This window comes from Oncorhynchus kisutch, linkage group LG17, assembly GCF_002021735.2.
Source record: "Oncorhynchus kisutch isolate 150728-3 linkage group LG17, Okis_V2, whole genome shotgun sequence".
In the NCBI taxonomy this organism is placed as follows: domain Eukaryota; kingdom Metazoa; phylum Chordata; class Actinopteri; order Salmoniformes; family Salmonidae; genus Oncorhynchus; species Oncorhynchus kisutch.
In genome coordinates this window covers 6,692,234-6,817,821 of record NC_034190.2, presented here as the reverse complement: position 1 = coordinate 6,817,821, position 125,588 = coordinate 6,692,234, and the positions used below count along the sequence as shown (strand labels likewise).

Genomic DNA, 125,588 nt, shown 5'->3' with positions numbered 1-125,588 from the left:
GAATATTACAATGAAGAATTAGGCTACCGGAAAAACAGCTTAAGATGTGACCCATGGCAGGACACATTGTGGTTCAGAACCCATTGTGGTTCAGGACCCATTGTGGTTCAGGACCCATTGTGGTTCAGGACCCATTGTGGTTCAGAACCCATTGTGGTTCAGGACCCATTGTGGTTCAGAACCCATTGTGGTTCAGAACCCATTGTGGTTCAGGACCCATTGTGGTTCAGGACCCATTGTGGTTCAGAAACCATTGTGGTTCAGGACCCATTGTGGTTCAGAACCCATTGTGGTTCAGGACCCATTGTGGTTCAGGACCCATTGTGGTTCAGGACACATTGTGGTTCAGAACCCATTGTGGTTCAGGACCCATTGTGGTTCAGAACCCATTGTGGTTCAGGACCCATTGTGGTTCAGGACCCATTGTGGTTCAGAACCCATTGTGGTTCAGGACCCATTGTGGTTCAGAACCCATTGTGGTTCAGAAACCATTGTGGTTCAGGACCCATTGTGGTTCAGGACCCATTGTGGTTCAGGACACATTGTGGTTCAGAACCCATTGTGGTTCAGGACCCATTGTGGTTCAGAACCCATTGTGGTTCAGGACCCATTGTGGTTCAGAAACCATTGTGGTTCAGAACCCATTGTGGTTCAGGACCCATTGTGGTTCAGGACCCATTGTGGTTCAGAAACCATTGTGGTTCAGTACCCATTGTGGTTCAGGACCCATTGTGGTTCAGAACCCATTATGGTTCAGGACCCATTGTGGTTCAGAACCCATTGTGGTTCAGAACCCATTGTGGTTCAGAAACCATTGTGGTTCAGGACCCATTGTGGTTCAGAAACCATTGTGGTTCAGTACCCATTGTGGTTCAGGACCCATTGTGGTTCAGAACCCATTATGGTTCAGGACCCATTGTGGTTCAGAACCCATTGTGGTTCAGAACCCATTGTGGTTCAGAAACCATTGTGGTTCAGGACCCATTGTGGTTCAGAACCCATTGTGGTTCAGGACACATTGTGGTTCAGGACCCATTGTGGTTCAGAACCCATTGTGGTTCAGCAACCATTGTGGTTCAGGACCCATTGTGGTTCAGGACCCATTGTGGTTCAGGACCCATTGTGGTTCAGGACCCATTGAGGCTAGCCACCCCACAATGCCTTCTGTTGTTGGTGCTTTTTTGTTTATTTATTGTTTGTTTGTAGTTTATCTTTCACTTCCTGTCACTGGGTTCCATGAGGCTCATGTCTGTCATCACAAAGTCTTGCTGCCCCCCCCCCCTCACACTGGGGTATTTCACCCAATCTGAGGGAAATTTGTGTCTCTAATATGGTCATACATCAGGAGGTTAGTGAGTGCAGCTGAGTTTCCACCTCATTTTGTGGGCAGTGAGCACACAGCCTGTCTTCTCTTGAGAGCCATGTCTGCCTACGGTGGCCTTTCTCAATAGCAAGGCAATGCTCACTGAGTCTGTACATAGTCAAGGCTTTGTTTTATGGATTCATTCTGGGTTGGAGTCTGTTCTGTCATTCCCATTGCCTTAAAGTGGCTCAGCCTTCCCCGAGACGTCCTCCTCAGGGCTCAAGTAAAGTCTTGGATTTCTCAATAACACAATAGAAAACAACAGAGAAATGTATGTACAGTGTGTGCAAATGTAGAAGAATAGCGAGGTAGGAAATAAATAGGCCATAGAGGTGAAATAATTACAATTTAGCATTAACACTGGAGTGATAAATGTGCAGATGATGATGTGCAAGTAGAGATACTGGGGTGCAGAAGAGCAAGAGGGTAAGTAATAATATAGGGATGAGGTAGTTGGGTGTGCTATTTACAGACTGGCTGTGTACAGGCACAGTGATCTGTTAGCTGCTCTGACAGCTGATACTTAAGGCTTGAGGCTTAAGTATAGAGAGAGATATAAGACTCCAGCTTCAGTGATTTTTGTAAGTCATTCCAGTCATTGGCAGCAGAGAACTGGAAGGGAAGGCGGCCAAAGCAAGTGTTGGCTTTAGGGATAACCAGTGAGATATACATAATGCCTCGTCTCGACCAACCCCACTACCTGGAGTCGACAACTGGTCTGGGTGGAGTATGCCCGGAACACTCTTCCCTGTTCGTCCACCGGACTCTCTCCTTTCGAGTGCTCCATGGGGTATCAGCCTCTTGCCAGAACAAGAGCTGGAAGTCAACATACGGCCCAGATGTTCAGGACACCAGGTGGCTCCGCCAGGTGGGGTGGGGGGGGGGGTTCAGTAACACCCTGATCTGTTTCACCTGTCCTTGACTCCACCCCCCTCCAGGTGTCACCCATCTTATCCCCTGTGTATTTATACCTGTGTTTCCTGTCTGTGCCAGTTCGTCTTGTTTGCCAAGTCAACCAGTGTTTTTCTCGTAGCTCCTGTTTTTCCCAGCCTCTGTTTTTCTCGTCCTCGTGGTTTTGCTAGCACAGTCTGGAATATGTTCCAGGATTCATCCGATGACATTGAGGTGTATACCACATAAGTGCAGAAGCCATGGATTACATGCAACATCCGCACTGAGCTAAAGGCTAGCCTCTCAGACGATCTAAATGCCTTCTATGCTTGCTTCATGGCAAGCAACACTGAACAATGCATGAGAGCACCAGCTGTTCTGGACGAATGTGTGATCTCCGTAGCCGATATGAGCAAGACCTTTAACCTTTAAACAGGTCAACATTGACAGGGCAGCAGGGCCAGACCGATTACCAGGACGCATACTCAGAGCATGCGCTGTCCAAGTGTCTTCACTGACATTTTCAACCTCTCCCTGACCGAATCTGTCATACCTACATTTTTTCAAGCAGACTACCATAGTCCCTGTGCCCAAGAATGCCAAGGCAACCTGCCTAAATGACTACCGCCCCGTAGCACTCACGTCTGTAGCCATGAAGTTATTTGAAAGGCTGGTCACTGCCTTACATGTGCTCTTTCATGCCGTCCCAAGGAGGGGTGTGTCACTGACGTGATTTCCTGTCCGAGTTGGCGCCCTATCGGGTTGGCGCCCCATCGGGTTGGTGCCCCATCGGGTTGGTGCCCCATCGGGTTGGTGCCCTGACGGGTTAGCGCCCTATCGGGTTGGTGCCGTGGAGGAGATCTTCATTGGCTATCCTCAGCCTTGTCTCAGGGTAGTAAGTTGGTAGTTTGCAGATATCCCTCTAGTGGTGTGGGGGCTGTGCTTTAGCAAAGTGGGTGGGGTTATATCCTGCCTGGTTGGGCATGTCCGGAGGTAACGGGGCCACAGTGTCTCCCGACCCCTCCTGCCTCAGCCTCCAGTATCTATGCTGCAATAGTCTTTGTGTCTGGGGCTAGGGTCAGTCTGTTAAATCTGGTGTAATTCTCCTGTCTTATCCGGTGTCCTGTGTGAATTTAAGTATGTTCCCTCTAATTCTCTCTCTCTACCTCAGGTCTACCTGGCCTGATGACACCTTGCTGTCCCCAGTCCACCCGGTTGTGCTGCTGCTCCAGTTTCAACTGTTCTGCCTGTCCCAGACCTGCTGTTATCAACTGTTCTGCCTGTCCCAGACCTGCTGTTATCAACTGTTCTGCCTGTCCCAGACCTGCTGTTTTCAACTGTTTTGCCTGTCCCAGACCTGCTGTTTTCAACTGTTCTGCCTGTCCCAGACCTGCTGTTTTCAACTGTTTTGCCTGTCCCAGACCTGCTGTTTTCAACTGTTCTGCCTGTCCCAGACCTGCTGTTTTCAACTGTTCTGCCTGTCCCAGACCTGCTGTTTTCAACTGTTCTGCCTGTCCCAGACCTGTTGTTTTAGACTATCTCTCTCTTCAGCATCTGCTGTCTCGAACTCTGAATGCTTGTCTATAAAAAGCCAAGAGACATTTACTCCTGAGTTGCTGACCTGTTGCACCCTCTTACAACCACTGTGATTATTATTATTTGACCCTGCTGGTCATCTATGAACGTTTGAACATCTTGGCCATGTTCTGTTATAATCTCCACCCGGCACAGCCAGAAGAGGACTGCCCACCCCTCAGAGCCTGGTTACTCTCTAGGTTTCTTCCTGGGTTACTGCCTTTCATAGCCACCCCTGGCCACCCCATTGTATGGAGATTTTCCAAGCCAGGTTCTGGCCTTTCTAGGGAGTTTTTCCTAGCCACCGTCCTTCTGCACCTGCATTGCTTGCTGTTTTGGGGTTTTAGGCTGGGTTTCTGTACAGCACTTTGAGATATCAGCTGATGTAAAAGGGGCTTCATAGAAATACAGTTGATTGATTGATTAATTGGATAAGGGCTTGTAAGCATTTCACGGTAACACCTGTTGAGTTTGTGGTGGTTGTGGTGGTACGAAATTTGTTTTGATCGAGGGCAAGGGGAGGGGTTTAGTATAATGAAGATGTCTCATTAAAGTAAGACAAAAAGTCAAAGTATCTCTCTCTCTGTCTCTCTCTGTATCTCTCTCTCGCTCTCTCTCTCTCTTTTATTTAGTCTCTCTCTCTCTTTTATTTAGTCTTTCTCTCTCTCTCTCTCTCTGTCTCTCTCTGTCTCTCTCTGTCTCTCTCTCTCTCTTTTATTTTGTCTCTCTCTCTCTCTCTTTTATTTAGTCTCTCTCTCTCTCTTTTATTTAGTCTCTCTCTCTCTCTCTCTCTCTTTTATTTAGTCTCTCTCTCTCTCTCTCTTTTATTTAGTCTCTCTCTCTCTCTCTCTCTCTCTCTCTCTCTCTCCCTGTCTCTCTCTCTCTCTCTCTCTCTCTCTCTCTCTCTCTCTCTCTCTCTCTCTCTCTCTGTCTCTCTCCCTCTCTCTCTCTCTCTCTCTCTCTCTCCCTCTCTCTCTCTCTCTCTCTCTCTGTTCCTTTCATCAACTCCTTCAGGAGTGACGCCAACACACAGACACACACACACACACACACACACACACACACACACACACACACACACACACACACACACACACACACACACACACACACACACACACACACACACACACAGTTTGTTCATTAAAATGATGTGGAGAAACATAGTCCCATAGAGAATAGCCTTACCTCTGTGCTGCTCTGACAATCTGTTTTTATCTCCCTGGTTACCTCCCAAATGACACCCTTTTCCCGACATACCTATGTTCCCTGGCGAAAAGTAGCACAATGTACAGGGTGGCATTTTTTTGGGACATAGCCCCTGTGGTAAACAAACCATTTGTCTCATTAGCTCATTACTGATAGACACAGGGCATGGTTTCAGTGATAAGACTTAATGGGTAGCAGAGTGTGGCTCGTTACATAGACCAAGAATGGCGTGCGTGTGTGTGTGTGTGTGTGTGTGTGTGTGTGTGTGTGTGTGTGTGTGTGTGTGTGTGTGTGTGTGTGTGTGTGTGTGTGTGTGTTCGTGCGTGCGTGCGTGCGTGCGTGCGTGCGTGCGTGCGTGCGTGCGTGCGTGTGTGTGTGTGTGTGTGCGTGCGTGCGTGCGTGCGTGTGTGTGTGTGTGTGATGCTGCAGTTATTTGACAAGATCTTGATCCACAACCACAGTAAAGTTATATATTAGATTGAACTTAACATAAAGCCACAAATAACATGCGCTTTTATGCCGTGCACACACACACACACACGCACTCACTCACACACTGACCTCTCTCAGAGGAATTTCCTGAGATTCGACAAATGAGAGAACGAGAAAGAAAGACATATATTTTTTAAATATAAATCAAACAAATGGTTTACTGGAAGGGATTAGCATTAACACACACACACACACACACACACACACACACACACACACACACACACACACACACACACACACACACACACACACACACACACACACACACACAGAAAGCCCTCTGTTCTGCTAGAGAGACAGAGCTACAGGGAACAGAACGGCCCTATAAGAGATATGGAGCAGGGAACTCTGGGCATTTAGGTGGATTCCAGTTATATCATTACAGGGAATAATAGGAAGTGTAAAATTAGCTTTAACTTCTTCTATGGTGCATTATAATTAGCTTTACTTCTTCTATGGTGCATTATAATTAGCTTTACTTCTTCTATGGTGCATTATAATTAGCTTTACTTCTTCTATGGTGCATTATTGGAGATGTATCCCAATCTCCCCCACCACCTGTCAGGCTCAAAGTACCGCTTGGGTAATAAATATAAAGTGTATTAGGAAAGTATTCAGACCCCTTTTTCCACATTTTGTTAAGTTACAGCTGTATTCTAAATGGATTAATAAATACATTTGTTTTTTTTAAATCTTCATCAATCTACAAACAATACCCCATAATGACAAAGCGAAAACAGGTTTTTAGATACATTTTTTTGCGTATATATTACAACTAAAAACAGAAATAACTTATTTACATTATAATAATAATAATGCATTACAGTATTCAGACCCTTTGATATGGTTTCCATGGCTGAGCGGCCGCACGCACACAAGCCAATGACAAGCGTCGGCTGGAGTGGTGTAAAGCTCGCCGCCATTGGACTCTGGAGCAGTGAACACGTGTTCTCTGGAGTGATGAATCACGCTTCACCATCTGGCAGTCCGATGGACGAATCAGAGTTTGGCGGATGCCAGGAGAACACTACCTGCCCCAATACATAGTGCCAACAGTAAAGTTCTGTAGAGGAGGACTAATGGTCTGGGTCTGTTTATCATGGTTCAAGCTAGGTCCCTTAGTTCCAGTGAAGGGACAATCTTAACGCTACAGCATACAATGACATTCTAGATGATTCTGTGCTTCCAACTTTGTGATGATAGTTTTGGGGAAGACCCTTTCCTGTTTCAGCATGATAATGCCCCTGTGCACAAAGCGAGGTCCATACAGAAATGGTTTGTTGGTGTGGAAGAACTTGACTGGCCTGCACAGAGCCCATCAACCCCATTGAACACCTTTGGGATGAATTGGAACGACAACTTGCGAGCCAGGCCTAATCGCCCCGACATCAGTGCCAGACCTCACTAATGCTCTTGAGGCTGATTGGAAGCAAGTCCCTGCAGCAATGTTCCAACATCTAGTGGAAAGCCTTCCCAGAAGAGTGGTGTCTGTTATAGCAGCAATGTTCCAACATCTAGTGGAAAGCCTTCCCAGAAGAGTGGTGTCTGTTATAGCAGCAATGTTCCAACATCTAGTGGAAAGCCTTCCCAGAAGAGTGGAGGCTGTTATAACAGCAAAGGGTGGACCAACTCCATATTAATGCCCATGATTTTGGAATGAGATGTTCAACGAGCAGGTGTTTCTATGCCTATGATTATGATGAGTTTATAGATGTCAAGATTACCCTTGCCAAATCCTAACCTTAACCTTTAGTGGAGAAACACACAACTATTCATCCCCAACACCCCCGCTGTGCTATTCAACATGTAAGCCTTTGCTCTGACCTCATGACCCTGGGCTTGACCCCAAGCTTGACCCCGCCAGTGCTCAGAGCTAAAGTCATAATTATTTTGCTTCTGATGTGTATTTGTCTGGTGAGTGACATCTGTTATCTCAGAGACCACGAAACTAGGCCTTATGTCTGTTATTGACTCAGAGACCAGGAAGCTAGGCCATATGCCTGTTATTGACCCAGAGACCAGGAAGCTAGGCCATATGCCTGTTATTGACTCAGAGACCAGGAAGCTAGGCCATATGCCTGTTATTGACTCAGAGACCAGGAAGCTAGGCGATATGCCTGTTATTGACTCAGAGACCAGGAAGCTAAGCCATATGCCTGTTATTGACTCAGAGACCAGGAAGCTAGGCCATATGCCTGTTATTGACTCAGAGACCAGGAAGCTAGGCCATATGTCTGTTATTGACTCAGAGACCAGGAAGCTAGGCCATATGCCTGTTATTGACTCAGAGACCAGGAAGCTAGGCCATATGCCTGTTATTGACTCAGAGACCAGGAAGCTAGGCCATATGCCTGTTATTGACTCAGAGACCAGGAAGCTAGGCCATATGCCTGTTATTGACTCAGAGACCAGGAAGCTAGGCCATATGCCTGTTATTGACTCAGAGACCAGGAAGCTAGGCCATATGCCTGTTATTGACTCAGAGACCAGGAAGCTAAGCCATATATGCCTGTTATTGACTCAGAGACCAGGAAGCTAGGCCATTTGTCTGTAATTGTCTCAGAGGAGTTACTGTTAGAGGATGCATAGCTTCTAATTAGTGACCAATATGAAAGGGGCCCATGTTGATAGGATTCAGAAGAAACCATATTACTCAAGAGTATTTAGAGGTGTTTACGTGGTATTTGTCTTAAGTTTAGGTTGATTTTTACAGGTTTGGAAACAAAACTAAACTCAATTTCTCCCCTCTGTGTGCGTCTCGTTCTCCCTTTCCATACCACCTTCCCAATACTTCTTATCTACCATATTTCCCTCATCTCTCCCCCTTGATAAACCTTCTCTCGCCTTCCAATTCCTCCCTCACCTCCCTCCCCCTCTCCCTCTCCCTCTCCCTCCCTCCCCCTCTCCTCTCTCCTTCCCCCTCACCTCCCTCCCTCCCCCTCTCCCTCTCTCTCCCTCCCTCCCTCCCTCTCCCTCCCTCCCTCCCTCCCTCCCTCCCTCCCTCCCTCCCTCCCTCCTCCCTCCCTCCCTCCCTCCCTCCCTCCCTCCCTCCCTCCCTCCCTCCCTCCCTCTCTCCCTCCCCCTCTCCCTCCCCATCTCCCTCCCTGCCCCTCTCCCTCCCCCTCTCCCTCCCTCCCTCCCCCTCTCCCTCCCTCCCTCTCCCTCCTTCCTCCTAACTTGTGATCCCCATCCGTAGGGTATTACTGCAGATAACTCTCACTGTGTTCTGGCATGACACACACACACACACACACACACACAACCTCACACACATACACAGAGTCATTGACTCCAGGAGAGAGGGGGAGAGAAGGATATGGTTGAAGGAAGGAGAGAAAGCAATAAGGCGACAGAGAGAGAGAAAGAAACCCCACATTCTGGGGGTGGAATACAGAGATGGTTAAAAATAGAGAGGTATAAACCCTACAGTACGTTGAAATGGGTGAAATATTTAGAAAGAGAGGGGATGGTGCAGTAGCCTGTCCACCCATCTCCATGGCTCTGACCGAATGGCCACGCCCACTAGCGTTTCCTGACCACCCATCTACATGGTTCTGGCCGAACGGCCACGCCCACTAGCGTTTCCTGACCTCCCATCTACATGTCTCTGGCCGAACGGCCACGCCCACTAGCGTTTCCTGACCACCAATCTAAATGGCCCTGGCCAAACGGCCACGCCCACTGGCGTTTCCTGACCACCCATCCACGAGGCTTTTGCCAAAAGGCCACGCCCACTAGCGTTTCCTGACCACCCATCTACATGTCTCTGGCTGAACGGCCACGCCCACTAGCGTTTCCTGACCACCCATCTACATGTCTCTGGCTGAACGGCCACGCCCACTAGCGTTTCCTGACCACCCATCTACATTTATTTTTATTTTTATTTATTTCACCTTTATTTAACCAGGTAGGCTAGTTGAGAACAAGTTCTCATTTGCAACTGCGACCTGGCCAAGATAAAGCATAGCAGTGTGAGCATACAACAAAGAGTTACACATGGAGTAAACAATTAACAAGTCAATAACACAGTAGAAAACAAAGGGGGGGGTCTATATACAATGTGTGCAAAAGGCATGAGGAGGTAGGCAAATAATTACAATTTTGCAGATTAACACTGGAGTGATAAAAGATCAGATGGTCATGTACAGGTAGAGATATTGGTGTGCAGAAGAGCAGAAAAGTAAATAAATAAAAACAGTATGGGGATGAGGTAGGTGAAAAGGGTGGGCTATTTACCAATAGACTATGTCTACATGTCTCTGGCTGAACGGCCACGCCCACTAGCGTTTCCTGACCACCCATCTACATGTCTCTGGCTGAACGGCCACGCCCACTAGCGTTTCCTGACCACCCATCTACATGTCTCTGGCTGAACGGCCACGCCCACTAGCGTTTCCTGACCACCCATTTACATGTCTCTGGCTGAACGGCCACGCCCACTAGCGTTTCCTGACCACCCATCTACATGTCTCTGGCTGAACGGCCACGCCCACTAGCGTTTCCTGACCACCCATTTACATGTCTCTGGCTGAACGGCCACGCCCACTAGCGTTTCCTGACCACCCATCTACATGGCTCTGGCTGAACGGCCACGCCCACTAGCGTTTCTTCTCCATCTGAGGCTGCATTTGCTTTCCTCCCTGTTGTCTTGTAGCCTAGTGGTTGCTTTCCTCCCTGTTGTCTTGTAGCCTAGTGGTTAGAGTGATGGACTAGCAACCAGAAGGTTGCAAGTTCAAATCCCCCAGCTGACAAGGTCATTCTTCCCCTGAACAGGCAGTTAAGCCACTGTTCCTAGGCAGTCACCCTGTCCTCTTCTAACTTCACCCTGTTCTAACGTAACCCTTTACCCCTGTCCTGATCTAACTTAACCCATGTCCTATTCTAATTTAACCCTTCACCCCGTACTGTTCTAACATAAGCCTTCACCCCTATCCTGATCTAACTTTAACCCTGTCCTATTCTAACCCTTCACCCTGTCCTGATCTAATTTCACCCCTGTCCTGTTCTAACATAACCCTTCACCCTGTCCTGATCTAACATAACCCTTCACCCTGTCCTGATCTAACATAACCCTTCACCCTGTCCTGATCTAACTTCACCCCTGTCCTGTTCTAACATAACCCTTCACCCTGTCCTATTCTAACCCTTCACCCTGTCCTGTTCTAACTTAACCCTTCACCCCTGTCCTGATCTAACTTCACCCCTGTCCTGTTCTAACATAACCCTTCACCCTGTCCTATTCTAACCCTTCACCCTGTCCTGTTCTAACTTAACCCTTCACCCTGTCCTGTTCTAACATAACCCTTCACCCTGTCCTATTCTAACCCTTCACCCTGTCCTGTTCTAACTTAACCCTTCACCCTGTCCTGTTCTAACATAACCCTTCACCCTGTCCTATTCTAACCCTTCACCCTGTCCTGTTCTAACATAACCCTTCACCCTGTCCTATTCTAACCCTTCACCCTGTCCTGTTCTAACTTAACCCTTCACCCTGTCCTGTTCTAACATAACCCTTCACCCTGTCCTGTTCTAACGTAACCCTTCACCCTGTCCTGATCTAACACTTCACCCTGTCCTGATCTAACCCTTCACCCCTGTCCTGATCTAACCCTTCACCCCTGTCCTGATCTAACCCTTCACCCTGTCCTGATCTAACCCTTCACCCCTGTCCTGATCTAACCCTTCATCCCTGTCCTGATCTAACCCTTCACCCTGTCCTGATCTAACGTAACCCTTCACCCTGTCCTGATCTAACGTAACCCTTCACCCTGTCCTGATCTAACCCTTCACCCCTGTCCTGATCTAACCCTTCACCCTGTCCTGATCTAACCCTTCACCCTGTCCTGTTCTAACTTAACCCTTCACACCTGTCCTGATCTAACCCTTCACCCTGTCCTGATCTAACCCTTCACCCTGTCCTGATCTAACCCTTCATCCCTGTCCTGATCTAACCCTTCACCCCTGTCCTGATCTAACCCTTCACCCTGTCCTGATCTAACCCTTCACCCCTGTCCTGATCTAACCCTTCACCCCTGTCCTGATCTAACCCTTCACCCTGTCCTGATCTAACCCTTCACCCCTGTCCTGATCTAACCCTTCATCCCTGTCCTGATCTAACCCTTCACCCTGTCCTGATCTAACGTAACCCTTCACCCTGTCCTGATCTAACGTAACCCTTCACCCTGTCCTGATCTAACCCTTCACCCCTGTCCTGATCTAACCCTTCACCCTGTCCTGATCTAACCCTTCACCCTGTCCTGTTCTAACTTAACCCTTCACACCTGTCCTGATCTAACGTAACCCTTCACCCTGTCCTGATCTAACCCTTCACCCCTGTCCTGATCTAACCCTTCACCCTGTCCTGATCTAACCCTTCACCCCTGTCCTGATCTAACCCTTCATCCCTGTCCTGATCTAACCCTTCACCCTGTCCTGATCTAACGTAACCCTTCACCCTGTCCTGATCTAACGTAACCCTTCACCCTGTCCTGATCTAACCCTTCACCCCTGTCCTGATCTAACCCTTCACCCTGTCCTGATCTAACCCTTCACCCTGTCCTGTTCTAACTTAACCCTTCACACCTGTCCTGATCTAACGTAACCCTTCACCCTGTCCTGATCTAACCCTTCACCCCTGTCCTGATCTAACCCTTCACCCTGTCCTGATCTAACCCTTCACCCTGTCCTGTTCTAACTTAACCCTTCACACCTGTCCTGATCTAACGTAACCCTTCACCCTGTCCTGATCTAACCCTTCACCCTGTCCTGATCTAACCCTTCACCCTGTCCTGATCTAACCCTTCACCCTGTCCTGATCTAACCCTTCACCCTGTCCTGATCTAACGTAACCCTTCACCCTGTCCTGTTCTAGCCAGATCATCTAAAGAGCACCGTTTTCTTCACATCTCTCTCTCTCGTCTCTTCCCTCATATCTCTCTCTCTCTTCTCTCTCTTCTCTTCCCTCATATCTCTCTCTCTCTTCTCTCTCGTCTCTTCCCTCATATCTCTCTCTCTCTTCTCTCTCTTCTCTTCCCTCATATCTCTCTCTCTCTTCTCTCTCTTCTCTTCCCTCATATCTCTCTCTATTCCCTTCCCTCTTATATCTTTCTCTTACCTCATATCTCTCTCTCTCTTCTCTTCCCTCACATCTCTCTATTCTCTTCCCTCTTATATCTTTCTCTTTCCTCACATCTCTCTCTTCTCTTCCCTCTTATATCTTTCTCTTTCCTCACATCTCTCTCTTCTCTTCCCTCACATCTCTCTATTCTCTTCCCTCTTATATCTTTCTCTTCCCTTACATCTCTCTCTTCTCTTCCCTCACATCTCTCTCTCTTCTCTTCCCTCACATCTCTACTCTCTTCTCTTCCCTCACATATCTCTCTCTTCTCTTCCCTCACATCTCTTTCTCTTCTCTTCCATCACATCTCCCTCACATCTCTCTCTCTCTTCCCTCACATCGCTCTCTCTTCTCTCACATCTCTCTCTCTTCCCTCACATCTCTATCTCTCTCTTCCCTCACATCTCTCTTTCTCTTCTCTTCCCTCATATATCTTTCTCTTCCCTCACATCTCTCTCTCTCTTCCCTCACATCTCTCTGCCTGGGCGGCAGGGTAGCCTAGTGGTTAGAGTGTTGGACTAGTAACCGGAAGGTTGCAAGTTCAAATCCCCGAGCTGACAATCTGTTGTTCTGCCCCTGAACAGGCAGTTAACCCACTGTTCCTAGGCCGTCATTGAAAATAAGAATTTGTTCTTAACTGCCTTGTCTGGTAAAATAAAAATAATAAATTATCTTCCCTCATATCTCTGTCTCTCTCTTCTCTTCCCTCATATCTCTGTCTCTCTCTTCTCTTCCCTCATATCTCTGTCTCTCTCTTCTCTTCCCTCATGTACCTCTTTTTCTTCTCACCCTTTTCATTTCCCACTTTATTTATATACTGTATCTCTCTCATCCCCCATCTATCTATCTTCTTCTCCTCTACCACACTTTTCCATCTCTCTCCATTTCTCTCTCGTTCTCTCCATCTCCCTCCCTCTCTCTCTCTCTCTCTCTTTCTCTCCATCTCCCTCCCTCTCTCTCTCTGTCTCCCTCCTCGCTCTCTCTCTCTCCCTCCCTCTCTCTCTTTCTCCCTATATCTCCCTCTCTCCCCTCCCTCCCATCTCTCCCCTCTCTCTCCCTCCCCTCTCTCTCCCTCCCCTATCTCCCCTCTCTCTCCCTCCCCTATCTCCCCTCTCTCTCCCTCCCCTATCTCCCCTCTCTCTCTGGATTCCAACACAATCTGTTCCTGACACAAACAGACAAACAGCTGATCGCTGGTTCTCTCTCTCTCTCTCTCTCTCTCTCTCTCTCTCTGTTTCTCCAAATCTGTGTGTGTGTGTAATATAATGTAATGTATGCTTGTCTGTGGAGGATTGCATTTCTGTGCCTTCCACCCCCTGACATACACTGTGGTCCCATGACAAAGCTGCCCTTTCACATACACACAAACACACACACACATAAAAAGACTGGGTCTGACACAGTGATGACAATATTATGTCCCGTGATGCCAATCCTCTTCATCACCATCATCATCACCACCACACAAAACACCTCTGCAGAGAATCGAGCTACACAAGGTACAGGAACAGAGAGACATCTGCAGTTTCATTTCCATTATTACAGGTAGTTATTACTAGTTACTAATGGAAATCAGAGTTCTCCTTCTCCTCCTCTCCTCTCAAACCTCACCTGGCACACATACAGCGCTCCAGCTATCAATATTTAACCCCTGGCTCAGCCCATTCTCTGAAACAAATGTGAGAAATTACTCATTTGCAGTAGGGACCTGGCATGCCACTCATTCTACAGCCAGACTGTGGAGACTTTATGTCATGGGGGGGGGGGGGTCCAAGCTACCTCTCTGCTCTCCTTATTCTCTCTTCAGAATGAGTCTTGCATGAAAAATGCTGCCATAATGTAAGATAACCCACTGTCTATAGGTGAGACGACCAGGAGCCGGGATTGAATCACGTACCACGTACTCCATAGGCTGCCACATCGGGCAGAGGGGGGTGTCTGATGGATTACACAGGTCCAATGTTAATCAGCAAATAGATATTGATATGGTTGTGCTTTCCATTGAATCAGCACATCAGCATGTGACATCAGCACTACAATGAATTCGGTGCTATTAGTTAAAAAAATGTGCATTAATCATGTGATCTTTAAAAGGTGATTGGAAGTGGATGTCTTGGATATATGGGCTGAATATATATTTTAGTTTAGTTTAGTCACCAATACATCAGATAATGCTAACTATTTGTTTATGCTATTTTAACAACTAAAAAAATACAAGATATAAATGTCAAGACTGTTCTTTTTGAAGTGCTGAATATAATATATTGTCTAAACAGCGGTAGAGTGTATGTTTGTATGGATAAACGGTTGGAATGTGCGTGATGGTCACGTTGACATGATGTTGTGGTGATATGTTGTTGTTGTTGTTGTTGTTGTTGTTAACAAAGCTGAGGGTAACAAACAAACCCCGTGAGATGTCACGGTAGTCAAGTCGTTCGATCTATTCGGCAAAGTGGCAAAGACATTTAACGACTAGTTCAAAAATAAATGCGCGCGACTAAAACTTACTTTGACACTTTTCTACACAACACTTTAAACTGGTTTCATGGTTCAAATGGTTAGTATTATCGAGTTAAACTTTCCAACATTAACAATTATCGCCATTCAGTAGCTCAAGCCTGTCCAATTGCGGAATATGATGAGGGAGAGAGTGTGGGAGAGTGTGTTGTGTTGGTTGTCACTATTTACCACAAACACAAAGTCAAAATGGTCTATTTCTTAATTTAAAACATTTATGAAAACAAAACATAGCTTTTGGTCTTAATTTAAGGTTAGGAATAACGTTAACAGTGTGGTTAGGGTTAATGTCAGGGTTAGGTTTAAAATCAGATTTTATGAAGAGAAATGAAAGAAATAGTCTGGGTTTAGCCATAATTAAGACTTTGTGGCTGTGGTAACTAGTGGAGACCAGAATGTTGGGGGGGGGGGGTCTTCTGAAAAGAGCGGAGAAAACTCCTAAACTGCTGTTGATTGGATATCTAGTCGTGTGACCACGCCTGTGGGTGGTACCTTGGTCCGTCTTCAAACTCTGCGTTCAACCAGAGTCGAATCTAGTGGGTATATTTCTACTGGAGTGAGAGGTTCAACTCCGGAGAAAACGCCAAGGAAACTAGCAAGGACCACCGCCCCCCCCACACAAAAAATATATAATTTTGTCATTGGATCCATACTACTGCCCGAGAGCTGGATTAAATTGAGACAAACATTTAGTTGTTGGTTTAGTTCTCTTTGAAAAACACCGAATAACGATGGGTTCCCAAGCGTCCAAGGGAGGGGTAGCTGTGGAGGCGAATGCTGCGGATGCCGCCACCGTCAAACCGAATGGACAGGTATGTAACCGCTCTCTCATCCCCGGACCACACGGTTCACCCTTCACCGAACTCACTCAAAGTATCTTTAAAAATAACAAGGATGTTGTGTTTTTATTATTAGGTTGCAATTCATTTGAAGGTGAGGTTTGTCTGTTTAGATATTTTTTGTGGGGGGGGGGGGGGTAAATGTGCATCTTGGTTCAGTCAGAGTGATAAATAAGGGCACAAGTTGGTTGACTTGCTAAACTAACATGGTGTCCAGTGATGAATAACTACAGACACTTCATCCAGGCGCGGGAGGATCAAATCCAAAAACGTGTATTGTTGCTAATGCCACGATCTGCTGTTTGAAAATATACAATTTTGTATATTTTTTAAACACAACAAGTTAGATAGCTAAATGAGGTATTTATGTTTTGGAACGAGAACAGGGACCACCGGTATATTAGCTTGCTAATCCAGGTTTCAGATAGCCGTAATAGCTAACTCGTGTGCGTTCCCTTCCCAAGCCCCTATATCTGATACAGTTTCATATCAACATGCCTTGAGGAGCAGGGGGTTTGGAAAGGCAAGGGTGCACGTAGGCAAGCTACCCCTCATGCATAAGATATGAGAGAGCCATTTGGTGAATTATGGATTGAAAAGGAGGGTTTCAGCAGTTTAATTTATGCAGCCCCCCCTCGGAACCGGCGAGTCTAGACACGTCTCGATCAGTGACTTGTAAACGTTATTTTATAGATAAACATACACAATCGACAATAAAAATCGCATTTTCACCTCACAAAATTACAGTACAATCAGTATTTTGTCAATGGATCATCGGGTTCATTAGCAGTATTACTACAATTTTTAATTTATTTTTCATTTTCATCGATTGGTTCAAGTCTTTGTTGAGAGAGATGCCTCGGTCTGTGTGGTTGTCTAGTGGGACCACATGTTAGGTCTGCGTGTCACTGTCGCCGCCTGTCGTTCTCTGGTTGCACTACAAGGCGTCGCCTTTTGAGCGACATCCTGGTTTATTGATGAGCACGACGTTTCGAAACATCGTTATAAATCTACATGTTCTGATTGTTGTTGTTTTTTGTTGTTGTTTACAGTGTAAACGTCTTATGTAAATTGCATTTTCTTTATTGATTGAATTGTATATATATATTTTTTAAGAACCATATATCTTATTTGGTTCCTTAAATCTTTCCCTCTTCTAGGAGAACGGTCATGTCAAGTCCAATGGGGATGCCACAGACACGGCCGCTCCAAATGGTTCTGCCGACGCCAAGGAGCCTGAAGCGGGTGCTGGAGGGGACGCCATCGAGCCAGCGCCCGATGGTGAGGCCGCCAAACCAGAAGGTGAGGCCGCTGCCAAGGATATCTCCAAGAAGAAGAAGAATTTCTTCCTGAAGAAATCTTTCAACTTCAAGGGCCTGAAACTGAAGAAGACCAAGAAGGAGGAGGTGAAGGAGGAAGAGGAGGAGGCGGCCGCTTCCGCCGAGGAGAAACCTGCAGAGAACGGAGCCCCTGCGGCTACGGAGGAGAAGAAAGCAGAGGACGGGGAGGAGGAGGTTGTGGCGGCTACTGCAGAAGCCCCTAAGGCCGAGGAGGCGCAGGCTAAAGCAGAGGAGGCACCTAAGGAGGAGGAGGATGTAAAGGAGGCGGCTGCACCTGCCCCAGAGCCAACCAAACCAACAGAGGAGACCAGCTCGACCCCCGCGGCAGTAGCCCCCTCCCAACAGAATGCAGAGTGATTGTATCTTTACCGACAACAAAGGACTGTGTGAACTGTTTTTCAAGAGAGAGAGAGAGAAAATAGTTATAAATATATATTTCTATATATATGTCTATATGTATACATATGTATGGATATATGTATATGTAAATATATACACATTTATGTGAGACTCCATTGTGTCACTTTTGTCATGGTAACAAGATGACAGACTAGATTCACTAGTTCACTTCCCTGGTTACAGCGAGACAGGGTCAAACCTGGTGGTATTATGTGCTGGTTGCTATGGGAACAATGGGATTTATTGGACAGCAAAGTGGAACACAGTTATGGAGTCGAGTTGACCCGTCTTTTCCCTAAAACACCCGACTCCAAAAAAAAAAGATGTGTCCACGTGTAGGAATGAACTGGATAGGACAGGACACCAACCCAACCCACCACATGAAATGACTATTCATCCATTTTTAGAAAAAACAACAAGAAGAAGAAATCAGAAATTGAAAAAAAAAAGAAAAGAGAGACTTGCCAACTTTCTACATTCCTATATTTTCACCCCAAATTTGAAGTATTTTGTGGTTGTACCTTTTAGAGAACCATTTTAAAGATTCAGAGAAGTTGTGTTTTGCAACTTTAGATTTTTATCTTAGTCGGGGTATAAAAAAAACACACAAAAAAAACACGCTTGAGTTTGATATGTTCAGTGTTGCAGTTTTAAAAGGAAGCAAGAGAAGTTGTTCATCTGTCTGGGTTGTGTAAGCCTGACTCTAATGTCTCTGTAAATACATTGGGACTCATACTGTTCTTTATTTTGCTAATGTTGACAGATGTTATGGTTTTATTGTAAAGTTGACAATGGTGAATAAATGTTGGTTACCAATACCTTTTTTTGTACGGAGATGGTTTATTTTTTAGGTGGGAACGATGATTAGTATTACAATGAGCTGGCTGAGGAAAACAACTTACCTGTTTTATAGTGGTACAGAAACATTCCTCTAGCTACAAGGTGCTTTCCAATTCTAACAAATCAATACGTTTAGGAATGTGATTCTTATAAGAGCACATTGGTGTGTTTCAGACTTGTCATAGTCTACAATCCAAATACTATTGTCCAGCAGAGAGAGAGCCTCACATTCTTGAAAAACCTGACCAATTACATGTGTCATCAGTCACACATAGCAGTAAACCACTGGTGTGTGTCCCCCTACAGCCATATCATACTTGGACATTCACAAATGTGACAACGAGTGGACAATACCTAATTTGTCATCGTTTTGGACCACGGCTACTAAGTATCGGTAAGCGCTGACGGAGTGGAGAGACTACTGCGGACTGAGATGCACACCCCACGGTTCCACCTGTGATGCTATATTCTAGGACTGTGGGAGAATCTCAATTGAGTTTCCTTGGCTCATTGCCTCCTCAAAACCAATCGGATGAGTTAAGAGGTGCCTACCATCTGACCTCCAATAGGTTTTGAGGATGCGAGGAGTCAAGGAAACAATAGAGATTGTACCATGATCTCTTCACCCCGAAGTGCACTGTTCCCTTCACTGAGTTGAAAGGAAATTATTGGTATAAGAAACAGGGTTGAAAACTCCCACTAGGCTACCCTGCCACCCCTACACTCTAACCACTAGGCCACCCTGCCACCCCTACACTCTAACCACTAGGCTACCCTGCCACCTCTACACTCTAACCACTAGGCTACCCTGCCGCCTCTACACTCTAACCACTAGGCTGCCCTGCCGCCTCTACACTCTAACCACTAGGCTGCCCTGCCACCTCTACACTCTAACCACTAGGCTACCCTGCCGCCTCTACACTCTAACCACTAGGCTACCCTGCCGCCTCTACACTCTAACCACTAGGCTACCCTGCCACCCCTACACTCTAACCACTAGGCTACCCTGCCACCCCTACACTCTAACCACTAGGCTACCCTGCCACCCCTACACTCTAACCACTAGGCCACCCTGCCACTCCTACACTCTAACCACTAGGCTACCCTGCCACCTCTACACTCTAACCACTAGGCTACCCTGCCACCTCTACACTCTAACCACTAGGCTACCCTGCCGCCTCTACACTCTAACCACTAGGCTGCCCTGCCGCCTCTACACTCTAACCACTAGGCTACCCTGCCGCCTCTACACTCTAACCACTAGGCTACCCTGCCGCCTCTACACTCTAACCACTAGGCTACCCTGCCACCCCTACACTCTAACCACTAAGCTACCCTGCCACCCCTCCACTCTAACCACTAGGCTACCCTGCCACCTCTACACTCTAACCACTAGGCTGCCCTGCCGCCTCTACACTCTAACCACTAGGCCGCCCTACCGCCTCTACACTCTAACCACTAGGCCGCCCTACCGCCTCTACACTCTAACCACTAGGCTACCCTGCCACCCCTCCACTCTAACCACTAGGCTACCCTGCTGAGAATTGGAAGACAGCCAATGACCGACCTTTGCTTGCAATCCAACATTATCCCCGTGACCTCTGTAGCCCCTGTAGTGACAGCACCTCTCAAGAAGTCATAACTTAAGGACTTATATACTGTACTTCCTTAAATCTTTAACATTTAGCCCATTTAAGAAATAACTTCTCAACATTGTTTATTTTTTACCTAAAATAAAGTTAATTCAATTCAAATTGAGCTATAAATCGTTGATCCTGATCAGGGTTGGTTGTAGAGTGAGGGCATGCATCCCAAATGGCACCCTATTCCCTACGTAGGGCACTACTTTGGACAGAGTCCTATGGGCAATAGGGTGCCATTTGAGACCCACTGACCTAGTTCACATGCTGACATGATGAGTTCAGAGCAGAGTTCATTTTAGTCCTCACAGCCTTCAAACAACGATTCATTATTCAAAACACGGATGTAGCTCCACATTTTGGTATGCTTCAGGCATTTGTCACAGATTTCAGAGGCATTTGTTGAACTCACAACGCATGTTGATATAATCACTGAACGGACAATACGTGAATGAGGTTGTTAGGTAGCTTACTACTGTGATTGAGGTCATTAGGTAGCTTACTACTGTGATTGAGGTCATTAGGTAGCTTACTACTGTGATTGAGGTTGTTAGGTAGCTTACTACTGTGATTGAGGTCGTTGGGTAGCTTAACACTGTGATTGAGGTCGTTGGGTAGCTTAACACTGATTGAGGTCGTGAGGTAGCTTAACACTGTGATTGAGGTCGTTGGGTAGCTTAACACTGTGATTGAGGTCGTGAGGTAGCTTAACACTGTGATTGAGGTCATGAGGTAGCTTACTACTGTGATTGAGGTCATTAGGTAGCTTACTACTGTGATTGAGGTTGTTGGGTAGCTTACTACTGTGATTGAGGTCGTTAGGTAGCTTACTACTGTGATTGAGATCGTTGGGTAGCTTAACACTGTGATTGAGGCCGTTAGGTAGCTTAACACTGTGATTGAGGTCGTTAGGTAGCTTACTAATGTGATTGAGGTCGTTAGGAAGCTTAACACTGTGATTAAGATCGTTGGGTAGCTTAACACTGTGATTGAGGTCGTTAGGTAGCTTAACACTGTGACTGAGATCGTTGGGCAGCTTAACACTGTGATTGAGGTCGTTGGGTAGCTTACTAATGTGATTGAGGTCGTTAGGAAGCTTAACACTGTGATTGAGATCGTTGGGTAGCTTAACACTTTGATTGAGGTCGTTGGGTAGCTTAACACTGTGATTGAGGTCGTTGGGTACACTATATAAAACAATGTATGTGAACAACCCTTCAAATTTGTGGATTTGTATATTTCAGCCACACCCTTTGCTGACCAGTGTATAAATTCTTCCTTCCATGAGCTTCAAACACAGGGGTAGATTTTCTCTCCTTCGGTGACTTCGTGTCGTAAGCGCCCCTCAACATCTACATATACCCAACACCATGAGAGTCAAAGGTGTTGGGTATATAAACCATTAACCCTCCTCCCCAGAATAATTGTAGAAAAGAGTCATTTGTGTTGACTCTCTGGTCTCTACTATAGCCCAGTGTGTATTACTATAGCCCAGTGTGTACTACTATATTCCAGTGTCTACTACTATAGCCCAGTGTGTACTACTATATTCCAGTGTGTATTACTATAGCCCAGTGTGTACTACTATATTCCAGTGTGTACTACTATAGCCCAGTGTGTATTACTATAGCCCAGTGTGTATTACTATAGCCCAGTGTGTACTACTATAGTCCAGTGTGTACTACTATAGTCCAGTGTGTATTACTATATTCCAGTGTGTACTACTACAGCCCAGTGTGTACTACTGTATTCCAGTGAGTACTACTATATTCCAGTGAGTACTACTATATTCCTGTGTGTACTTCTATATTCCAGTGTGTACTACTATATTCCTGTGTGTACTTCTATATTCCAGTGTGTACTACTATATTCCAGTGAGTACTAATATATTCCTGTGTGTACTACAATATTCCAGTGTGTACTACTATATTCCAGTGTGTACTACTATAGCCCACTGTGTACAACTATAGCCCAGTGTGTACTACTATAGTCCAGTGTGTACTACTATATCCCAGTGTGTACTACTATAGCCCAGTGTGTACTACTATATTCCAGTGAGTACTATTATATTCCTGTGTGTACTACTATATTCCAGTGTGTACTACTATAGCCCAGTGTGTACTACTATAGCCCAGTGTGTACTACTATATTCCAGTGTGTACTACTATATTCCAGTGTGTACTACTATATCCCAGTGTGTATTACTATAGTCCAGTGTGTACTACTATATTCCAGTGTGTACTACTATAGCCCAGTGTGTACTAATATATTCCAGTGAGGACTACTATATTCCTGTGTGTACTACTATATTCCAGTGTGTACTACTATATTCCAGTGTGTACTTCTATAGCCCAGTGTGTACTACTATATTCCAGTGTGTACTACTATATTCCAGTGTGTACTACTGTATTCCAGTGAGTACTACTATATTCCAGTGTGTACTACTATATTCCAGTGTGTACTACTATATTCCAGTGAGTACCACTATATTCCAGTGTGTACTACTTTAGCCCAGTGTGTACTACTATATTCCAGTGAGTACTACTATATTCCTGTGTGTACTACTATATTCCAGTGAGTACTACTATATTCCTGTGTGTACTACTATATTCCAGTGTGTACTACTATAGCCCAGTGTGTACTACTATATCCCAGTGTGTACTACTATAGCCCAGTGTGTTCTACTATAGCCCAGTGTGTACTACTATAGCTCAGTGTGTACTACTATAGCTCAGTGTGTACTACTATATTCCAGTGAGTACCACTATATTCCAGTGTGTACTACTATATTCCAGTGTGTACTGCTATAGCCCAGTGTGTACTACTATAGCCCAGTGTGTACTACTATATTCCAGTGTGTACTACTATAGTCCAGTGCGTACTACTTTAGCCCAGTGTGTACGACTATATTCCAGTGAGTACTACTATATTCCTGTGTGTACTACTATATTCCAGTGAGTACTACTATATTCCAGTGTGTACTACTATAGCCCAGTGTGTACTACTATAGCCCCGAGTGTACTACTATAGCCCAGTGTGTACTACTATAGCCCATCGTGTACTACTATATTCCAGTGAGTACCACTATATTCCAGTGTGTACTACTTTAGCCCAGTGTGTACTACTATATTCCAGTGTGTACTACTATATTCCAGTGTGTACTACTATAGCTCAGTGTGTACTACTATAGCCCAGTGTGTACTACTATATTCCAGTGTGTACTTCTATAGCCCAGTGTGTACTACTATATTCCAGTGTGTACTACTATATTCCAGTGTGTACTACTGTATTCCAGTGAGTACTACTATATTCCAGTGTGTACTACTATATTCCAGTGTGTACTACTATATTCCAGTGAGTACCACTATATTCCAGTGTGTACTACTATATTCCAGTGTGTACTACTATATTCCAGTGAGTACCACTATATTCCAGTGTGTACTACTTTAGCCCAGTGTGTACTACTATATTCCAGTGAGTACTACTATATTCCTGTGTGTACTACTATATTCCAGTGTGTACTACTATAGCCCAGTGTGTACTACTATATCCCAGTGTGTTCTACTATAGCCCAGTGTGTATTACTATATTCCAGTGTGTACTACTATAGCCCAGTGTGTACTACTATATTCCAGTGTGTACTACTATAGCTCAGTGTGTACTACTATAGCTCAGTGTGTACTACTATAGCCCATACTGACTCCTTCCTGGTCTACTACTCTCTGGCTGATCTGGTACTGCATGTCTCTCTAGGCCTGATGTAACACACACTTCCACATTATCTCTGGTCTCCATGCATCTCCACTTCTCCTTTCAGGGAAAGAACAGGCCAACTCTGGCAGGTCTGAACAACACTCTGAAACGGTCAGCGTGTCCAGTCTTTGACGGTGGTATACTCAGAGTCACACAGCTCTGCTGCGTGTCTGTTACCAGAGTAGGGTTGGGATTTGCAGGCGGCTCATAGTCCGAGTTCACTAACTTGCCCCTCTGGTAGAGATGGATGGAGCTTCCAGGTGTGGAATCATCTGCATTGGTGGCTGCAGTGAACTTGAGTGACTCATTCGTCTTCTTAAAATCCACAAATGCACTGAGAGCCTTAGTGAATCTCTTCCTGTTCTCCTTGGTCCTGAATCGGGGCTGACTGTCCTTGAAGGTGCATGGGTAAGGCCTGGTCTGGTAGGTTGAACCAGGCCTGGTCTGGTAGGTTGAACCAGGCCCGGTCTGGTAGGTAGAACCAGGCCCGATCTAGTAGGTTGAACCAGGCCCGGTCTGGTAGGTTGAACCAGGCCCGGTCTGGTAGGTTGAACCAGGCCCGGTCTGGTAGGTTGAACCAGGCCCGGTCTGGTAGGTAGAACCAGGCCCGATCTAGTAGGTTGAACCAGGCCCGGTCTGGTAGGTTGAACCAGGCCCGGTCTGGTAGGTTGAACCAGGCCCGGTCTGGTAGGTTGAACCAGGCCTGGTCTGTGTGTTTGTCTGCGTCAGGGCTAAGTTAGGGGTTTTAGAGTGAAATGCTCTGTCATTGGGTCACTGATATCTCGAACATTGTCCTATGAATGTGATCAAATCGAATCAAATTGTATTTGTCACATGCGCCGAATACAACAGGTGTAGTAGACCTGACAGTGAAATGCTGAATACAACAGGTGTAGTAGACCTTACAGTGAAATGCTGAATACAACAGGTGTAGTAGACCTCACAGTGAAATGCTGAATACAACAGGTGTAGTAGACCTCACAGTGAAATGCTGAATACAGCAGGTGTAGTAGACCTTACAGTGAAATGCTGAATACAACAGGTGTAGTAGACCTCACAGTGAAATGCTGAATACAACAGGTGTAGTAGACCTTACAGTGAAATGCTGAATACAACAGGTGTAGTAGACCTCACAGTGAAATGCTGAATACAGCAGGTGTAGTAGACCTTACAGTGAAATGCTGAATACAACAGGTGTAGTAGACCTGACAGTGAAATGCTGAATACAACAGGTGTAGTAGACCTCACAGTGAAATGCTGAATACAACAGGTGTAGTAGACCTCACAGTGAAATGCTGAATACAACAGGTGTAGTAGACCTCACAGTGAAATGCTGAATACAACAGGTGTAGTAGACCTCACAGTGAAATGCTGAATACAACAGGTGTAGTAGACCTTACAGTGAAATGCTGAATACAACAGGTGTAGTAGACCTTACAGTGAAATGCTGAATACAACAGGTGTAGTAGACCTTACAGTGAAATGCTGAATACAACAGGTGTAGTAAGTAGACCTTACAGTGAAATGCTGAATACAACAGGTGTAGTAAGTAGACCTTACAGTGAAATGCTGAATACAACAGGTGTAGTAGACCTTAGAGTGAAATGCTTAATACAACAGGTGTAGTAGACCTCACAGTGAAATGCTGAATACAACAGGTGTAGTAGACCTTACAGTGAAATGCTGAATACAACAGGTGTAGTAGACCTTACAGTGAAATGCTGAATACAACAGGTGTAGTAGACCTTACAGTGAAATGCTGAATACAACAGGTGTAGTAGACCTTACAGTGAAATGCTGAATACAACAGGTGTAGTAGACCTCACAGTGAAATGCTGAATACAGCAGGTGTAGTGGACCTTACAGTGAAATGCTGAATACAACAGGTGTAGTAGACCTCACAGTGAAATGCTGAATACAACAGGTGTAGTAAGTAGACCTTACAGTGAAATGCTGAATACAACAGGTGTAGTAGACCTTACAGTGAAATGCTGAATACAACAGGTGTAGTAGACCTTACAGTGAAATGCTGAATACAACAGGTGTAGTAGACCTCACAGTGAAATGCTGAATACAACAGGTGTAGTAAGTAGACCTTACAGTGAATTGCTGAATACAACAGGTGTAGTAGACCTTACAGTGAAATGCTGAATACAACAGGTGTAGTAGACCTCACAGTGAAATGCTGAATACAACAGGTGTAGTAGACCTTACAGTGAAATGCTGAATACAACAGGTGTAAACCTTTCAGTGAAATGCTGAATACAACAGGTGTAGTAGACCTTACAGTGAAATGCTGAATACAACAGGTGTAAACCTTACAGTGAAATGCTGAATACAACAGGTGTAAACCTTACAGTGAAATGCTGAATACAACAGGTGTAGTAGACCTTACAGTGAAATGCTGAATACAACAGGTGTAAACCTTACAGTGAAATGCTGAATACAACAGGTGTAGTAGACCTTACAGTGAAATGCTGAATACAACAGGTGTAGTAGACCTTACAGTGAAATGCTGAATACAACAGGTGTAGTAGACCTTACAGTGAAATGCTGAATACAACAGGTGTAGTAGACCTTACAGTGAAATGCTGAATACAACAGGTGTAGTAGACCTTACAGTGAAATGCTGAATACAACAGGTGTAGTAGACCTTACAGTGAAATGCTGAATACAACAGGTGTAGTAGACCTTACAGTGAAATGCTGAATACAACAGGTGTAAACCTTACAGTGAAATGCTGAATACAACAGGTGTAAACCTTACAGTGAAATGCTGAATACAACAGGTGTAGTAGACCTTACAGTGAAATGCTTACTTACATGCCCTTAACTTGGGCTGAGATAAGGCGGGGCTTTACCTAGCAGAGACTTGTAGATTATGCATAGATATCATTAGCCCTTTGATTTCATTGTGACTCGATGACAATAAATGTATCTCAGCCATTGCCTAGTTGCACCAGCACTGAAAGGGGACAGAGAATTCTAATTTAGGGCTACTCTCAGTGCCTCCTCATCCTCCTCTCCTGACCTCACAGACACCAGAGCTCTTCCCAGCTTCCCTTGGTGTTGGGTGTGATACTTTAGAAGCAGATCATTGAACTGGACCAATTTAGTCTTCGGCTTTGGTGACCCAATCATGAGTTTGTCAACTCCTTTAAACCTTCCTCTCGGTGTGTCTGCAGCGCTCAGGGTCTCTCTCTACCTTGTACTGCAGGTTTTCAGTCATCTCCCGCTCACAGGCTAATGCACAGCCAACTGTCAGAGGAACAGTATTCTCTTCACCGGGCCCCAGATAGCTTTGGGAGAGACTTACAGATCTCAACTATGTCTTTGTAACCAGTTACCTCTCTCTCTGCCTCCAAAATCGTTGAAGTACATGCAGGAGAAATAGAATTGGTAGAAATGAACACATTTATCATATTCAGGGGTTTCGGTCTCTTCTGCTCAATGAAAGATCATGTCCTTCATAACTTCAATGAGTGTTCTCCTGTTCACAAAGGATCTGTTTGTCTGAAAGGCGAGGAAGGCCTGAGCTCCGTAACAGCCATGACCATGTGTGTGGCTGTTTGTTACTGAATCACTTCAGGAAGAGTAACCTCTAACAAGACAAGAGTCAACTGAAGCCTTCTGGATTGGTCGTCTATAGTGAAGAGTGACACGACCATATATGTCCTTTGGACGGTGTAAATATACTGCAGCTCCACCCACCTCCAGACAGAAAGCTGGCTCTGATTGGCTGATTCAGCCCCAGAGCTGTGAACCTATCTGTCTCTATTATGCGGGCCTTTGACAGAGACACTAGCGAGCACAAATAAGTATTCAGACCCTTTACTCAGTACTTTGTTAAAACATTTTTGGCAGCGATTCCAGCCTCTAGTCTTCTTCGGTATGATGCTACAAGCTTGGCACACCTGTATTTGAGGAGTTTCTCCCATTCTTCTCTGAAGATCCTCTCAAGCTCTGTCAGGTTGGATGTAGAGCGTCGCTGCACAGCTATTTTCAGGTCTCTCCAGAGATGTTCGATCGGGTTCAAGTCCGGGCTCATGCTTGGCCACTCAAGGACATTCAGAGACTTGTCCCGAAGCCACTCCTGCGTTATCTTGTCTGTGCTTAGGATCGTTGTCCTGTTGGAAGGTGAACCTTCATCCCAGTCTGAGGTCCTGAGCGCTCTGGAGCAGGTTTTCATCAAGGTTCTCTCTGTGCTTTGCTCAGTTATTTTTTCCCTCGATCCTGACTAATCTCCCAGTCCCTGCCTATGAAAAACATCCCCACAGCATGATGCTGCCACCACCATGCTTCACCGTAGGGATGGTGCCAGGTTTCTCCAGACGTGACGCTTGGCATTCAGGTCAAAGTTTCAATCTTGGTTTCATCAGACCAGAGAATCTTTTTTCTCATGGTCTGAGAGTCTTTAGGTGCCATTTGGCAACTCCAAGGGAGCAACCTCCATGTGTGCCTTTTACTGAGGAGTGGTTGCCGCCTGGCCACTCTACCATAAAGACCTGATTGGTGGAGTGCTGCAGAGATGGGAGAACCCTCCAGAAGGACAAGGACAATGCTGCAGAGCGACCATCAGTGCCAGAGATAGTAGGCCTATAGCCAACAACTCTGTGAGCAGTAACACACATGTAACAGGGAGCAGATTGCTTATTGTAGTACAATGGAACCATCTGGTGGCTAAAAACGGAACTATTGAAAATTATGCATGAAAGCTACTTACTATATACAGTAAATAGTAGGCTGTCATCATCATCATCATCATCATCATCATCCTTTTCATCAGATTTTTGACTATGTACTTCAGTATCCAGCTCAATGAGAAAAAAAACTATTAATGTGCAAGATCAAAGTACAGGAATGTGCCGATTTTATGTGCAATATCATTAGTGTTGCAGTGTTAGGTGGCAACGTTGGCGTTCATCGTACAGCAATAGGAGGAATATATATGAGGGATTATTTATTCAATGTACACTTGGGGGATTGGGGGTTGTTAGCAGCACATAACTGACACCACAGACCGGTGCACCACAGATAGTGGGTAGAACATCTTTGAGTGGCACCACAGATCGATGACTAGAACATCTTTGGGTGGCACCACAGATAGATGACTAGAACATCTTTGAATGGCACCACAGATAGATGACTAGAACATCTTTGGGTGGCACCACAGATAGATGACTAGAACATCTTTGGGTGGCACCACAGATAGATGACTAGAACATCTTTGGGTGGCATCACAGATAGATGACTAGAACATCTTTGGTGGCACCACAGATAGATGACTAGAACATCTTTGGGTGGCACCACAGATAGATGACTAGAACATCTTTGGGTGGCATCACAGATAGATGACTAGAACATCTTTGGGTGGCATCACAGATAGATGACTAGAACATCTTTGGTGGCACCACAGGTAGATGACTAGAACATCTTTGGGTGGCATCACAGATAGATGACTAGAACATCTTTGGGTGGCACCACAGATAGATGACTAGAACATCTTTGGGTGGCACCACAGATGAGTAGAACATCTTTGGGAGGCACCACAGATAGATGACTAGAACATCTTTGGGTGGCACCACAGATGAGTAGAACATCTTTGGGAGGCACCACAGATAGATGACTAGAACATCTTTGGGTGGCACCACAGATAGATGACTAGAACATCTTTGGGTGGCACCACAGATAGATGACTAGAACATCTTTGGGTGGCACCACAGATAGATGACTAGAACATCTTTGGGTGGCACCACAGATAGATGAGTAGAACATCTTTGGGTGGCACCACAGATAGATGACTAGAACATCTTTGGGTGGCACCACAGATAGATGACTAGAACATTGTTGGGTGGTGGCACCACAGATAGATGACTTGAACATATTTGGGTGGCACCACAGATAGATGACTAGAACATCTTTGGGTGGCACCATGCAAACAGAAAGAGTGCATCCTTCGCAACAACGCCTTCGAGCAGAGCAGACTTCGGTGATTGGACGAGACGACAGTGGAAAAATTCCCCGGCGTGGACACAAAGAACTGTGCGGTACTAATTGTGGAGTAAAATGGCGCTGTCGTCTGCAGGAGGAACAAAGAAGAAAGTTTGCTATTATTATGACGGTAAGATTTGATGTTATTGTAGCTCGTTGGTTTTTCCGGAGTATTATTTGTTGTATCGGAGAGGATTCGGTGGTCGAAAGGCCTATGTCCCCTCTTGAGAGAAGTGCCGTAAGGCGAGTTAGCAGCTAACTAGCTACCGAGTGGTTAGCTTACCATCATTAGCTAGTTACCTAGTTAGGGAGAAGACTTTTAGTTAGCTTGCCAAAGCAACTTGAGAGTCGTTTTTTTTCCCCTCATTATTTTGTAATGTTGCAATCAAATTAATTGCCAATCTCTAGCTAACTAGTAAGTTGAGTATATTAATTTTTGGCAACTTGGCTAGCTAACGTTAGTAGGCTTATAACCAACTGACTGAGCATACACAACTAGCTAACGTTAGATAGCCAGAAAATGGTTTTAGTGTTACTAATAAGTATCTTTTGAATCACGAATAACCTCTTGATATTTCGCTACATATGTTTAGTAAAATGGGGGTTGTCAGTTAAACGTGGCTAGCGGTGTTTTGATAGACAACTTTTAGTGGTTAGTAGTGAATTGTGCTGGAGGGAGGTTGTTGAGCAAGTAATGCGCTGTATCTGCGCTATGAAGATTTAGACATCTTTGCAGAGGCTGATCATTTTATTCGTCATTTTAAAACTAGTATAGGTATGTTGTTTCGTGCTGTGCCGTTACCAGGCTGTATGTTTGATAGTGCTGCTCAAAGCGGCAGGAAGCCTAGCGGTTAAGAGCGTTGGGACAGTAACCGGATGGCCGCTGGTTCGAATCCCAGAACCGACTAGATGAATTTTATTTTATATATATATATATGCCGATGTGTCCTTGAGCAAGGCACTTAATCCTAATTGCTCGTGTAAATCGTTCTGGATAAGAGGGTCTGCTAAATGACTAAAATGTAAAGCCCAGAGCTACCCTACATCTGGGTTAGGGGAAGGACATATGGTTTGTTGTTTCACTAGTTTTGTCTAAAACTCTTTGTTTCTTTCTCCCCCCCCCAGGCGACGTGGGTAATTATTACTATGGTCAGGGTCATCCCATGAAACCCCACAGGATCCGTATGACCCACAACCTGCTGCTCAACTATGGACTGTACAGGAAGATGGAGATCTACGTGAGTACAACAAGCCACAGTGGGCTTATGTATAGATATAATTTTTTTCTTCTAAATAAATGTTTTCAACAGCACTGTTGAATAATCGTTTCTGATTGGCTAGAATGGCATTCTAAATTGGCCATTTATAGCCAGATAACGGGACAGTTGGAAAAGCTATCGGACATCTTGCAATCATGAGGCAGTATGCTCATACAAATGCAGACAGTACTTGCTACAAAGGTACAGAAAGCTAAACCAACAACCACACGAACTGAAATTAGATGCATAGTAAACGCAGGTCCAACGATGGGGGAAGAAAACATAGCTAGCATTTATTTGTTTTCGCAGAGACATGTTGTTTTTGGGGCTGTTATTCTGGCTGCAGAGGTTAACTGTGTAGCTAGTTGACTGGCTAGACGCAATCAAGAGATTATAATAACAACAACGTTGCCACTGAGCATGGCAACTGCACGTAAAGAACTGAACGATTGGGTCACGTCTGTAAATATCGAACAAACGACAACCCAAATATGAATGAACTTTTTCAAAATGGATGTCAACAACCCCCTCCAAAAAACAAAATGTCTCTATCGGTAAATGTGTGCTTCCGTATTGATTTATTTGGCAACTGTGGTATCAGCGGGACAAACACCTCCATTCTGTAACGTTACATTACCTGGGTAAATTAACTCCACAAAGGGACTCGGCTCCTCTTCATAACGCTGCGTCTTCCATTATTTCCAAGGTGATGTACAGAATATGTGGCCATTTTATCACTTAGATATTGTATAGAACTGAAGCTGATGGGACTGGACTCATTCTTCATCGCAGAAAATGACTTTTTTTCAACACGTGTCTGAAGTAACATTCTGTATATTTCAGCTGTCCTCTAGAATTTATAAATGTCTAAATTGGATAGTTGTGGACTACAAGTTTTCTGACCGCCTGTATGTTTTGGTTATTGAAAAATATATTATCTAAAGAGAAATCAGGCGAATGTTTTATCAACGAGGTAACGGAATGTTTTTCTACCTATTGCATCCCTTTGCAACACACTTTTCTGACCTCCTAGAGACCCCACAAGGCCAGTGGAGAGGAGATGACCAAATACCACAGTGACGACTACATCAAGTTTCTGCGTTCCATCCGGCCAGACAACATGTCAGAACACAGCAAACAGATGCAGAGATGTGAGTAGCAGACAGTGTTTTCCCCTAGCATTGCTCAGGCGTAGGGGTGCATTTTTAAAGGGTTATTTCACCCCGAAACTATAGGTTAGCATACCTTGTAATACCTTGTATTTTGTCATGTTTTCATATGGGCTAGTGTTGAGCTGGTTACCAATGTAATTAGAGAAGTAAAAATCCATGTTTTGTGGTATACGGTCTGATATACCACGGCTGCCGGCCAATCAGGATTCAGGGCTCGAATCACCCAGTTCATAATGTCTCCACACTCATAGCATAACATCTGTTATGCAGGTTACAACTTTACGCATTGAAACAAACCTGCAGGCCTCAATCAAACCCCTCAAATGAATAACTTCTATTCTTGCTGCTCTCTAACAGTTAATGTGGGAGAGGACTGCCCAGTGTTTGACGGCCTGTTTGAGTTCTGTCAGCTCTCAACGGGAGGCTCTGTCGGTAAGTCTAGTTTCTTTCTCCATTTGCCTTACTGTCTACCACTGACTTCGCTTGCCTATCTACCTCTCACTTCCTATGTTGACTCTTCCCTCCTCCCACTGTGTGTGTGTGTGTGTGTAGCGGGGGCAGTGAAGCTGAACAAGCAGCAGACGGACATCGCCATCAACTGGGCCGGAGGACTCCATCATGCCAAGAAGTCTGAGGCCTCTGGGTTCTGCTACGTCAACGACATCGTCCTCGCCATCCTGGAGCTGCTCAAGTAAGAGCCCTGTGTGGTCACACCCCCACCCCGGTGGGGCCCGCCAACTCCCGTCACCCCGGTGGGCCCGCCAACTCCCGTCACCCCGGTGGGCCCGCCAACTCCCGTCACCCTGGTGGGCCCGCCAACTCCCGTCACCCTGGTGGGCCCGCCAACTCCCGTCACCCCGGTGGGCCCGCCAACTCCCCCACCCCGGTGGGCCCGCCAACTCCCCCACCCCGGTGGGCCCGCCAACTCCCCCACCCCGGTGGGCCCGCCAACTCCCCCACCCCGGTGGGCCCGCCAACTCCCCCACCCCGGTGGGCCCGCCAACTCCCCCACCCCGGTGGGCCCGCCAACTCCCCCACCCCGGTGGGCCCGCCAACTCCCCCACCCCGGTGGGCCCGCCAACTCCCCTCACCCCGGTGGGCCCGCCAACTCCCCCACCCCGGTGGGCCCGCCAACTCCCCCACCCCGGTGGGCCCGCCAACTCCCCCACCCCGGTGGGCCCGCCAACTCCCCCACCCTGGTGGGCCCATCTTCTTGTCTGTGTCTTTCACTTTTGAGGAAAGACCAATACCGATTTATTGGCGGACCAAAAAAGCCGATAAAGTAAAAAAAATATATATATATATTTGTAATAATGACAATTACAACAATGCTGAATGAACACTTATTTTAACCTAATATAATAAATCAGTAAAATCTATTTAGTCTCAAATAAATAATGAAACATGTGGTCTTCATTTCGCATTGATTATATGCGGGAACAAGCTAGTTAACTACACGTGGTTGGTGATATTACTTGGTTAACTCGTGATTATGTTAAGATAGTTTTTTTAGATGCGTTTTATGCTAACTAGCAACGTACCATGGCTCCTTGCTGCCCTCACGTAACAGGTGGTCAGCCTGCCACTCGGTCTCCTCGTGGAGTGCAATGTAATTGGCATCCAAAAAGGCCGATTACCGATTTTTGTTATGAAAACTTGAAATCGGCCCTAATTCACCGGTCAGCCTCTAAAAGACAGAACAGAATGGTGATGTGTCCTTGGCTTGTCATGGTGTGTGTTTCTTGTTGAAATGAATAGTCACCCAAGCTCTGAGAAACCTAGATATGGGTGTATTCATTTAATTGTATAGTCTGTCTTGTCAGGTAATATGAATCTAACGTAGATGTTGTATGCAATGAGTTGTCTCTCCTGTCAGGTAATAGAATCTAATGTAGATGTTGTATGTAATGAGTTGTCTCTCCTGTCAGGTAATAGAATCTAATGTAGATGTTGTATGTAATGAGTTGTCTGTCCTGTCAGGTACCACCAGAGGGTGTTGTACATAGACATCGACATTCACCATGGAGACGGGGTGGAAGAGGCTTTCTTCACCACAGACCGGGTCATGACGGTGTCCTTCCACAAGTATGGAGAATACTTCCCTGGTACCGGAGACCTGAGGGTGAGTGTGTCCTCTGGTACCGGAGACCTGAGGGTGAGTGTGTGTGTCCTCTGGGAGAATACCTCCCTGGTACCGGAGACCTGAGGGTGAGTGTGTCCTCTGGGAGAATACCTCCCTGGTACCGGAGACCTGAGGGTGAGTGTGTCCTCTGGGAGAATACCTCCCTGGCGCCGGAAACCTGAGGGTGAGTGTGTGTGTGGAAGAAGGAAAAAAATAAATAGGGGTGAATCAGAAATAAGCAAAGTACATTTCAGTGTGTGTTCCGATGTGTATGACTCCCCTTTCAGTGTGTGTGTGTGTGTGTGTTGGATTGTCAGCCTACATTTGAGTAGTTTTGTATTCCAGTATGTACACTGACGTGTGTGTGTGTGTGTGTGTGTAGGACATTGGAGCAGGGAAAGGGAAGTACTACGCTGTAAACTACCCTCTCAGAGACGGCATCGACGATGAGTCTTACGAAGCCATCTTCAAACCTGTAAGTCTCCTGCTGCAAGGCATTCAGTGTTTTGGTTCCTTACAGAGGTCAAATGGATTCTACCTCTTTTTGTTTTTGTGTGTTTCTCACTTATTATACATTTCTCTCTTTATTTATTTGGTGTGTTGTTGTAATCCGTGTGTGTGTGTTGCTAGGTGATAATTTTGTGTGTTACTCACTTTCTTTACATTTCTCTCTTTTTTTTGTTTTTTTTGTGTGTTGCTAGGTGATGGCTAAAGTGATGGAGATGTTCCAACCCAGTGCAGTCGTGTTACAGTGTGGAGCCGACTCTCTCTCAGGAGACAGACTGGGCTGTTTCAACCTCACCATCAAAGGTAACGCACCTGAACGAGGGCTGTCTTCAGTGTGTGTGTGTTGTCTTCAGTGTGTGTGTGTGTGTTGTCTTCAGTGTGTGTGTGTGTGTGTGTTGTCTTCAGTGTGTGTGTGTGTGTTGTCTTCAGTGTGTGTGTGTGTGTGTGTTGTCTTCAGTGTTTGTGTGTGTGTGTTGTCTTCAGTGTGTGTGTGTGTTGCTAGGACTCTCTCTCAGGTTGAAACAGCCCAGTCTAAGGTAACACACCTGAAGGAGGGCTGTCTTCAGGGCTCTGACGGTCGTGGGATTTTTAGATGACCGTTTGTTGGTCAACGAAATGACAGGCAAACGTCTGGGAGGAAAACCCTGGTTGTCTGCTGGGAGACATTGTACACTGCATTTTGGGAAAAGTATTCAGACCCCTTCACTATTTTCCACATTTTGTTACGTTACAGCCTTATTCTAAAATGGATTAAAAAACAACCAACCCTGTCAATCTACACACAATACCCCCATAATGACCAAACGAAAACAGGTTTTTAGAAAAATTTAGCTAATGGATAAAAAAATTAAAAACAGATACCTTATTTACCCTTTTGCTATGAGACTTTTTAATTTATCTCGGGGTAAAAGGCACTATGGTCATTATGGGCTATTGTGTGTAGATTGACAACAACAAAAAAACAACGATTGAATACATTTTCTAATAAGGCTGTAATGTGGGAAAAGGTATGAATACACATTACTGAATGCGCTGTACCTTTTCAGCAGGACAAAAACCTAAAACAGTAGGCCGAATACACACTGGAGTAGTTTACCAAGACATTGAATGTTCCTGAAATGGCTTAGTTACAGTTTAAACTGAAATCGGCCTGAAAATAGAGATTTACCCAGAATGCCGGCCTGAAAATAGAGATTTACCCAGAATGCCTCGCAAGCTCTAATCACTGCCCAAGGTGATTCTAATTCAGGGGTGTGAATGATTATGTAAATGAGATTTCATTCTCAGAACATTTGCAGACATGTTTTCACTTTTGTTATGGGGTTGTGTGGGGATGGGTGAGAAACGCAACAAAATGAGGAATAAGTCGAGGGTTATGAATAATTTGTTAAGACGCTGTGTTTCAGGTCATGCTAAGTGTGTTGAGTACATGAAGAGTTTCAACCTGCCTCTGTTGATGTTGGGAGGTGGAGGTTATACCATCCGTAATGTGGCCCGCTGCTGGACATACGAGACCGCTGTGGCTCTGGACAGCATTATACCTAACGGTACACACACACACACACACACACACAACCATACCTAACGACACACACAGCACCATACCTAACGACACACACACACACAGCAACATACCTAACGACACACACACACACAGCACCATACCTAACGACACACACACACACACACACACAGCACCATACCTAACGACACACACACACACACACACACACACACACAGCACCATACCTAACGACACACACACACACACACAGCACCATACCTAACGACACACACACACACAGCACCATACCTAACGACACACACACACACACACAGCACCATACCTAACGACACACACACACACACAGCACCATACCTAACGACACACACACACACACAGCACCATACCTAACGACACACACACACACAGCACCATACCTAACGACACACACACACACACAGCACCATACCTAACGACACACACACACACAGCACCATACCTAACGACACACACAGCACCATACCTAACGACACACACACACACACAGCACCATACCTAACGACACACACACACACACAGCACCATACCTAACGACACACACACACACACACACACACACACAGCACCATACCTAACGGTACACACACACACACAGCACCATACCTAACGGCACACACACACACAGCACCATACCTAACGGCACACACACACACACACAGCACCATACCTAACGACACACACACACACACAGCACCATACCTAACGACACACACACACACAGCACCATACCTAACGACACACACACACACAGCACCATACCTAACGACACACACACACACACAGCACCATACCTAACGACACACACACACACAGCACCATACCTAACGACACACACAGCACCATACCTAACGACACACACACACACACAGCACCATACCTAACGACACACACACACACACAGCACCATACCTAACGACACACACACACACACACACACACAGCACCATACCTAACGGTACACACACACACAGCACCATACCTAACGGCACACACACACACAGCACCATACCTAACGGCACACACACACACACACAGCACCATACCTAACGACACACACACACACACAGCACCATACCTAACGACACACACACACACAGCACCATACCTAACGACACACACACACACACAGCACCATACCTAACGACACACACACACACAGCACCATACCTAACGACACACACAGCACCATACCTAACGACACACACACACACACAGCACCATACCTAACGACACACACACACACACAGCACCATACCTAACGACACACACACACACACACACACACAGCACCATACCTAACGGTACACACACACACACAGCACCATACCTAACGGCACACACACACACAGCACCATACCTAACGGCACACACACACACACACAGCACCATACCTAACGACACACACACACACACAGCACCATACCTAACGACACACACACACACAGCACCATACCTAACGACACACACACACACACACAGCACCATACCTAACGACACACACACACACACAGCACCATACCTAACGACACACACACACACACAGCACCATACCTAACGACACACACACACACAGCACCATACCTAACGACACACACACACACACAGCACCATACCTAACGACACACACACACACAGCACCATACCTAACGACACACACAGCACCATACCTAACGACACACACACACACACAGCACCATACCTAACGACACACACACACACACAGCACCATACCTAACGACACACACACACACACACACACACACAGCACCATACCTAACGGTACACACACACACACAGCACCATACCTAACGGCACACACACACACAGCACCATACCTAACGGCACACACACACACAGCACCATACCTAACGACACACACACACACACAGCACCATACCTAACGACACACACACACACAGCACCATACCTAACGACACACACACACACACAGCACCATACCTAACGACACACACACACACAGCACCATACCTAACGACACACACAGCACCATACCTAACGACACACACACACACACACAGCACCATACCTAACGACACACACACACACACAGCACCATACCTAACGACACACACACACACACACACACACACACACACACACACACACACACACACACACACAGCACCATACCTAACGGTACACACACACACACAGCACCATACCTAACGGCACACACACACACAGCACCATACCTAACGGCACACACACACACAGCACCATACCTAACGGCACACACACACACACACAGCACCATACCTAACGACACACACACACACACAGCACCATACCTAACGACACACACACACACAGCACCATACCTAACGACACACACACACACAGCACCATACCTAACGACACACACACACACACAGCACCATACCTAACGACACACACACACACACAGCACCATACCTAACGACACACACACACACAGCACCATACCTAACGACACACACAGCACCATACCTAACGACACACACACACACACACACACAGCACCATACCTAACGACACACACACACACACACACACACAGCACCATACCTAACGACACACACACACACACACAGCACCATACCTAACGACACACACACACACACACACAGCACCATACCTAACGGTACACACACACTTTTCATGTATTACTTTGATGTAACCTGGTAGGTTGTTTTATTACAACAACCTTGATGATCTCTCTCGTCCAATCAGAGCTGCCATACAACGACTACTTTGAGTACTTTGGTCCTGACTTCAAGCTCCACATCAGCCCGTCTAACATGACCAACCAGAACACCAATGATTACCTGGAGAAGATCAAGTAAGTTACAAAGATAGATGTGTGTGTGTGTATATACGGACAGGTACACACACTAACGTCTCTCTCCCTCCCCAGACAGAGGCTGTTTGAGAACCTGCGCATGCTGCCCCACGCTCCGGGGGTCCAGATACAGGCCATCCCAGAAGACGCTCCACACCCGGACTCTGGAGATGAGGAGGACGAGGACCCTGACAAACGCATCTCCAGTAAGTTTTGTTTCAGTCGGGCCCATGCTAAGAGGATGGTATTGTTTCAGTCAGGGCCCATGCTAAGAGGATGGTATTGTTTCAGTCAGGGCCCATGATAAGAGGATGGTATTGTTTCAGTCAGGGCCCATGATAAGAGGATGGTATTGTTTCAGTCAGGGCCCATGATAAGAGGATGGTATTGTTTCAGTCAGGGCCCATGATAAGAGGATGGTTTTGTTTCAGTCGGGCCCATGCTAAGAGGATGGTATTGTTTCAGTCAGGGCCCATGCTAAGAGGATGGTATTGTTTCAGTCAGGGCCCATGATAAGAGGATGGTATTGTTTCAGTCAGGGCCCATGATAAGAGGATGGTATTGTTTCAGTCAGGGCCCATGATAAGAGGATAGCCTGTGAAGAGGAGTTCTCTGACTCTGAGGATGAGGGACAGGGAGGAGGAGGAAGGAGGAACGCTGCCAACCATAAGAAGACCAAACGAGTCAAGACTGAGGAGGAGAAAGAGGAGACTGAGGAGAAGAAAGGTAAAGTAAACCTCACACACCTCCCGTGACGAAGGCCTCTCAGGACACTGGGGGGCGACTGGCCCAGGACACTGGGGGGCGACTGGCCCAGGACACTGGGGGGGCGTAAGGCCTCTGTGACTGGCCCAGGACACTGGGGGGGCATAAGGCCTCTGTGACTGGCCCAGGACACTGGGGGGCGACTGGCCCAGGACACTGGGTGGGCGTAAGGCCTCTGTGACTGGCCCAGGACACTGTGGGGGCGTAAGGCCTCTGTGACTGGCCCAGGACACTGGGGGGGCGTAAGGCCTCCGTGACTGGCCCAGGACACTGGGGGGGCGTAAGGCCTCCGTGACTGGCCCAGGACACTGGGGGGGCGTAAGGCCTCCGTGACTGGCCCAGGACACTGGGGGGGCGTAAGGCCTCTGTGACTGGCCCAGGACACTGGGGGGCGTAAGGCCTCCGTGACTGGCCCAGGACACTGGGGGGCGTAAGGCCTCCCGTGACTGGCCCAGGACACTGGGGGGGCGTAAGGCCTCCCGTGACTGGCCCAGGACACTGGGGGGGGCGTAAGTCCTCCCGTGACTGGCCCAGGACACTGGGGGGGCGTAAGGCCTCCCGTGACTGGCCCAGGACACTGGGGGGGCGTAAGGCCTCCCGTGACTGGCCCAGGACACTGGGGGGGCGTAAGGCCTCCCGTGACTGGCCCAGGACACTGGGGGGGCGTAAGGCCTCCCGTGACTGGCCCAGGACACTGGGGGGGCGTAAGGCCTCCCGTGACTGGCCCAGGACACTGGGGGGCGACTGGCCCAGGACACTGGGGGGGGCGTAAGGCCTCTGTGACTGGCCCAGGACACTGGGGGGCGACTGGCCCAGGACACTGGGTGGGCGTAAGGCCTCTGTGACTGGCCCAGGACACTGGGGGGGCGTAAGGCCTCCGTGACTGGCCCAGGACACTGGGGGGGCGTAAGGCCTCTGTGACTGGCCCAGGACACTGGGGGGGCGTAAGGCCTCCGTGACTGGCCCAGGACACTGGGGGGGCGTAAGGCCTCCCGTGACTGGCCCAGGACACTGGGGGGGGCGTAAGGCCTCCCGTGACTGGCCCAGGACACTGGGGGGGCGTAAGGCCTCCCGTGACTGGCCCAGGACACTGGGGGGGCGTAAGGCCTCCCGTGACTGGCCCAGGACACTGGGGGGGCGTAAGGCCTCCCGTGACTGGCCCAGGACACTGGGGGGGCGTAAGGCCTCCCGTGACTGGCCCAGGACACTGGGGGGGCGTAAGGCCTCCCGTGACTGGCCCAGGACACTGGGGGGGCGTAAGGCCTCCCGTGACTGGCCCAGGACACTGGGGGGCGACTGGCCCAGGACACTGGGGGGGGCGTAAGGCCTCTGTGACTGGCCCAGGACACTGGGGGGCGACTGGCCCAGGACACTGGGTGGGCGTAAGGCCTCTGTGACTGGCCCAGGACACTGGGGGGGCGTAAGGCCTCCGTGACTGGCCCAGGACACTGGGGGGGCGTAAGGCCTCTGTGACTGGCCCAGGACACTGGGGGGGGCGTAAGGCCTCCGTGACTGGCCCAGGACACTGGGGGGGCGTAAGGCCTCCCGTGACTGGCCCAGGACACTGGGGGGGGCGTAAGGCCTCCCGTGACTGGCCCAGGACACTGGGGGGGCGTAAGGCCTCCCGTGACTGGCCCAGGACACTGGGGGGGCGTAAGGCCTCCCGTGACTGGCCCAGGACACTGGGGGGGGCGTAAGGCCTCCCGTGACTGGCCCAGGACACTGGGGGGGGCGTAAGGCCTCCCGTGACTGGCCCAGGACACTGGGGGGGGGCGTAAGGCCTCCCGTGACTGGCCCAGGACACTGGGGGGGGGGCGTAAGGCCTCCCGTGACTGGCCCAGGACACTGGGGGGGGGGCGTAAGGCCTCCCGTGACTGGCCCAGGACACTGGGGGGGGGGCGTAAGGCCTCCCGTGACTGGCCCAGGACACTGGGGGGGCGTAAGGCCTCCCGTGACTGGCCCAGGACACTGGGGGGGCGTAAGGCCTCTGTGACTGGCCCAGGACACTGGGGGGCGACTGGCCCAGGACACTGGGGGGGCGTAAGGCCTCTGTGACTGGCCCAGGACACTGGGGGGCGTAAGGCCTCCGTGACTGGCCCAGGACACTGGGGGGGCGACTGGCCCAGGACACTGGGGGGGCGTAAGGCCTCTGTGACTGGCCCATGACACTGGGGGGGCGTAAGGCCTCCGTGACTGGCCCATGACACTGGGGGGCGTAAGGCCTCCGTGACTGGCCCAGGACACTGGGGGGGGGGGGCGTAAGGCCTCCGTGACTGGCCCAGGACACTGGGGGGGGGGGGGGCGTAAGGCCTCCGTGACTGGCCCAGGACACTGGGGGGGGGGGCGTAAGGCCTCCGTGACTGGCCCAGGACACTGGGGGGGGGGGGCGTAAGGCCTCTGTGACTGGCCCAGGACACTGGGGGGCGTAAGGCCTCCGTGACTGGCCCAGGACACTGGGGGGCGTAAGGCCTCCGTGACTGGCCCAGGACACTGGGGGGGGGGGGCGTAAGGCCTCCGTGACTGGCCCAGGACACTGGGGGGGGGGCGTAAGGCCTCCGTGACTGGCCCAGGACACTGGGGGGGGGGGCGTAAGGCCTCTGTGACTGGCCCAGGACACTGGGGGGCGTAAGGCCTCCGTGACTGGCCCAGGACACTGGGGGGCGTAAGGCCTCCGTGACTGGCCCAGGACACTGGGGGGGGGGGGGCGTAAGGCCTCTGTGACTGGCCCAGGACACTGGGGGGCGTAAGGCCTCCGTGACTGGCCCAGGACACTGGGGGGGCGTAAGGCCTCCGTGACTGGCCCAGGACACTGGGGGGGCGTAAGGCCTCCGTGACTGGCCCAGGACACTGGGGGGGCGTAAGGCCTCCGTGACTGGCCCAGGACACTGGGGGGGGCGTAAGGCCTCCGTGACTGGCCCAGGACACTGGGGGGGGCGTAAGGCCTCCGTGACTGGCCCAGGACACTGGGGGGGGCGTAAGGCCTCCGTGACTGGCCCAGGACACTGGGGGGGGGCGTAAGGCCTCCGTGACTGGCCCAGGACACTGGGGGGGGGCGTAAGGCCTCCGTGACTGGCCCAGGACACTGGGGGGGGGCGTAAGGCCTCTGTGACTGGCCCAGGACACTGGGGGCGTAAGGCCTCTGTGACTGGCCCAGGACACTGGGGGGCGTAAGGCCTCTGTGACTGGCCCAGGACACTGGGGGCGTAAGGCCCGGTCAACATTCTCTTTGTTTTCCCCAGAAGTGAAAGACGAGGATAAAGACGCTGAAGAGAAGATGGACACAACAGGGTGAGTAGTGACCACATGAAATATAACATCTAGGAATATGTCTTTTGTGTCCAGTCTTGTGTGTCCATGTCCAGTCTTGTGTGTCCATGTCCAGTCTTGTATGTCCAGTCTTGTGTGTGTCCATGTCCAGTCTTGTGTGTGTCCATGTCCAGTCTTGTGTGTGTCCATGTCCAGTCTTGTGTGTCCAGTCTTGTGTGTCCAGTCTTGTGTGTCTGTGTCCAGTCTTGTCCGTGTCCAATCTTGTGTGTCCAATCTTGTGTGTCCAGTCTTGTGTGTCCAGTCTTGTCCGTGTCCAGTCTTGTCCGTGTCCAGTCTTGTCCGTGTCCAATCTTGGCCCATTTAACTAATGTTTCTTCATTTCACCACCAGGCCAAAAGAAGAAGCTAAGACATGTTGAAGCACCAGATATGAGTTTCCAGTTGTGTGTGTGTGTGTGTGTGTGTGTGTGTGTGTGTTGTGGTGGGTGTGTGTGAAATGATTCTCTTAATGCTGTGTTAGTATTTCCTCATACGCGGTCAAATCTTTTGGGCTTTTGTCAGTGTTGAAATGCAAGGTGTTTTCAAAATATTTTTTACTCGCATCTCTATCACATTATTTGTTTTTCTTCCCTGAACCACGTGAGAATCTGAAGCTGTAGTGGGGAGCCTGTAGTGGGGAGCCTGTAGTGGGGAGCCTGTAGTGGGGAGCCTGCTTTAGATTCTCAGGTGGTGTTGAGGGGAAAAGTGGATAACTAGTTGTACGAAAGGTTGCTGGATCGAATCCCCGAGCCGACAAGGTAAAAAAATCTGTCATTCTGCCCCTGAGCAAGGCAGTTAACCCACTGTTCCCCGGGCATCGAGGACGTCGATTAAGGCAGCCCCCCCCCCACCTCTCTGATTCAGAGGGGTTGGGTTAAATGTGGAAGACAACTGACTAGGTATCTCCTCTTTCCCCTCAACATCACCTGAGAATCTGAAGCAGTAGGGACGTGTTTCTGTTCTGGAGCCTCAACATCACCTGAGAATCTGAAAAGAGGTTGGTCAGGATTCAATCCAAGGCACGTTTATAGTGCACTGTTCACTTAACAGTCTTTTTTTTTTAAAGGCAATTTACGCTGCAGCTGATACCGTGAATGTGATCTCCGCCACTCTAGGGGAAAAAAAAATCTTTACAAAAACTTCATTGTCTGATGCGCTGCTTTTTAACGCACCTTGGATTGAATCCCAGGCTTTAGTTCCTCCATCTTCAGGAGGAGGAACCATGTGAGGTCGCAGTTGCAAATGAGAACTTGTTCTCAACTAGCCTACCTGGTTAAATAAAGGTGAAATAAAAATTTAAAAAAAAAAATTCGCTTGACCCGAGGTAACATCAGTGAAAGCCAATCCCCCCCCCCCCCCCTGAGGTAACATCAGTGAAAGCCAATCCCCCCCCTGAGGTAACATCAGTGAAAGCCAATCCCCCCCCCTGAGGTAACATCAGTGAAAGCCAATCCCCCCCCCTGAGGTAACATCAGTGAAAGCCAATCCCCCCCTGAGGTAACATCAGTGAAAGCCAATCCCCCCCCCTGAGGTAACATCAGTGAAAGCCAATCCCCCCCTGAGGTAACATCAGTGAAAGCCAATCCCCCCCCCTGAGGTAACATCAGTGAAAGCCAATCCCCCCCCCTGAGGTAACATCAGTGAAAGCCAATCCCCCCCTGAGGTAACATCAGTGAAAGCCAATCCCCCCCCCTGAGGTAACATCAGTGAAAGCCAATCCCCCCCCCTGAGGTAACATCAGTGAAAGCCAATCCCCCCCTGAGGTAACATCAGTGAAAGCCAATCCCCCCCCCTGAGGTAACATCAGTGAAAGCCAATCCCCCCCCCTGAGGTAACATCAGTGAAAGCCAATCCCCCCCCCCACCCTGATAATTTTTAAATGAATTTTATCTTTATTTAACCAGGCAAGTCAGTTAAGAACAAATTCTTATTTTCAATGACGGCCTAGGAACAGTGGGTTAACTGCCTGTTCAGGGGCAAAACGACAGATTTGTACCTTGTCAGCTCGGGGGTCTGAACTTGCAACCTTCCGGTCACTAGTCCAACACTCTAACCACTAGACTACCCTGCCACCGGTCCTGCCCCCGGTCCTACCACTTTCACCTGTCCTACCACTTTCACCTGTCCTACCACCTCCACCTGTCCAGCTGGACTGATCCAAGAGTTGAAAAAGGAATCCCACTTTTCCACTGCAGACATTCCCCCTTTTTGAACAAGTCACCTGACCCTATTCTACAGGAAGTTCTACAGGAAGTTATTTTGAATCATGGATCAACAAAACATTTTTACGGCTGCTATATGTAACTTTTTGGGTGACCTGGCCCAATTGAAGTGTGTGTGTGTGTGTGTGTGTATTATAGATCTGTTATTTTTAATTGAAAGGAAGTAGATCTGTTATTTTTAATTGAAAGGAAGTAGATCTGTTATTTTTAATTGAAAGGAAGTAGATCTGTTATTTTTAATTGAAAGGAAGTAGATCTGTTATTTTTAATTGAAAGGAAGTAGATCTGTTATTTTTAATTGAAAGGAAGTAGATCTGTTATTTTTAATTGAAAGGAAGTAGATCTGTTATTTTTAATTGAAAGGAAGTAGATCTGTTATTTTTAATTGAAAGGAAGTAGATCTGTTATTTTTAATTGAAAGGAAGTAGATCTGTTCGGTCTTATTTCCTTTTCTAAGTTTTATTTTGTTGCACTTTGTTTTTATAAATCAGCTTCAAAACAGCTGACAATACAATTTGTTTATTTATTATGGAAAAGATGGTACAATATACTTGTTTTGTCAAACTGAAATTAGTCAAACTATTCGAATTTTAACAACCGGGAAATGGCAGAGCGATTTCTGCGTAGTGCAGCCTTTTTTTTTTAAGAACACTTTCCTAATATTGAGTTTCACCCACTGTCCCTTTCGCCCTCAGAACAGCCTCAATTCATCGGGACATGGACTCGACAAGGTGTTGAAAGCGTTCCACAGGGATGCTGGCCCATGTCGACTCCAATGCTTCCCACAGGGATGCTGGCCCATGTCGACTCCAATGCTTCCCACAGGGATGCTGGCCCATGTCGACTCCAATGCTTCCCACAGGGATGCTGGCCCATGTCGACTCCAATGCTTCCCACAGGGATGCTGGCCCATGTCGACTCCAATGCTTCCCACAGGGATGCTGGCCCATGTCGACTCCAATGCTTCCCACAGGGATGCTGGCCCATGTCGACTCCAATGCTTCCCACAGGGATGCTGGCCCATGTCGACTCCAATGCTTCCCACAGTTGTGTCAAGTTGGCTGGATGTCCTTTGCTTGCTGGATGTTTCTTGATACACACAGGAAACTGTTGAGCGTGAAAAACAGCGCTGCAGTTCTTGACTCAAACCGGTGCACCTGTCACCTACTACCGTACCCTGTTCAAAGTCACTTGGATTGTGTATGCGCAACATTGAGGGTGAATGAGCAAGACAAAAGATTAGTCTCGGTTTAAAAATCCTTCTTTAACCTGTCTCTTCCCCTTCATCTATGTGGATTTAACAAGAGACATCTATTTTAATTTAACCAGGCAAGTACGTTAACAATGTCTTATTTACAATGACGGCGAAACCCCGATGACGCTGGGCCAATTGTGTGCCGCCCGATCGCAGCTGAATCCGATACAGCCTGGAATCGAACCGGGGACTGTAGTGGTGCCTCTCTCACTGAAATGCAGTGCCTAGCGCCATTCGGGAGCCCAAATAAGGGATATCTGTCAGCTGATTTCACCTGGTCAGTCTGTCATGAAGAGATGTTCATGTTTTATATACTATACATTCTGCTTTACTCTGTTCCCTGGGTTGGTGTCTCTCAGATGACTGTACGCTCCACACTCCTTCCTTTTACCTCGTTTTATATTTCTAAAAGGACATTTATTTTTTTGGGTCATCGGGTATGTTGAACGTTCAAGGGTAAGGTTTCCCCTCAGTGCGTCGGGGAAACTACACCGTTGGGAACCATGTTTTAAACCCTTGGTGTTTTCTACTGTAATAAGTGAGAATATGTTGTTTACAAATGTGTGCAACTTTGTTTTTATAATGGAAAAAATAATTGATTTCGTGCTTGGTTGTTTTTCTTAAGGTCTCTTTTTTTTAATAAGAACTCATAAAGGCAATCATTTGGTTGTCTGTAGAGATTTGATTACCAGATTATGGTTATCCAAGTCTAGTGGGGGGGAAATGACTTCTCACTTGTTAGTTTACTACAGTGCATGTCTTCATTTACTCTCAATTTCACACTAGCTTGGTTTCCATCCAATTGGTGACCAGATTCTCATGCAAATATTCTGAAACCTGGTTAAAAACGATATGCGCACTTTACCCATAAGTCAGTGTGACGTCAGTGCACAACTTTCAGAGGTTAAAATGCCCATGTACTGAATAAAAATAAATGGGTTTCCGTTGAACTACGGATGGTTTTGTTGTGAATCTACCCACATTCTCTCTAAACAGGCTACCCTACTGTTGAAGTCAGTTTACATACACCTTAGCTAAATACATTCAAATGCAGTTTCACAATCCTTGACATTTAATCCTAGTAAAAATTCCCTGTCTTAGGTCAGTTAGGATCACCACTTTATTTTAAGAATGTGAAATGTTAGAATAGAGAAAATGATTTATTTCAGCACATTCCAAGGGGGTCAGAAGTTTACATGCACTCAATTAGTATTTGGTAGCATTGTCTTTAAATTGTTTAACTTGGGTCAAACGTTTCGGGTAGCCTTCCACAAGCTTCCCACAATAAATTGGGTGAATTTTGGCCCATTCCTCCTGACAGAGCTGATGTAACTGAGTCAGGTTTGTAGGCCTCCTTGCTCGCACATGCTTTTTCAGTTCTGCCCACACATTTTCTATAGGATTGAGGTCAGGGCTTTGTGATGGCCACTCTAATACCTTGACTTTGTTGTCCTTAAGCCATTTTGCCACAACTTTGGAAGTATGCTTTGGGGTCATTGTCCATTTGCGAACAAGCTTTAACTTCCTGTCTGATGTCCTGGAAAAGTAAGAAAAGTTGCAAACCAGTCTGGCTTTTTTAAGGCGGTTTTGGAGCAGTGGCTGCTTCCCTGCTGAGCAGCCTTTCAGGTTATGTCGATATAGAACTCGTTTTACTCTGGATATAGATACTTGGGTACCTGTTTCCTCCAGCATCTTCACACGGTCATTTTCCGCTGTTCTGGGATTGATTTGCACCAAGTACTTTCATCTCTAGGAGACAGAACGCGTCTCCTTCCTCAGCGGTATGACGGCTGCGTGGTTCCATGGTGTTTATACTTGTGTACGAATGTGGTACCTTCAGGCATTTGGAAATTGCTCCCAAGGTTGAACCAGACTTGTGGTCTACAATTTTTTTCCCCTGAGGTCTTTGCCTGAAATCAACCAAGAGGCACTGAGTTTGAAATATCAATTAGCCTATCAGAAGCCTCTAAAGCCATGACATTTTCTGGAATTTTCCAAGCTGTTTAAAAGGCACAGTAAACTTCTGACCCATTGGAATGAATCTGTATGTAGGAAATGACTTATGCCATGCAAAGTGGACTTGCCAAAACTATAGTTTGATCACAATAAATGCATGGAGTGGTTGATTAAATGAGTTTTAATGGCTCCATCCTAAGTATGGACAAGAGCTGAGATTTATTTGTCAAACAGCATCGATAACGTCATCAGAACGAGACCCTCTATTTATTGGAAAGCCGAATCAAGTTCATATTAAGTACACGCCGGGAAAGTGTGCAGTTAGTGGGAGGATCACATGTTAACTTTAACCAATATTCACCCCCATGAAGGTATTTCTCACAATTCTTCAAACGGATCCAACATGTTTATCGCCATTTTCAGGTTTGGATAGTACCCTTTACATGTACACAGACAAACCCTGCAATAAAACTAATCCATTTGTTTAATCAGTTTAGATATGGTGGTGAGGGTAAAACCAAGGGTACATTTTTTTATTAATTTTTGCTTTCTATACGGTCAGCAGTGGCAAACGATTTATGATGAGCAGACAAAATAATTATCAAAAGCCTAAAGTCGTCCCCCCCCCCCCCCCCCCCTCACCACTAGGGGTGCATCTCAATCGTCTTCAGTGGCTTCTCTCCACAGATTTAAAAACCACTGAACAAGTAACAAACAATTCCTGGTAGTCATCCACCACCATTATTGCTGTCCCCTATCCTGCGTCCTCAGATCAGGAGAGGAGGCAACTACAGAGTATTGAGATGCACCCCTGGTGTCCTGTTGATTCCTGTCTGGTGTTATCTGCTAAAAAAAAAAAAAAAAAGGAGTATCGCTGCTGGTCTTCTGTTTACGCCTCCAGCTCGAAGTCAAAGTATTGAGGGTCAAAGTGATGGATCCTCGTATAGCCGTCCTCTCCCCCACTGGAATAGCTGAAGACGAGAGGCAAAAGACAGGTTTGTTTTCCAGAGACACTGGTCAGAGTTGGACAGCTGGTTATAGTGTGTGACAATTACACGATTGAGTTCCAAAATGCAACCCAAAACTGTTACTTGCATACAACGAGAGCTGAGAATGATCACCAATTAAATATAGATTTGTCTCATCACAAGGCAACTAATTTCCATCACAAATGCTTGCTTGTTAGCAAGTACCGCTTCCCCTGTTTCAGCTCACAACCAAAGCTCCAACCCAGAACCTCTGCCCTGGAAACACGACCGTCTTACCAGTCGCGTCACCAAAAAGCTAGCTATTCAGCAGCGCCAGTGGGGACTCTTGGGTTGAGGACTGTGTGCTACACTTGGAAGGATAATGAAGTTCTATTCTTTAGTGCCTCTTGGACCTTACCTCTTGCCGTCTGGGTGGAACGCCACACAGTTGATGGGTCCGAAGTGACCCTTGACCCTGCCAAACTCCTCTTCGTAAGCTGCGTGGAAGAACCTTGCCTCGAACTTGCCGATCCTGGTGGAGGTGGTGGTGACCTCCATGGCCTCTTGACCTCCTCCCATCACCACCTACAACACACACAGGGGTTAAAGGTCAGCGCTGGGATAAAGAGGTGCTGCAGAAATGTTCTCTGACATAAGTGGTTGTCTGGAGTGTCTTACGTGGTCCATGATGGGGGAGATGGCAGCAGAGTTGACAGGTCTCTCAGTCTTGAAGGACTTGATGTGATCTAGAGTTGTAGAGTCAAACAGCTGTGGGGTAGACAGACAAGTCAGTCAGACAGTACTTATATAGGCAGTCAGCTGTTGAACTCAACTAGTTAAGAAGCCCCAGTCCATCACTCTTCCTCTCGTCTATCAACATCTCTCCACTGGGCGGTCATCCCTGGATACCTTAGAGGAGCAGTCTTTAGATGCTGTGATGACCATGGTCAGATCAACGGAGGTCTGGATGTCGTTGATCTGTTTGTTGTGTTCCTTCACCTTCTTCAGCACCTCTCCAGACTGCAACACACATCACGAGACAATACTGTCAGTATAATGATGTACTAGATTATCCACTTCTCTCTCCTCTGTCTTCAATAACTGTCAAAAAAACTTTAATTTGTCACATGCGCCGAATACAACGTGTAGACTTTACGCTTTACAAGCCCTTAAACAACAGTTCAAGAAGAGTTAAGAAAATAGTAAAAAGTAACAATAAAATAACAATAACAAGGCTCTATACAGGGGGTACCGAGTCAATGTGGAGGCTCTATACAGGGGGTACCGAGTCAATGTGGAGGCTCTATACAGGGGGTACTGGTACAGAGTCAATGTGGAGGCTCTATACAGGGGGTACCAATACAGAGTCAAAACAAAATGAAGGGGGGGGGCCAACGTAAATAATGCGGTGGCCATTTGATTAATTCTTCAGCAGTCTTACGGCTTGGGGGTAGAAGCTGTTAAGGAGCCCTTTGGTCCCGCTTGCCATGCGGTAGCTGAGAAAGGCTTTCCTCTGACACCGCCTAGTAGATAAATCCTGGATGGCAGGAAGCTTGGCCCCACACACCACCCTCTGTAGTGCCTGCCGAGCAGTTACCATACCAGGCGGTGATGCAACCGGTCAGGATGCGCTCGATGGTGCAGCTGTAGAACTTTGAGGATCTGGGGACCCATGCCAAATCTTTTCAGTCTCCTGAGGGGGAAAGGGTGTTGTCGTGCCCTCTACAAGACTGTCTTGGTGTGTTTGGACCATGATAGTTCGTTGGTGATGTGGATAACAAAGAACTTGAAACTACTTAACTCTCGACCCACTCCACTAAAGACCTGTCGATGTTAATGGCAGGTCAAACAGGCCCCATTGTCCTGTAGTCCATGATCATCTCCTTTGTCTTGCTCACATTGAGGGAGAGGTTGTTATCCTGGCACCACACGGCCAGTTCTCTGACCTCCCTATAGACTGTCTCATCGTTTTCGGTGACCAGGCCTACCACTGTTGTGTCGTCAGCAAACTTAAATGGTGTTGTTGGAGTCGTGTTTGGCCACGCCGTCGTGGGCGAACAGGGAGTACAGGAGAGGACTACGCACGCACCCCTGAGGGGCCCCCGTGTTGAGGATCAGCGTAGCAGATGTGTTGTTACCTACCTTTACCACCTGGGGGGCTGGTGTAACCACCTGGGTGGGGGGGGGGGCTGTCAGGAAGTCCAGGATCCAGTTGCAGAGTGAGTTTTTAGCCCCAGGGTCCTTAGCTTAGTGATGCGATTTGAGGGCACTATGGTGTTGAACGCTGAGCTGTAGTCAATGAATAGCATTCTCACATAGGTGTTTCTTTTGTCCGGGTGGGAAAGAGAGGTATGGAGTGCGATTGTGTCATCTCTGGATTTGTATGTGAATGGGAGTGGGTCAGGTTATCCGGGAGGATGCTGTTAATGTGAGCCATGACTAGCCTTTCAAAGCACTTCATGGCTACCCGAAGTGAGTCATTTAGGCAGATTACCTTCGACTATGGTTGTCTGCTTGAAACATGTCGGTATTACAGACTCGGTCAGGGAGAAGTTGAAAATGTCAGTGAAGACACTTGCCAGTTGGTCCGCGCATGCTCTGAGTACACGTCCTGGTAATCCGTCTGGCCCTGTGGCTTTGTGAATGTTGACCTGTTTAAAGGTCTTGCTCACCTTGACTACCGAGAGCGTTATCGCACAATCATCCAGAACTGCTGGTGCTCTCATGCATGCTTCAGTGTTGTGTGTTAATGTGTCAGTGTGTGCACCTTGGCGCTGAACTGGTTGATCTCCCCGTTCTCATGACCAGCAATAACAAACTCTCCCAGAGGCCCCCACACAGCACTGGTGATCTTAGACTCAGCGCAGGGCACCGTCAGGTATGGCTGGTTGTCCTCTACAGAGAGAGCGAGAGACGGGGACAGAGAGAGACATGGACAGAACGAGAGAGAGGTAGGGAGATAGTGGGAAAGATAGGAAGAAACATCCTCATACAACTGATGGCTGTGAAACCAGATATATACATTCGGATCTAAAGGACACCCCAGAAAGCCTATTAGAAGGCAAGGGAAAGTTATCACAATGTTGCGTTCACCTTTACCCGCAAACAGCAGATTTCTATCCTGTTTTAATACTAATCTGAAGTGTACACTACTTACCGATCTGCTGGGGGTCGCGTAGGTCGAAGTAGTTGAGGAAACACTGGTAGCCCATCTGCTTGTCTGTAGAGAACATGATGATGTTGCCACTGAAGTCAAAGCCACAGGTCCTCACAGCCGAGCTGGTGTTCAACATGGCTAGTTGTTTACCTGAGAGAGAGAGGGGTCAGATCACACACACAGTTGCATCACAAACCAGGAAGTTGATCAACAAACCTCAGTCTCATACAGCCATGCGCTAACACACATACAGGTATCCCATCCAAGCACCAAAAGGAGTTATTTTGTTCTCTCTCAAACACACACACACCTACGTACCAGTCTCACAGTCCCATAGTCTGCAGCTGTTGTCTGCCGATCCCGTCAGCACGTTCTTGGTGTCCCCTGAGCATAGTTAAGGACAACCAACAATCCTATTGCCGACCCTTTGTAAATTCATGTTGCCCATAACAAGGAACCGAAATAAAAATCCCAACACTCAATGGGGCTCGCGCAGCAGTTTTAGAGGTGTCACTACAGACCTGGGTTCAATTCCAGGCTGTATCACAACTGGCCTTGATTGGAAGTCTCATAGGGCGGCGCACAATTGGCCCAGAGGCGTCCCGGTTTGGCCGGTGTAGGCCATCATTGTAAAAATGTTTTTTTTTTACTGACTTGCCTAGTTAAATAACTAAATAAAATGCCCCTTCTAGAAACATCATATATACCCGAATCAAAACCCCCAACACTCAATGACCCTTCTAGAAACATCCCACGTAACATCACCCAGACCTTTATTTAAAACGTTTTCATCAAACTGTCCTTTCTCTTTGATAGTCCATCCTCAGAGAAACATTTTTATTTTTGTTGCTGTAAAATTCTCATTTTTGGAAAGGGCTTCAAATGAAGTTTAAAATCTTGGTCATTTGACACGATGGCCATTATAAATAGTAACTTGTACCACGGCGGGCATGGCTGTTAGAGGTCCTGAGTAAAAGGATACAGTCACAGTCCACACACCACAAAGCTCCAGTGTGTCCATTGTAAGTTCCAAGCCTTTCCCCATTCACAGAGTACCACACGTTCGCTACCTGTGAATAAATCAAATCAAAGCATTGTTCAACTTACTGGTGGATGAGTGATATATTTTCTACATACATGGCATTCTTCTGTGTTGTGTATAATTTCTTATTTACCGTGTCTTTGGCCACAGAGAATATCAAGTCTCCCTCTCGGTTGTATTTGATCTGTGTGATAGACCTCTCATGGCCCTGTAGCAAGATGGGTTTCTGCAGGGCACAAGAATAAGACATGTTAGTTAAACTGCACAGACAGTTTAATATTGCCAGCTTTTTTACTGGTACTAGCAGCTTGCTAACTGAACCAGTATTTAAAGAGACGAGACCGAAAATAAGACTAAGATACATGTTTATAGCTGGCTAGCTAGCATCTAAATCTTCTAAACTATTGAGAATAGGAGTAACTTGCTACCTAGCTATGTGCTAACGGGTGGCTCATTGACTGTATGGAGACGCAATCAAACATATGGGACAACCAAATAATAACTCATTAGCATTATGCTTAACATCGACAATGTTGGGGATGACCAGCGTCATAAAATGATCAACCAAAGGCGCCACATGTTCGATGTACTTGCCAGCTTGTATTATACTATTAGCTAGCTCGACTGACAACGCATCATCCTTTTCATGCTAACGAGTTAGCCACCATCGAGCTATCTGGTTAGCATAAACCTCGGACATTCTAGACAATTTCACTTAAGTTCAGCACATATTGGCTAATCAAATGTAAGCCGTTTTAATATAATATACTCACCATAGCCGAAGCTTTACACTGGTCGCTTTATCCGTTGTAATCGTTATGTGCCACAAAAACGAGAAAGGATGAAGACTCGTGTTGTTCGGCGCCGGAGCGAAGGCGGAAAAGGAGCGATAGTACTTCCGTGTCAAAGCAGTGACCCCTGAACATTCTAAATGGCGCATTTTGCTCAGGCTAAAACTGCCCCCCGGTGTCCAGTTTAGATATTCACTGGGATAAACTATTAAGGATGTAAAGAAAAGCATTGGAAATACTCACAGGTAATTTAAGAAGTTGTACAGCGATAGACTGCAGTGAATTGTACATTGTTGCCAAGTTAAAATGTATTGGCTCAGTGGTTTTCGGCACTGCATCTCGGTGTCACTTACTGATCCTGGTTCGGGTCCAGACTTTATCACAACCAGCTGTGATTGGGAGTCCCATAGGACGGCGCACAATTGGCCCAGCGTCTTCTGGGCTAAGTCGTCATTATAAGTAATAATTTGTTCTTAAGGTAAAAAACAAACAATTAAATGGTCAACGTCTCAAAAGTCCTTGCAAAGGGGGGGAGGGGCTAGAAATAAAGACCAATGACCAAATCACAACATGTACATATTTTAATTAGCAAGACATTAAGTATACAGGGTAAGAAAAATACATGGAAAATAAAATGGGGAAAAACCCAAAATAAGAGAAACCATATTGGGTTCTTAATCAACATGGATGAATCTCTTAATCACAATATGAAGCTCAGGAAAGTTAGTCTTTATTTATTTTTTAATGTAATAAAGAAAAGTATTGCATTCCTCAAAACGGCAGCCCCCAGAGCCAGACCAACACTACAAACTAAAACGAGGAAGACATGTGATGCTAACAAGGATAGACTCTACAGAAATTATTCCTGTACTTTCATAGCAAAATAAAGCTATCATTCTTCCAACATAACTGATGGTGAAAATAAACTCAGGACAGAAAACAGAATGCCCCCCCCCCCCCCCCAGAGAGTATGGGGAACACACTGACCGCACCACAGCATATACACGTTGTGTCAACATAACACTACACAGTACAGAGAAAATAATCAAGTTGTTTTGTGACACGGTTTATATAGAAAGGAAGAATTTGCAATTAACCACTGAGGTTCAGGTTCAACATGTAGCACAAACAGTCTCACAAACAGGAACACCTTTTGCAACAAAAATGTGAGTTTCTATTGGGAGAAATTCAGGTTGGTCCCTCCCCGTTAGATTCTGTTTGCTAACATTTGGTTCCTAGTGAACACACCCCAGGCCAGTGCACGCCAAAGGGAGATGATAATACATTCTCAGTTAAGTGCTTCTCAAATCAAACTGACACAGAACTAGATAACAATGCTAAGGTTGCATAGAAATCTGTTTAAACATATTTTACTTGACCTGATTGAACCAAAACTATCCAAGGTGAGTTACAATCTTGTTAAAGATATGTATTCTCAGAAAGACACACGGAATGGAGAAAGTATCATTGGTAGCCACCTGTGTCAGTACGTTTCAATATCCGTTTCAGTGGAATCTATACATCTTAACCATAAACGATCATGTTCGCAAAGACCGCCAGCATGAAAACATTAAAACATCTTACATTGGAACCTATGTTGTAGAATGAAATTGAAAAGCACGTAATACGAGTGTGGAATGGATACTTGCATATTGTGGGAATGAGGAGGAAAGTCAAATTGGTCAATGAATGCTTAAAATGAATTTTTTTTTAAATAAAAATATTTATATATAGCGGTTGACTCTTCCTTAGATATATATATATTTTAAACAGTTGCATATCAAACAAATACAGTGTACAAACTCTGCTGTGCTCTTTGCAACATAAAGGAGGTCCAAAGTACAGTATGATATAAAGCAGAGTCGGGGTCAAATTCAAATTCCACATAATTGAACGGAATTAAAACCCAACACTGATATAATGAAGCAACCCAAAACCAAACGAAAGAACAAGGCGATTTTGTCTCATCTCCAGGTGTATTCATTAGTACAAACCGGAACAAAACATTTTGCAAGCGGAAAACATTTAGCAATGAAAACAATTTTCTTGTTGGACAAATTCAGCTCAGGTCCCTCCTCATTTCACCCCCCCCCCCCCCCCCCCCAATTTGCTTCCGGTTGGTTCCTCGTGAATAAAACCCTGGTCTAAGAGCATTTTGTGTGGATCCAACGATACTGCAAAGATTGATAAAGAATATCTACACCATCCCTTTAAGTGTTTTGATGCTCTGGACCTAAACAAGGACGTCTAAAAATGGAATGAAAGTGACCCTTTTGCAAGATTATCCCCAACCTAGATATATACACTCTGCTCTCTGTACCGAAGGAAAGGTCATGTGATTCCTACATGCGCTGATGAGTTAGCCATGCTTTCAGTGTGTTCAACTTTAAAAAAATAAAATAAAAAATAATAAAAAAGACAAATCCTAGAATTCAAGTTTAACTGTGGCCGTACATTTGCAGATTCACTATATCTTAACCTCTTTATGACTGACAGACACACGGACGCGCGCGCACACACGAAAAAGAGGGACTGATGGAGACAAGCACACACACACAAACCCTCCTGTCCCAACATCTTTACTGCAGATTTACCTTCCTAAGCAGCCAGTGTCCCAAATACCACCCTATTCCAACAGAGCTCTGGTGAAAAGTAGTGCACTATATAGGGAATAGGGTTCCATAGGGCTCTAGTCTAAAGTAGTGCACTATATAGGGAATACGGTTCTATAGGGCTCTGGTCTAAAGTAGTGCACTATATAGGGAATAGGGTTCTATAGGGCTCTGGTCTAAAGTAGTGCACTATATAGGGAATAGGGTTCCATAGGGCTCTGGTCTAAAGTAGTGCACTATATAGGGAATAGGGTTCCATAGGGCTCTGGTCTAAAGTAGTGCACTATATAGGGGATAGGGTTCCATAGGGCTCTGGTCTAAAGTAGTGCACTATATAGGGAATAGGGTTCCATAGGGCTCTGGTCTAAAGTAGTGCACTATATAGGGAATAGGGTTCCATAGGGCTCTGGTCTAAAGTAGTGCACTATATAGGGGATAGGGTTCCATAGGGCTCTGGTCTAAAGTAGTGCACTATATAGGGAATAGGGTTCCATAGAGCTCTGGTCTAAAGTAGTGCACTATATAGGGAATAGGGTTCCATAGAGCTCTGGTCTAAAGTAGTGCACTATATAGGGAATAGGGTTCCATAGGGCTCTGGTCTAAAGTAGTGCACTATATAGGGGATAGGGTTCCATAGGGCTCTGGTCTAAAGTAGTGCACTATATAGGGAATAGGGTTCCATAGAGCTCTGGGCTAAAGTAGTGCACTATATAGGGAATAGGGTTCCATAGAGCTCTGGTCTAAAGTAGTGCACTATATAGGGAATAGGGTTCCATAGGGCTCTGGTCTAAAGTAGTGCACTATATAGGGAATAGGGTTCCATAGAGCTCTGGTCTAAAGTAGTGCACTATATAGGGAATAGGGTTCCATAGGGCTCTGGTCTAAAGTAGTGCACTATATAGGGAATAGGGTGCCATTTGGGATGAAGCCTCTTTCTTTTTAGCTTGCTTTGCCTGGCATAAAAGCTGTGATTTCCATGAACATGTGTACTAGAGTTCTCAAAAGGAACATTTTAAAAAAGACCAAAAAACAAAACACGCAGGATGAAGAACCTCCAATAATCGTCCCTGACTGACACCATCATCATCATCATCACCTTCAACTCTCCAGGAGCCACCAGAGTAGGTAGAAGCTGCTAACTGACTACAGATCCAGGGTCAGATGTTCTTGCACCGTCCTATTGGTTTTAAGTTGGACGTAAGGGAATCTGATCCTAGATCTGTGGTTAGGGTACAACTTTATCTAACTCTGGGGGAAATCATACAGACCCACACTCTTAACTCCCACATAAATAGTGGCTTGGCTTGCAGGCTGGTAGTTGGTAATCGGTCAGTGAAAGGGAGACTGAACGGTGTTGCCCAGGCAAGAGGTCTCATTCCTGGGCAGTGAGGGTGGCTGCACAGGCCTGGTTCTCAGTGTCCAACTCTGGGCCGCAGTGGCAGCCGTGGGAGCAGGGTATTGGGGAGCTAGGGGTGGTGGTGGTGGTGTCGGGGTCTGGGCTAGTCTCCTGGGAGTCTGTGGGCGGTAGGGAAGGGGATTCAACCCCTGGGCTGTCGTCGTCCCCGGGGCCGGGGCCCTGAACCTTCTTGCTGAGTTCGTTGCGTTCTTGCTGCAGCGCCCGGCAAAGCTTTTCCAACTTCCCTACCTTCCCCTGGAGGCTGTCGAACTCACGGTCCTGCAGAGTTTTCTACAGAAAACAGATACAAACTGACACTTAGTGTACAAAACATTAAGAACACCTCCTCTCCCCATGACATTTCACCTGGATTCACCTGATGATCCCTTATTGATGTCACTTGTTATATCCACTTCAAAATCAGTGTAGGTGAAGGGGAGGAGACTGGTTAAAAATGATTTTTCAACCTTGAGACAATTGAGACATGGAATGTGTATATGTGCCATTCAGAGGGTGAATGGGCAAAAAAATATATATTTAAGTTCTGGGTTATGGAGTAGGTGCCAGGCGCACCGGTTTGTGTCAAGAACTACAACGCTGCTGGGATTTTGGCACTCAACAGTTTCCTGTGTGTATCAAGAATGTTCCTAATGTTCCATACACTTGAGTGTATATCGTGCACTTTTCCCAACAAAACACAAAATACAGACACACCAATAGAAAAGGCCCCATTCAGTGAATAAAACCCAGCCTACCTCCTCAGCCATGTTCGGTGAGTAAAACCCAGCCTACCTCCTCAGCCATGTTCAGTGAGTAAAACCCAGCCTACCTCCTCAGCCATGTTCGGTGAGTAAAACCCAGCCTACCTCCTCAGCCATGTTCGGTGAGTAAAACCCAGTCTACCACCTCAGCCATGTTCAGTGAGTAAAACCAAGCCTACCACCTCAGCCATGTTCAGTGAATAAAACCCAGCCTACCTCCTCAGCCATGTTCAGTGAGTAAAACCCAGCCTACCTCCTCAGCCATGTTCAGTGAGTAAAACCCAGCCTACCTCCTCAGCCATGTTCAGTGAGTAAAACCCAGCCTACCACCTCAGCCATGTTCAGTGAGTAAAACCCAGCCTACCACCTCAGCCATGTTCAGTGAGTAAAACCCAGCCTACCACCTCAGCCATGTTCAGTGAGTAAAACCCAGCCTACCACCTCAGCCATGTTCAGTGAGTAAAACCCAGCCTACCACCTCAGCCATGTTCAGTGAGTAAAACCCAGCCTACCTCCTCAGCCATGTTCAGTGAGTAAAACCCAGCCTACCTCCTCAGCCATGTTCAGTGAGTAAAACTCAGCCTACCTCCTCAGCCATGTTCAGTGAGTAAAACTCAGCCTACCACCTCAGCCATGTTCAGTGAGTAAAACCCAGCCTACCACCTCAGCCATGTTCAGTGAATAAAACCCAGCCTACCTCCTCAGCCATGTTCAGTGAGTAAAACCCAGCCTACCTCCTCAGCCATGTTCAGTGAGTAAAACCCAGCCTACCTCCTCAGCCATGTTCAGTGAGTAAAAACCAGCCTACCACCTCAGCCATGTTCAGTGAGTAAAACCCAGCCTACCTCCTCAGCCATGTTCAGTGAGTAAAACCCAGCCTACCTCCTCAGCCATGTTCAGTGAGTAAAACCCAGCCTACCACCTCAGCCATGTTCAGTGAGTAAAACCCAGCCTACCACCTCAGCCATGTTCAGTGAGTAAAACCCAGCCTACCACCTCAGCCATGTTCAGTGAGTAAAACCCAGCCTACCACCTCAGCCATGTTCAGTGAGTAAAACCCAGCCTACCACCTCAGCCATGTTCAGTGAGTAAAACCCAGCCTACCACCTCAGCCATGTTCAGTGAGTAAAACCCAGCCTACCACCTCAGCCATGTTCAGTGAGTAAAACCCAGCCTACCACCTCAGCCATGTTCAGTGAGTAAAACCCAGCCTACCACCTCAGCCATGTTCAGTGAGTAAAACCCAGCCTACCACCTCAGCCATGGTCAGTGAGTAAAACCCAGCCTACCACCTCAGCCATGTTCGGTGAGTAAAACCCAGCCTACCTCCTCAGCCATGTTCGGTGAGTAAAACCCAGCCTACCACCTCAGCCATGTTCGGTGAGTAAAACCCAGCCTACCACCTCAGCCATGTTCAGTGAGTAAAACCCAGCCTACCACCTCAGCCATGTTCAGTGAGTAAAACCCAGCCTACCTCCTCAGCCATGTTCAGTGAGTAAAACCCAGCCTACCACCTCAGCCATGTTCAGTGAGTAAAACCCAGCCTACCACCTCAGCCATGTTCAGTGAGTAAAACCCAGCCTACCACCTCAGCCATGTTCAGTGAGTAAAACCCAGCCTACCACCTCAGCCATGTTCAGTGAGTAAAACCCAGCCTACCACCTCAGCCATGTTCAGTGAGTAAAACCCAGCCTACCACCTCAGCCATGTTCAGTGAGTAAAACCCAGCCTACCACCTCAGCCATGTTCAGTGAGTAAAACCCAGCCTACCTCCTCAGCCATGTTCAGCAGGGCCTTGTTGCTGCTCTCCCACCTGGAACGATACATGGTCGTCTCCTTCTCCAGCTTCTTGATCTTCTTCGTCATCTACGGACACACACACAGGGTCACATGACCACAGGGTCACATGACCACGGACTACAACCAAGACAGACCATCTTCTGAGATCTCTGCTGATGTGTGACAGACACTCACCTTCTCCATCTCTTGTTTGAAAGTGGTGAACACCTCATTGCTCTTGGACAGAGTAGTCTGGAACTCCTCAAACTTCTCTGTGTATAAGGATAGCTGGATGGGCAGACGGGAAAGGATGGAGGGGAAACAGGGAAAGAGAGGAAGGTCAGTTCCAACACATTAACTTCCCAGCTGGTTGTTTACCAGAGATGTGGGACAGAGTGGATGCATCTGAGAGCGTTCTTAAATAGAAACCTGTTGTTTGAGATGGACTTCCTGCTGCTTCATCAGCTCACACATCCTCTGAGACTCGACCGCTTCCTTCAACAGCTGGAGAGAAGAGGAGACTAACATGAAATCAACCCTAACACATCGTCTGAGACTCGACCGCTTCTTTCAAGAGCCGGAGAGAAGAGGAGACTAACATGAAATCAACCCTAACACATCGTCTGAGACTCGACCGCTTCTTTCAAGAGCCGGAGAGACATCAGAAGACCAAAATAAAGAGGTGTGGGTTTGATTTAAGCAATAAGGCACGAGGGGGGCGTTGCGTCATGGCTAAGAAAAGCCCTTAGCCGTGGTATATTGGCCAGATACCACAAACCCCCAAGGTGCCTTATTGCTATTATAAACTGGTTACCAAAGGTAATTAGAGCAGTACAAGTAAATGTTTTGTCATATTCGTGGTATACTTTCAGCCAATCAGCATTCAGGGCTCGAACCACCCAGTTTCTAATCCCACATGATATAGTCATTGAGTTGAACACGTTGACTTGAGTGTTCACCAAACAACCATGTTCAATTGTTACTCACAAAGTCCTTCTCTCTGTGATGTCGGTCCTCAGACTCTAGGAGCAGCTCCTGAGCCTGTTGTAGCTTCGCATCCACCAACTGTTGCTGCAGGTCCTTATGCTTGAACACCTTGTCAATGTGCTGAGAGAGGACAGGGGGTTATAATACTCACATGACCAGAACATCGTTAGACCTTTACTGCAGTTGCACCTTGTGTGCTTTAGTTATGCAAGTAAATGTCCATGTCCGTTCTGGCAGAGCTGCAACACTCCTGTCTGCTCCCCACTCCAAACCACACACTCCCCACTCCAAACCACACTCTCCCCACTCCAAACCACACTCTCCCCACTCCAAACCACACTCTCCCCACTCCAAACCACACTCTCCCCACTCCAAACCACACTCTCCCCACTCCAAACCACACTCTCCCCACTCCAAACCACACTCTCCCCACTCCAAACCACACTCTCCCCACTCCAAACCACACTCTCCCCACTCCAAACCACACTCCCCCCACTCCAAACCACACTCCCCCCACTCCAAACCACACTCCCCCCACTCCAAACCACACTCCCCCCACTCCAAACCACACTCCCCCCACTCCAAACCACACTCCCCCCACTCCAAACCACACTCTCCCCACTCCAAACCACACTCTCCCCACTCCAAACCACACTCTCCCCACTCCAAACCACACTCTCCCCACTCCAAACCACACTCCCCCCACTCCAAACCACACTCCCCCCACTCCAAACCACACTCCCACCAGTCTCCCCACTCCCACCAGTCTCCCCACTCCCACCAGTCTCCCCACTCCCACCAGTCTCCCCACTCCCACCAGTCTCCCCACTCCCACCAGTCTCCCCACTCCCACCAGTCTCCCCACTCCAAAACACACCTCCTCTCGTAGTTCGTACTGTTGGATGAGTTTCTTGAGTTTCTCTGCCAGCTCAGAGTTCTCCAGCCTCAGACTGGCATTCCTCTCGTTATGCTGCTCCATCTGGGCCTGGATGTCATTCAGAGTCACCTGGGAACACACACACACACACACACACTAGAGGATGTTACATCATGATAGACAACCAGGAAGTGCTTAATCCTGGGGTGAAAGTCATTAGTACTTTCTTGATTCTTGGTCTACTTCTCAACACTCATTGGGAGAAGAATCAAGGAAAGACTAGAGATTCATCCCTTCTTTACATACAATGCTAGTGGCTCACCTGGAAGTGTGATGTCACCACCTTCCTCTTCTCCTCCTCCACGCGTGCACGCTGTGTCCCGTCCTCCTGCAAGAGCAAGTTAGGTTTAAAATGCACAGCTCCATTTTACTCCAAAAAGTTGTTCACTTCATAAATCATTTAAAAAATAAAAAATTGGTTCACAAAGATATGGTCCTAGCAATCAGAGAACTAGAAGACTCATCTTCTAGTTTTTGGAATGTGTAAGTGCGTTGGAGCAGATCACATTTGTCAAGTCGTTGAGCATCATTGGTTACTGCCTTTCAAGGGGAGTATCGCCTTTAACGGGATAAAATTGTCAAAATTGTGCATCTATAATGTCGACTGCACGAACTTGACAAATATCATGGTGATCAAAAGTCATCAGGTTCACCGCAGTCGACAGCTGCTCTTCGCCAACTTAATCCTGCAGCCAATCCCCTGCATAGTGGGAGGCTCTACAGTCAGCCAATCATTAGGCTGATTCTTCGCTGTTGAGACTGGTGTTTTGCGGGAACTATTTAATGAAGCTGCCAGTTGGACTTGTGAAGTGTCTGTTTCTCAAACTAGACACTAATGTACTTGTCCTCTTGCTCAATTGTGCACCGGGGCCTCCCACTCCTCTTTCTATTCTGGTTAGGGCCAGTTTGCGCTGTTCTGTGAAGGGAGTAGTACACAGCATTGAACGAGATATTCAGTTTCTTGGCAATTTCTTGCATGGAATAGCCTTAATTTCTCAGAACAAGAATAGACTGATGAGTTTCAGAAGGTCTTTGTTTCTGGCCATTTTGAGCCTGCAATCGAACCCACAAATGCAGATGCTCCAGATACTCAACTCGTCTAAAGGCCAGTTTTACTGCGTCTTTAATCAGGTTTTCTAATGATCAATTAGCCTTTTAAAATGATAAACTTGGATTAGCTAACACAACGTGCCATTGGAACACAGGAGTGATGGATGCTGATAAATGGGCCTCTGTACGCCTATGTAGATATTCCATAAAAAATCAGTTTCAATTTTTTTTGCCGTTTCCAGCTACGTCATTTACAACATTAACCATGTCTACACTGTATTTCTGATCAACTTGATGTTATTTTAAATGGACAAAAAGTGCTCTTCTTTCAAAAAGGACATTTCTATGTGACCCCAAACTTTTGAACGAAAGTGTAAATTAATGTGATATTTAAGGCTCTTCATCAATAATTGATTATACAATTTACAAACATGATTCCAGTTTGTGAGTCTATGATTTGGGGGGTTGGAGACGTGTGTATTTTGATATTATCAAGAAAATGTTTTTTCCGTTTTTTTAAAGCAATGGCAACACTGTCATGTTGATCTGAGCCTTCTTGTTAGAAAACCACATTGGTGTCCAACTTTCGGCTGTCGCAAATGCACCTCCCCCGACTTGTCTGTAGCCGGTTGCTTTAGAGTGACTGCTCAAAGGAGGCCTATGTGAGCTCCGACCTCTGTCTGACCTATGACTGATTCACACCGTGCCGGCCTGAATACCGACTTACGCCACACCGTGCCGGCCTGAATACCGACTTACGCCACACCGTGCCGGCCTGAATACCGACTTACGCCACACCGTGCCGGCCTGAATACCGACTTACGCCACACCGTGCTGGCCTGAATACCGACTTACGCCACACCGTGCTGGCCTGAATACCGACTTACGCCACACCGTGCTGGCCTGAATACCGACTTACGCCACACCGTGCTGGCCTGAATACCGACTTACGCCACACCGTGCTGGCCTGAATACCGACTTACGCCACACCGTGCTGGCCTGAATACCGACTTACGCCACACCGTGCTGGCCTGAATACCGACTTACGCCACACCGTGCTGGCCTGAATACCGACTTACGCCACACCGTGCTGGCCTGAATACCGACTTACGCCACACCGTGCTGGCCTGAATACCGACTTACGCCACACCGTGCTGGCCTGAATACCGACTTACGCCACACCGTGCTGGCCTGAATACCGACTTACGCCACACCGTGCTGGCCTGAATACCGACTTACGCCACACCGTGCTGGCCTGAATACCGACTTACGCCACACCGTGCTGGCCTGAATACCGACTTACGCCACACCGTGCTGGCCTGAATACCGACTTACGCCACACCGTGCTGGCCTGAATACCGACTTACGCCACACCGTGCTGGCCTGAATACCGACTTACGCCACACCGTGCTGGCCTGAATACCGACTTACGCCACACCGTGCTGGCCTGAATACCGACTTACGCCACACCGTGCTGGCCTGAATACCGACTTACGCCACACCGTGCTGGCCTGAATACCGACTTACGCCACACCGTGCTGGCCTGAATACCGACTTACGCCACACCGTGCTGGCCTGAATACCGACTTACGCCACACCGTGCTGGCCTGAATACCGACTTACGCCACACCGTGCTGGCCTGAATACCGACTTACGCCACACCGTGCTGGCCTGAATACCGACTTACGCCACACCGTGCTGGCCTGAATACCGACTTACGCCACACCGTGCTGGCCTGAATACCGACTTACGCCACACCGTGCTGGCCTGAATACCGACTTACGCCACACCGTGCTGGCCTGAATACCGACTTACGCCACACCGTGCTGGCCTGAATACCGACTTACGCCACACCGTGCTGGCCTGAATACCGACTTACGCCACACCGTGCTGGCCTGAATACCGACTTACGCCACACCGTGCTGGCCTGAATACCGACTTACGCCACACCGTGCTGGCCTGAATACCGACTTACGCCACACCGTGCTGGCCTGAATACCGACTTACGCCACACCGTGCTGGCCTGAATACCGACTTACGCCACACCGTGCTGGCCTGAATACCGACTTACGCCACACCGTGCTGGCCTGAATACCGACTTACGCCACACCGTGCTGGCCTGAATACCGACTTACGCCACACCGTGCTGGCCTGAATACCGACTTACGCCACACCGTGCTGGCCTGAATACCGACTTACGCCACACCGTGCTGGCCTGAATACCGACTTACGCCACACCGTGCTGGCCTGAATACCGACTTACGCCACACTGTGCTGGCCTGAATACCGACTTACGCCACACTGTGCTGGCCTGAATACCGACTTACGCCACACTGTGCTGGCCTGAATACCGACTTACGCCACACTGTGCTGGCCTGAATACCGACTTACGCCACACTGTGCTGGCCTGAATACCGACTTACGCCACACTGTGCTGGCCTGAATACCCGACTTACGCCACACTGTGCTGGCCTGAATACCGACATACGCCACACTGTGCTGGCCCGTCCTTTCCAGCAGTGTTCAAACAATAATGGTGGCCAGCACATTCAAGCTCAGCCCGGTTTGGCTCAGTAGTGTGAAAAAGGTACAGCTTCATTGTCCTTTACCTCAGGGATCATTACCTAGATTCAGCCAAGGGGCGATTTTTTTTCTTGAGCAGATGGTCAAGGGACCGGAACATAATTTTGAATAATTTGTAGACTGCAAATTGAACTGCAAGAAGCCCAAACAGATGTTTGACTAAAACATAATTTCATACCTTGCTTATATATTTGTATACGATCAGATCTCTCTATTATGCGTGGGAATACTTTGGAACAGATTCACAGCTCGGTAAACTTTGGGGGGCCCAAATCAATATCACCCGGGGCCAAATTCGGCCTGGGTGCCACCAGTTGGGGAATCCTGCCAACCTTGAGTGTGCGGTTGTGTCTCTGCAGCTCCCTACAGAGTGACTCCAGTTTGCTGCGTGCCAGGATAGCCTTGCTGTGTTCCTTCTTTAGGTGGTCTGTCTCCTGCACCAGCTGAGACTGTTTCTTCTGTAGGACCCGCATTTGCTTCTGACTGTTCCGCTGCTCCTCCAGCTGCACACACACACAGAGAGAGAAATGAGAGTTTAATTGATAAAAACACTATTAAAATGTTGAACTAATAATAAAACATTAAAACTCCAATGAGACAAACAAGGCTGCCAAGGGTGTGTTAGCCATGTCCTTGTCCAGTAAAGACCCTCCATCAGCCAGCCTCCCTCCGTCAGCCAGCCTCCCTCCGTCAGCCAGCCTCCCTCCGTCAGCCAGCCTCCCTCCGTCAGCCAGCCTCCCTCCCCCTCCGTCAGCCAGCCTCCCTCCCCCTCCGTCAGCCAGCATCCCTCCCCCTCCGTCAGCCAGCATCCCTCCCCCTCCGTCAGCCAGCATCCCTCCCCCTCCGTCAGCCAGCCTCCCTCCCCCTCCGTCAGCCAGCCTCCCTCCCCCTCCGTCAGCCAGCCTCCCTCCCCCTCCGTCAGCCAGCCTCCCTCCCCCTCCGTCAGCCAGCCTCCCTCCCCCTCCGTCAGCCAGCCTCCCTCCCCCTCCGTCAGCCAGCCTCCCTCCCCCTCCGTCAGCCAGCCTCCCTCCCCCTCCGTCAGCCAGCCTCCCTCCCCCTCCGTCAGCCAGCCTCCCTCCCCCTCCGTCAGCCAGCCTCCCTCCCCCTCCATCAGCCAGCCTCCCTCCCCCTCCGTCAGCCAGCCTCCCTCCATCAGCCAGCCTCCCTCCATCAGCCAGCCTCCCTCCATCAGCCAGCCTCTCCCCCCCCCTCCATCAGCCAGCCTCTCCCTCCCCCTCCATCAGCCAGCCTCCCTCCCCTTCCATCAGCCAGCCTCCCTCCCCCTCCATCAGCCAGCCTCCCTCCCCCTCCATCAGCCAGCCTCCCTCCCCCTCCATCAGCCAGCCTCCCTCCCCCTCCATCAGGCTGGAGGGTGGGTGGAATGTGTGATGCACTGCATCGCACATTCAGAAATCAGCAATAAATCCACGACTCCTTCCCACATGGAAGGTCAGCCTACGTTGAGCCGCCCTGCCCATGATGACCAGACAGACAGACAGAGGAGACAAACTGGCTGATACACAGATGGAGGCTAGATATAAAAAGAGGGCTGCTAAAATGAAACAAATAAAAAAGATCATTTACTAAACCAACAGCCTTTGAGCAACACACACACACACACACACACACACACACACACACACACACACACCACACCAGAGACTTTATTAGAGTCACTACTAACCAGATCAGCATACTTCTTACAGAGGCCTGCCAGTTTCTCCTCTGGTGTACTCAGAGTATTCAGGGTCTGCATCAGCAGGGTGATCTCTTTACCTGCAACACACAGGACGGGGACGGGGGGGGGGGGGGGGGGGGGAACATTCAGCGCAACACCACCTCATCACAACAGGGACCCAGCAACACACAAGGGGAAGCTGTCCGGTCCTAAGCCCCTAGCCACCACCTGTATGAATAAAGGAATCTGATGGATGACAGCTAGATATTTTAGTGACCAATATGGATGGGTAAGAGCTCCATACTGTTCTTCTGGACCAGGATCCAACGACAAGCACCTAGGAATACACCCTAGGGGTTGATTTCAGACAGAGCAACAGAACCAGTCCTTACCCAGACCCTTCACCTTCTTCTTGTCCTGAGTCTTTGCCTTCTCCTTCTCCGCTCCGCAGGCGTTCACTTTGACATCCTCTGGCTTCACGTCCAGCTCCTTCTCATTGGCCAAGCCGTTGAGCACAGGGCCATGTGATTGGCCGTTGGGCAGGTTAACCCCGTCTTCCCCGTTGTCCTCCAGACAGTAGGTGTTGAGGATGTCCTCCAGCTGGCGGCTCAGCTCCTCAGCCATGTCACACTGAGACGACACCCCCTCTGCTGCAGTAGAGACGGGTACGGGGTCTGCTATAGTAGAGACTGGGACGGGGTCTGCTATAGTAGAGACTGGGACGGGGTCTGCTACAGTAGAGACTGGGACGGGGTCTGCTATAGTAGAGACTGGGACGGGTACGGGGTCTGCTACAGTAGGGACTGGGACGAAAGCAGGCTCTTCTACAGGTGGGACCGCGGGGAGAGCTGCAGACTCTGCTGTGTTGGGAACGGCAGACACCTCACCCACTAGACACAGAAGGGAAGGACAAATATGTTATTACAACATTATTTTTTTATATATTTTTTATTTTACCTTTATTTAACCAGGCAAGTCAGTTAAGAACAAATTCTTATTTTCAATGACGGCCTAGGAACAGTGCGTTAACTGCCTGTTCAGGGGCAGAACGACAGATTTGTACCTTGTCAGCTCAGGGATTCGAACTTGCAACCTTTCGGTTACTAGTCCAACTCTCTAACCACTAGGCTACCCTGCCGCCCCGTGTACCGGCTGTATGGCTATGCTGCTGCCATAGTTGTGATACTTTGCAGTCCTGCTTATGTGTACTAAGGTTGAAGGGTGGGAACACAGCTACTGAGATTTACCACCCCAAATCACTCCCTTTACCCAGGATAAATAACCGAGAATTATTTAAAAAAAAGAACAGCATGTCGTGAAAAGGAAATGTTATATGATATGCAATGTCTAAATCTGGCTTCTTTACATGATGAATCATAAACGCTCCATCTCCGGGCGGGGGGGCAGACGGCCCATCTCCGGGCGGGGGGGCAGACGGCCCATCTCCGGGCGGGGGGACAGACGGCCCATCTCCGGGCGGGGGGACAGACGGCCCATCTCCGGGCGGGGGGACAGACGGCCCATCTCCGGGCGGGGGGACAGACGGCCCATCTCCGGGCGGGGGGACAGACGGCCCATCTCCGGGCGGGGGGACAGACGGCCCATCTCCGGGCGGGGGGACAGACGGCCCATCTCCGGGCGGGGGGACAGACGGCCCATCTCCGGGCGGGGGGACAGACGGCCCATCTCCGGGCGGGGGGGACAGACGGCCCATCTCCGGGCGGGGGGACAGACGGCCCATCTCCGGGCGGGGGGACAGACGGCCCATCTCCGGGCGGGGGGGACAGACGGCCCATCTCCGGGCGGGGGGGACAGACGGCCCATCTCCGGGCGGGGGGGACAGACGGCCCATCTCCGGGCGGGGGGGACAGACGGCCCATCTCCGGGTGGAGTGAGTTACCAATGCACTTAGACCTATCATGGTAACGTTTTCTTCTTGTGACAGGTAGGCCTACATTTGCTGATGCATAGCCTATGCTACAGTAATTTACCCATCTCTATCTGGCTTTCTGGGGTCACATTATTTTTTAGTAAAGATTTTTTTCATTGCAGCTGTAGAGTTTTAAAACTACACTTGAATATCGTTGCTTTAAATCAGTACACTCGCGAGCACTCTCTCAATCTCTCCCCAAAACAGCACTCAAAAGACACATTTTTGATAGATAAACACACACTAGACTACCCCTTTCAGGCAATAAATTCAATGCAGAATTAGCCTTATATTTAGTTCATTAACGATGAGTTAAGCAAAATGAGCTCGTAACTACGCCTTTAGCACCTGTTTTTTGAGCAACACACACACACCTCTGCTCCACTGGCCCCTCCCTAAAAAAAAAAAAAAACCTTCCTTAGCTCTTGGGGTCCCATGCAGGAATAGCTAGATTAGAATAGCTTGCCGGAAATCGTTGTTTGTTCAGACCCATAACCATTCAGATGGCGGTAGGCTATAGCAGTTATTAATTCAGACCCATAACCATTCAGATGGCGGTAGACTATAGCAGTTATTAATTCAGACCCATAACCATTCAGATGGCGGTAGGCTATAGCAGTTATTAATTCAGACCCATAACCATTCGTTAAGGGAAGTGAAAGCCTCCTGCATCTAATTCTAGTCCTATATTATTCAAGGATGTCATTAGAATGATGAAGGTAAGGACAATGAAACACACTGTCATTTAACATTTGAAAGTGAGGAAGGAAGCAACAATACATAGAAGTAGGCTAATAACAGGGGAACTATTATGAAAGATAAGATATATATATACACATACCACACACGAGTCAGCCTAATTATACAAATAGGCCCATTTATATTTCAAATGAAAAACAAATTCACTAGCCTATACTTGTAACTTTGGGTGGCGCAGAAATTGTCTCAGCGTCAGCTGGGTTAGGGGATTTAAAAACACAAGAACCTTTATTTAACTAGGCAAGTCAGTTAAGAACAAATATTTATTTACAATGACGGCCTACCCCGGCCAAACCTGGACGAAGCTGGGCCAATTGTGCACCGCCCTACAGGACTCCCAATCACAGCTGGATGTGATGCAGCCTGGATTCGAACCAGGTACCGGCCGGTTTGAAAATAAGAATTTGTTCTTAACCGAGTCGCCTAGTCTAATAAAGGTTAAATTAAATAACTTTTGTAGGCCGCATGTGCTGCACCAGAATCATGTTCTCTCCCTGCTTTATCGCGGTTTGAAGGATGTGCTTAATTCCAGTCCCAACAATACAGTTCACACCCAAAACGATGAACCTACTGAAGCTAGTTTCATTTATTTACCCAAGAGAGCTCAGAGCTAGCCACATCTATGGGCTTTTATGTTTTTCTGTATTGGATAACGGTACAATCATTTGGGCTTTTTTTGGGGCTTGGGCTCATGAAATGTCTAATGTAGGGCTGATAAAATGTATTTAATGTATGGCTCATCAGGATCCGCTAGCATCAGGCTTGAATTTTCAATCAGAAAAATGATTTATTCTCCAGATGGAACATTCGTAACAATAGCGTGAAAATATCCAACCCTAAAGTGTAAACAGGAATTCAGTGTCATGAGCGTTGTTGAAGGTTCCTAGCGCAATAGACGTGGAGTTACGTTGTCATGTGCGTTGTTGAAGGTTCCTAGCGCAATAGATGTGGAGTTACGTTGTCATGAGCATTGTTGAAGGTTCCTAGCGCAATAGACGTGGAGTTACGTTGTCATGAGCGTTGTTGAAGGTTCCTAGCGCAATAGACGTGGAGTTACGTTCATTATTTTAATACTGCAAAACTTGACACGTTGTGGCTGAAAGATGTGATTGCTACTCAAAACTATAGTGACAAATAGCCAACCCTGTCAAAAGATGTTCACCATAAACATTGAAAATTGGTGCATTTGACTAACATTATTAGTTCCATCACATCTGTGACAACCAGTGTCACCTAGGACACAGTGCTAACGTTACCTGAACTTTCAGCCCCATCAATCTGTGAAGGTCTGTCTGGCTCGTTAGGGCTGACAGTATCTATAACGTCTTTTGGGCTGACAGTATCTGTAACGTATTTTGCCGCTGTGCTTCCCTCAATCTCTCCAGTGCCAGGTGGTGGAGCCGCGTCACTGCCCTGCGTGGCCGACTCTTCCGTGTCCTGTTTCTTCATGATGAAATGCCTGAAACATAGTATTTAAAAAAAAATGGTAATCGATCATTATGTTTGTATATGGAAAAATCGAACTGTGCCGTGTCTGTTACAGATCCGAATATTCAAATGTTCGCTGACTATTATAAAACACATGTTGCACCTGGACTTGAGAAAAGCAAGAAACGTAACTGCCAAACGTCTAGTTAAACCTTTAAGTTAGCTAGCTTTCGGTCAGCTGGTTACCAGTAATCACGCTTATACTAATGTAAAATGTATCTGAAATGGCGAACGACAGTTAACGTTAGTTAGCTAAGTTACCAGCATAGCAACGAATTAATGTGGACGAAGTTACATTTTCAACACGGCCAAAGTCTAGCTAGCTATATGCTAGCTAGTGGAAGAGTTAACAATTTTGGAAAGTCATCAACTCACTAGCTTTGTCAAGCAAGTGAAACAATACCTCTTCTATTAGCAACCAAAACACACAACTTAGCTACTAGAAAGTGAAACTAGTTTAACAAATGACAGTGCCGTTTAGAAGAGTTCGCAAGCTAGCTGAGTCCGCTAGTTAGCATTTTGCTTTCTAGCTTGGCTCTACGCTAGGGAACAAACCAAAGAAACACGACACCTCATATGGCACAGTCATTATTAATTCGTTGGGATAAGCTTTAGGTAATTTATTAGAAAATAAAAATTACGGTTTACCTTCTTCCAACTCTATAAATACACGTCTCTGTTGCCTGCTGCTTTTCCTCCTACCAACCTTGACAGGAAATACACAAGGCACAACGGAAGTGCGTAGCTAACAATTGCGGGTAAGTGGAATATGTCGTTCAAACGCCCTACTCAGAACTACAAAAACTTTTATTCACGGTTTCGAAACTGAACAAAAATAGAAACGCAACATGCAACAATTTTAACAACTTTACTGAGTTACAGTTCATATAAGGATATCAGTTAATTTAAATAAATTCATAAATCTCTAATCTATGGATTTCACATGACTGGGCAGGGGTGCAGCCATGGGTGGGCACAGGCCCACCCACTTGGGAGCCAGCCCAGCGCATCTGAATGATTTTTTCCCAACAAAAAGGCTTTATTCCAAACAGAAATACTCCTCAGTTTCATCAGCTGTCCGGATGGCTGGTCTCAGATGATACCCCAGGTGAAGAAGCCAGATGTTTTTATTTCACCTTTATTTAACCAGGTAGGCAAGTTGAGAACAAGTTCTCATTTACAACTGCGACCTGGCCAAGATAAAGCAAAGCAGTTCGACACATATAACAACACAGAGTTACACATGGAGTAAAACAAACATACAGTCAATAATACAGTAGAAAAATAAGTCTACATACAATGTGAGCAAATGAGGTGAGATAAGGGAGGTAAAGGCAATAAATAGGCCACAGTGGCAAAGTAAATACAATTTAACAATTACAACACTGGAATGGTAGATTTGACAGTAGATGAGTGTGCAAAGTAGAAATACTAGGGTGCAAAGGAGCAAAATAAATAAATACACCAGGGGAGAGGTAGTTGTTTGGGCTATTTATAGATGGGCTATGTAAAGGTGCAGTGATCTGTGAGCTGCTCTGACAGCTGATGCTTAAAGCTAGTGAGGGAGATGTGTTCCCAGTTTCAGAGATTTGTGTAGTCCGTCCCAGTCATTGGCAGCAGAGAACTGGAAGGAGAGGCGGCCAAAGGAGGAATTGGCTTTGGGGGTGACAAGAGAGATATACTTGCTGGAATGCGTGCTACGGGTGGGTACTGCTATGGTGACCAGTGAGCTGAGATAATTCGGGACTTTACCTAGCAGGGTCTTGTAGATGACCTGGAGCCAGTGGGTTTGGCGACAAGTATGAAGCGAGGGCCAGCCAACGAGAGCGTACAGGTCGCAGTGGTGGGTAGTATATGGGGCTTTGGTGACAAAACAGATGGCACTGTGATAGACTGCATCCAATTTGTTGAGTAGGGTATTGGAAGCTATTTTGTAAATTACATCGCCAAAGTCGAGGATCGGTAAGATGGTCAGTTTTACGAGGGTATGTTTGGCAGCATGAGTGAAGGATGCCTTGTTGCGAAATAGGAAGCCAATTCTAGATTCAACTTTGGATTGGAGATGTTTTATGTGAGTCTGGAAGGAGAGTTTACAGTCTAACCAGACACCTAGGTATTTATAGTTGTCCACATATTCTAAGTCAGAACCGTCCAGAGTAGTGATGCTGGACGAGCGAGCAGATGCAGGCCGCGAAGAGCATGCATTTAGTTTTACTTGTATTTAAGAGCAGTTGGAGACCACGGCGGGAGAGTTGTATGGCATTGAAGCTTGTCTGGAGGGTTGTTAACACAGTCTCCAAAGAAGGGCCAGAAGTTTACAGAATGGTGTTGTCTGCGTAGAGGTGGATGAGAGACTCACCAGCAGCAAGAGCGACATCATTGATGTACACAGAGAAGAGAGTCGGCCCAAGAATTGAACCCTGTGGCACCCCAATAGAGACTGCCAGAGGCCCGGACAACAGGCCCTCAGATTTGACACACTGAACTCTGTAGGAGAAGTAGTTGGTGAACCAGGCGAGGCAATCATTTGAGAAACCAAGGCTGTTGAGCCTGCCGATGAGGATGTGGTGATTGAGTCGAAATGTTCAAGCAATAGAAAATCAGACATTAAAAGGGTTGCAACATTTGTTTTAATATATATATTATCTTACAGTTTCCACAACTGTCACTTGAACACATTTCCAATATTTGTTAATGCATTTGTTGTTGTTGTTTATGTATTCTTGTGTCATGTTCCGTTGAAGCGTATCAGTTTCGTGTCACTCATTCATACCGTCGGTCAAGTCAAGTCACAGTACAAGATGGGTTATCAAAAAGCTAAAAATAAATACATTGCGAAAGATAAATGAGAGGATCAAAGAGTATACACCAAGACTGGTCAGTTATGACGTGAAAAATACTTTACAAACGTGTTTGCATTGTAAACAATTGTAGAACAGAGAGCATTATTTTGACAAAGCTGAGCACTAAAAGGCGTGGCTTGGGATTTTCGGAGATATACACATTTACAGGATCTAGGACGGACGACAAGAAAAGTCCCATTTAAATGTTATCTTTATTCTTTTTTCAAATCTTTGCCTAGGGGTAGGAGTTATTCCTGACCATAGGGCCTGACAGGGAAACACTATAGCAAATAACTACAACCCAGTAGGCTCTCCCAAATGGCACCCTATTCCCTATATAGTGCACTACTTTTGATCCCCAAATGGCACCCCATTCCATATATAGTGCACTACTTTTGACCATGGCCAATAGGTTTCTGTTTCACTGTAAGATCTACACCTGGTGTATTGGACGAATGTCTCAAACAACATTTGATTTTCTCCTGGTCAGGAAAAACCTTCTGTCCCTTCTACTATTGCCATATGAAGCATTTCAGCACTTTGCAGAAATCATTAGGCATGTGTAGGATTCATTCAGCTCTGTTAATTGCATTGAAGCGTGAGAAGGGAGGAAGGAAAGAAGGTTCTGTCCCAAATGACAGTCTATTCCTTATTTACTGCACTACTTTTCACCAGAGCCCCATGGACCCCTGTTCTAAAAGTAGGACGTTAGATAGGAAATAGGATGCACTTTTGGGAGCAGTCTTAAATGAATCCCTGGGGATGGTTGACTTTTAGAGAATATTCTATTGCAGCTCTGATTGGTTGGTTCATTCTCAGCCAAGGATGTAGCTTCTGATTCATTGTGCTAAATCAAGAGATAGCTGAAAGCTGTCTCTGGTCAAGTGATTGGTTGATTGAGTGACTGGGTCTGGACAGCCAATAATAATTATATACCCTCCATATCCAAGTCAATGTACATGCAATGGCAAAGCACCAAAGTCAACAAAAAAAAGTGTTAAAAAAAAAAAATAAAAGTATAAAAAGAGTCTTCTCCATTTTGAATGAGCTGTTAGTTGTTTGTGGGTAGATGGGTTACTCATTATGTGGCTGTTAGCTGTTTGTGGGTAGATGGGTTACTCATTATGTGGCTGTTAGCTGTTTGTGGGTAGATGGGTTACTCATTATGTGGCTGTTAGTTGTTTGTGGGTAGATGGGTTACTCATTATGTGGCTGTTAGCTGTTTGTGGGTAGATGGGTTACTCATTATGTGGCTGTTAGTTGTTTGTGGGTAGATGGGTTACTCATTATGTGGCTGTTAGTTGTTTGTGGGTAGATGGGTTACTCATTATGTGGCTGTTAGCTGTTTGTGGGTAGATGGGTTACTCATTATGTGGCTGTTAGCTGTTTGTGGGTAGATGGGTTACTCATTATGTGGCTGTTAGTTGTTTGTGGGTAGATGGGTTACTCATTATGTGGCTGTTAGCTGTTTGTGGGTAGATGGGTTACTCATTATGTGGCTGTTAGCGGTTTGTGGGTAGATGGGTTACTCATTATGTGGCTGTTAGCTGTTTGTGGGTAGATGGGTTACTCATTATGTGGCTGTTAGCGGTTTGTGGGTAGATGGGTTACTCATTATGTGGCTGTTAGCGGTTTGTGGGTAGATGGGTTACTCATTATGTGGCTGTTAGTTGTTTGTGGGTAGATGGGTTACTCATTATGTGGCTGTTTGTGGGTAGATGGGTTACTCATTATGTGGCTGTTTGTGGGTAGATGGGTTACTCATTATGTGGCTGTTAGCTGTTTGTGGGTAGATGGGTTACTCATTATGTGGCTGTTAGTTGTTTGTGGGTAGATGGGTTACTCATTATGTGGCTGTTAGCGGTTTGTGGGTAGATGGGTTACTCATTATGTGGCTGTTAGTTGTTTGTGGGTAGATGGGTTACTCATTATGTGGCTGTTAGCTGTTTGTGGGTAGATGGGTTACTCATTATGTGGCTGTTTGTGGGTAGATGGGTTACTCATTATGTGGCTGTTTGTGGGTAGATGGGTTACTCATTATGTGGCTGTTTGTGGGTAGATGGGTTACTCATTATGTGGCTGTTTGTGGGTAGATGGGTTACTCATTATGTGGCTGTTTGTGGGTAGATGGGTTACTCATTATGTGGCTGTTAGTTGTTTGTGGGTAGATGGGTTACTCATTATGTGGCTGTTAGCTGTTTGTGGGTAGATGGGTTACTCATTATGTGGCTGTTAGCGGTTTGTGGGTAGATGGGTTACTCATTATGTGGCTGTTAGCTGTTTGTGGGTAGATGGGTTACTCATTATGTGGCTGTTAGCTGTTTGTGGGTAGATGGGTTACTCATTATGTGGCTGTTAGCGGTTTGTGGGTAGATGGGTCGTGCATTATGTGGCTGTTTGTGGGTAGCTGGGTTACTCATTATGTGGCTGTTTGTGGGTAGATGGGTTACTCATTATGTGGCTGTTAGTTGTTTGTGGGTAGATGGGTTACTCATTATGTGGCTGTTAGCTGTTTGTGGGTAGATGGGTTACTCATTATGTGGCTGTTAGTTGTTTGTGGGTAGATGGGTTACTCATTATGTGGCTGTTAGCGGTTTGTGGGTAGATGGGTCGTGCATTATGTGGCTGTTAGTTGTTTGTGGGTAGCTGGGTCGTGCATTATGTGGCTGTTTGTGGGTAGCTGGGTTACTCATTATGTGGCTGTTTGTGGGTAGATGGGTTACTCATTATGTGGCTGTTTGTGGGTAGATGGGTTACTCATTATGTGGCTGTTAGCTGTTTGTGGGTAGATGGGTTACTCATTATGTGGCTGTTAGTTGTTTGTGGGTAGATGGGTTACTCATTATGTGGCTGTTAGCGGTTTGTGGGTAGATGGGTCGTGCATTATGTGGCTGTTAGTTGTTTGTGGGTAGCTGGGTCGTGCATTATGTGGCTGTTTGTGGGTAGCTGGGTTACTCATTATGTGGCTGTTTGTGGGTAGATGGGTTACTCATTATGTGGCTGTTTGTGGGTAGATGGGTTACTCATGTGGCTGTTAGCTGTTTGTGGGTAGATGGGTTACTCATTATGTGGCTGTTAGTTGTTTGTGGGTAGATGGGTTACTCATTATGTGGCTGTTAGCGGTTTGTGGGTAGATGGGTCGTGCATTATGTGGCTGTTAGTTGTTTGTGGGTAGCTGGGTCGTGCATTATGTGGCTGTTAGTTGTTTGTGGGTAGCTGGGTCGTGCATTATGTGGCTGTTTGTGGGTAGCTGGGTCGTGCATTATGTGGCTGTTTGTGGGTAGCTGGGTCGTGCATTATGTGGCTGTTTGTGGGTAGCTGGGTCGTGCATTATGTGGCTGTTTGTGGGTAGCTGGGTCGTGCATTATGTGGCTGTTTGTGGGTAGCTGGGTCGTGCATTATGTGGCTGTTTGTGGGTAGCTGGGTTACTCATTATGTGGCTGTTAGCGGTTTGTGGGTAGATGGGTTACTCATTATGTGGCTGTTTGTGGGTAGATGGGTTACTCATTATGTGGCTGTTAGCGGTTTGTGGGTAGATGGGTTACTCATTATGTGGCTGTTAGTTGTTTGTGGGTAGATGGGTTACTCATTATGTGGCTGTTAGTTGTTTGTGGGTAGATGGGTTACTCATTATGTGGCTGTTAGTTGTTTGTGGGTAGATGGGTTACTCATTATGTGGCTGTTAGCTGTTTGTGGGTAGATGGGTTACTCATTATGTGGCTGTTAGTTGTTTGTGGGTAGATGGGTTACTCATTATGTGGCTGTTAGCGGTTTGTGGGTAGATGGGTCGTGCATTATGTGGCTGTTTGTGGGTAGCTGGGTTACTCATTATGTGGCTGTTTGTGGGTAGATGGGTTACTCATTATGTGGCTGTTTGTGGGTAGATGGGTTACTCATGTGGCTGTTAGCTGTTTGTGGGTAGATGGGTTACTCATTATGTGGCTGTTAGTTGTTTGTGGGTAGATGGGTTACTCATTATGTGGCTGTTAGCGGTTTGTGGGTAGATGGGTCGTGCATTATGTGGCTGTTAGTTGTTTGTGGGTAGCTGGGTCGTGCATTATGTGGCTGTTAGTTGTTTGTGGGTAGCTGGGTCGTGCATTATGTGGCTGTTTGTGGGTAGCTGGGTCGTGCATTATGTGGCTGTTTGTGGGTAGCTGGGTCGTGCATTATGTGGCTGTTTGTGGGTAGCTGGGTCGTGCATTATGTGGCTGTTTGTGGGTAGCTGGGTCGTGCATTATGTGGCTGTTTGTGGGTAGATGGGTCGTGCATTATGTGGTTGTTTGTGGGTAGATGGGTCGTGCATTATGTGGCTGTTTGTGGGTAGCTGGGTCGTGCATTATGTGGCTGTTAGCTGTTTGTGGGTAGCTGGGTCGTGCATTATGTGGCTGTTTGTGGGTAGATGGGTCGTGCATTATGTGGCTGTTTGTGGGTAGCTGGGTCGTGCATTATGTGGCTGTTTGTGGGTAGCTGGGTCGTGCATTATGTGGCTGTTTGTGGGTAGATGGGTCGTGCCAACATGGAAGTTCAAGTTGAGCAGACCATTCAGCAGGGCACAACAGTTTGGAACATTGAGATATTAATATGCTATGTAGAACAAACATGCCTCTAAAATGTAGAATGAATCACGTTGGCTCCTCGTTTAGCTACTGAACGTGGCCCTGTATTGGCCTGGGCTCGGAGCTTTTCCAGACCATATTACCCGACTAAGGGAAAAACTCAGGGACCTACTAATGTGCAATGCAGTCTGTTCTCAGCCTAAAATTACACTTGATGGCTCTGCCTTTCTCTAATCAAACCCATGTCTGGACAGGCGGTCCTGCAGTTGCATCAGCGTGAGGTCTGAACAGAAAACAAACACATTCAAATGAAAGAGCATCATTATTCACTTTAGACGGATCACCATGATAGAATAAAATATTTTTTTTGACGATTAAATTATTCCTCTGTTCTGACTCAATCCCAGTTTTTTTTTGTTTTTGTGCAAAAGCAGTAAAGAATGGCACTTGTTTAGAGAAACCACGGCAAGTCATGGAACTAGAAGATAAGGGAAGAAAAAAACAACATCAACAGTATTTTGCACTACAAACGTGCACATTCAAGAAAAGAAAAGATTATGATCACCAACTCAAAATGTAGTTTAATCAACCTCAAGTCTTTAGTTGGTCAGGATTGGCACTTCAGTGAATTAGGAGTGCATTTTCATTTTTACACAATTAGAAATATATATTTAATCCACTGATTTGTATAATATCTTACTATTCTGGTAGTCTTTGTTGATAGACTGCACACAAAAGAACACCCGAAAAAAAACCACAAAAAAAACAAAGACTACTAATATATAAATGCTGCTTCACATGTTAGTGATGTAGAGAAAGTTATTTAGCTAATGTTTCATTCTTTTCTAGATTTATTTAGTCTCAAATGTCTGTTTTTTTTTTGTTGGGGGGGGGGGGGGGGGGTCACTTGTTCTGTGGACAACCATTTCCCTTTAGACAACCATGGTGTACAGAATCCTAAAATAGCCTGTAGTCTATGACCATTACCCGCTGCTCTATGTCAGATCAATGCCAAGCTTAGTCTCTTAACAAATTTGAATACATTTTGCATGTCAACCAAAGCACAACGTGTCCAAAACCACTGCAGACCACGAGTCACCGTCACTGCAAACCATAAATCATCCTCATCATTGCAGACCATAAATCATGCTCATCATTGCAGACCATAAATCATCCTCATCATTGCAGACCATAAATCATCCTCATCATTGCAGACCACGAGTCACCGTCACTGCAGACCATAAATCATCCTCATCATTGCAGACCATAAATCATCCTCATCATTGCAGACCACGAGTCACCGTCACTGCAAACCATAAATCATCCTCATCATTGCAGACCATAAATCATGCTCATCATTGCAGACCATAAATCATGCTCATCATTGCAGACCATAAATCATCCTCATCATTGCAGACCATAAATCATCCTCATCATTGCAGACCATAAATCATTCTCATCATTGCAGACCATAAATCATCCTCATCATTGCAGACCATAAATCATCCTCATCATTGCAGACCATAAATCATCCTCATCATTGCAGACCATAAATCATCCTCATCATTGCAGACCATAAATCATCCTCATCATTGCAGACCATAAATCATCCTCATCATTGCAGACCATAAATCATCCTCATCATTGCAGACCATAAATCATCCTCATCATTGCAGACCATAAATCATCCTCATCATTGCAGACCATAAATCATCCTCATCATTGCAGACCATAAATCATCCTCATTGCAGACCATAAATCATCCTCATTGCAGACCATAAATCATCCTCATTGCAGAGTTGGACATATAATATGGTAAGACATTGCATAAAGTCATGGCTCACAACCTCACAGGCTCAACCTACCGAGACACCACACCAGGTAGGACAATAGAACCGTAAGGGAATGCCTTGCTATATACACAGGTGGAATGACAAGGGTTCTCTCACAGCTAGCATATGAAGAAGTCACCCCCCCCCCCCCCCAATGAGGAAATCCTGCTGCGTTACAGATATCCTTCCAAAAAAGACACCTCAGACTTTTAGAAAAGTAAAAAATATATAATAATTGTCCACATTCACTTTGTTTCGCTACCAAACAAACTAAAAATCCTACTATTCCGATGTTGTTTAGCTCAACCCAGTCGGTTCAACTCCACAAGGGGAAATGGATGGTTCCACAGAACAAGCTGCTACCAGACTCCGATGGGAATATAACCATTGGACATGTATGCGTCTTCCCTCACACAACTGCCATCAGTGGTCACACTACCAGACGTTTGGGATCCATAAGCTCCACTCAACCCATAGACACTGATCTGAGTTCAGCTTTAACTGAACCCCCCCCCGCCCAATTGATATTTAAGGTTATGATTGAAGGTAAGCTGATTCTAGATCTGTGTCTAAGGGCATAACATCAAACCATCTTCAGTCAGAGGAAGAAAATAGGTTTCCTTAATATCAGGAAATAGACCGTAAACTTCCTCAAGAAAAAAAATACCAGAAATGTCACATTCTCTCTGATATTCTTAAAAAAAAAAAGTAAAAAAAATAGGTATGAAATGATGCTGTGAATTTGATTGTTTCACTTTAATAATCCTTTGTGTCATACCTTCCAGTATTAATCTAATCTTTTCAATAGGAGCATTGCATTGTGGGTGGGTGGGTGCATTATTGAATTAAAACATGTTTTTCGAAGTGCATAACTTCAAAAAGTGCCTAACAGGAAGTGGCAAAACGATGCAATAGAAAAAACATTGAATGAACATAGTGCATCGGAAAACCACAACCTGTAGAAATAGAACAAAGAAAACCCAAGTTCATTCCAAAAAATAAAAAATAAAAAACTGGATTATGGAAGTGGTTTTTCCTTGTGGTGTAGCACTCGTCCGTGTGTACAGTGTACTGTCTTCTGGTGTTGTATGCATGAAGTGTGTGTGCAAATACATCTCTTTACTAGAATTTCCGCGGTTAGGTTCGTCACGGTCTAAATGAAAAGACGTATCCCTTGCCAAACCCTGGTTGTTGCTTATCCCCATCATGATACCTAGTACTTATCCCCATCACAATGACCCATGCAACGTTACAAGTTCTCATTCCCATTTCTTTCAAACACAGCAGAGTTGCAGTAACTTACCTCAAATAGATGGTATTACCTCACCGCCAACTAGATGATAGATGGTATTACCTCACCGCCAACTAGATGATAGAAGGTATTACCTCACCGCCAACTAGATGATAGATGGTATTACCTCACCGCCAACTAGATGATAGATGGTATTACCTCACCGCCAACTAGATGATAGATGGTATTACCTCACCGCCAACTAGATGATAGATGGTATTACCTCACCGCCAACTAGATGATAGATGGTATTACCTCACCGCCAACTAGATGATAGATGGCATTACCTCACCGCCAACTAGATGATAGAAGGTATTACCTCACCGCCAACTAGATGATAGAAGGTATTACCTCACCGCCAACTAGATGATAGAAGGTATTACCTCACCGCCAACTAGATGATAGAAGGTATTACCTCACCGCCAACTAGATGATAGAAGGTATTACCTCACCGCCAACTAGATGATAGAAGGTATTACCTCACCGCCAACTAGATGATAGAAGGTATTACCTCACCGCCAACTAGATGATAGATGGCATTACCTCACCGCCAACTAGATGATAGAAGGTATTACCTCACCGCCAACTAGATGATAGAAGGTATTACCTCACCGCCAACTAGACGATAGAAGGTATTACCTCACCGCCAACTAGATGATAGAAGGTATTACCTCACCGCCAACTAGATGATAGAAGGTATTACCTCACCGCCAACTAGATGATAGAAGGTATTACCTCACCGCCAACTAGACGATAGAAGGTATTACCTCACCGCCAACTAGACGATAGAAGGTATTACCTCACCGCCAACTAGATGATAGAAGGTATTACCTCACCGCCAACTAGATGATAGATGGCATTACCTCACCGCCAACTAGATGATAGAAGGTATTACCTCACCGCCAACTAGATGATAGAAGGTATTACCTCACCGCCAACTAGATGATAGATGGCATTACCTCACCGCCAACTAGATGATAGAAGGTATTACCTCACCGCCAACTAGATGATAGAAGGTATTACCTCACCGCCACTAATATATGATAAACTCTGCCCCCTGTACTTTCTCTTCTCAATGGGACATGAAATTCTTATATATTGTTAGATTTTCTAAAGATCTAAATTACAGCACTCCCCAGCCTCCCCTCTTCCTCCCTCTCCCCCCCCCCCCCCCCCCTCCTCCTCTCCCACCCTGCCTCTCTCCCACCCCCTGCCTCTCCCCCGCCCCCTGCCTCTCCCACCTCCCTCACCCCACCACCAGGTGTGTACTACCAGGTGTTTGGCAAAGGGATACTTCGTGACAGTAGGTAAGGCAACAGAAACACCATGCAAATCCTACCACAGACACACCGGGGGGGGGGGGGGGCAGCAACACATCACATTCCAGGGCCTAGAACAACTCAGCCAGCACAAGCATATATTTACCCCAGGGGTCAAGTCCCAAATGGCACACTATATATATATATATATATAGAAATAACACAGCTTTTGGCCAGAGCCCATAGGGTCAGAAGTAGTGCACTATATAGGGAATAGTGTGCCGTTTGGAACACATCCCAGGGGTCAGAGAAATCCAAAAGGAAAACCAAAAAGCCCATATCTTAACCAGACATGCGTGTGAGTAACTTCAATACTTTTTTTTTTGCATAAATCTGATGTTGCCATCTGACTAAGGTTTGACTGAGTTACAGCGTGTTTTTCCAAGTAAGGAATCATCCCTAATCCCTATATAAAAGAGCAACGATCCCTTGAAAGCCAAAATGGAGATCTGACAGTGTCTGTATTTATATATAAAAATAAGTTTGGTTTGGATAATCATATATTCTCGTGCTATGGCTAGCGTAGCGTAGCGTAGCCCCCCTCCCTCCTAGCGGTGTGCTGTTTAAACATTTACAATCACTTCATAATTCAAACGTAACATTATTAAGAACACGGCACACAACAAACATTATATTGCTAGTTATAATCAAGCTAGTAACCTAGGTAACTTTATATATCTTTCAATATCCCCACACACCTATACTCCCTTCCCCCTCGCAGCCCCCCCCCCCCCTCCCCTTCCCCAATCAACATCCTCCCTTAGCCCCAGACGTTTACCTGATTTTACGATTCAGATCCCAACATGCTCCTCCTCCACAAGCACAAAACTAAAAGTTCAACAGACAAAAAAAGACAAAGACATTGTAGAGAAAGGACTCAGTTAGTTCGAGAAGGGGAGAACCTTGGCTCTACACACTTCAAACCATAGTTCTAGAATTCCTAAGAATCCCCAGAATTGCTTAGTGGAACCCTGTATGTCCGATATAGACAGAAACCAATATGAATGAGGGTTTGGCCTCCGAGTTGAGAATAAATCCGGATTGTTTTATTGTTTACAGTAGAGAGAGGCCATTCTTCTGTCTTGGGACACTTCAGTCTTCAGGTGGTTCATGTAGATGCAGTACGTTTTAGAACAAGTCAGAGAGAAACACAGGGTGGACAACAGCTAAAACGAGGGGAAACAGATACGGACTAGGAAGATAATTGTCGTAAAGGAGCTGGGTAAAAATTAAATAAAAAACACATCTCTCCCACTGGTTTGACCTATCAAACACCCCTACATCCCGAAGAAGGACATCCCCTATGGGCAGACAGGAAGCACTAATAACCAAACCAAACCGCCGTTATGGTCAGAAGAATCAGGGTATCAACAGCACTGGCGGTGTATCTGTTATTGTATCTGTGCATTGCCGAAACCTGGACTGGACCAAACCTCGGCCCTGGTTGTGTGATCACTGATCAGGAAGAGCTTTGTTTTATCGTCAGGTCAAGCAGGTTGAGTTCAGGTCTCCTATTGGCTCTACAGCCGAGACGTTGCATTCCGTTAGAAGGGTCTGATCTGTTAGGGTAGGTAAAGCCAGCTCAAAGACTGTAAATATAGGTTGGATAGTTACATCTGTAAAGCCTTCCATGGGAAAGGACGGAGAGGACAACGCTCTACCTTCCATGGAGGTGGAGGATATAAGGGGGATAAGGTCATTGCTTCACCTCCACCCTTCATCTGTTGGGGCTAAAACTAGCCCCTTGGGCTCAGGCTGGGTATAGAGGATGGGGCAATGGTTGGACATGGAGGGTGGAGGGGACTGATTATACGCCAAATTCCTCCATGGGGTGAGGATAAGGGGGTGGATGTTTCATCTGAAACTCCTCCATGGGTATGAGTGATGGTTGGTTAAGATGAACCAGAGGACAGGGAGGGCGTTATAGCTGAAAGCCCTCCATGGGTGCCTCCTGCTGGGGGAAGAGAAACTGCTGATTGGCCTGGTCCACCGGAGGAGCCAGGTTCTGGTCCTCCTCCTCCACTCCAAAGTAGTGCTCTATCAGATCAAAGGCCTTCTGGTAGATCTCTTGGTTCTCATGGCTCTGAAGGAACTCGATCTTATCCAGACCTAGAGATGGAGAGAGATGATCTATTCATTCACATGGTAGATTATGCAAGTGTGTGCCCTGTATGTATGCATGTATGTCCTGTGTGTGTGTGTGTGTGTCCGTCCATGTGTGTGTGTCCTGTATGTAAACTCAGCCAAAAAAAAAAGAAAGGTCTCTTTTTCAGGACCTTGTCTTTCAAAGATAATTCATATAAGTCCAAATAACTTCACAGATCTTCATTTTAAAGGGTTTAAACACTGTTTCCCATGCTTGTTCAATGAACCATAACCAATTAATGAACATGCACCTGTGGAACGGTCGTTAAGACACTAACAGCTTACAGACGGTAGGCAATTAAGATCACAGTTAGGAAAACTTAGGACACTAAAGAGGCCTTTCTACTAACTCTGAAAAACACCAAAAGAAAACACCAAAAGAATTCGTGATTTCCTGCAAGACAGGAATGTCAGTGTTCTGCCATGGCCAACGAAGGGCCCGGATCCCAATCCCATTGAGCACGTCTGGGACCTGTTGGATCGAAGGGTGAGGGCTAGGGCCATTCCCCCCCCAGAAATGTCCGGGAACTTGCAGGTGCTTTGGTGGAAGACTGGGGTAACATCTCACAGCAAGAACTGGGAAATCTGGTGCAGTCCATGAGGAGATGCAATGCAGTACTTAACGCAGCTGGTGGCCACACCAGATACTGACTGTTACTTTTGATTTTGACCCCCCCCATTTGTTCAGGGACACATTATTCAATTTCTGCTAGTCACATGTCTGTGGAACTTGTTCAGTTTATGTCTCAGTTATTGAATCTTATGTTCATACAAATATTTACACATGTTCAGTTTGCTGAAAATAAAACCCAGTTGACAGTGAGGACGTTTATTTTTTTGCTGAGTTTATGTATGCGTGTGTGTGTGTCCTGTATGTGTGTGTGTGTCCTATGTGTGTGTCCTGTATGTGTATGTGTCTCCCCTGTGTGTGTGTGTGTGTGTGTGTGTGTGTGTGTGTGTATGTCCTGTATGTGTATCCTGTATGTGTGTGTGTCCTATATGTGTGTGTGTGTCCTATATGTGTGTGTGTGTCCTGTATGTGTGTGTGTCCTGTATGTGTGTGTGTCCTGTATGTGTGTGTGTCCTGTATGTGTGTGTGTCCTGTATGTGTGTGTGTCCTGTATGTGTGTGTGTCCTGTATGTGTGTGTGTGTCCTGTATGTGTGTGTGTCCTATATGTGTGTGTGTCCTATATGTGTGTGTGTCCTGTATGTGTGTGTGTGTCCTGTATGTGTGTGTGTGTGTCCTGTATGTGTGTTCATGTACTATATGAAGGTGTTTGTATATAATAACAGCGCATTGAGAAAGTATTCAGACCCCTTGACTTTTTCCACAGTGTTGTGTTACAGCCTTATTCTAACATGGATTAAATACAATAATTCACACAATACCCCATAATGACAAAGCAAAAACAGGTTTATATTAATGTATATATATATATATATTAAAGAGATAGCTAATTTACATAAGTATTCAGACCCTTTGCTATGAGACTCTTGAATTGAACTCAGATGCATCCTGTTTCCATTGATCATCCTTGAGATGTTTCAACAACTTGATTGGAGTCCACCTGTGGTAAATTCAATTGATTGGACATGATTTGTAAAAGGCACACGCCTGTCTATATAATGTCCCACAGTTGACAGTGCATGTCAGAGCAAATACCAAGCCATGATGTCGAAAGGAATTGTCCGTAGAGCTCCAAAACAGGATTGTGTCGAGGCATAGATCTGGGGAAGGGTACCCAAAAAAATGTCTGCAGCATTGAAGGTCCCCAAGAACACAGGGACCTCCATCATTCTTAAATGGAAGAAGTTTGGAACCACCAAGACTCTTCCTAGAGCCTTGGTCAGGGAGGTGACCACGAACCCAATGGTCACTCTGACAGAGCTCCAGAGTTTCATTCCGGAGATGGGAGAACCTTCCAGAAGGACAACCATCTCTGCAGCACTCCACCAATCAGGCCTTTATGGTCGAGTGGCCAGACGGATGCCACTCCTCAGTAAAAGGCACATGACAGCCCGCTTGTAGTTTGCCAAAAGGCACCTAAAGGACTCTCAGACGACGAGAAAAAATATTCTCTGGTCTGATGAAACCAAGACTGAACTCTTTGGCCTGAATGACAAGCGTCACGTCTGGAGGAAACCTGGCACCATCCCTATGGTGAAGCATGGTGGTGGCAGCATCATGCTGTGGGGATGTTTTTCACAGGCAGGGACTGGGAGACTAGTCAGGATCGAGGGAAAGATGAACAGAGCAAAGAACAGAGAACCTTGATGAAAATCTGCACCAGAGTGCTCAGTACCTCAGACTGGGACAAAGGTTCACCTTCCAACAGGACAACGACCATAAGCACAGACAAGATAACGCAGGAGTGGCTTCGGGACAAGTCTCTGAATGTCCTTGAGTGTCCCAGCCAGAGCCTGGACTTGAACACGATCTAACATCTCTAGAGAGACCTGAAAATAGCTGTGCAGCGAAGCGCCCCATCCAACCTGACAGAGCTTGAGAGGATCTGCAGAGAAGAATGAGAGAAACTCCCCAAATACAAGCTTGCAGCGTCATACCCAAGAAGACTCAAGGCTGTAATCGCTACCAAAGGTGCTTCAACAAAGTACTGAGTGATGGGTCTGAATACTTTACATAAATGTGATATTTCAGTAAAAAAACAAGTTTTATATAATTTGCTAAAATGTCTAAACTGTTTTTGTTGCTTTGTCATTATGGGGTACCGTGTGTAGATTGAAGGGTAAAAAAAAACTTAACTTAACAAAATGTGGAAAAAGTCAAGGGGTCTGAATACTTTCCAAATGCACTGTACATACCGTAGGCCTCTATGAGAGAGCAGTAGGGGTTGATGTGTGTGTGTATGTACCATAGGCCTCTATGAGAGAGCAGTAGGGGTTGATGTGTGTGTGTATGTACCATAGGCCTCTATGAGAGAGCAGTAGGGGTTGATGTGTGTGTGTACGTACCATAGGCCTCTATGAGAGAGCAGTAGGGGTTGATGTGTGTGTGTATGTACCATAGGCCTCTATGAGAGAGCAGTAGGGGTTGATGTGTGTGTGTATGTACCATAGGCCTCTATGAGAGCGCAGTAGGGGTTGATGTGTGTGTGTATGTACCATAGGCCTCTATGAGAGAGCAGTAGGGGTTGATGTGTGTGTGTATGTACCATAGGCCTCTATAAGAGAGCAGTAGGGGTTGATGTGTGTGTGTATGTACCATAGGCCTCTATGAGAGAGCAGTAGGGGTTGATGTGTGTGTGTGTACATACTATAGGCCTCCTCTATGAGAGAGCAGTAGGGGTTGATGTGTGTATGTACATACTATAGGCCTCAGAGAGAGCAGTAGGGGTTGATGTGTGTGTGTATGTACCATAGGCCTCCTCTATGAGAGAGCAGTAGGGGTTGATCTGTGTATGTACGTACCATAGGCCTCTATGAGAGAGCAGTAGGGGTTGATGTGTGTGTGTATGTACCATAGGCCTCCTCTATGAGAGAGCAGTAGGGATTGATGCCAGTACCACTGGGTCCTGCATCCTGCTTGGCCTCTTGGTCTCCGAGTCGCAGAATGTTCTCCAGACCGTTCAGAGACACCTGGACTATCTTACTGTCCATCACGGTCAACAGGTCACACAGAGGCTTGATACAGCCCAAGTTCACCAGGTACCTAGAGAGAGAAGGAGAAAGATGCATTGAACCTCAATGAAAAATAGGGAGGAGAGAAAGTGTGTCATCGAAGAAGGAGAGGAGAAAGCAAGACAGGGAGAAAGAGAGAAAACTATGTAATAAATCTGGAATGTGTTTGGTACAATCCAGACGCTTGTCAAATGCAGCGGCCTTGAGACAGGAGTGTTATTGTCTCGTGACATTCCAGGGAAAAATAACTGCAAAGAAACTCAATATGGACCAACAGCTCTCAACCAGGCCTCAGACACATGCAAGTTCACCAAATGTAGCTCCTGTCTGATATCGCCGGGACAACAATGGAATTTAAGGATGCACACCGTGGAAAAACAGCTGAGCCTGGAATCTCAGACCACACGAGTAGGAGAGGAAAACTAACACCAATCCACCTCTTCTTGACCCCTCCCTCTTTCCTACTCCGACATGACCAGGGTTCTTGACCCCTCCCTCTTTCCTACTCCGACATGACTAGGGTTCTTGACCCCTCCCTCTTTCCTACTCAGACATGACCAGGGTTCTTGACTCCTCCCTCTTTCCTACTCCGACATGACCAGGGTTCTTGACTCCTCCCTCTTTCCTATTCCGACATGACCAGGGTTCTTGACTCCTCCCTCTTTCCTAGTCCGACATGACTAGGGTTCTTGACCCCTCCCTCTTTCCTACTCCGACATGACCAGGGTTCTTGACCCCTCCCTCTTTCCTATTCCGACATGACCAGGGTTCTTGACCGCTCCCTCTTTCCTATTCCGACATGACCAGGGTTCTTGACTCCTCCCTCTTTCCTATTCCGACATGACCAGGGTTCTTGACTCCTCCCTCTTTCCTATTCCGACATGACCAGGGTTCTTGACTCCTCCCTCTTTCCTATTCCGACATGACCAGGGTTCTTGACTCCTCCCTCTTCCGACATGACCAGGGTTCTTGACTCCTCCCCCTTTCCTATTCCGACATGACCAGGGTTCTTGACTCCTCCCTCTTCCGACATGACCAGGGTTCTTGACTCCTCCCCCTTTCCTATTCCGACATGACCAGGGTTCTTGACTCCTCCCTCTTCCGACATGACCAGGGTTCTTGACTCCTCCCTCTTTCCTAATCCGACATGACCAGGGTTCTTGACTCCTCCCCCTTTCCTATTCCGACATGACCAGGGTTCTTGACTCCTCCCCCTTTCCTATTCCGACACGACCAGGGTTCTTGACTCCTCCCTCTTTCCTATTCCAACATGACTAGGGTTCTTGACCCCTCCCCCTTTCCTATTCCGACCAGGGTTCTTGACTCCTCCCCCTTTCCTATTCCGACCAGGGTTTTTGACTCCTCCCATGGTCAATCTCTGATCTGAAAGGGCTATAGGTGAAAGCAATAACAGTTTAACACCAAAACAACAACCCCAGCAGCCACCTCGTTCCTGGTCCTACTCTCCCATCTACACTATAATTATACCAGCTGTCCTGGTGAGAGGTGTAGGTCATATGTCATCTGTCCAGGTGAGAGGTGTAGGTCATATCTCATCTGTCCTGGTGAGAGGTGTAGGTCATATGTCATCTGTCCTGGTGAGAGGTGTAGGTCATATCTCATCTGTCCTGGTGAGAGGTGTAGGTCATATCTCATCTGTCCTGGTGAGAGGTGTAGGTCATATCTCATCTGTCCAGGTGAGAGGTGTAGGTCATATCTCATCTGTCCAGGTGAGAGGTGTAGGTCATATCTCATCTGTCCTGGTGAGAGGTGTAGGTCATATCTCATCTGTCCAGGTGAGAGGTGTAGGTCATATCTCATCTGTCCAGGTGAGAGGTGTAGGTCATATCTCATCTGTCCAGGTGAGAGGTGTAGGTCATATCTCATCTGTCCAGGTGAGAGGTGTAGGTCATATCTCATCTGTCCTGGTGAGAGGTGTAGGTCATATCTCATCTGTCCTGGTGAGAGGTGTAGGTCATATCTCATCTGTCCTGGTGAGAGGTGTAGGTCATATCTCATCTGTCCAGGTGATGTGGGTGTGACTTTATACCTGATCTGTTCAGGCATTCCTCCAGAGGTGGCATTAGTGATGGCCCAGGCTGCTTCCTTCCTGGTTCTGAACTCTGCCTTCTGCAGGATGTCGATCAGCACAGGGAAGATGTTGGCATCAATCACCGTCTAGTAGAGCAGAGGAGGAGGACGAGAGGGGGAACACGAGAGGAGGAGAGGGGGAACACGAGAGGAGGAGAGGGGGAACACGAGAGGAGGAGAGGGGGAACACGAGAGGAGGAGAAGGGGACACGAGAGGAGGAGAGGGGGAACACGAGAGGAGGAACACGAGAGGAGGAACACGAGAGGGGGAACACGAGAGGAGGAGAGGGGGAACACGAGAGGAGGAGAGGGGGAACACGAGAGGAGGAGAGGGGGAACACGAGAGGAGGAGAGGGGGAACACGAGAGGAGGAGAGGGGGAACACGAGAGGAGGAGAGGGGGAACACGAGAGGAGGAGAGGGGGAACACGAGAGGAGGAACACGAGAGGAGGAACACGAGAGGAGGAACACGAGAGGAGGAACACGAGAGGAGGAACACAAGAGGAGGAACACAAGAGGAGGAACACAAGAGGAGGAACACAAGAGGAGGAACACAAGAGGAGGAGAGGGGGAACACGAGAGGAGGAGAGGGGGAACACGAGAGGAGGAACACAAGAGGAGGAGAGGGGGAACACGAGAGGAGGAACACAAGAGGAGGAGAGGGGGAACACGAGAGGAGGAACACAAGAGGAGGAGAGGGGGAACACGAGAGGAGGAACACAAGAGGAGGAGAGGGGGAACACGAGAGGAGGAACACAAGAGGAGGAGAGGGGGAACACGAGAGGAGGAACACAAGAGGAGGAGAGGGGGAACACGAGAGGAGGAACACAAGAGGAGGAGAGGGGGAACACGAGAGGAGGAGAGGGGGAACACGAGAGGAGGAACACGAGAGGAGGAGAGGGGGAACACGAGAGGAGGAGAGGAGGAACACAAGAGGAGGAGAGGGGGAACACAAGAGGAGGAGAGGAAGAAGAGAGAATAGTAGTATAGAAAGATAAGAGATGTCTTACTAAACTGCAGAGCAGCACAAAACCATTTCCTTTATTCAAACTAAAAGACCTCGTACCTCTTGAAGATCTCTTTGGATCTGTATAGTCTCTGACCTGTACCAGTCTGTGTTATGCATCTGTATAGTCTCTGACCTGTACCAGTCTGTGTTATGCATCTGTATAGTCTCTGACCTGTACCAGTCTGTGTTATGCATCTGTATAGTCTCTGACCTGTACCAGTCTGTGTTATGTAACCGTAGAGAACTGTACCAGTCTGTGTTATGCATCTGTATAGTCTCTGACCTGTACCAGTCTGTGTTATGCATCTGTATAGTTTCTGAACTGTACCAGTCTGTGTTATGCATCTGTAACCGTAGAGAACTGTACCAGTCTGTGTTATGCATCTGTATAGTCTCTGACCTGTACCAGTCTGTGTTATGCATCTGTAACCGTAGAGAACTGTACCAGTCTGTGTTATGCATCTGTATAGTCTCTGACCTGTACCAGTCTGTGTTATGCATCTGTAACCGTAGAGAACTGTACCAGTCTGTGTTATGCATCTGTAACCGTAGAGAACTGTACCAGTCTGTGTTATGCATCTGTATAGTCTCTGACCTGTACCAGTCTGTGTTATGCATCTGTATAGTCTCTGACCTGTACCAGTCTGTGTTATGCATCTGTATAGTCTCTGACCTGTACCAGTCTGTGTTATGCATCTGTAACCGTAGAGAACTGTACCAGTCTGTGTTATGCATCTGTATAGTCTCTGACCTGTACCAGTCTGTGTTATGCATCTGTATAGTCTCTGACCTGTACCAGTCTGTGTTATGCATCTGTAACCGTAGAGAACTGTACCAGTCTGTGTTATGCATCTGTAACCGTAGAGAACTGTACCAGTCTGTGTTATGCATCTGTAACCGTAGAGAACTGTACCAGTCTGTGTTATGCATCTGTATAGTCTCTGACCTGTACCAGTCTGTGTTATGCATCTGTAACCGTAGAGAACTGTACCAGTCTGTGTTATGCATCTGTAACCGTAGAGAACTGTACCAGTCTGTGTTATGCATCTGTAACCGTAGAGAACTGTACCAGTCTGTGTTATGCATCTGTAACCGTAGAGAACTGTACCAGTCTGTGTTATGCATCTGTAACCGTAGAGAACTGTACCAGTCTGTGTTATGCATCTGTATAGTCTCTGACCTGTACCAGTCTGTGTTATGCATCTGTAACCGTAGAGAACTGTACCAGTCTGTGTTATGCATCTGTAACCGTAGAGAACTGTACCAGTCTGTGTTATGCATCTGTATAGTCTCTGACCTGTACCAGCCTGTGTTATGCATCTGTATAGTCTCTGACCTGTACCAGTCTGTGTTATGCATCTGTATAGTCTCTGACCTGTACCAGTCTGTGTTATGCATCTGTAACCGTAGAGAACTGTACCAGTCTGTGTTATGCATCTGTAACCGTAGAGACCTGTAGCTGTATGTGGACCCCTGCTCGTTGGACATCTGTACAACATGTTGTAGCTAGCTAACGTGTGTCTGAGATGTCTCATGCTCTACACCCCTCTGCCTCAGTAGGAATACAGACGGTACACAACCATTTGCTACAAATGTCTAATAGCGTTTCATCATTCTCTCAGACAATACCGCTTGGTGGAGTTAGTTCTATGTGGGGAGAAGATGGGCACAGGACACTGAATCTCCGTGCCTGTGTGTGTTTTTGGGGCCATTTGAGCTATTAATCCCTATAAGCAGTGTTGGGAAAAAGTACTCAATTACATACTTGAGTAAAAAGATACACCTCATGACAAACAGAATGTGGACCCCTGCTCGTTGAACATCTCATTCCAAATTCATGGGCATTAATATGGAGTTGGTCCCCCCCTTTGCTGCTATATCAGCCTCCAGTCTTCTGGGAAGGTTTTCCACTAGATGATGGAACATTGCTGCTATAACAGCCTCCACTCTTCTGGGAAGGCTTTCCACTAGATGTTGGAACATTGCTGCTATAACAGCCTCCACTCTTCTGGGAAGGCTTTCCACTAGATGTTGGAACATTGCTGCTATAACAGCCTCCACTCTTCTGGGAAGGTTTTCCACTAGATGTTGGAACATTGCTGCTATAACAGCCTCCACTCTTCTGGGAAGGCTTTCCACTAGATGTAGGAACATTGCTGCTATAACAGCCTCCACTCTTCTGGGAAGGCTTTCCACTAGATGTAGGAACATTGCTGCTATAACAGCCTCCACTCTTCTGGGAAGGCTTTCCACTAGATGTAGGAACATTGCTGCTATAACAGCCTCCACTCTTCTGGGAAGGCTTTCCACTAGATGTAGGAACATTGCTGCTATAACAGCCTCCACTCTTCTGGGAAGGCTTTCCACTAGATGTAGGAACATTGCTGCTATAACAGCCTCCACTCTTCTGGGAAGGCTTTCCACTAGATGTAGGAACATTGCTGCTATAACAGCCTCCACTCTTCTGGGAAGGCTTTCCACTAGATGTAGGAACATTGGAGGCTGTTATAGCAGCACTCTTCTGGGAAGGCTTTCCACTAGATGTTGGAACATTGCTGCTATAACAGCCTCCACTCTTCTGGGAAGGCTTTCCACTAGATTGAAACATTGCTGCGGGGAACTTGCTTCCATTCAGTCACAAGAGCATTAGTGAGGTTGGGCACTGATGTTGGGGCGATTAGGCCTGGCTCGCAGTCGGCATGCAATTCATCCCAAAGGTGTTCAATGGGGTTGAGGTCAGGGCTCTGTGCAGGCCAGTCAAGTTCTTCCACACTCATCACAACAAATCATTTCTGTATGGACCTTGCTTTGTCCATGGGGGCATTGTCATGCTGAAACAGGAAATGGCCTTCAAAAAACTGTTGCCAAAGTTGGAAGCACAGAATCATCTAGAATGTCATTGTATGTCATAATTGGACCTAGCTTGAACCATGATAAACAGCTCCAGACCATTATTCCTCCTCCACCAAACCTTACAGTCGGAACTATGCATTGGGGCAGGTAGCGGTCTCCTGGCATCCGCCAAACCCAGATTTGTCCGTTGGACTACCAGATGGTGAAGCATGATTCCTCACTCCAGAGAATGCATTTCCACTGCTCCAGAGTCCAATGGTGGCGAGCTTTACACCACTCCAGCCGACGGTTGGCATTGCGCATGGTGATCTTAGGCTTGTGTGCGGCTGCTCTGCCATGGAAACACACTTCATGAAGCTCCCGACGAACAGTTATTGTGCCGACGTTGCTTCAAGCGGCAGTTTGGAACTAAGCAGAGTGTTGCAACCCGAGGACAGACAATTTTTCCCCCCTTTACACTTCAGCGGTCCAATTCTGTGAGTTTGTGTGGCTTACCACTTTGCGGCTGAGCCGTTGTTGCTCCTAGACGTTTCCACTTCACAATAACAGCACTTACAGTTGACCGGGGGGCAGCTCTAGCAAGGCAGAAATGTTTCGAAATGACTGACTGCGACACGTTAAAAGTCACTTTGTGCTCGATTTTATACACCTGTAAGCAACGGATGTGGTTGAACTAGCCCGAATCCACTAATACGAAGGAGTGTCCCCATACTTTTGGACATGTCATGAACAACTATCATGAACATGTATGTTTATTGGTATGGTACCGGTAAAGTCCGTATGTCTGTCTGTCTGTGTGAAGTCTGGACCTCACCTGTATCTGAGCCCTGTTGCCAGGGGTGATGTATGTCTGTGTATAAAGTCTAGACCTCACCTGTATCTGTGCCCTGTTGCCCGCGGTGATGTTAATCTGTAGTGTTTGTATGTCTGTGTGTGAAGTCTAGACCTCACCTGTATCTGAGCCCTGTTGCCAGCGGTGATGTTGGAGACGGTCCAGCAGGCTTCTTTCCGGATGGATTCTTTAGGACTACTCAGCAGGTGGAGCAGACAGGGCAGGGCTGAACAGTTCAACACAACCTGGGTCTGGATGTCGTCTCCCGTGACGATGTTCCCCACTGCTCTCAGAGCAGGAGACGCCACCTTGTAGTCCGTGTGCCTGACAGAGGGATCATTCAAAAGTTACTACGCTGAGGCCCGTGAAGTCCGCACACACACCAGCAGCTCTACGATGCGCCTGCACACACACTTACATGAGCAGCTCTACGAGGCGCCTGCAGACACCAGAGTCGATGACAGCCTGGATCTTCTCGTTGGGTCCATCAGAGAGGTAGGACAGAGCCCAGCAAGCATCTGCTAACAGATCTGAATCACTGCTGAACAACAGTCTAGACAGGACTTGCAGACAAGGGGAGACCTGGGGGACAGAGGACCGACAGGGGGACATTTAGTGTATTCTATCAGAAAGGTAGGACAGAGTCCAGCAAGCATCTGCTAACAGATATGAATCGCTGCTGAACAACAGTCTAGACAGGACCTGTAGACCGGGAGACACCTGGGAGACAGAGGAGAGACCTGGGAGACAGAGGACAGATAGGGAGACACCTGGGAGACAGAGGAGAGACCTGGGAGACAGCCAGGCAGGGGGACAGTTGGGGGATCGAGACACTTACAACCTGGGGCACAGACAGTGGGGACAGGGGCACAGACAGTGGGACAGGGGTAACAGACAGTGGGACAGGGGTACAGAAAGTGGGACAGGGGTAACAGACAGTGGGACAGGGGCACAGACAGTGGGACAGGGGCACAGACAGTGGGACAGGGGAACAGACAGTGGGACAGGGGCACAGACAGTGGGACAGGGGCACAGACAGTGGGACAGCGGCACAGACAGTGGGACAGGGGCACAGACAGTGGGACAGGGGAAACAGAAAGTGGGACAGGGGAAACAGAAAGTGGGACAGGGGAAACAGAAAGTGGGACAGGGGAAACAGAAAGTGGGACAGGGGAAACAGAAAGTGGGACAGGGGAAACAGACAGTGGGACAGGGGAAACAGACAGTGGGACAGGGGAAACAGACAGTGGGACAGGGGAGCAGACAGTGGGACAGGGGAGCAGACAGTGGGACAGGGGAGCAGACAGTGGGACAGGGGAGCAGACAGTGGGACAGGGGAGCAGACAGTGGGACAGGGGAGCAGACAGTGGGACAGGGGAGCAGACAGTGGGACAGGGGAGCAGACAGTGGGACAGGGGAGCAGACAGTGGGACAGGGGAGCAGACAGTGGGACAGGGGAGCAGACAGTGGGACAGGGGAGCAGACAGTGGGACAGGGGAGCAGACAGTGGGACAGGGGAGCAGACAGTGGGACAGGGGAACAGACAGTGGGACAGGGGAACAGAAAGTGGGACAGGGGAACAGAAAGTGGGACAGGGGAACAGAAAGTGGGACAGGGGAACAGACAGTGGAACAGGGGCGCAGACAGTGGAACAGGGGAGCAGACAGTGGAACAGGGGAGCAGACAGTGGAACAGGGGAGCAGACAGTGGAACAGGGGAGCAGACAGTGGAACAGGGGAGCAGACAGTGGAACAGGGGAGCAGACAGTGGGACAGGGGAGCAGACAGTGGGACAGGGGCACAGACAGTGGGACAGGGGCATAGACAGTGGGACAGGGGCATAGACAGTGGGACAGGGGAACAGACAGTGGGACAGGGGAACAGACATTGGGACAGTCTATACCCTTTTGCCGGCCCAATTTCTACATATGGTTGTGCAGTCACTCAATTAGCCCATGGCAGCAATCTTTTGGTAGGAGGATTGCTAAATTAGTCTACATGCTCTCTAGCGGCTAATCTAAACTTGTAGTAAGCATGGTCAAACTACCAACCGTGGTGAGGCCCATTGATGACCTCATTGATGACCTCATGGGGTTGAGGCAAAAAACCATTTGCCTCAACCCCAAGGCAAAACGTGTAGAATTGCAGCTGACTTGCATTTAAACAAAAACATTTTCTCTGCGCCCCATGGCAGATGGGCAGAACATTACTATCACGAGGGGGGGCTGTTTAAATGATTTGCTTGCGGGGAGGGGGGGGGGCTCCAGAGCGCTCAGGACCTCAGACTGGGACAAAGGTTCACCTTCCTATAGGACAACGATCCTAAGCACAGCCAAGATAACGCAGGAGTGGCTTCGGGACAAGTCTCTGAATATCCTTGAGTGGCCAAGCATGAGCCCGGACTTGAACACGATCTAACATCTCTAAAGAGACCTGAAAATAGCTGTGCAGCGAAGCTCCCCATCCAACCTGACAGAGCTTGAGAAGATCTGCAGAGAAGAATAGGATAAACTCCACAAATACAGGTGTGCCATGCTTGTAGCATAATACCCAAGAAGACTTGAGGCTGTAATCGCTGTCAAAGGTGCTTCAACAAAGAACTGAGTAAAGGGTCTGAATACTTATGTAAATGTGATATCAGTACATTTTTATATACATTTGCAAATCTGTTTTTGCTTTGTCCTTATGGGGTATTGTGATGTCATTATGGGGTATTGTGATGTCATTATGGGGTATTGTGATGTCATTATGGGGTATTGTGATGTCATTATGGGGTATTGTGTGTAGATTGATGAGGGAAATAAACAATTTAATCAATTTCAGAATGAGGCTGTAACGTAACAAAATGTGGAAAAAGTCAAGGGGTCTGAATACTATCCGAATGCAATGAATATCTTTATTCTGAGTCGGTTAATGTTGTGTCAACACAAAAATGCGACAGATCCTCTCCAATGTGACATTTCTTAATTTGTTGATTAATATTTCTAAGTAATAACCTAAATAATAATTAAATGCCAGGATAATAGCAAAGTGTTAATGGCATGTTTCAAATAGGTTTAATTAAAAAGCTTATCCACGTAAACAAGGGTACAAATAGAATTGTGACCTCCCCTCTGAAGTCTTCTCATTCTGATATGACATCACACCTCTGAAGTCTTCTCATTCTGATATGACATCACACCTCTGAAAATCTGGTCTTCTCATTCTGATATGACATCACGCCTCTGAAAATCTGGTCTTCTCATTCTGATATGACATCACACCTCTGAAAATCGGTCTTCTCATTCTGATATGACATCACACCTCTGAAAATCGGTCTTCTCATTCTGATATGACATCACACCTCTGAAAATCGGTCTTCACATTCTGATATGACATCACGCCTCTGAAAATCGGTCTTCACATTCTGATATGACATCACACCTCTGAAAATCTGGTCTTCTCATTCTGATATGACATCACACCTCTGAAAATCGGTCTTCTCATTCTGATGACATCACGCCTCTGAAAATCTGGTCTTCTCATTCTGATATGACATCACACCTCTGAAAATCGGTCTTCTCATTCTGATATGACATCACACCTCTGAAAATCTGGTCTTCTCATTCTGATATGACATCACACCTCTGAAAATCGGTCTTCTCATTCTGATATGACATCACACCTCTGAAAATCGGTCTTCTCATTCTGATGACATCACGCCTCTGAAAATCGGTCTTCTCATTCTGATATGACATCACGCCTCTGAAAATCGGTCTTCTCATTCTGATATGACATCACACCTAAAAATCAGTCTTCTCATTCTGATATGACATCACACCTCTGAAAATCGGTCTTCTCATTCTGATATGACATCACACCTCTGAACTCTGATATCCTCTTTGTAAAATGCGTATGGATGCATTCTGTGCTTAAGTCAATGATTTCGATAAGAGAAACCGATACTCGAACACGTCCTCTTCTCCTTTAGCAGTACTGACAGGGCTGAATACTATGCCCTCTCTGACCCTGTAACATCCCAGTACTGTAAGGGAAAGGTGACAAGGCAAAGGAACCATCTAAGTGTATTGGGACACAGCCAAGAGCTGGTCCTTCACCTTGAGTAAATCTGAAGTAGTTCTAAATTGGCTTCCTGTCCCTCTTATATTAATGCCAAGGGAACCATCTAAGTGTATTGGGACACAGCCAAAAGCCGGTCCTTCACCTTACGAGAATTTGAAGTAGTTTTAAAATGGCTTCCTGTCCTTCTATTAATGCCAAGGGAACCATATAAGTATATTGGGACACAGCCAAGAGCTGGTCCTTCACCTTGAGAGAATTTGAAGTAGTTTTAAAATGGCTTCCTGTCCTTCTTCTATTAATGCCAATAGAGAAACAGAGCTGAAGAGAACAATAACACTTTAGCCGATTGATAGATTGACAGGGTGAGAGAAACTCCTGCCTCGTCACATACTGTCCCCTGGTCACATGCTCAGTCTCTGAGTCACTGGGGCTTTTGTGTGTTCTGGCCGGCCAGAGTCAATAGCAGATAAAACCCATAAGCTAGCTAGCGAACACACAGCATTACAGACTAGCTCCATTGAACCCAAACAGAGTCAAATGACACCTCATCGCCTACCACTATTAGTGCACCACTTGTGACCGGGGCCTACCACTATTAGTGCACCACTTGACCGGGGCCTACCACTATTAGTGCACCACTTGACCGGGGCCTACCACTATTAGTGCACCACTTGACCGGGGCCTACCACTATTAGTGCACCACTTGACCGGGGCCTACCACTATTAGTGCACCACTTGACCGGGGCCTACCACTATTAGTGCACCACTTGACCGGGGCCTACCACTATTAGTGCACCACTTGACCGAGGCCTACCACTATTAGTGCACCACTTGTGACCGGGGCCTACCACTATTAGTGCACCACTTGTGACCGGGGCCTACCACTATTAGTGCACCACTTGACCGGGGCCTACCACTATTAGTGCACCACTTGACCGGGGCCTACCACTATTAGTGCACCACTTGACCGGGGCCTACCACTATTAGTGCACCACTTGACCGGGGCCTACCACTATTAGTGCACCACTTGACCGAGGCCTACCACTATTAGTGCACCACTTGACCGGGGCCTATAGGCGTCCGGACGCCAAAAAGACTGAGTTCATCTAGCTAGCTAGATGGTTTACATTCAGAACTCAATGAGCCACTTGCGCTGTTAACCTACTTACTCATTTGAGCTGTTAGTTTAGATTCAAGGAGCTGTGAATGTAGCAATACACACACTAAATAGAGATTAAATATAGCTTTTTTTTTTTTTGTTGGTTTTGTTAAAAAAAAAAAACTAGAGTGGTTGTGGTTATGGGGCGGCAGGGCAGCCTAGTGGTTAGAGTGTAGGGGCGGCAGGGCTGCCTAGTTGTTAGAGTGTAGAGGTGGCAGAGTAGCCTAGTGGTTAGAGTGGAGGGGCGGCAGGGCAGCCTAGTGGTTAGAGTGTAGGGGCGGCAGGGCTGCCTAGTTGTTAGAGTGTAGAGGTGGCAGGGCAGCCTGGTGGTTAGAGTGTAGAGGTGGCAGGGCAGCCTAGTGGTTAGAGTGTAGAGGTGGCAGGGTAGCCTAGTGGTTAGAGTGTAGAGGTGGCAGGGCAGCCTAGTGGTTAGAGTGTAGAGGTGGCAGGGTAGCCTAGTGGTTAGAGTGTAGAGGTGGCAGGGCAGCCTAGTGGTTAGAGTGTAGAGATGGCAGGGTAGCCTAGTGGTTAGAGTGTAGAGGTGGCAGGGTAGCCTAGTGGTTAGAGTGTAGAGGTGGCAGGGCAGCCTAGTGGTTAGAGTGTAGAGGTGGCAGGGTAGCCTAGTGGTTAGAGTGTAGAGGTGGCAGGGCAGCCTAGTGGTTAGAGTGTAGAGATGGCAGGGTAGCCTAGTGGTTAGAGTGTAGAGGTGGCAGGGTAGCCTAGTGGTTAGAGTGTAGAGGTGGCAGGGTAGCCTAGTGGTTAGAGTGTAGAGGTGGCAGGGCAGCCTAGTGGTTAGAGTGTAGAGGTGGCAGGGTAGCCTAGTGGTTAGAGTGTAGAGGTGGCAGGGTAGCCTAGTGGTTAGAGTGTAGAGGTGGCAGGGTAGCCTAGTGGTTAGAGTGTAGAGGTGGCAGGGCAGCCTAGTGGTTAGAGTGTAGAGGTGGCAGGGTAGCCTAGTGGTTAGAGTGTAGAGGTGGCAGGGCAGCCTAGTGGTTAGAGTGTAGAGGCGGCAGGGTAGCCTAGTGGTTAGAGTGTAGAGGTGGCAGGGTAGCCTAGTGGTTAGAGTGTAGGGGCGGCAGGGCAGCCTAGTTGTTAGAGTGTAGAGGTGGCAGGGTAGCCTAGTGGTTAGAGTGTAGAGGTGGCAGGGCAGCCTAGTGGTTAGAGTGTAGAGGTGGCAGGGTAGCCTAGTGGTTAGAGTGTAGAGGTGGCAGGGCAGCCTAGTGGTTAGAGTGTAGAGGTGGCAGGGTAGCCTAGTGGTTAGAGTGTAGAGGTGGCAGGGCAGCCTAGTGGTTAGAGTGTAGAGGTGGCAGGGTAGCCTAGTGGTTAGAGTGTAGAGGTGGCAGGGTAGCCTAGTGGTTAGAGTGTAGAGGTGGCAGGGCAGCCTAGTGGTTAGAGTGTAGAGGTGGCAGGGCAGCCTAGTGGTTAGAGTGTAGAGGTGGCAGGGCAGCCTAGTGGTTAGAGTGTAGAGGTGGCAGGGTAGCCTAGTGGTTAGAGTGTAGAGGCGGCAGGGTAGCCTAGTGGTTAGAGCGTTGGACTCGTAACCGGAAGGTTGCAAGTTCAAACCACCGAGCTGACAAGGTACAAATCTGTCGTTCTGCCCCTGAACAAGGCAGTTAAACCCACTGTTTCCCGGTAGGCCATCATTGAAAATAAGAATTTGTTCTTAACCGACTTGCCTAGTTAAATAAAGGTAAAATAAGAATAAATAAATGGGTGCACATACCAAACAGAGGTATTCATTTTACTAAGCTAACATATGGAATTGTTAAGATGGATCATTTAGCTATTTGATTTAGAATTTGAGGACCCCTTTAGACAAGTGCAATGACACTTGTTGGGGGGGGGGGGGGGGGGTCGTAGTGCAAAACACCATTGTGTTCGTGACAATCTGCCCGTTCCACATACGTTTGTAGCGGTTCGGACAGCGTCTCAGATACCTGGGGCCTTATTCATACAGCGTACAGTGTCTCAGATACCTGGGGCCTTATTCATACAGCGTCTCAGATACCTGGGGCCTTATTCAGACAGCGTCTCAGAGACCTGGGGCCTTATTCAGACAGCGTCTCAGAGACCTGGGGCCTTATTCATACAGCGTACAGCGTCTCAGATACCTGGGGCCTTATTCAGACAGCGTACAGCGTCTCAGATACCTGGGGCCTTATTCATACAGCTTCTCACAGTAGGAATGCTGATCTACCTGCATTGCTTGCTGTTTGGGGTTTTAGGCTGGGTTTCTGTACAGCACTTTGAGATATCAGCTGATGTACGAAGGGCTATATAAATAAATTTGATTTGATCTAGGATCAGGCCCCCCCCACCCTGTCCATGTAATCGTATTAATTACGATATCAACGACTCTTTTCTCTGTGTATATCAATGATGTTGCTCTTGCTGCGGGCGATTCCCTGATCCACCTCTACGCAGACGACACCATTCTATATACCTTCGGCCCGTCTTTGGACACTGTGCTATCTAACCTCCAAACAAGCGTCAATGCCATACAACACTCCTTCCGTGGCCTCCAACTGCTCTTAAACGCTAGTAAAACCAAATGCATGCTTTTCAACCGGTCGCTGCCTGCACCCGCATGCCCGACTAGCATCACCACCCTGGATGGTTCCGACCTAGAATATGTGGACGTCTATAAGTACCTAGGTGTCTGGCTAGACTGCAAACTCTCCTTTCAGACTCATATCAAACATCTCCAATCGAAAATCAAATCAAGAGTCGGCTTTCTATTCCGCAACAAAGCCTCCTTCACTCACGCCGCCAAGCTTACCCTAGTAAAACTGACTATCCTACCGATCCTCGACTTCGGCGATGTCATCTACAAAATGGCTTCCAACACTCTACTCAGCAAACTGGATGCAGTCTATCACAGTGCCATCCGTTTCGTCACTAAAGCACCTTATACCACCCACCACTGCGACTTGTATGCTCTAGTCGGCTGGCCCTCGCTACATATTCGTCGCCAGACCCACTGGCTCCAGGTCATCTACAAGTCCATGCTAGGTAAAGCTCCGCCTTATCTCAGCTCACTGGTCACGATGGCAACACCCATCCGTAGCACGCGCTCCAGCAGGTGTATCTCACTGATCATCCCTAAAGCCAACACCTCATTTGGCCGCCTTTCGTTCCAGTACTCTGCTGCCTGTGACTGGAACGAATTGCAAAAATCGCTGAAGTTGGAGACTTTTATCTCCCTCACCAACTTCAAACATCAGCTATCTGAGCGGCTAACCGATCGCTGCAGCTGTACATAGTCTATTGGTAAATAGCCCACCCTTTTCACCTACCTCATCCCCATACTGTTTTTATTTATTTACTTTTCTGCTCTTTTGCACACCAATATCTCTACCTGTACATGACCATCTGATCATTCATCACTCCAGTGTTAATCTGCAAAATTGTAATTATTTGCCTACCTCCTCATGCCTTTTGCACACATTGTATATAGACCCCCCCTTTGTTTTCTACTGTGTTATTGACTTGTTAATTGTTTACTCCATGTGTAACTCTGTGTTGTCTGCTCACACTGCTATGCTTTATCTTGGCCAGGTCGCAGTTGCAAATGAGAACTTGTTCTCAACTAGCCTACCTGGTTAAAAAAGGGGGTTCTCAACTAGCCTACCTGGTTAAATAAAGGTGTTCTCAACTAGCCTACCTGGTTAAATAAAGGTGTTCTCAACTAGCCTACCTGGTTAAATAAAGGTGTTCTCAACTAGCCTACCTGGTTAAATAAAGGTGTTCTCAACTAGCCTACCTGGTTAAATAAAGGTGTTCTCAACTAGCCTACCTGGTTAAATAAAGGTGTTCTCAACTAGCCTACCTGGTTAAATAAAGGTGTTCTCAACTAGCCTACCTGGTTAAATAAAGGTGTTCTCAACTAGCCTACCTGGTTAAATAAAGGTGTTCTCAACTAGCCTACCTGGTTAAATAAAGGTGTTCTCAACTAGCCTACCTGGTTAAATAAAGGTGTTCTCAACTAGCCTACCTGGTTAAATAAAGGTGTTCTCAACTAGCCTACCTGGTTAAATAAAGGTGTTCTCAACTAGCCTACCTGGTTAAATAAAGGTGTTCTCAACTAGCCTACCTGGTTAAATAAAGGTGTTCTCAACTAGCCTACCTGGTTAAATAAAGGTGTTCTCAACTAGCCTACCTGGTTAAATAAAGGTGTTCTCACCTGGCCTACCTGGTTAAATAAAGGTGTTCTCAACTAGCCTACCTGGTTAAATAAAGGTGTTCTCAACTAGCCTACCTGGTTAAATAAAGGTGTTCTCAACTAGCCTACCTGGTTAAATAAAGGTGAAATACAAATAAATAAAAATAAAAATAAATCAACGGCAACACTGATCTTAGAGCAGCACTACTACCGTGAGATGTTAAATGGATATAGGGTTGGATGTTACCTTCTCAAATACAGGTGGGGGGCTCTTCCCCCTGCACAGGTTAGACAGAGCCCACACTGCATTCCTGGTCATTGTCAGTCTGGTGGATTTAGTCAGAAGCCTGGAGAGGAACCGGGGAGAGGAACCATGAGCTATCTTTTTATGTGGAGTAGTAGATAACATCAGAGGACACAAGACATAAACAGTAGTGTGTGATTGTGTGTGCTCACATTAATAGTGGTGGCAGGATATTACAGTCGAGTACATAGTCTCTGCACACTGGACTGTCCCCTGCTATGTTACCCAACGCCCACACCGCCTGGCAGAGAGGAGAACGAAGAGAGAGAAAGTAGGTAGAAATTATAGATGGTCTTGTAATACATTTTTGTTCCATGACTGTTTATGTGTACAGGGTTTCGGGCCTTTACCTGTTCCTGAACATCTTCAAAGTCCGAGTTGAGTAGTTCTATAAAGATGGGTACTGCTCCTGCCTCGATTACTATGTTAGTTTGCATGGATGTACCTGATGCTATGTTGGTCAAGGCCCAGGCTGCCTCAAACTACACACAGACAGACACTTTATTAAAATGACACATTGTTATAATGAAACTTAATACAAAAAAACATTCAATGACAGAATTGTTATTGTAGATTGCAATATTTGACAATATATCCACAATGATTTACTAGCCATTTAAGTCTGTCCATTCTCCATTTTAGGTTAACTTTTTATATTTTACCAATAAAGAGTGGTTCCTAATATTTCAAAAGGTCTCACCTGTAATGTGCAGTTGACGCTCCTCTTCAGGAACTCTACAAACCTCTCTACAATGCCTGGAGTGTTGATGACCTCGTCAATAGGTGGATTGGGTTCTGGAACAGATCAGACAGACTATATGAGTAATAGTGTAACAATTAGCACCATAGACTCAACCTTTACCACCCTAGAGGGAGGTAGCTGAATCATCTGAGTTAGTGCTGGGCTTGGAGCAAAAGCCTGTAGACCGAGGGCCAGGGGGGGTCCCCAGGAGGGCCAGCAGCCTGAGGGTCCCCAGGAGGGCCAGCAGGACTAAGTGTGCACGGCCATACGCAGGTAATATTCACTGAACAGCCTGGTACCTTTGGACAGTAGTTTCCTGAATGACTGTGTTGTCGCGAGTTGGAGCTCTGGGTCCTCTGAGAAGAGCATCTCTACCAGGTCTTTAGTTAGGACTCCTTCCTCTGTGGCTGTGGAGGTGACATACGAGTCGACCAGTGGACTCTCAAACATGACTCCTTCCTCGTTCAACATGTCAACGTTTCTCCTCTTGAACAGCTGCCAAATACAGGAGAGAAACAACATAGCAGTGTGTGCGCTGTGGCCCTTGGACGTTTTACCTTCCTATAGTTTCTGCTTCCTGAGCTAGGTGCCCTCCTCTCGCCTGTCTAGACACTAGCAGTGGGCTAGGTGTTATAGGCTAGGTGTTATAGGCTAGATGTTATACAGGGGGGTTATGTTGTGTACCTGTCTAGACACTAGCAGTGGGCTAGGTGTTCTAGGCTAGGTGTTCTAGGCTAGGTGTTCTAGGCTAGGTGTTATACAGGTGGGTTATGTTGTGTACCTGTCTCCTGTCTAGACACTAGCAGTGGGCTAGTTGTTATAGGCTAGGTGGTATAGGCTAGGTGGTATAGGCTAGGTGGTATACAGGTGGGTTATGTTGTGTACCTGTCTCCTGTCTAGACACTAGCAGTGGGCTAGTTGTTATAGGCTAGGTGGTATAGGCTAGGTGGTATACAGGTGGGTTATGTTGTGTACCTGTCTCCTGTCTAGACACTAGCAGTGGGCTAGGTGTTCTAGGCTAGTTGTTATAGGCTAGGTGTTATAGGCTAGGTGTTATACAGGTGGGTTATGTTGTGTACCTGTCTCCTGTCTAGACACTAGCAGTGGGCTAGTTGTTATAGGCTAGGTGGTATAGGCTAGGTGGTATAGGCTAGGTGGTATAGGCTAGGTGGTATAGGCTAGGTGTTATAGGCTAGGTCCTATACAGGTGGGTTATGTTGTGTACCTGTCTAGACACCAGCAGTGGGCTAGGTGTTCTAGGCTAGGTGTTCTAGGCTAGGTCCTATACAGGGGGGTTGTGTTGTGTACCTGTTGTTCTCGTTTCTGCTTCCTCAGCTGGACACCCTCCTCCTCTCTCCTGCGTCTCATCTCCTCCACATTCAGGGCTTTGTTCTTGTAGCTGTTCATCCTGTGGTTATCCTTCGCTGGACTGGCTGCCGGCTCTGAAACACATACAATCACCTTCATTACAAATCTTCTCTACCAATCAAAATCTTCTAACAGTACTTCATTTTTTTATTTATCTATTTTTTTACAAAGTTTGTCATAGAACGGTTAGGCATTTAACAAAATGAAGTTTAGCAACAGTTGGCCGGGAAAATCACTGCCAAGAGAAGGAACACATTCCACATTCCAAGGAACCAGACTCTTCCAGGGATGTCAATGCGTGTGTGTGTATGTGTGTGTGTGTGTTTTTGCTGTGTGTTTATTAGGTTTGTGAGTGGATAGTCAGAGACAGTAACTTAGGATGCATGTAAGACTGAGTTGCATAACTGTGCGTGTGGTTGTGTGTGATGTGTGTGTGTGTGTCAGATCCCAGGGAGAAATACCGCTTGGTGATGACACAGGGGTACATGAGCCCCAGTATAACAAGCTACCGGACACATGGTTAAAAATACACTGGAGCATATGCTGCGCAGTACACACACACACACACACACACACACACACACACACACACACACACATCACAGACAGAGCTCTTCTATTTATTCAGGTGATTTAATTGCAGAGTTAGCAGGAAGCGCCTGAACTGCCAACCAGCCGCCTGACAGCCGGCCAAACTTCCCCGAATCAGCATTTGTGCAATCATGGCACGCGAAGCAGCCAGACTGGGCACCAGACCCGCGTCACCAGAACCAGCCAGACTGGGCACCAGACCAGGGGCAACAGAACCAGCCAGGCTGACCCGAGTCACCAGAACCAGCCAGACTGGGCACCAGACCAGGGGCAACAGAACCAGCCAGGCTGACCCGAGTCACCAGAACCAGCCAGACTGGGCACCAGACCAGAGTCAACAGAACCAGCCAGGCTGACCCGCGTCACCAGAGCCAGCCAGACTGACCTGCGTCACCAGAGCCAGCCAGACTGACCTGCGTCACCAGAGCCAGCCAAACTGGGCACCATGTGATTGTAACATCACAGGCAAAGTGCATGGCCACACACACATGGCCTTATTTCTATTACAGCATATTGGATGATAGGTTCATATTCCATTCACCCAGTTCAATATTTTTATTTTTATTTTACCTTTATTTAACCAGGCAAGTCAGTTAAGAACAAATTCTTATTTTCAATGACGGCCTAGGAAGTGGGTTAACTGCCTGTTCAGAACGACAGATTTGTACCTTGTCAGCTCAGGGGGTTTGAACTTGCAACCTTCCGGTTACTAGTCCAACGCTCTACATGATACTATAATTTCCCCTATACCCATCATGAGGTTCCTACAACGCAGCCTATAAAATGAAAGTTAACAACTTAAGTGCACACAGGTTGAGAGAAAAATGTGAATAATCAAGTGGACAGACTGACATGTCCAATAAAACCTTGCACACTCTTGCCTGCATATACAGTTGACGTTGGAAGTTTACATACACCTTAGCCAAAACATTTTAACTTAGTTTCACAATCCCTGACATTTAATCCTAGTAAAAAAATTCCCTATCTTTAGGTCAGTTAGGATCACCACCTTGTTTTAAGAATGTGAAATGTCAGAATAATAGAGATTTTTTTTTATTTCTTCATCACATTCCAAAGGGGTCAGAGGTTTACACCACACTCACTTAGTATTTGGTAACATTGCCTTACAATTGTTTAACTTGGGTCAAACGTTTCGGGTAGCCTTCCACAAGCTTCCCACAATAAGTTGGGTGAATTTTGGCCCATTCCTCCTGACAGAGCTGGTGTAACTGAGTCAGGATTCTAGGCCTACTTGCTCGCACACGCTTTTTCAGTTCTGCCCAAAATTTTTATATAGGATTGAGGTCAGGGCTTTGTGATGGCCACTCCAATACCTTGACTTTGTTGTCCTTAAGCCATTTTGCCACAACTTTGGAAGTATGCTTGGGGTCATTGTCCATTTGGAAGACCCATTTGCGACCAAGCTTCAACTTCCTGACGTCTTGAGATATTGCTTCAATATAACCACATCATTTTCCTCCCTCATGATGCCATCTATTTTGTGAAGTGCACCAGTCCCTCCTGCAGCAAAGCACCCCCACAACATGATGCTGCCACCCCCATGCTTCAAGGTTGGGATGGTGTTTTCGGCTTGCAAGCCTCCCCCTTTTTCCTCCAAACATAACAATGGTCATTATGGCCAAACAGTTCTATTTTTGTTTCATCAGACCAGAGGATATTTGTCCAAAAAGTACAATCTTTGTCCCCATGTGCAGTTGAAAACCATAGTCTGGCTTTTTTATGGCGGTTTTGGAGCAGTGGCTTCTTCCTTGCTGAGTGGCCTTTCAGGTTATGTCGATATAGGATTTGGGTTACTGTGAATAGATACTTTTGTACCTGTTTCCTCCAGCATCTTCACAATGTCCTTTGCTGTTGTTCTGGGATTGATATTCACTTTTCAACACCAAAGTACGTTCCATCTCTAGGAGACAGAACACGTCTACTTCCTGAGCGGTATGACAGCTGAGTGGTCCCATGGTGTTTATACTTGCGTACTATTGTTTGTACAGATGAACGTGGCACCTTCAGGCATTTGGAAATTGCTCCCAAGGACCTCCACCAGACTTGTGGAGGTCTACAATTGTTTTTCTGAGGTCTTGGCTGATATCTTTTTATTTTCCCATGATGTCAAGCAAAGAGGCACTGAGTTTGGAGGTAGGCCTTGAAATACATCCACAGGTACACATCCAATTGACTCAAATTATGTCAATTAGCCTATCAGAAGCGTCTAAATCCATGACATCATCTTCTGGAATTTTCCAAGCCGTTTAAAAGGCATAGTTAACTTAGCGTATGTAAACTTCAGTAGTAGCCTACAGCAAAGTGTGTTTAAATAATTTCAAACTAGTTCATTTCTGCTAGTTAGTTTTTGCTACCATGTGGGGTTTAGCTTGCTTGAGCCTGCTAACTGAGGAGTGTTAATTCACCTGTTTCCATTCATGTTTCATTGTAAAACATTTATCTTACAAAGGAGTTGTTTAATCTAACTGCTTAAGGGTGTATCTGTACATGGAATTGTATTGTGTTTTTTCCTCATTTTCTTTCTCGTCTTTACAGAAAAATCTGATGTGTGGAGACATTTCACAGCACCTTATGTAGAAGGAAAAGCTGTGTACATTTGCACATACTGTACCAAATCACATGTGAAGAATGCAACAAAGATGCAGAATCATCTGGCCAAGTGCATAAAGTTCCTTCAGCACTCACAACAAGCAACCTCTGACAAAAGTCCCTCTACTTCTATTGGAAAATTATGAATCAGACACCTTATCGATAGCAACAGCTCATGGTCCTTCTGGAATCAGAAGTTTTTTTTTGACTCAATGGAGGAACGGACGTAGTCAGAGAAATGCTGATGAATGTCTTGCTCGAGCTGTGTATGCAACTGGTTCACCTCTGATGCTAATAGGCAATGTGTATTGGAAGAGATTTCTGAATGTTCTTTGCTCAGCATACACGCCTCCAACCAGACATGCTTTATCTACTCATTTGCTGGATGCAGAGTTCAATAGAGTTCAAGTGAAGGTCAAGCAAATCATAGAGAAAGCAGACTGTATTGCAATCATCTCTGATGGGTGGTCGAATGTTCGTGGGCAAGGAATAATTAACTACATCATCTCCACCCCTCAACCAGCATTCTACAAGAGCACAGACACAAGGGACAACAGACACACCGGTCTCTACATTGCAGATGAGCTGAAGGCAGTCATCCATGACCTTGGACAACAGAAGGTATTTGCACTGGTGACAGACAATGCTGCGAACATGAAGGCTGCTTGGTCTAAAGTGGAGGAGTCCTACCCTCACATTGCACCCATTGGCTGTGCTGCTCATGCATTGAATCTGCTCCTCAAGAACATCATGGCACTGAAAACAATGGATACACTCTACAAGAGTACCAAGGAAATGGTAAAGTATGTAAAGGGTCATCAAGTTATAGTAGCAATCTACCTCACCAAGCAAAGTGAGAAGAATAAGAGCACCACATTGAAGCTGCCCAGCAACACCCGTTGGGGTGGTGTTGTCATCATGTTTGACAGTCTCCTGGAGGGGAAGGAGTCTCTCCATGAAATGGCCATATCCCAGTCTGCCGATATGTACAGCCCCATCAAGAGGATCCTCCTGGATGATGTATGTTGGGAGAGAGTGGTAAGCAGCCTGAAACTCCTGAAACCTATAGCAGTATCCATCGCACGGATTGAGGGAGACAATGCCATCCTGTCTGATGTTCAGACTCATGTAAACTCATGTATGCTGCTTGCAGATGTAAGAGAAGAAATCCGTACTGCCCTGCCCACTTCACTGTTGTGCCAAGCAGAGGAAACTGTAGTTATGAAATACATCACAATGCGTGAAGACTTCTGCCTGAAGCCCATACACACCGCAGCGCACATGTTGAACCCCAAGTACGCTGGCAAGAGCATCCTGTCTGGTGCAGATATCAACAAGGCCTATGGTGTCATCACTACTGTGTCTCGCCACCTTGGCCTGGACGACCTCAGAGTTCCATTAGCAACTTTATGTTGTTGTTTACATTTTAACTACCAGCAACGTGGGCAGGTCTCATTGCCATCAATAGCAAAGCAGGCATTGTGACGCAGAACAATAAAATGACAATAGAATGTTCGGAACACTATAGAACGAAGAGGAGCTGGCAGGGTGAAAAATACCCTAAAATAAGTCCGGTTTTCAAATCAAATCAAATGTTATTTGTCACATACACATTGTTAGCAGATGTTAATGCGAGTGTAGCGAAATGCTTGTGCTTCTAGTTCCAACAATGCAGTAATAACCAACGAGTAATCTAACCTAACAATTTCACAACAATTACCTTATACACACAAGTGTAAAGGGATAAAGAATATGTACATAAAGATATATGAATGAGTGATGGTACAGAACGGCATAGGCAAGATGCAGTAGATGGTATCGAGTACAGTATATAAATATGAGATGGGTATGTAAACATATAAAAGTGGCATTGTTTAAAGTGGCTAGTGATACATGTATTACATAAAGATGGCAAGATACAGTAGATGGTATAGAGGACAGTATATACATATGAGATGAGTAATGTAAGGTATGTAAAAATAAAAGTCGCATTGAACGCAAAGCGAGACAGCCATCTCTGTCGGCGCCGGAAGTACAATATAATTGAGCAAGATGTTTTCCGTGATTACATCAAAACTATCAGCTGGGAACATATGGTAATATTATTAAACTGGGCTCCACAGCAGATACAATGAACTAGTGTTTATGAGAAAAGGGGGAAAAAAGCATTGTTAAATGTCATGTGCCCAGCCTACCTCAGAGGACGGACGGACACTAGCTGTCCTCCAGCTACACCCGGGTGGTGCTACCCTAAAGAGCGCTTTTGAAGCTACTGTAGCCCTTCAATGCAAAACAGTGTGTTTTAATTAATGATTTGGTGAAGTAAATATATTTACTATAGTTTAATATAAAAAAAGATATATATTTTAAAAAGTTTAACTTTAATGGTTCACAATTTTTATGAAATTCACAGAGGAGTATGGTCCTCCCCTGATTAATGTGCATTCCCAGTAGGCGGTAATACAGTCGGAAATTCAACGTACGATAGCTTTTGCTAACGATAAGTTAGTTCAGTTATGAACCTCAAGTTGTAGCAACGATAAACCTTAGATAGCTAGCGTAACGCTAACCAGTTAGCTAAGTTAACTTGTCAACAAAACAATGTTTGTGTGACCCGCCCTAGTTACCTCTCAGTAGGTGTCAACATGCAAGTAACAGGGATATGACTGGTTGCTCATTTCAGTAAGTAACTCGCCAACGAGTTAATAAATTGACGGGCGTTAACATGTTTTGATAGTTATTTAACAACCTGCGTACTACTGGCTTCCATATTAACCTGGTAAGACAGGCAACAACAAAAAAGCTAACTACCTAACGTTAGCAGGCGATGTATGTAAGGTTAACGTTAGTTGGCGTTTGCTTCTAAAATTGCCACCTTGTGTCATTTGTAGACTTTCTTGAAGGACACGTCGTCCTGACAACCTAGATAATACTGTACCAGTAAAAGGTTGCAATCTGTAGGTGAAAACAATAACAATAGCTTGCTAGCTAGTGGGGGATTTGACAATCATGTCAGTTATTCCAACACGCAGTATTCTCTAGTCCCGGGTATGAACCATACGGTCTAGAAACACAACATAACTCACCCATTTTTTATCTTAAATGACAGATACTTCTTGTGTTTAGAGAGAAATAAATTGTAATCCTCTTTCCCAGTTTGCTTTTCAGAATTTGCTCCTCACAAACAATATGTCGTCGGAGAAATACGGATAGCGAGAGATGACAAATTTAATACCACTGTTTCCCACGGACGCTAGTGGGCGCAAATACGGCGCCAATGAAATGATTGCGCAATACATTGTCACAAATTATATTGGTGGAATGTTCATCTGATATAATTTGATAAAGATGTCCACAGACTGTTTTCAGGAATGGTTAATTATGAAAAAATGCACAAACATATTTCAATATTCACCTCTCTCTCTCTCTCTCTCAATTCAATTCAATTCAATTGGCTTTATTGGCATGGGAAACATGTGTTAACATTGCCAAAGCAAGTGAGGTAGATAATATACAAAAGTGAAAAAAACTATACAAATTAACAGTAAACATTACACATACAGAAATGTCAAAACAATAAAGACATTACAAATGTCATATTATACATATATATATATATTTAAATATATATATATATATATATACACACACAGTGTTGTAACAATGTACAAATGGTTAAAGAACACAAGGGAAAATAAATAAGCATAAATATGGGTTGTATTTACAATGGTGTGTGTTCTTCACTGGTTGCCCTTTTCTCGTGGCAACAGGTCACAAATCTTGCTGCTGTGATGGCACACTGTGGAATTTCACCCAGTAGATATGGGAGTTTATCAACATTGGATTTGTTTTCGAATTCTTTGTGGATCTGTGTAATCTGGGGGAAATATGTATCTCTAATATGGTCATACGTCTCTCTCTCTCTCTCTGTCTCTCTCTCTCTGTCTCTCTCTCTCTGTCTCTCTCTCTCTGTCTCTCTCTCTCTGTCTCTCTCTCTCTGTCTCTCTCTCTCTGTCTCTCTCTCTGTCTCTCTCTCTGTCTCTCTCTCTGTCTCTCTCTCTCTCTCTCTCTCTCTCGATTCAGTTCAAAGGAACTTCATCGGCATAGGAAACGAGTGTTTACATTGCCAAAGGAAATGAAATAAACAAAAGAGAGAAGACACAAAACATCAACAAAAATCTCTCTCTCTCTCTTTGGCCTTGAAAGCTCTCTCTCTCTCAATTTCAATTCAATTCAGTAGACTTTATTGACATGGCAAGTTAAATTACTTACATTCTCAAAGTATACATGTAACAAACACATGGTGGGACCAACAGCAATAAGGCATGAATAATTATAGTAGTAGTGGAAATGTGATTACCATTAACAGCAACTACAACAATAATAATACATTAAAGCAATAGTAGTTGACCAGTCTCAACCTGACAGAGAAGCCACGCGGTATGGCATGGTCTCTCTGTCTCTTTTTCCCCGAACAAGTTGTGGTAAATTACTGCTCTGTCTTTTGTCCTATGATATCCTGCCGGGTCCTCCACAGAGAGGCGCAGTACATAAAACCACCCGCAGGGGGCAGTGTACCATAAGCAGAGAACTAACAGGATGGAAAATCGGTTGTTTCTTTGATCAAATCCAGGGCTAGAGTTGACATGCTTTTGTCTTCACTGGGAGTAAGGTGAAAGCCCGTGTGACCGATCAGGTGAATGACAGCTGGATCCAATAAGATCATGTGATGTTGTTAGCTGATGTTTTAAAAATACCTACTGTGTTCAGGCATCGTGAGAGCTGGAATGCGTCTGCAATGAAGTAGACCCCTGCCTTTTGGCTGATCCATTTGTGGTTTCAAAGTGGGTGAAAACAGAGTTGGGGGGTGTGTGTAGAAAAGGTGAGAGTAACCAGAAGTGGTCTTGTGATAATTGTTTGTGTTTCTGCTGGTCAGAAGAAGCAGGCGATGGAGGCAAGAGTTGTAAATTGTTTTGCTCTCAAGAAAAAAGGCAGATTTGAAAGGAGTGATTACTGGGGTAGCAGTAAATTTGAAAGCTGACCAATTGAAGGGGAAGATTCCCGGTGTTTGTGATGCTCGTCGTTTGGTGCGACGCAGACAGGGTGGTGTGAGTGGTGAAACAGAAGAGTTGTTGTCTGTTCTTTTGCCTGACAAAGTGATGTTGGGATATATAAGTTATCCTGTACGAGCTTTTGTGCCAAATAAATGTACGTTGTTACAGGTGTCAAGCTCATGGGCATGTGGCAGCAGTGTGTAGGAGGGAGGTTCCTAGGTGTGAGAAGTGTGCAGAAGGGCATGAGACAAGGGAGTGTGTAGAATTGGAGAAAGTAGTGGTATGTGTTAATTGTAGGGGTGCCCATGGGGCTGGGGATCAGAAATGTCCCGTGCGAGAGAGGTAGGTTGAGGTTTCCAGGGTTAGAGTAGTGCAGAAGTTGTAATTTGCTGAGACAGTGAAGAAAGTAGAGGAAGATTGGGGAAGGGGGAGGGATCCTGAGAGGAGTGGAGTGACTAGTAGATCTTTACCAGAACAGAGGGAGGGATCCTGAGAGGAGTGGAGTGACTAGTAGATCTGTACCAGAACAGAGGGAGGGATCCTGAGAGGACTGGTGTGACTAGTAGATCTGTACCAGAATAGAGGGAGGGATCATGAGAGGAGTGGAGTGACTAGTAGATCTGTACCAGAACAGAGGGAGGGCTCCTGAGAGGAGAGGCGAGGAGTGGAGTGAGTAGTAGATCTGTACCAGAACAGAGGGAGGGATCCTGAGAGGAGTGGAGTGAGTAGTAGATCTGTACCAGAATAGAGGGAGGGATCCTGAGAGGAGTGGAGTGAGTAGTAGATCTGTACCAGAACAGAGGGAGGGATCCTGAGAGGAGTGGAGTGACTAGTAGATCTGTACCAGAACAGAGGGAGGGCTCCTGAGAGGAGTGGAGTGAGTAGTAGATCTGTACCAGAACAGAGGGATAAATCAACAAGTGATATGTGTTTCAGTGAGATTACATTTGTAGCAATGGTTATCAACTGTAATGCAGGGATTGAACCTAAGTCGCAGAACATAGAGGTTGTGCAGGCAGCTGCAGAGAGGTATTTGGGTGTGAGATTTGACTTCAGAAGAGTTACAGGGTGTGTTAAGTGTTGGTGTCCCATCCTTTCAGGCCTGAAGTAGGACTATATATTCTTTTGTGAATGTAGTATTAGGTGTTAGGATAGTTTTTTGTTATTTATTCCAGCAAAGTATGAGGTAGTTATACTCCAGTCCAGTAGGTGGCGGTAATGCAACATTTATTGGATATCAACTGCCGTTAAAACGTTAAATCGAAGAAGATGCACACTTGCTGCATAACTATGTACGTCACCAGCTCGCGGTCTCTAGTCCACGGTGGTGAGTTGGTTAGGCCTACTGGTAAGCGATACAAAGGCTGTGTTTCAAACTCAAAAGTAGACAGCCTTTGGCCCTAAAACCCTCAGCTCTTGAAATACGTGTCACATCGTCACATCTGTGTGTAACAACTTACCTGGTAAAATAACGGATAAAATAAACATAAAAAAATGTCCTTTGCTTAAGTGAGGGAGAGTGATGATCGGAGTGGCAACGTCCTTGGTGTATGTCTTGAAGTTGAGCTTAAAATTTAACGTTACCTAGTAAGCTAACGTATCTAGCTAGCACTTCTGTCAGGTAGCTAGCTACAGTTACTCATAGCTGGCTAGCTAGTTTTATAGTTTGGTAATTTATTCCAATACATTTTTTTTTTAAATACAAAAAATATGTTTGTGAATCTAGCAACATTTTGTAGGCTGCTCACTACCAGACGAAGCCAATTCGCCAACGCTAAAATCAAAGTATATACACTACCTTTCAAAAGTTTGTTCTCACTTAGAAATGTCCTTGTTTTTGAAAGAGCACATTTATTGTCCATTAAAACAACATCAAACTGATCAGAAATACAGTGTAGACATTGTTAATGTTGTAAATTACTATTGTAGCTGGAAACGGCAGATTGTTCTAATGGAATATCTACATAGGCGTACAGAGGCCCATTATCAGCAACCATCACTCCTGTGTTCCAACGGCACGTTGTGTTAGCTAATCCAAGTTTATAATTTTAAAAGGCTAATTGATAATTAGAAAACCCTTTTGCAATTATGTTAGCGCAAACTGTTGTCCTGATTTTAAAGAAGCAATAAACTGTCCTTCTTTAGACTAGCTGAGTATCTGGAGCATCAGCATTTGTGGGTTCGATTACAGGCTCAAAATGGCCAGAGACACAGACCTTTCTTCTGAAACTCGTCAGTCTATTCTTGTTCTGAGAAATTAAGACACTTTCATGTCAGAATTTACCAAGAAACTGAAGCTCTCGCTATGTACTACTCCCTTCACAGAACAGCACAAACTGGCCCTAACCAGAACAGAAAGAGGTGTTGGAGGCCCCGGTGCACAAAAACCCCCAGCCATTTCCAGCTACAATAGTCATTTACAACATTAACCATGTCTGCACTGTATTTCTGAACAATTTGATGTTATTTTAATGGACAAACAATTGTATTTTGTTTAAAAGAAAAGGATCCCAAACTTTTGAACGGTATTGTATATATTGTTTTTTTCAGCAAGCTAGCTTCATACCTTTTTCTGACATGCTGAAAATGCAGCCTTTTTGATACAATTTGACACTTCGCAGCCACCAGAGTTTGACATGTGACTACAGTTTGCATTGAATTGTGAGTCAAATCAACCCGGCAAGTGACCAAAGTTGTTCACTCACTCCCTCGAGCTCCACTTAAGATGGCAATCAAACAGCATCAGGTTTTGTGTCTAGGGCTGAGGGGGTAAGTGTCTAGGGCTGAGGGGGTAAGTGTCTAGGGCTGAGGGGGTAAGTGTCTAGGGCTGAGGGGGTAAGTGTCTAGGGCTGAGGGGGTAAGTGGCTAGGGCTGAGGGGGTAAGTGGCTAGGGCTGAGGGGGTAAGTGGCTAGGGCTGAGGGGGTAAGTGGCTAGGGGTAAGTGGCTAGGGGTAAGTGGCTAGGGGTAAGTGGCTGGGGGTAAGTGGCTGGGGCTGAGGGGGTAAGTGTCTAGGGCTGAGGGGGTAAGTGTCTAGGGCTGAGGGGGTAAGTGTCTAGGGCTGAGGGGCTAAGTGGCTAGGGCTAAGTGGCTAGGGCTAAGTGGCTAGGGCTAAGTGGCTAGGGCTAAGTGGCTAGGGCTAAGTGGCTAGGGCTAAGTGGCTAGGGCTGAGGGGGTAAGTGGCTAGGGCTGAGGGGGTAAGTGGCTGGGGCTGAGGGGGTAAGTGGCTAGGGCAAGGACAGAGGGGGCAGCCTAACCTAACTTATTAAATAAAAAATATTTTTTGTTGATTCTGTTCCGACCAGGAAAATAAAGTTTTGAACTGGTTTTGGTTTTGAACCCCCTCTCCAAAAAATACGGTTCATATTGTTCCTTCTTAAATGATTTAAAACAAAATGTAACCGTGTAACCAAGAGTCAGTGTCCTGAGTGTGGGAACAAACAGTCTGTCCGGTCGGGTTAACAAGCAAGTTCATAGTCAACAAAGCATGCAGGAGTCATGAGGCAAATAGCATAAAGCACAGAAAAACAATCTAATGACTTGGGGATAGCCATTAAATGGTCAGAGTCACTCTCCCCCAAAAAATAACTTGAGGGTAGAGCTCTCAGTCCAGTAAGCTACAGAAGTATGAAATGAAATCCATGAATAGTAGGCCTATACTAGTTAATTAAAACTTCTTCGGGATCGGTGTCCCTTCCACAGGACGGTTGAGCTAATGTAGGCTAATGCTATTAGCATGAGGTTGTAAGTAATAAAAACGTTTCCCAGGACATGGACATATCTGATATTGGCAGAAAGCTTAAATGCTTGTTAATCTAACTGCACTGTCCAATTTTCAGTAGCTATTACAGTGAAAGAATACCATGCTATTGTTTGAGGAGAGTGCACAGTTTTGAACATGAAAGGTTATTAATAAACAAATTGGGCACATTTGGGAAGTCTTGATACAAAATTTTGAACAGAAATGCAATGGTTAATTGGATCAGTCTAAAACTTTGCACCTACACTGCTGCCATGTTGTGGCCAACATCTAAATTGCACCTTGGCTGGAATAATACATTATGGCCTTTCTCTTGCATTTCAAAGATGATGGTATAAAAAAATACAAAATAACATTTATTTTTATTTTTTATATTATCTTTTACCAGATCTATTGTGTTATTCTCCTACATTCCTTTCACATTTCCACAATCTTCAAAGTGTTTCCTTTCAAATGGTACCAATAATATGCATATCCTTGGTTCAGGGCCTGAGCTACAGGCAGTTAGATTTGGGTATGTCATTTTAGCTGAAAATTGAAAAAAAAAAGGGGGCGGATCCTCAGTGTTTCTGAGTACTCATATAATAAACTTCACAAGTTAATTAGCTTACCTAAAAGTGTGTGTGTGTGTGCGTGTGCGTGTGCGTGTGCGTGTGTGTGTCTAGCGAAAGCTCAATAGAGAGAGGGGAGTGTGGCTGGGGTACCTTTCCCAGACAAGGGGAGACAGGACAGGGCAAACGGTGAACAGGTAGTCAGGTGTAATCCAAGCAGTAGTGCAGCAGGCAATGGGAGTAGGTGTCAGACCCGCTTGGGAGAAGCTTATTCAGGAGGCAGATTCCTTGTAGGAAAGTCCAAGCTAGCTAACAAGTCTATGTCCACATTTTTTTTTTTTTTTCACGTGCAAAAGTAGGTCGTTATCTAGCTATATCTCTTCAGATTTGGGGAATGGTCCTTTACGATTTCCAAACAAAGTTGTCCTGTGGCTGTTGTGTTTGTGTAAAACATTCACCTGATGTTTACAAAAAAACATTCCTAGAACACATTTAAGGTTGTCAGAATGTTTAATTAGGTTGTGGGAACATTCTGGTGAGAACAAAATACATGTTCCCACAACACTGAAACTGTCCCGTTGTGCGGATGCAAAAAAAAAGGAAAAAAGGTGCAAAAACATTCACCTGATGTTAACAAGAACATTCTCAGGACACATTTCATCTGTTCTTTTAAAGGTTCTCTGAATTTTACTTTTAGGTTAACAAACTTTTGCGACTAGCAATCCCGGATCCGGGAGCCTCAAACGAATTAGCATAACGCAGCGGACATAAATACCCCTAGAAAATGTTCCTATTCATGAAAATCGCAAATGAAATGAAATATATTGAAACACAAGCTTAGCCTTTTGTTAATCACACTGTCATCTCAGATTTTCAAAATATGCGTTACAGCCAACGCTAGACAAGCATTTGTGTAAGTTTATCATGGCATAATGCTATGCTAGGCTCTGCTGGCAGCAGGCAACATTTTCACGAAAATAAGAAAAGCAATCAAATTAAATCATTTACCTTTGAAGAACTTCGGATGTTTTCACTCAGGAGACTCCCAGTTAGATAGCAAATGTTCCTTTTGCTTGGCTGAGAAATCGACCGGAAAATGCTATCACTACAACGCCAAACTTTTTTCCAAATTAGCTCCATAATATCGACAGAAACATGGCAAACGTTGTCTAGAATCAATCTTCAAGGTGTTTTTAACATATATATTCAAAAATATATCCGTCGAGGCAATTGGTTTCTCATAAGAAGCGATTGGAAAAATGGCTACCTCAGCATTTTACGCAAGATTTTCTGCGGGAGACACCATGTGACCACTTGCTATATGTGGTCCCTTACGGCTATTCTTCAACAGAAATGCGTAAAAAGACATCACAATGCTGTAGACACCTTGGGGAAGACGTAGAAAACGTAAGCTCATTCGTAGCTCATTCACAGCCATATAAGGAGTCATTGGCATGAGGCGGTTTTAAAAAATGCGGCACTTCCTGATTGGATTTTTATCTGGGTTTCGCCTGTGACATCAGTTCTGTTGCACTCACAGACAATATATTTGCAGTTTTGGGAACATCAGAGTGTTTTCTATCCATACAGTCAATTATATGCATAGTCGAGCATCTTTTCGTGACAAAATATCTTGTTTAAAACAGGAATGTTTTTTTATCCAAAAATTTAAATATCGCCCCCTAGTCGCAAGAAGAAATTTTGACATTTTCACTTAGGGGTGTACTCACTTTTGTTGCCAGCAGTTTAGACATTAATGGCTGTGTGTTGAGTTATTTTTAGGGGACAGCAAATGTACACTGTAATACAAGCTGTACACTCACTACTTTACATTGTAGCAAAGTGTCATTTCTTTAGTGTTGTCACATGAAAAGATATTCTCAAATATTTACAAACATGTAAGGGGTGTACTCACTTTTGTAAAATACTGTAAGTATTTGCAGGATGACACTTTGTCAATGGATAAGCCACCAGATGTGACAATGCTAAACTTCTCTGGCAGAGTTCGAGCTCTGGTAAAGGTCATGCATTTTGTTTTGTTTTTTACATTCAAGGCCTGCAGTGACTGAAAAGCAGTCTGGAGCTCTGGTAAAGGTCATGCATTTTGTTTTGTTTTTTACATTCAAGACCATACATTCAAGGCCTGCAGTGACTGAAAAGCAGTCTGGAGCTCTGGTAAAGGTCACGCATTTTGTTTTGTTTTTTACATTCAAGACCATACATTCAAGGCCTGCAGTGACTGAAAAGCAGTCTGGAGCTCTTCAACAGCCTGAACCAGAGAAGGAGCACATGAATGTATGACTGGATACATCTGACAACACACCATATCCTCTATTTGTCATTTCATCAAGGAGTGCAAGCGAAGTGAAGAGGTTTGTCATGAAGGAACTTGCTAACCTTGAGGCACCTGAGATTGCTCTGCAAGACCGAGAACGACACTGGGTCCCTGACCCAACCCAGTCCCAGGGAGGAGAGTGTGCGATCCACCATATGGCTCCATGTGACCACTGGTTGAGGCAAGGCTCCGTAGCTTGTAACCAACACGGATTGGTTTACCTCTTATGAATTGCTTATATCCATGTCGGCCATAGTATCAGATCATGTTCTCATTCACTGACAGCCATTCCTGAAATGGCATGACTTTGTATGACTGACTGAGCTCTGAGAAGATGGACCAAACCTTTAAAAAAAATGGGTCGTCAGTGATCTTTGTGTTGCCAACCACATGAACTGAGGCCATTTATTTAAATAAAAGCAATTTCTCCCCATTTGAATCTGAAGAGCTTTCATTGTGTACATCACTGTCAAGTGACCAGTACATGTGTCTTATTGGAACAGAGCTGTACCCAGATGGGATAAGGATCCCATAGAATATAAGAAGCTCATCCATACTCAGATACAGTTGCTTGTCCTTGGTCTGGGTGGAGTTGGACATTTCAATGGCGATCTCTCTTAGGGTGGGTGGATACAGTTGGGGTTTTAGGCTGGGTTTCTGTACAGCACTTTGAGATATCAGCTGATGTACGAAGGGGCTATACAAATACATTTGAATTGATTTGATTTACACTTGTTTATCCCATGTGTAACTCTGTGTTGTGTCTGTCGCACTGCTTTGCTTTATCTTGGCCAGGTCGCAGTTGTAAATGACAACTTATTCTCAACTGGCCTACCTGGTTAAATAAAGGTGACATAAATTTCTTTTTTTAAACAAATCCCTAATTAATGCTCTGAAGGAGGCACAGTCAACAGAGGAATTTGTATGTCTAGCTTTAGGACTGTATTAAATTAGGACTACATTAAATGATATATATTAATAATATTATATTATCCCGTCCTCTTCATATACTGCTAACACTGTATTAAATGTTCCTGTTCAAATGATGTGTTTTAAATAATCTATTTTTCAACGGAGATCTAGTCCAACATTAGCAGGGGGAACAACGTTTCAGACAAAACAACGTACAACACGAACACAACATTCAGCAAAACTAAAGACACACATACAGAATATGAAAATGTAATTTTGTGATGGGCAGGGTAGCCTAGTGGTTAGAGTGTAGAGGTGGCAGGGTAGCCTAGTGGTTAGAGTGTAGAGGCGGCAGGGTAGCCTAGTGGTTAGAGTGTAGGGGTGGCAGGGTAGCCTAGTGGTTAGAGTGTAGAGGCGGCAGGGTAGCCTAGGGGTTAGAGTGTAGGGGTGGCAGGGTAGCCTAGTGGTTAGAGTGTAGAGGCGGTAGGGTAGCCTAGTGGTTAGAGTGTAGAGGCGGTAGGGTAGCCTAGTGGTTAGAGTGTAGAGGCGGTAGGGTAGCCTAGTGGTTAGAGTGTAGAGGTGGCAGGGTAGCCTAGTGGTTAGAGTGTAGAGGCGGTAGGGTAGCCTAGTGGTTAGAGTGTAGAGGCGGTAGGGTAGCCTAGTGGTTAGAGTGTAGGGGTGGCAGGGTAGCCTAGTGGTTAGAGTGTAGAGGCGGTAGGGT

The 125,588-nt window shown here is 46.4% G+C and overlaps 5 protein-coding genes and 1 long non-coding RNA gene across 6 annotated transcripts; 2 read left to right on the top strand and 4 right to left on the bottom strand.

The window, feature by feature from the left end:
* Window positions 1-15,690: 15,690 nt before the first annotated feature.
* marcksl1b (MARCKS-like 1b) lies at window positions 15,691-18,563 on the top strand. The gene is made up of 2 exons (XM_020504904.2): window positions 15,691-15,979; window positions 17,167-18,563. The coding sequence occupies exons 1-2, from the start codon at window positions 15,899-15,901 to the stop codon at window positions 17,701-17,703; spliced, it is 618 nt and encodes a 205-aa protein (XP_020360493.1). The 5' UTR covers window positions 15,691-15,898; the 3' UTR covers window positions 17,704-18,563.
* An 11,404-nt stretch (window positions 18,564-29,967) lies between these two features.
* On the top strand, window positions 29,968-44,740 carry hdac1 (histone deacetylase 1). The gene is made up of 14 exons (XM_031795037.1): window positions 29,968-30,098; window positions 31,094-31,206; window positions 32,261-32,378; window positions 32,757-32,831; window positions 32,952-33,090; window positions 34,380-34,521; window positions 34,904-34,996; window positions 35,223-35,331; window positions 36,435-36,575; window positions 39,323-39,431; window positions 39,507-39,637; window positions 40,002-40,157; window positions 43,436-43,484; window positions 43,854-44,740. The coding sequence occupies exons 1-14, from the start codon at window positions 30,044-30,046 to the stop codon at window positions 43,879-43,881; spliced, it is 1,458 nt and encodes a 485-aa protein (XP_031650897.1). The 5' UTR covers window positions 29,968-30,043; the 3' UTR covers window positions 43,882-44,740.
* Window positions 44,741-49,099: 4,359 nt separating this feature from the next.
* Window positions 49,100-55,238, bottom strand: eif3i (eukaryotic translation initiation factor 3, subunit I). The gene is made up of 10 exons (XM_020504903.2): window positions 54,875-55,238; window positions 54,235-54,327; window positions 54,042-54,129; window positions 53,378-53,443; window positions 53,060-53,209; window positions 52,670-52,797; window positions 50,812-50,922; window positions 50,581-50,670; window positions 50,321-50,487; window positions 49,100-49,905 (listed from the first exon to the last, which is right to left on the bottom strand). Exons 1-10 carry the CDS (start codon window positions 54,875-54,877, stop codon window positions 49,824-49,826), a joined length of 978 nt encoding a protein of 325 aa, XP_020360492.1. The 5' UTR covers window positions 54,878-55,238; the 3' UTR covers window positions 49,100-49,823.
* A 217-nt stretch (window positions 55,239-55,455) lies between these two features.
* On the bottom strand, window positions 55,456-73,627 carry LOC109907124 (alpha-taxilin). Its single transcript, XM_020504902.2, has 12 exons — window positions 73,501-73,627; window positions 72,621-72,823; window positions 69,068-69,565; window positions 68,682-68,773; window positions 67,330-67,500; window positions 63,627-63,692; window positions 63,305-63,433; window positions 62,428-62,547; window positions 61,870-61,944; window positions 61,636-61,728; window positions 61,432-61,527; window positions 55,456-59,191 (listed from the first exon to the last, which is right to left on the bottom strand). The coding sequence occupies exons 2-12, from the start codon at window positions 72,811-72,813 to the stop codon at window positions 58,877-58,879; spliced, it is 1,848 nt and encodes a 615-aa protein (XP_020360491.2). The 5' UTR covers window positions 72,814-72,823; window positions 73,501-73,627; the 3' UTR covers window positions 55,456-58,876.
* Window positions 73,628-75,463: 1,836 nt separating this feature from the next.
* On the bottom strand, window positions 75,464-84,532 carry LOC116354508 (uncharacterized). The gene is made up of 2 exons (XR_004203834.1): window positions 84,398-84,532; window positions 75,464-84,109 (listed from the first exon to the last, which is right to left on the bottom strand). It is a non-coding gene; the product is annotated as an uncharacterized LOC116354508 (long non-coding RNA).
* A 1,477-nt stretch (window positions 84,533-86,009) lies between these two features.
* On the bottom strand, window positions 86,010-115,475 carry kpna6 (karyopherin alpha 6 (importin alpha 7)). The gene is made up of 12 exons (XM_031795036.1): window positions 115,344-115,475; window positions 108,997-109,130; window positions 107,988-108,183; window positions 107,647-107,741; window positions 107,297-107,428; window positions 107,099-107,187; window positions 106,890-106,989; window positions 97,682-97,845; window positions 97,383-97,587; window positions 92,529-92,656; window positions 90,319-90,509; window positions 86,010-86,802 (listed from the first exon to the last, which is right to left on the bottom strand). The coding sequence occupies exons 1-12, from the start codon at window positions 115,345-115,347 to the stop codon at window positions 86,615-86,617; spliced, it is 1,626 nt and encodes a 541-aa protein (XP_031650896.1). The 5' UTR covers window positions 115,348-115,475; the 3' UTR covers window positions 86,010-86,614.
* Between the last annotated feature and the right edge of the window lie 10,113 nt (window positions 115,476-125,588).

Bases quoted from the DNA above. Each gene is read 5' to 3' on its own strand.
- hdac1 (XM_031795037.1), top strand. From the start codon at position 30,044: ATGGCGCTGTCGTCTGCAGGAGGAACAAAGAAGAAAGTTTGCTATTAT. The intron at 34,997-35,222 runs GTAAGTCTCCTG...GTGTGTTGCTAG, and splicing joins ACGAAGCCATCTTCAAACCT to GTGATGGCTAAAGTGATGGA. The intron at 40,158-43,435 runs GTAAAGTAAACC...TGTTTTCCCCAG, and splicing joins GGAGACTGAGGAGAAGAAAG to AAGTGAAAGACGAGGATAAA.
- LOC109907124 (XM_020504902.2), bottom strand. From the start codon at position 72,813: ATGAAGAAACAGGACACGGAAGAGTCGGCCACGCAGGGCAGTGACGCG. The intron at 68,774-69,067 runs GTAAGGACTGGT...TGTGTGTTGCAG, and splicing joins GAAGAAGGTGAAGGGTCTGG to GTAAAGAGATCACCCTGCTG. The intron at 59,192-61,431 runs GTAGGCTGGGTT...TGTTTTCTGTAG, and splicing joins TGCTGAACATGGCTGAGGAG to AAAACTCTGCAGGACCGTGA.
- marcksl1b (XM_020504904.2), top strand. From the start codon at position 15,899: ATGGGTTCCCAAGCGTCCAAGGGAGGGGTAGCTGTGGAGGCGAATGCT. The intron at 15,980-17,166 runs GTATGTAACCGC...TCCCTCTTCTAG, and splicing joins CCGTCAAACCGAATGGACAG to GAGAACGGTCATGTCAAGTC.
- kpna6 (XM_031795036.1), bottom strand. The intron at 107,742-107,987 runs GTACCAGGCTGT...GATCTGTTCCAG, and splicing joins CAGGAAACTACTGTCCAAAG to AACCCAATCCACCTATTGAC. The intron at 106,990-107,098 runs GTGAGCACACAC...GTTCCTCTCCAG, and splicing joins ATCCTGCCACCACTATTAAT to GCTTCTGACTAAATCCACCA.
- eif3i (XM_020504903.2), bottom strand. The intron at 53,444-54,041 runs GTATCCTTTTAC...AACTATGCTCAG, and splicing joins GTGGTGTGTGGACTGTGACT to GGGACACCAAGAACGTGCTG. The intron at 53,210-53,377 runs GTACGTAGGTGT...TCTCTCTCTCAG, and splicing joins ACTATGGGACTGTGAGACTG to GTAAACAACTAGCCATGTTG.